This window comes from Chelonus insularis, unplaced genomic scaffold (assembly GCF_013357705.1).
Source record: "Chelonus insularis isolate UGA/USDA-ARS -01 unplaced genomic scaffold, ASM1335770v1 contig_395_pilon, whole genome shotgun sequence".
NCBI lineage: Eukaryota > Metazoa > Arthropoda > Insecta > Hymenoptera > Braconidae > Chelonus > Chelonus insularis.
The window spans coordinates 133248-236886 of NW_023276550.1; the positions used below are offsets into that span (position 1 = coordinate 133248).

General features: G+C 29.1%; 11 protein-coding genes and 1 long non-coding RNA gene across 25 annotated transcripts; 6 read left to right on the forward strand and 6 right to left on the reverse strand.

Annotated features, from left to right (window-relative positions):
- Positions 1-9374: 9374 nt before the first annotated feature.
- LOC118067650 (retinal homeobox protein Rx-like) lies at positions 9375-16622 on the reverse strand. The gene is made up of 4 exons (XM_035084500.1): positions 16131-16622; positions 13930-14186; positions 11115-11202; positions 9375-10343 (listed from the first exon to the last, which is right to left on the reverse strand). Exons 1-4 carry the CDS (start codon positions 16201-16203, stop codon positions 9859-9861), a joined length of 903 nt encoding a protein of 300 aa, XP_034940391.1. The 5' UTR covers positions 16204-16622; the 3' UTR covers positions 9375-9858.
- A 6193-nt stretch (positions 16623-22815) lies between these two features.
- LOC118067661 (uncharacterized) lies at positions 22816-28568 on the reverse strand. The gene is made up of 3 exons (XR_004690408.1): positions 27948-28568; positions 27818-27865; positions 22816-23175 (listed from the first exon to the last, which is right to left on the reverse strand). It is a non-coding gene; the product is annotated as an uncharacterized lncRNA (long non-coding RNA).
- A 277-nt stretch (positions 28569-28845) lies between these two features.
- Positions 28846-31962, forward strand: LOC118067652 (proline-rich protein PRCC). 2 transcript variants are annotated; one of them, XM_035084506.1, is made up of 4 exons: positions 28846-29423; positions 29506-29562; positions 29647-31228; positions 31314-31962. In XM_035084506.1, exons 1-3 carry the CDS (start codon positions 29010-29012, stop codon positions 30505-30507), a joined length of 1332 nt encoding a protein of 443 aa, XP_034940397.1. In that variant the 5' UTR covers positions 28846-29009; the 3' UTR covers positions 30508-31228; positions 31314-31962. The 2 variants fall into 2 exon arrangements, with proteins under 2 accessions (XP_034940397.1, XP_034940398.1); XM_035084507.1 differs by having other exon boundaries at positions 31378-31962.
- A 70-nt stretch (positions 31963-32032) lies between these two features.
- LOC118067653 (protein NETWORKED 1B-like) lies at positions 32033-33372 on the reverse strand. The gene is made up of 2 exons (XM_035084508.1): positions 33022-33372; positions 32033-32935 (listed from the first exon to the last, which is right to left on the reverse strand). The coding sequence occupies exons 1-2, from the start codon at positions 33037-33039 to the stop codon at positions 32156-32158; spliced, it is 798 nt and encodes a 265-aa protein (XP_034940399.1). The 5' UTR covers positions 33040-33372; the 3' UTR covers positions 32033-32155.
- Positions 33332-34971, forward strand: endos (alpha-endosulfine). The gene is made up of 3 exons (XM_035084509.1): positions 33332-33474; positions 33632-33751; positions 34011-34971. The coding sequence occupies exons 1-3, from the start codon at positions 33430-33432 to the stop codon at positions 34179-34181; spliced, it is 336 nt and encodes a 111-aa protein (XP_034940400.1). The 5' UTR covers positions 33332-33429; the 3' UTR covers positions 34182-34971.
- Positions 34972-35103: 132 nt separating this feature from the next.
- Positions 35104-44070, reverse strand: LOC118067667 (very long-chain-fatty-acid--CoA ligase bubblegum-like). 10 transcript variants are annotated; one of them, XM_035084524.1, is made up of 14 exons: positions 43928-44070; positions 43602-43863; positions 40117-40184; positions 39928-39985; positions 39118-39325; positions 38904-39038; positions 38568-38763; positions 38374-38475; positions 38113-38259; positions 37470-37945; positions 37158-37372; positions 36918-37069; positions 36701-36826; positions 35104-36618 (listed from the first exon to the last, which is right to left on the reverse strand). In XM_035084524.1, exons 2-14 carry the CDS (start codon positions 43651-43653, stop codon positions 36424-36426), a joined length of 2130 nt encoding a protein of 709 aa, XP_034940415.1. In that variant the 5' UTR covers positions 43654-43863; positions 43928-44070; the 3' UTR covers positions 35104-36423. The 10 variants fall into 10 exon arrangements, with proteins under 10 accessions (XP_034940415.1, XP_034940418.1, XP_034940424.1 ...); XM_035084527.1 differs by lacking the exon at positions 43602-43863 and having other exon boundaries at positions 43928-44064; XM_035084533.1 differs by lacking the exon at positions 43928-44070 and having other exon boundaries at positions 39928-40007; positions 43602-43612.
- A 1175-nt stretch (positions 44071-45245) lies between these two features.
- On the forward strand, positions 45246-47091 carry LOC118067669 (protein TIPIN homolog). Its single transcript, XM_035084534.1, has 2 exons — positions 45246-45406; positions 45484-47091. The coding sequence occupies exon 2, from the start codon at positions 45642-45644 to the stop codon at positions 46971-46973; it is 1332 nt and encodes a 443-aa protein (XP_034940425.1). The 5' UTR covers positions 45246-45406; positions 45484-45641; the 3' UTR covers positions 46974-47091.
- Positions 47092-47892, reverse strand: LOC118067670 (U6 snRNA-associated Sm-like protein LSm6). The gene is made up of 3 exons (XM_035084535.1): positions 47642-47892; positions 47404-47494; positions 47092-47340 (listed from the first exon to the last, which is right to left on the reverse strand). Exons 2-3 carry the CDS (start codon positions 47492-47494, stop codon positions 47192-47194), a joined length of 240 nt encoding a protein of 79 aa, XP_034940426.1. The 5' UTR covers positions 47642-47892; the 3' UTR covers positions 47092-47191.
- An 88-nt stretch (positions 47893-47980) lies between these two features.
- On the forward strand, positions 47981-51796 carry Cul5 (cullin 5). 3 transcript variants are annotated; one of them, XM_035084523.1, is made up of 10 exons: positions 47981-48121; positions 48227-48452; positions 48590-48799; positions 48873-49055; positions 49129-49585; positions 49661-50130; positions 50205-50624; positions 50699-50979; positions 51057-51180; positions 51255-51796. In XM_035084523.1, exons 2-10 carry the CDS (start codon positions 48450-48452, stop codon positions 51447-51449), a joined length of 2343 nt encoding a protein of 780 aa, XP_034940414.1. In that variant the 5' UTR covers positions 47981-48121; positions 48227-48449; the 3' UTR covers positions 51450-51796. The 3 variants fall into 3 exon arrangements, with proteins under 3 accessions (XP_034940414.1, XP_034940413.1, XP_034940412.1); XM_035084522.1 differs by having other exon boundaries at positions 48227-48360; XM_035084521.1 differs by lacking the exon at positions 48227-48452 and having other exon boundaries at positions 48047-48181.
- A 1527-nt stretch (positions 51797-53323) lies between these two features.
- Positions 53324-56529, reverse strand: sra (RRM_RCAN_like domain containing protein Sra). 2 transcript variants are annotated; one of them, XM_035084517.1, is made up of 6 exons: positions 55894-56529; positions 55548-55811; positions 55288-55477; positions 54934-55086; positions 54712-54859; positions 53324-54504 (listed from the first exon to the last, which is right to left on the reverse strand). In XM_035084517.1, exons 2-5 carry the CDS (start codon positions 55797-55799, stop codon positions 54726-54728), a joined length of 729 nt encoding a protein of 242 aa, XP_034940408.1. In that variant the 5' UTR covers positions 55800-55811; positions 55894-56529; the 3' UTR covers positions 53324-54504; positions 54712-54725. The 2 variants fall into 2 exon arrangements, with proteins under 2 accessions (XP_034940408.1, XP_034940407.1); XM_035084516.1 differs by having other exon boundaries at positions 53324-54859.
- Positions 56530-57808: 1279 nt separating this feature from the next.
- Positions 57809-59164, forward strand: LOC118067656 (E3 SUMO-protein ligase NSE2-like). Its single transcript, XM_035084511.1, has 5 exons — positions 57809-58007; positions 58086-58234; positions 58393-58486; positions 58592-58784; positions 58866-59164. Exons 1-5 carry the CDS (start codon positions 57929-57931, stop codon positions 58972-58974), a joined length of 624 nt encoding a protein of 207 aa, XP_034940402.1. The 5' UTR covers positions 57809-57928; the 3' UTR covers positions 58975-59164.
- Positions 59165-59517: 353 nt separating this feature from the next.
- On the forward strand, positions 59518-64491 carry Ctr9 (RNA polymerase-associated protein Ctr9). The gene is made up of 6 exons (XM_035084510.1): positions 59518-59734; positions 59985-60083; positions 60493-62457; positions 62544-62660; positions 62831-64218; positions 64297-64491. Exons 1-6 carry the CDS (start codon positions 59693-59695, stop codon positions 64355-64357), a joined length of 3672 nt encoding a protein of 1223 aa, XP_034940401.1. The 5' UTR covers positions 59518-59692; the 3' UTR covers positions 64358-64491.
- The last annotated feature ends 39148 nt before the right edge of the window (positions 64492-103639 follow it).

Below are 103639 nucleotides of genomic sequence, written 5' to 3' on the forward strand. Positions count from 1 at the left end.
GTGAAACGTATAAGAGACGAACAGATCTACTGAGTATCCAAGTTGCTATTGAACCGATTTTGAGCAAATATCACTTGAAGCAGCTCGGGGAGACGAGATTCACCGCGGCAAGGACAAGGAGAACTGGTGGTGGGGTGCAATGTGACGACAGTGAGGAGTTCCAAGAGAGAGTGAGAGAGAGAAAGAGGGTGGAGAGCGCTCGTCACAAGCCCTTCGGCAAATTTCATAACCGAACTTGTCGTATTTACCGAGATTATTTCAATATATTCGACTCAACCTGGCAATCTGTTTGCGAGCCCAGTGTATGCGTGAATGGAACTTTGCGCGGCAAGGATGCGGAAATAACTCAAGGATAAAATATCCTTGTATAAGTTACCATATCTAATAGTTATAGAACTGAATGACTAACAAAGATAACATTCAAACAACCTTTTACTTTTAATTTGTTTTTCATTTTTTATTTCACTTTTATGTAATTGGGTTAATTTTTCAGCTATTCCATCCTACTTCATAGACTTCATAAACCTTGACATATATTTTTTAAATAAAACTCCATCACAAAGCTAAACAATAAAATCTATTTTGAGCATGCACTCGTAATTTTATCAATAAATATTTTATTTAATTACCAATGAAAGAAAAAAATTATTTTAAAATGATATTAAATACTTGTGATAAAAATTGCTCTATAGTTTCTGATCTAATTAAAATCATTTCTAAATTATCTTCAACTCTTCAATACCCCTAGTACAATTTTTTTTTCTCTTCAATAATTACTCAAATACATCAACTCCAACGAGTTGCTGAAAACAATTAATCTTTAATTTTTTCAATTGCTTGCTTCAAATAAATTACAAGTTCATTAATTTCATCAAAATTACATATTATTATGATGATTATTAATGTATTAAATCAAACTCAATAAAAACAACAAACAATTACTCCAAATGAATTATTATCTGCTGTAATTGCTGCTACATAATTGACACATGATGAGTTAAAAAAATTAAGTATGTAATTAAATCATAATAAATCCTCTATTTCTATTCAAAATAATAAAATCATCAACTGCTGCATAAAAGATCAACCAAATAATAACAATAATCTCCATACGATTATTTTCAATTAATTTCTTATATTGTAAGTGACAACAAAAATCAAAGTGATAAGATTTATTTCTCTATTCATAGTGTGTGTGTCTAGTTTATTAAATGTATCGATGGGAATTGAAGTAAATTAAGGATAATATGTCTCAGAGTTGTGCTAATTAAATAAAGGGATGCAATTGGTGAAACGAGGCGTCATGGACGTACGTTCGACACGTGACTAGACGCGTGCCATTTCATTTCTATCTCTCTTATTTACTCTCTCTCTCACTTGATCTCGTGGGTTTTCATGTCTTCGATCCTTCACCATGACAGAGACCATCCTGTACGCTTGACCGTTTAACATAATGCTCATTATTAGTACTAGCAACACACGCTTTATGTCGTATGTATCGTTTCAGTGCATTTCAAAATCAATTTGGTCGACAATGATGCTCGTTATTTTATTAATTATTATTTATTTATCATCTATTTTCATTTCTAGATCATCTCTTTTATATTGTCTACATTAATTTTTAATTATTTAATGAAATTTAAATAAAAATTTTTATAATTATTTTTGGTCAAAAAAGTATCGATTAAAAGTTGATTTAAATTTATTAGTATTATTATCATCATTATCTCGTTAGAAACTACCCTTAACAACTATAGCTATAGTATCAATGATTATAAATAAACGACATGAAATCAACAGGCTCAAGAAGAAGGTTAAGTCACTAGATCTACCACTGAGTGTAACTAAATATTTCTCTCAGTGAAGTTGTGTTATTTATACTCAACTCTTAAAAAAATTACCTCTTGGATACATAAGATATTAAATTATGTATTGTTTAAAAATATAAAAATAAAAACAAACGGTAATTGATATAGAATTAACAAAAAAAAATATGATACACTTTTTTGATTAGCAATAAAAAAAAAATGATAATAATAACTTATTGTATATAAATGATTGAGCTTCATGCATCTGTGAACAACTTTTAATAATTATACCATCAGGCAAAGGAATATAATGAAAAGCCGTGAAAGAAGTTGAAGAAAAAAAAAAGATGAAGTAATGGTGGGTGTAATCGGCTAACAATTGGAGAATTGCTGGAGGCTAATCCTCCCCGCAATAATCTATCGAGCAAGAAGCAACGTCGACGACTGTTGTACAGAAGGAGAAAAGGTCGGAATATAGAAGATAGAAGAAACAAAAAAGGACAAACAATTGAAGACACGATAAAGTATAAGTGAGATGGAATTAAAAAGAGTGAGCAAATTCCATTGTTTCATTCGATTTACACCCGACTAACGGTTGTGCATGGACATTATGGACGGTCTTTAACTTTTTTACCCCTCTCTCTTGTTCTCAAGTTGCGATACAGAACCTGCAATTTACAGGAGAATGAAAAGTTAAGCCGCTACTGAGCTTAGGGGGTGGCTGGCAGACAATGGGCTTCGGCTTTGAAATCTCAACAGCAAACAAACGGTACGATCGTAGGCCCATAGCTCAAAACGTAATTGAGATATTGAGATCTGATTAAGATGAAATCAATAACACGCAGCCTAGAGGTTAATATTAGATTCAAGAGAATAATAAAGTGACTCAAGAGACTGTGAAGATGAGCATGATGAAGAATATATAAAGGATTGAAAAGAATATGAATCGCTTATCGTGTTCCTACTGATAAAAATCTTGGTTCAAACCTCCACTGCATACTACTCTAAACTTAATATCCGTTTTCTATCGGGAATTGGAAAACGAAGCGCGTCGTCGAATTTTATGTGCTTCTCTTTCACTTATTCTCGTATTCCTCTTACACTACACTCGATATTAATACTAATCGATCGCGGATCAGCAGAGGATTTTAAAAAATGGAATAAAGTACAGGAAAAATGATGAAAAAAAATTAAATAACATATCAAAGTAGAAAATAATAGCTACTCTCTATCTCTGTGTTATATATATATATATATATATATACATGTTTTATTTATAGCTTGAAAAATGTTTTATTTATTATTATTGATGTATGAAAGAAATATTTTATTTACTATTTAAAGAAGCAATAAATATTACTATGCATATATGTACTTTATTTACATATTTGATAATCGTTTAATAACTTTCATCATATACAGAAAAATCTCAAAACCAGTAATTCATGTTGATCAGAAACTTTGATGTAAAAAATATGGGGATTTATCAAAATACTATCTAATATACTGTTACACTTGCTATGCATTTATTCTGTACCGTAAAAAAAAATTTTTTTCTACAATTAAATCTATAAGAGGAATAAATAAATTCAAATTTTTTACTCATAAATCTATTCAATTAAATAGTTGTTCCAAGTATCTTTCTGTGTTAAAACCATCAAGGTTGTTACAGATAAATATGTATTTACAATTCGGGTGTAATTGTATTTGTATAATTTAATAGACCATTTAATTCCATTTGTACTCAATTAACAGTCATACTACTGCTTTTAATTCATTCATTTTTCTTCAATAAACAACGGAAATCTTTAAAAGGAAATAAAAAAATGGTCACTCCAATCAATGCAGTAATATGTGGAATGTTAAAATATCTATCAAGTAATAAATAAGAAAATTTATTATAATGGCAATGTGGTACTAATGGATTTAATGAAATTATTATAAATCATCTTACGTAAGTTTGAAATAAATTCCGTTTTCTAAAAGCCAATGGACCATTGATAAATGATGTTATGAATAAATATTCCAAACATTGAAAATAAGTAGATCGACAAAGTATATTGCAACTGAACCGCGTATCCCCTTTGACGTTTACAATAATATAAAAGATATACTTCTGTGGGTAAACATCTCGTTCTCTCTTTGGGCGGTGACAATATACATAATATCCCGGGTGCTCGCATCTGTCGGCACAACGGGAGGTCCGATTGAACCGACAAGTCTAGTAAAAGAAACGAAAGAACAAGCGGAAAGAGCACGCCCAGGGGCGCGCGCGAAAACCCACTTGAAAAATCTCCTCGTGGTCTTCTTACTTTCAAACGGATAGGTTCGTTATTATGTGGTTACAAATGTTAGATATACATGCTAATAATGTGTCCTTGAGTCAATGATCGTTGAGTACAGCAATCCAAGTTGGTCATGTAATGTAATAGGAGGCAGGAAAACAAGTCGAGAAATGGCTTAAAAAAATCATAATAAAAAGATAGACGAGGCGCGAATAATCGTGTAAGCAATAAGACTCTTTGTTACGGTTTAGCGCGAGACTTAGTGTGCTAAAGAAATAAGAAAGAGAGATAAAGAAAAAGATGAAGCAATAGGGACTACTGTCGCCACAACACTACACTTAGATTCTTTTCTTTTTTATTCTTCCTTAGCTCTTATTCTTTACTCAGTTGCTTTTTTCCCTACCGCCCCTAATTACCCACCAAAATCCCCTTAAACTGCCATTAAACCACGCCACGAATGAGCCGTTTTGCTATACATTCGGCTAAATGGATACCAAGAGAGTGCCTGCTTATAGAATTTTCGCATTTAACTGCAATATATAACAATAAAACTACTACAAGACTACACTGTGTATATATAAATGTTGAGAATGAGACTTTACAACTCTTTAAGCAACTTAAAAACTCCTTCACGTGCACTTTGACCGTTTTGCATATATTTCTAATGGATTTTCACAAGATTTTTTTATAGACTATGAACGAAGATTAAAGGTAGCTAAATTCTTTTGCATTACTTATGTATTGTTTCAATTAAAAAAAAATTCAATCAAAATTTTCAAGACTAAGAAAATTTTTTATATGTTAAAAATATTTTTTATAATATTGCCTTTTATACAGTCGTGCTAATGTACTATTTTATTTTGAATGTATTAAAGTAGAGCATTGTTTACAGTAATAAAAAAAAAAGTCATGATAAATTGTTATTTTTGCTCCAATTATTTTTTTTATGTAAAAAATATAGATGGAATTTTGTATGTTTGAAATAAAAGTCATATTAGCGTAGATAGATTATGTATATTCAAATCATAATTAAGTGTAAAAAAAACTACTTACCATAAATGGAGTAAGTATCAGTGAGCTTGCGAAATGATGCTCCATTCTGTCATGGACGCCGAAGCCGGCCGGCAGAAAACTCCAAATAATTCAAGTTCACATTTTCACGTATATTATGATATAACAATCGAAAATATTCTCTCAAAATATCTCACTACACTTTTATAATTCATTTATAACTAAATTAACATTCACCACTGAGTTTAATATAAACAACATTCAATAAAACTGGATAGCGTCGGTCCCCGCGCGAATTATCGACGCCATCTTGATTCTATCTTCTATTGTTTCAATGCGCGGGAGAACTAATCGATTGCATCATCGATCGCGGTATGCGATAAATCGATTGCAAAAGAGCGCGGAAAATTTTTTCAATTTTAAATAATTAAAAAGCCGATTTTATGATAATATTTATCCCCAAAAGTATTTTCTTATGATTTTTACCACCGATAATGAATAAAATCAATTACATTTGACGAATAAGTATTGATATTTTTAAAAATATGATAATTAAAATAATAATTATCGATTATAGCTAGAAACATGACAGTTGTTACTATATAGAACTAATGTTTCTTTTAATAGATTAATATCAACACTTAAGTCGAACGAATAAATTAAATTTTCCTATAGGACTAATTGTGATAATTATGATTGTTACTACTGTAGATAATTCGATAATATGTGATAGAGCAAAGTCATAGAATCGTGGGAAATATATAAGCTGCTTTCCATAGATAGATAGTACTCATAATTCCTATTAGATTACAAAGTCATCATAAAGCCTCTAGATATACGTTTGATTTACAAGGTATAGCTTATCAAAATGTTTTTCATTATTGAAAACGCTATAGAATTCAAGTTATAAATTCTAATTTTATTCCTCAAAATGAGAGAAATTGAATCGCACGTACATATGAATTCATATTATAATGTTCAATATGTGTACTTATATAGAGGAGAAGCAAAGCTCAAGACCCCCGACGGTGTTCTATGCACACGCATGCCTTAACGCACCTTTCATCAAGCGTAAAATGTTCTCTATTCGGTCGAATCGATCTCGTGGAAAAGGTCCCCTTTCGTCATGTACTTTTGAAATACCGGATGCTTTGATCTTTTCATTGGGGCATCATCTGACTGCTTGAAAATCCTATACTACGGCAATAAATCGCTCAATTTCATCGACTAAATGTGTATCTATCTTTTTTATTCACTTTCTTAGTCTTCCTAAACATATCTATCCCAATTCTATAACTTTTTTTTATATTATACAACCCATCATCAAGCTTATTTTTAAATAAATTAGATCCAGCTTTCCTGGCTCAGCTTAATTCTTTCTTTATCTTCTTTCATATTGAATTAAATTGCAATTATTATTTATAAACATTCATTTTGTTTGACAACAAATAATAAACAACATGTAAATGTAATAATGCAATTAAATGATAAAATATTAACTGTTTAAGTATAATGAAAATTATGAAAAGAATAATAAAAACATTCCCCTACAAGAGAGATTATTTTTAATGCATGGAACCAGTATTTATTATTCCATTAAAATATTCTCACGAATTTAAATTGAAGCTAATTAATTTGAAAAACTTAAAAAGAGTTTTGAAAAAAATACTGAAAAGGATTAAATGTAAATTACCTGGGTCGTCAAATCAATTGCCGGAGCTTTAGCTTGATGCTTTGACAAGGGAGGGAATAAATCGTCTAGGGGTGGATCGGTGAAAGTGGTCGGTCTAGAATCCCTTTAATCGCGCGACCAGTATATATCAGTTACTGAAAGCATCAAGCGAGAAAACAAGAGAGAGAGAGAGAGAGATTGTGACAAGGCTAAGCTTGTATCGTCGTCGTGAGGTGTATTGTCAACGTTACGAAGGGTGGAAAGACACCAATTCTTACCGTGTTATAAACTCACGGGTTCTACATCGAGACGCGAATGAACCTGGACCCCTTAATGCCTAAATGATTTTTAATGGTCTTAATCAAGTGTGTACACTCAAAAGCTGGATGCTGGACCATCATAATGACACTAATTTTTAAGCATAACGTCACACTTTGGTTAACAACGTGCGAACATACTATGTTCTCAAAGATTTATTCAACTTATTTTATTTCTTCAACTCTATTAAATTACCTAACTTTTATATTTACGCATTTATTATTTCATCATAGGTTCCATTTGCACCAGATTCATTTTCTTCCTCAAACCCAACACTAATGGGACAAAGTTCTCACGTAGATTGAAGCCAAGTCGAAAATGACGATGATGATGTAATAACTGAAATAGCGCAAATTCTCCTAATTACTCACCGTCGAAAGATAATAGACTAATTGATGTCATTCACTGACAGTACATAAAAATAAAGGAGGATGTCATTAAGTCGTGTTTCAACGATGCAGATCATTTTACAAGAATCTTTTCAAACCGACACTCGGTGCGACTTTTATCCCGCAACGCGAGAAAAAATGAGGTCCATCGGTGGGGAATAACAAAAAGATCCGAGAATAGAGACAGAAAAATAAAATCTAAAGAAAAAGAGGATGGAATAAGATGGTCAGGAAAGGGGTAGGAGAGTAAGTATGAAGTGAGCATATTACTATTGAGAATAAGGACCTGTGCTTCGAGATGGGGGCTGCTTGGAACTAAATGGGGGTGGTAACAGGCTACAAATGGGGTGGTACAATGGGCACTAATGGATCTCAAGCCGCCGCGAGAGGTGCTGCTTTTAATCTAATTGTCCTTCGAAGCCGGCGCGATTTCAAACAGTGACTGTCAACTTAGCATTTAAGATCATTTCATCTCGCTACAAATTAAAATACACTATAAATTCTAAATTGAACAATTAAATATAATTATTAAATAACTAATTTTATTATTACATCAGCGAAAAAAATAAAATTAAACAGAAATCACATGTGTGTTTATTGATTAATGACGTAATGATTCTCAAAGTGGTACATTAATTGATAGAAATCAAAATCAGATAAACTCATTTATTTTTTGAAATACTATTTTATAACGAAAAAACAATTTTAATTATGTAATCTAACAGACTTATTTTATGAGTCGATGATTCAATAAATCTAAGACTCCAAGAAATCAACAAAACAAATAACATTTTTAAATTGATAATCCAAGTAATAAAAGTCTTCCAATTTCACTCACCAGACTTGAACTAAACAAGTGGAATAACATACACAGATAATCTATTGAATAAATAATGAAAAATATCAATCAAACAATCGTCTAGGTGTTTTTATAAATGTAGATCAACGCTATCAGTAGATTAGATCACTTGTTTCCCCTTTATTTGAGTTTATCATCGGTTTAATGAATTGATGGAAGTAGACAGGTGGCAGTAGATAATTGCTTACGACTCATCGTCCCCACTAGAGGAATATAATAACAACTTGTGATCGCCAAAACCCAACTACGATTTTATAAAGATAGCATGAATAAATTTGTCGATTTGTAATTGCCATTGTGCGTGTCACGACAATGTTCAGCATGACAACGAATAAAACCACATGAGCTTGAGTCGTCCCAAACGACGATTAAGCTAAATTCCGCCTTTATATATTTGTAGAAAACATATACATTTTATTCACAAAAGGATAGGGAGTTGGCATGCACCGCGTGGGAATCATTTCCTACTTCTAGATCTATAGAATCTCAAAAATTTAGCTCATTCTCTCATTTGACAATAGATGAAAATAATTCCTTACTTTCCAATCCAGATGTTTGGCAAAGTTCTCAATGACACACTTATACACAATACTGTAGACAAATAGTTGCTAAATAAATTAGACACAATTGTGTTTCATTTTTCATATAGTTTTATATATATTTTTTCATTTGGTTCTTTTCTTTTCGAACGTTATATAATAATAATTTACCTACATATTTACATCAATATAATTACTTCTATCATAAATATAATACAATATATTGTACAAAATGTTGCAACATTTTTTTTTTCATTATGTTTTTATATTTCAATGCTTTTTTCGTTTTTTTTTTTAATTTTACAGTTTTTTTCTCATTGAATGCACTAAGAAAAAATAATATTGACCAAAAGGGCATTCTTTTAATCAGAGATATTTTAATTTTCTTTAACAACAAAGTCATAAACAAAAAACATTTTTCACTAAAGAGTAATTTTTCTAATTTTTTGTCATTTATTTAATTTTCTCAAATAAGCTCATGATAAATCTGAATAATAATTATTCGCACAACGATGTAATATTACTTAAAAATAAATAGTTAAAAAAATAGAGTTAAAATCAACCATAATGTAATCATACCGATGAAATGTAAAAATAATTTATATCTATAAATTATGAAAGATAGGTAAGTATCAATTATATAAACGAACGAATAATTAAAAAATAAATAAAATTAATTACTGAAACAGATCGTGGTTGTGGTATATTGACAGTATATACCACTACATTAATAACAATCAACATGGCCTCGAAAATAGATTGTATCACTAACCATTGCGGGATTGTCGATGAGTGATTCACACGTATTATTGACCCTATATGACAAATAACTCACAACTAAAATAATAATAATAATTCTGAATGAATTCACTTTTAAAATTTATTTTTAATTTCAGATGTCTTCATGTTCATTCTTGTCATCATCAATAATCAGCCACATCTTTGGTAAACTTGCCGTCACTCCACTCCTTCCTTTCCTAGTTTCCTGATTTTCGAATAAGTTCTTCAGCTTTCACCCTAAGGACTTGAGCACTCTGTCTTCGCATTTCATCTTCAGAAGATGTTGAATCATCATCACGATCATGTTTAGAACTTAAATTTTGTGGAAGATTTTGAACATCCAATAACAACGGATGAATTTGAGGAATTGGCGAATTCACTTGATCACGTTGCTGAGATTGTTGTAGTTGTGAGTGGGCAAGAATATTGGCGGAATTAAAACCGACCGATGGAAGAATGGAACTCAAGGATGCGAAACCCTGAGGAAGAGGTAGACCCATATATTGTGATAATATTGCAGCTTGTAGAGATGGCAGTTTAGGAGTATTTGATGACCAAGGTGTTGGAAAAACTGATGGAATATACCACGGGAATCCACTGGCTGTTGGTCCCGTTGGGGCACCACCCGTTAGGCCTCCAGCTGACTGCAGCAAGTGCGCATGGAGCGACAAATCATTCACGTCTGGAACAAAGAAAAAAAAGAGGGTAAATAAAATATTGAAAATTGAAGAGTCTTAGTCAAGTTTCCAAACATTTGAGAGAATCCGTTTTGTTCAACTTGATTTCACCCTCCAAAATTGACTAGACTTGGCTATTATATTCAGTGTATACCACAATCGATAGGCTTTGATTAAAAAATAAGGGAAAAAGAGTCTCTGAAGCTACTGAATAGAATATAAGTACTACAAGCATAAGTACTGAGTATTAAGAGGTAAACATGATTTTTTTTTATTTAATATTTAATCTTCTTTTTTGATAAAAAAAAATTTATTTACATCTGACAAACATGTTAATTCAACAAATATTAGCTCAAGTGATAATTAGCAATCACTCTGATTATAAATAAAACTTTTATCAATATTGTACATTAGAAAAAATAAAATTATCTGATGGTCAGACAATTAGGTTATCTATTGTAGTTGATTTATAGTGAACTAGTTTAGTGTGTTCATGTGTAAAATAAGCGACCAGGCATTAAATAAAAGTCAGAAATGAATAAATGGACATTTTGCTAAAGACATCAATATATTCCGAGAAATGAAGGTGATGGTTGAGATCAGCGAGGGTGATGGTCGCCGTGGAAATGGACGCAATTACTTGGAATATCAACCCTCCATACCACCACAACGTAATTTTGTTCGTGACAATGATCGTGTCATACACAACAAGCAGGTGTGGTGTCTTCTAATTATACTATTGTGACAAATATGATTAATGGTAATAACATCCTTACCTCCTTGTCTGACATGTAAATAATTTGGATCTCTAGGCATTGTCTTCTCCTTTTTGCGCCACTTTGCTCGTCGGTTTTGGAACCATACCTGCAATGAAAAATAGTTGAATTAATAGTAAATTAATACTCAAGTAACTCATTAAACATGATTAAATCTATTCTATCGTCATCGACAATAACACGAGCAATTTAGTAGAGGATTAGACTCATCCGAGAATAAAATGATGGTAAGAGAGAGGAAGAGAATATAAATGGTAGAGAGGGATCATCTCGTATGATGTCTGACAATGTAGGTAATCCAGAAGGGGTAAAAAAGAGCATGAGAACCTCCACAAGAAGTGAACGAGCACGTATATCGACTAGCTAACAAAAGCTCTCCAGGCTGATTAAGTTAATTGTTAACAATTATCTTGATTTCCTCTGGACCTCTGAGTACTGCAACCCCCTTTTCACCAACCAACTTATTCCCCAACAGACTTTTTGGACCCCTTTACCCCCTTCAAGCTTCCTCATACGTCTTTTCAACCCCCTCACCAATCTAAATGCTTTCACTTTCCACTTCAACTGTCATGAATTTTTTGGCGGGCACCCAACTGAGTTTTGCATAGACTTGATTCTTTTGTTATCAATTTTGTATTCTTTTTTGCTTAGCTATTAAACCAGTGCATCTAGGCAAATTGTTTTTGTACTTGTATCATCAGCATTTTTTCATAAAGATAATCCACGAAGGTTTTTTTTTGAAATTACTGAGAAAAACAGTTGTCGAAAATTAATAAAATCACTTGAACTAAAAAAAAATTAATATTGAGAAGCTCAATATATAGACTAGAATTGAATTATAATTCTATAATTAGTTAGCAAATAACAGAGTTTTGATAAAATTTGTCTAAATGTTTTTTTTGATAGCAACCAGTTGCTCTACTAAATGATCTGATGTCACATTTCTGCATTGTATTCAAGTGTGAAATAATTTGAAAATTCATTGAATGAGAAAAATGGTCACGCAGTTGATGGAAAAGCATCATCGGTCTATCAGCCATTATCGTATCGCGTCGTAGGCGCTGAGGTCAAATTGAACAGAGGTTGGGAAACGTGTCCATTAATGTGAAAAAAATGGTGAGAGCAGCGCACAAGCTATTACGTATTTGAAATCGGGTGTAGTCAGGATATTTGAGGGGTATAGAAGGGGAAGAGATTGAAATAAAGTGGCCGTGCCACCACTGCGCCTGGCGGATCATTTAGCGGTTTTGTCGAGCGACGGCCAATTGCTGGCATTGTCGCTTCGCTGTACCACAATGGGCCAATCGGAATACTCTGTCTCTTTTCAGCCCTCGCGAAATCATCCCTCCGCGCATCGCATTCCATCGTCGCGACCCGCAACAGCCTGCTTTATCCTCTCATCCATTCCCTGCTACTCTGTCTCTCTTGGCATCCTATGCTTTCTGTTCCCTCGAGCTTATTCACCCGCTCACTTCCTCTCTTCTGATCATTTCACTCGCGCTACCCGGGTGTCAGATAGTTACGTTAATCGAGTAACCAATTTTATACAGCAGAAAAGTTATTTTACAGTCGATACTTGCTAAAATATTATTATTTTCAACAAACATTGATGGCAAAAAATATATGAAATTGAATTTTAATGATAAAAATGCTCTTGCTTATAATTGCTCATGAAATCAACCAAATGGTCAATTTAACAGTAAATGAAGCTTTCAGAAACTTGATAGATTTAATTTAAAAAATAATTTTAAAGAGTTTTTGAGCTATAAAAATAGAATAATAATAAAATAAAAATTTTTCATTTTTCTCAACTCAATGGAAATATTTAATTGTTTTTGCAATAATAATATCCAACTTCAAAAAATTCTGATTTTCAATTTATACAATTTGCTTACTCCGTACATACAGAGTATTAAATGTCAATGTTAAAATTTTTATTTGAAATCTCACCATGTAAAAATGTTCACTATTATTAAAAATTGAGTTTTATTAATATTTTTTACATGAAACTTTGTTTCTCCAATAAATAATTCCATTCATATATATGATTTCCGAACAAATCTATACCAATAAAAAAGCTCAGCTTTAAAAATATTTTTTTATATCAAGCCGATAACGACTCTTGAATTTTTTTAATATCAGTTTTCGCAACAATAGATTTAATATTTTAATTTTCATCTACCATTTTTTACTGGTCATTTTTTAACTACTACATACTTAAATTTATTCAAGAATAAAAAAAAATTAAATGCAAAAGAAACTTGAAATAAAAGAGCAAATTATTTAATTAGAGCCAATAAGTTTGTTAATTTTTTTCTGTGAAATATTTTAGGCAGTCAGATGATTAAAAGCAATTTTGAAGTAGAAAATCAACCATGATAATTTATCATTGTTGTATGAAACATAAAAGAAAATTACTAGACAAGAAGCTGAACAATAGTCTGGTAATTAGTTGAGTGGACTACAACGAGGTTGAGGAGCGAAAGCATTTCCAGGGTGGGTTTTCGAGACTTTAGAGACTTTCTCTCTTACTCTCTATATCCTCTATACAGTCTACTATACTTCAGCACTGCTACTCTTGGTAACCAACAATCTTACTAATATAACTGAAAATTTCTTCGTCTTTTATTCGCAAAATAAACACTGAGGTAAAAGAGGAGTAAAATTCATTAACTTTCCAACTCCTAAAGAATATAATCCTACTAAAAAAGAAAATCGATAGTGAATTCTTCATTTATTAAATCATACTTTTATTAAAGTAATATGAAAGACTAATTTAACGACTAATTGAAAAATTCTTTTTAATTAAACCAACCTGGACTCGTGCCTCCGATAGTTCTAGACTTGAAGCTAAAGCTTCTCTATAGGTAACATCTGGATACTGAGTTTTCTCAAATGCCTTTTCCAATTGATGAAGTTGGTGGGTAGTGAAAGTTGTTCGAGACCTTCTGACCTTCCGCGGCCGGTCTCGCTCTTCAAGATCAAGGGAATCAGGCATTGGGTGATCTTTGATAGAAATCAATTCTCCATCTTTAGCCTCTCCATCCATAATATCCGATGGGATTGAACGATCTGTAAAGCCGAAAGTAACAAAAAATAAATTAATCTTCAAAAATATTTTAAAATACTCCAACACTTAATCTCTATTTCGATAGCCCTGCTGTTACTGCAGATGAGGGTAAAAAATAAAGTACCAATGCATCGGAAGTGGACTGGGGATGATTTGGAAATTGTAGTAGAGATGAGAAAGAAGAAAAAAAAATTCCATATTAGGCTGGAATGAGTAGTACTGAATCGAAAAAAATAAATTCAACGATACATTATTTTTTTATTTTATTTTTTAAGCTTCCTACTATTGCATCGTTGTAGTAAATATAGTCGGACGATTTACGAATGTGATCCATGTATCGATGACGTCTGACCGACGGATTTGCGAATATTAAATCCTCTGTTTTGTTTCCATCACGCCCCTTTTGCAACTGGGTAGTGACACAACCCCTTATTTTTTTTCTTTGACTCGATCTTTCTACCTCTCGCCTCTAGACCTCTTCAACTACCCAGCGCACATGTTCATTCACCAGCGTGTTTACATGACTCCAATCTCCAATGATGATGTTTAATCACAACAACTTTTTTGACTGAGTCTACTTTAACCAAGGAAATTAGTAAAACTATTCTAATTAATATTGCTGTGTAATAAAATTGTATTATAAATTAATTCATAAGCTGATATGATAATTGGGATAAGTAGAAAAAAAGAAGATTAAGGTGTAAAATTAAATGCAAATGGATTCATTGGTTTCTGAGTAATTGGGGGAATAATTTTATGAGATTATTATTTTAACTAATTGGACTGATGTATATGAGGATCATAGGTAATAGTATTAATCCTACTTTCGAAACCGTAGCATCAACGCAACGTTCTGTGAGTGAGTGAAGATTTATCTACTCTCTCATGCACAAACTAAAGGTACTCCTAGTGTTTATGTAGACATATTACACTCGGTTTCTGTGCTATAGACAGTACATTCACCAGGTAATCGCACTCACACGAGCATGCTAACAGACACATGAGTCTGGAGAAGCTAATCCAACATGAATAGAGAGATTTTAATGTTTTTATGACGTGGCACAATGGGGTACCCACTTCATGCCCAAGCTTGCTCCATTGATTTTTATTAAATGTTATATCAGAGCCACCCTGCTCTATAGAGATCATACGATTTAAAAGAATATAAAAAAATTAAATACGCTTTTTTCATTTGACTGGACAACAATTATTCGCATTACATCGACTCTATTTTTTCTAGTACTTTAATTATTTATTAAAAATCATCAAATTTTTTCTTTGAGTAAAAAAGATTAAGAGATTTACTGAATGAAGAAAGTTTTTACAATATTTAGGGTACGATTTTTAAAAGGTCGAGCGGATAAAGTGCCTTGAAAGATTGAGACTATTTCCTGAAGAGCACGAGATAAATATCTTTCTTGGGTAATGAAGGCATCAGTAAGGATTATTTTTTTTTTTTTTCGTTACTAGAGTGAATGGGTGCAAAATTATGTTATCAAAGAAGATATAGATATTTTAAGGATTAAATAGTTCTTGAGTTACGTAAAGAAAAACTTTTAAAAAAGTTAGCCATAGTTTGACAGAAATTTTTATAGCAAATATAACCATTTTAAAAACATATAACAGATCATCTTTTTGATTATAATTTTGATTTAAAATTACTGACAACTTATGTAAAAAAATTGACAGAGAAATCTTTGACTCTTGAATATTTTCTTAAAAAAAAATAACATTGAAAATTTTTTTAACATGGAACATTTTTTTAGAATGTTCAGTTCGATGAAGAAATTTTTCAGCAAATGATTCAAATATTTTTAAAATCCGTAGACTTTACAACCACTAACTTTTAGGGAGAATTTTCTTAACTGAGAGGACAACACTTCATATCTACAATAAATAAGAAACACTAATTAATAGATCAACAAAATAATTATAAACAAACATACCTTCAACTTTAGCGTGGCCTAAAATCTGGTCAATAGTGTACACATTTCTTTTTTGATTACAAGTTTGAGCCATATCTTCCAACGTATTTCCACAGTTATAGCAATAGAAAGCTGAATAATAAATAAAATAAACAAACGATGTTATACACTTTGACAGAACAAAATAAAACTTCCTAGTCCACGTGAAAAATGTCCTTGTGTAATCTTGCTTGATAGTTTCTTGATACTTGCACGTAGATAATATACACGTTTTATGGTATATTTTATTGAATAAATTCCACCTGATTATAACTTGAACTAAACTCAGTCCTTAGAGATTGTAGTAACGCGTGTTTGGGCCAGCAAACACACGACTTATCTGAACCGGTACCGTCCGGAGTATGCGTGAAATGACGGCGCAACACAAACTACCCCAAAGAGCGAGTGAGCAGCCCTTAATATCGTGCATTCTCGCCCCACCAAAGTCACCCTGACACCGCCATATTAGCCTCTAGCCCAATAGCTGGATGGCGCCTTTACGCAAGCTCTCCCACCAGCTGAGGGTTGAATGATACTTGGGGCGGGGAATATTTTACTCTTCCGCGTAAATCTGCCTTTTTCTCCCTCTCTCTTTCGCTCTCTTGTTATCTTCTTTCCGGGCATTAGTTGCTTATACTCATTCCTACAATTTTTATAATGTCGTTTATCTCTTCTTATCAGATTTGTTCATTTTTTGCCCGCGAAAACCGTGAAAATAAATTCCAACCATTTATAATATACTGGAAAGTTCTATATCTTTAGGCCACTCAGAGTACTTCATCAGTTATCCCCGGATATTTGACATTATTATTATAACCGCAGAGGAATTATTACCACAATTCCATTCATAATTTCCTCTCTTCCAGATTTTCTTCATGTGTTCTATTGTATTATATCAACATATATCTCGAGATATTAGAGATGATAGGGTAAACCCCTCAAAGTAATGTGGAAATGTGTATGTAAAATTTTATACCTTTTTATTTTCACATTTTAATTTTAATATATGATTCCTCAAAGTACATTTTATTCCCAACAGTTTATTATGTTCAAATAAATTCATATTTTTGATATCTTTATGGCCCATTATATCTTAACATCATTTATAATTTTAATTAGAGATCAATTAAGAAAAGAGAGTTCCAAATGATGCAATAAAATTTGATGAAAAAATCGATTATCTTGAAAAATAATCAACTATTTTTCGTACATGTGACCTTCAAACTACAGGTATGTTCGGTATTGGAAAATAAACCTGTAAAATTTCCGGCGTCATCACAAAGTAATAGATAACAATCGGCCTAAACCCCCAAAAACAAAACCATTTTACTATGGTTAAAGGTTGGGGAATTTAGGTACATTTAACTTGTAATCCATGCCAGCTCTAAGTACATTTCTGATCCGATCTAATATTAATAACTCTAATCACCTAATTAAATAGTCCTAATTTTGTTTTTGACCTGACCTAGAAAGGATCGATATCATAGGCACTTGTACAATGTCATGGACTCATCTATAACTTAGACTACGGAAATTCCCTTACAAATGCATTCACCATTATCCTGTGTTAGTATACTTATTCAAAAAGAGCCGCCTCTGCCTGGCAGTAGGATTATAGCTAGTAGTTTAATCTTAAGACAAGTCCGGCATGTTGATGTTGATCTAAAGTAACTCGGTGATGGTAAGCTTCACTTGATATATTAACGAGAAGATGGTAAAAGTTTACACATGAAAACAATAGAGATTATGGTTTGTAACATCATAATATTGTCGATAAATCCATAATGTTATTTTTCTTCACGTCAGTTGACAATTTAAATCCCAAATTGAATTTTTCCTTTGGCTCATCAATGAATATCAGATGATTTTTCAAAGTATGAATAAGTTAAAAAAGCTCATAAATTCATTTGGACGTGAATTTCGGCCACACCCACAAGGGGTAGGGTGGAGCGAGGTGATCTGACAATATAACGGGCTTTATGATGCAAATAGACCGCCCTACATGTTCGTTCAACTCGACCCTCATCACAGAGGTAATACCCTGAAAAACATAAACGTCATGGTTAAAATGAGTGCAAGGTTGTCCTCTGACGATAGAATGCGCTAGACGATTATACATTGGAACCTGTGGTGGTGATGATGATGATCCGCAGCTCATCCCAGTTTTGAATAAACTTACCATAGTGACTACAAAACAATACTCTATGGATAATTCTTAATAAATGCTGTCTTCAAATTTTCACTATTGTGTAGAGTTAAGTGAATCCTGGCCACTTGACAAACTAGATGTAATTGGAAATTCCGTGATCTGGTGATCTGTTTATCCAGGGATTCAGAGGATAACTGTAAACGATGAAAATAAAGAAATTAGTTTAGTAGTTATATTATATTGTTGAAAGAAATATTGGAGCCCTTAAGTAAATACAATTAAAGAACCTATTTTATCAATACTTATTTATTTATTTTTCCTACAGAATACTTTAGTTTGCGAATAGTGGATGAGAAAACGATAAATATTTATTTTTTCAATGAATAAGTCAAAGAAAAATTTTTAATGTCTATATTTATTATTTTATTTTCCAAATCACCAATGTATTAGTCTCCATACACTTCCGTAAGCTAAATCGGAAATCTTGAATGGCATCGTTACAACCGTACGACCTTCTAATACTACTATCACTGGGAAATACAAATCAGTAGTACTAGTCAATATGTTATCAACATAACACACTCAACTTCAAGTAGATAAAATAATTTTATAAAAATAAATAATTGAATTATTTAGTAACTATGATTAATTTGAATATTATCATATCAAAGATATTTCATTTTCTATTTGTTTAAATCAAATATTCTAGCATTTAATTAGTTTATTTTTTAATTATGTCTATCTCAAAGATAATCTGACAATGATCATTTTATCAATTTTTATATATATAATTACGCGATAATTTATTTCTGGTCAAAGCATTGATTGGAAATTTCCATTTCTTCATTTCATTAAGTTTTAGGCATTTTAAATTACTTACTAATTATAATGGTACTTACCAATAATGATTGGAAAGGCATTTGGTGAATGACACATCATAGTAAATAATAATCTATGGGACATGTTTACTACAATTCTAATCACGTAGGATTTTAATGACAAAGTTAATTTATGAATTATAAAGAAAAATTAATCAACTGCTTTCGATAATAAATCTGATGTCGATTTATGAGAGCCTGCAGCAAATCTTACTGCACCTACATTTTCTATATGTTGATGAGATTTAATATATATATTATATAACTGAATATTATTAATACCAACTTCGTATTGCAATTTAAATAAGGAACCTACCCTTTACGTGTTTATAATGTCTGTCAAGCAACTCGAAGAGATTGACGCCAGTCGGAGATATTCTTGGATTAATTACAAACATCCCGCACGTTGCAATTTACAGCAGGATATATATTATCCTACAAGACTTGATTGACATTCACTTTCCGGATTGTACACTAAATAAAAGCTGCAATTATTAATAAAAATATATCTTAATTGAATACAATGTTATTATGTTCATAATTATTAAAATAAAATATTTCAAGTTATTTACTTTAGCAATTATCCCAAAAGTTCAGTACTTCTTATTCCGAATAACAGCATGACGTATTGAAAATATTCTCAAAAAAATATAAAAATAATTTCTATTAAGTTTTATTTATTTTTTTTCATATTGTATAAATTAAATTGGGCAATAAAGATAGCAAAAAAATTAGTGATAAGCCAATTATATTTCATCGTCAAATGCAACTAAATTTACTCTTCACAATTTTAATGACATTCCTAGCATGAAATAAAAAAAAAATGCCAACTTTTATTTCATCCATTCATTCCAATACACATAAAAGAACAGAATCTCACCGAATCGTTGAAAAATGTGCAAATAAATATTGGAGACGTGCGATAAAAATTGTCTTTTTGAAAATAGAGTGTTAAATTTGCAAGAGACGAGCATACACGACTATTGAAGAGGAGATAGAAATGAATGGCAAACTGCTACAATACAATTGACAATAGGCTCGACGAGCCGATTAGAAGATCAAACGTTCGCTTTATAGAAACCCATAAACTACGTGTCTTCGAGTGTCAAAAGTTAGTAACAATAAAGATGCTCATCTTGAATGTATAAAATGAGAAGAGAAGAGTAAGATGATAATAATAACGAATGAATTTGAGGAGTTTCTTTTACAAATTATCTCGTCTGATCTTATAATTACTTTTATGCTTCCTGAGTCTCCATTTAATTCTTCATAATGATATATAAAGCGAGAGGAAGCGGATTTAGTAGTTGATACACTTTTTTTTCAAGTGGATAAAATCAGCAGAGAGTAAGTCAGCCACGCGGAGCATCAAGTCGTTTATTGGGCCCTGAGGCAATGCTATTGTTGTGTCTACTTCGTGTGCAGATAAAAGCAGGAAACTTTGAAGAACCGCTGACTTTTATGGGATAAACGAAGTAAAGATTGGCGAACGTATCGCAATGAGTGTGTAGTAGCTAGCTGATGATCAAGAGAGACCGTTAAATAAAAAGGGAAAATGAGAGAACGAGAAGAAATATATATCAACAGTGTAGGAGGCAACTATACGCCTCTGTTAAATAAACTGTCCCCCGGCGGCATAGCGGTGTGGCTGCTGGGATTTTATTAACTTCTGTACCACGACGAGCCGTTACCGAGCGAGAACCGCAGTGTATCCGGGCTGCACTGTGCTATAAAACCCCCGTCATGGACTAGACGAAGATGATGATAGAGGGATGAAGAAATTCAACAAACACGACAAATAAAGGGATAGTAATTATTGTGTTTGTGACTACTGGTTTGTTTTTTATTTTATTTCCTCCAAAAACTCCACTGCTTTACGATTCTTTTTGTACGCATTGACCTTTTTTTATCATCAAATTTTTCTTGTCAGAGATTTAAAAAACTAGCTTTCATTACAACTTTAATAAAATGAGCTTTCTGGATATAACGACAATTTACCGCATTATTTTTATTTGATATTTACTTGGGGAAGTGTTTAATTTGTTGATGTTAACAAATTTTTTTGTATAAATATCCTAGAAGAATTCAATAATCATGTGAATTCATGTTTGCCAGTTTTAAAAACTAATTTCAATTTCAGGAAAAGAAAGAGAGTAAAGTGATATTTACTTTCCTTATTAAGAAAAGTAGTCCAAAAAGTGTAGGTCAGTGTTGGATAAACCCATTTTCTAACAAAAGAGTCTGCTCATGTCATTTCACATTTTGACCTGAAGGTTTACTAATTGTTTTGTCTTGAGTCTTAAACTTGTAAAGCGAAAATTTTTCAACAATGCTAGGAAGACCTAATTCCTTGATACTTTGTGAAGACAAGTGAACCCACATCTCTCATAATATCTGGTATTTTACCTGGGTTGTCGTCGATTCAGTAGCTCCAAAATAGAAGGACCTCAATGATGATAATCACAAATATCATTACTTTAGTTAGCTTGAACAATTAGAAAGAAGATAAAGGTTCAAGCATAACTATAAGAAAATGTCTTAATCATCTTCAAGAATGTAAACAAGTTGGATCAATTATTGAAAACTACTGAAGATGAGAATAATAATATATGCCATGAAAATTTCCCATAAGAAGAAATTGTGTTGCTTTGATCCTATCACGTAGACGACAGATAAATGCGTGTCTGAATAAGTGTGAGCTCGATATATTGATGTAAAAAGAGCGTCTAGTGTGTGAGGAGTATTCACGGGTGAATTCCAAATGATCGCGAAATAACCGCTCACTTATATCAATTCACCTTCCGCGCTCTTTATAAAGGGGCATTCACGCATGCCATAGAGATTCCTCCCTCGGATCTACTCGTCCCTTCTAACTCGATTCCACTTGCTTTCTTCGCCCACGTTTAACTCCCTCGTTTCAAATCCCTAGCAGAGTGTATCTGATGACCCTACTATCGTCCTTTTTCTACACTTCTCTTCTCTCTTTTTACATCAGTCACGTACTTCCGTGCTCTTACTCACATTTACTTTATCGCTTTTCCGTAATTCGGCTCGTCACACATGCGATTAAGGCTCAATTACTCGCAAATTACTTTAATAAATTTTTTCATTCGCTCATTTATTTTTAATAAATAATTTCCAAATAATTGCACTACTTAAAAATTTTTTTTAAATAATGACGAAAGATTTTAACAAGTGTAATTGCATGTAAAAAAAAAATTAGCTGAAATTTTCTAAATTCATTATTATTTATAATAAATTAAAACCAGTAGATTATTTTTATATTTATTTAAAAATCTCTATTGAAGCTTTATTTGAAAATTTTCCAACAATAGAGTTTGTATGAATAGCGTAAAAGTTTGATAGTCTTCAACAAAACAGAACTATAATTAACTCAGACATCAAAGTTGTTTGTTTATTAATATAATTTTCTATCCAAATGAATAAACTAAAATTAAAAAGAATTGAAATGAAGATGAATATTGTAAATGAGAATATGCAAATAATAGATTGAATAAAAATTTTTAAAACATTTCAAATATTTTAAATAATTTCAACTAATCAGCTTAATGAGGATCATAAAGCAATAATAATAAATACGAAGTTCATAGAGAGAAAAGATGATAAGCGTGGAGTGGATTCGAAGAAAGTGGTGAAAGCAATGAAGAGACGGAAATGAGAAGGACAGAATGTATATGAGAAGGTTAAAAAGAACAAGGAGAGAAAGTGTACTTGGATAGATCAGCAAGACAATGATGACTGCAACAAGGGAAAAGTATAATTGAGCGATTTGAGAACCGTCAAGAGGGCCTGCGATAAAGTATAATTATTTTCCAATAGATTGGAAATTATTCACGAATGACGATGAGTTATTGGCGATATTCGTACTTTTATTAAATATCTCTTCCCAGCTTTTTATTATTTCTCATCTACTCTATATCCTGTCTCTTTTTATTATATCTCCTGGCTCTTATTTCCTCACTTTTTTCATGTCTGGAATCTGAAAATAAATTTCTATATTAATATACTGTGACACGTATAGTTTTAATTTTTATATTAGAATAAATTAAAGACTGAAAAGTTGAATAATTTTGCGGAAGGAAAAATTGACAGGGTTGAAAAGAGAAGCGGAAAATGAATTTCTTCTGGAGACGACGCATTTGATAATGATATTCTATACTATATAAAAGAGAATTGAGAAGCAAGTAACATTGTTAACTTTACGATGAAACATCGTTGTAGGGGACACGCGAATACCAAGTGGGAGAGGCTGAATCGTTGAATCTTTATTGTATAGGTACAGAGTTGGCACGGGTATGATAATAGGTTGACATCTGCATTCACAAAACTCCCCTTGACAGTTCTTATATACTAAAAACGAAATTAATATTCGTAATTAGAACCTCCCACTTCCTCAATTTGTTATTTGACTCCAAAATTTTATTTGATGTAGAATAGACTATTCAATAGATATTTTTTCTCTATCAAAGAAATATATATTCCCCTACATTTTTTTTTCTAATGAAACTGTTTCAAAGGTTTTTAATGTTATTTTTCAAACTTGGGCTAGTATTTTCAATACAGTATTAATTTTATAAATAACAACAATCATGATAAGTGTTAAAATTTTTATCATTTAATCACGGAGAAAAATTTTCAGTAGATTTTATTTAATTTTTTGTTATTTTTACATAAGTTTAATGTACGTATATGGACAGCATCACTGTTAAGTATTAACTACTAAAAAATTTATGTAATGTTCGAACGCTGTTCGAGTTTACTTAATTATAAATAAAAACGACAGAAATTAAGTTACAATTCTGACATATAGTTTTATATAAATTTAGCACATATAATGTGTAAAATTTACATAACAACTGAAGTAAAAATTAATTAAAGATATGTAAAAATAAAAACTCATCTCAGCATAAAAGTTTGGTAAAAGCTACATAATAAAGAAACGATCAAATATACATAAGTAATATGCAAAAGTAACATTAGGAACGTTATGTTAATGCTACTTATATATTTTTTTGATTTAATTTAATATGCAGTAAATTATTGGAATTTAATTATTGGGATAATTGCAACAAAATTACTGTAAAAAATGCATCATGTTTAACATTTAATATTTTTTATTAAAAACTCCAAATCACACGAGTCATTACAATTTTTTTTTCATGTTTTTCAATGAATAAACATTGTTCAACATTTGGAAGATTATTATACAGTATGACATACAAATCGTCACTTTTTTCCACTTCATATGCAAAAAAGTGATTATTAAAACAAATAAGATGTAACTTATGAACTAAGAAATATGAGTTATTATTAGCCATGTACACACTATCGATAATTCCAAATACAGGAAAATTATTCATTTCAATTATAATTGCTGTGTTTTCTGTATATTTAATTCCTGAAACAGTCAACCAAGACACCTTATTTATACAATTTTTGAGAACTATGTTTGAAAAATATTTATTGTAAACGTCATTTGAAAGTTTTCTTTGAATTCCAATTACTGTACTTTCGGATAAATTTTAATCATTAATATATGATCACTTAATAAACTATAATTCACTATAAATTATAATCACTAAATAAATTACAGCGCTTCAATAGTGTGTCCTGGCTCACTGCTTCAGGTCAACTAAAAATTCAAACTGTCCATCGATAAATGGAAGGAGTATTTTTCGTATTAGCACACCAATAACTTAGGTGATCAGTTGTTTTTATTTCATACTTGAGTAAAATCTACAGAACTCTGAAGTAAAAAAACCCGATGACTGAAGTCTAGGAAACCTGCGGTCATCATATGTTTATATTACTTTGCCTGTGAGTAAATCTGACTCTACAAGAAAGTAATTTCTACATAACAGATTCAATAAAGGAACTTGAAAACTCTTTAACATTTGTGACGAGGAAATGTAGCATTGGTTCAATGTCAAAATTACACAGAACCAATGTAATAACGCGATAAAGAAGTGACATAAATCTACATGTAATTTTTAATTAGGTCTACAATAGTTTGAACACAAACAACATGTAGTCTTTACTTAAAATTATGTAAAAATTACTTAAAAAAATCGACATAACTTTTTATGCAAAATCTACCACATGATTTTTCTCCGTGATCCATTCTTTTTAATTAGTAAAGACTTTTACATCTTCCAAAATATTTATCAGTGATCATTATATATTTTTAATCCAAAAATGATATTTTAATTGATAATACATCTTATTACTGAAAGCAATCAGAAGACGAAAGTTAACTGAATAAAAATTGAAATAGATTATTCAATCTGTCTAACACTATTCATGACTTCCCATTAATTCTAATTAAAACTCATATAGAGTAAAAAAAATATGTTTACGTTTTAATTATTGCAACTTTTATTATACTTTTAAAATTTAGATGGATTTAAATGTATGGTAGATATGTTGAGATGCCTGGGGGCACACCTGAATGATAATAATGAGTTGAAAATTGATTTGCGGGCTTGAGGGCAGCCTCTATTATGTTGTGTAGCCTTCTAAAAACTGTCAGACCCAGATCATCACCACCTACTGCGAGGCCTAATTACGATACAAGAATTAAAAGAAAATATATATATCAATACACACTTTATAACCACGATGTACGATAGATAATATAGAGATATTAATAATAATAATGAATATTTATGTATTATTTTATTTATCACAATAATCGTATAGTGATTTTAACGTCTGGCGAACGGGGGGATAACAATGATTGAACTAAATGATGTGAGAGTAAAGTAAAGGAGAGAGTGTGGAAGCTGTTGAACGGCTTTTCTCACTCCAAAAGCACTAGAACTATAAATAGAAAATGGATTATAAGCGCATCGTAGACCGAGAGTTGCAGATATTATCGGTAATAGCGCAATTATGATAATAGCGGGCAATTCCGTGCAAAATTCAAGGGAGAAACGAGCGAACTGAGACTGCTAATGAAGGAAACAGTTAGTTTCAAACGGCCTCCCAATAATTATCTCGGCAGACATCCATATGGGGCTCTATATCCTCACCCTCTTGTATAGTTTAACTCGCGTGTACAATGCGCGAAATTGTTCACACTTCCCTTGACATTACTGTATATGTCCGACACGCTGTACATCCTGCACTGCACAAATCATCAAGACTTCTTATTTTGAGGCTTCAACTTTGCCCAATTAAATCCTCTATACAAGAAATTTTAAAATGCCAATAAATCTTCATACATTTGTTGATTAGACATTTATATGTGTCTGATTTTTTTGCTGCTTTTTTTTTATATACTTTCTGTAGACCTTGCCAATTATTCTTAATTAATTTTTAGAGGCTTCCATATAATTAAGGAGATGTAAATTTAATTACCGAAACATATTTTGTTGATGAAAAAAATCTCTGATGATTAATTGCTGATTTTAGTGATCTTTCACAATCAGAACTCCTGAGATATCTGAACGACCGGGAATTTTTTTACATAAATTATTATTAATATTTATTATATTTATTAACAGCAAAAAATTGATTTATAAATTAACTTATGAATTATAATTAATGACGTAAAATACAATATAATTTATATGATTTTAAACCATCACGTCATGTGTACTCCAATTTTTCATTCAAAAATTCCAAATATAGCATTTTTGAAACCTACTCATTTTGTGAAAGAAAATATTCATTTAATTACTTCCGTATTTTTTCAATTCCATTTTGTATTTTAAGAAATAATTGATGAAAAAAATCGTGAAAAAATTGTGGAACTTGCCAGAAGGCAATAATTGTAAATAATTACGTCAGGTGTTTCTTTTTTGGCACCTTGCACTTTTTAGACCTCATTTATTACCTTTGATAAATGTTCTGAAATCAACCTAATTAATAGGAAAACCATAAAATAGGTCAAAATAAACAAATCTCGGTATATACGCCAATTAAGTGGATGATTAGTGGATTTGGCGTAATTAACTGTTGATTGTAGAGGTCATAGGACATTGACAGGCGATAAACAGAAAATTACATGCTCCTCGAACAAACTTGTTGCGGACTAGGAGCGTTTAGAGAATAATCAGAATGTTGAATGGCCGATAGAGCACGTAACTATAAAGTAGAAAGAGACAGGGGGAACTGTAGAGTAGGTAGGTATAGAAAGGATTGAGAGTCAGGCAGCTTGAACGTTGATGTGTTAATATTGGTAGAGCTAATTTGATGGTTTAATCAATTTTCCCAGGTTGACGGGAGTTTAATAGTGATGTCATCGTTTTCACCGGTATACTGCGTAGAGTTAAACATTACTTGTCAAGCTAATATTATTCTGTAAATTAACTAGAGTTTCAAATGCAGCCATCATTGTCTATGGATATTCTTGAAAATACCTAACAAAAGAGAGTAATCATATAGAAAATTGAATATTTTATAGACACGTTATTTCGCCAATTTTCACGAGAGAAGTCAATTCATAGTAAAAATCAATTCTAAACCCAACCAGAAATTACATCATTACACGAAATTAAATATATATTTAACGCTCATTAATTAGTGTTAAACTGAACGTTTTATGTTAATTTGAATATCAACCGCAATTTATCATAAATTAGGGATTAAAAATACAAAACAAAAAACTTATAACTCACCAATTGATTTTAGAATCATTACAGATGTACATTTTTGCTTTCTCGTTCCTAGAAATAATAACGGATTATATGATTGATATTGTGAATAAATATAGAAAATAATAAAACAGTAAAAATCAAGAATACTTACAGAAAAATAGAAAAGAGAGAAAAGAATGGAATAAATGTGAAGGGTAAAGATAAAACTGATAAAATGGTTGGAATAAAAGAACATTAAAGCATACATCAGACATTATGAAAGTACTGTGTTGAAGCCTGGGGCATGAAGCTCGTTGACTGCCGCGAATTAAAGATTGGAGCGAGCGTGTTCGCAGTTTTCGTTCGGGTGGCCCTGTATGCAGATCCCCCGAGCGCGCATATTAGGTTGAGGTACGCAGTTAGGCAATAACCGCTGTCAATAGAACCCTGCCTCCTCTCTTGGAGTGGTCCCCACTCGAAAATGCTACTCGCTAAATTAGGTAGGTTATATGGGCTTCGTTTCATTTGCGAGCAAACTTTAATAAACGCTTAAATTGCATAAAAGAGCAAGATTCTGCAGACGGACGTAATCAGGGATTTCAACTGATACCAAATCCACGCCCTTTGTTCATATCTGTGTTCTGACTAATAATTACACTTGCTAATTTAAAAAAAAACTCTCTCAGTGATTCACGATTCATTATTAAATTTTTGCGGAAATGTTTTACCGCCATTCATGCGTCACATAACCTAACTACTTATTTTTTTACTTATGATTTTGACTTTTTTTATAAAAGATTATTTTATATTTACATCTATAATTATAATATAACTAATTCTCAATTAGTTTAATTATAAATATTGAAAAAAATACTTATTTACTTGACATTAAAAGCAAATGCGAATTTGTTTAATGAACTACGTAGATACTTAACAATTAGAATTAATTAAATTAATTGTCAATTGTCCTTATGTTTATTTAAAAGTGAGGGCGCTACTTGTTTCTTCCTCATTGACACTTATTATTATTGTTGGCAGATGGCAGTAGTGATGATAGTGAATGTCATAAAGAATAAATACGTGTTTTGCACAAGATCGTAAACACCTTTTGATTGTTTAAATTGATTATTATTTTCTACAGAAATAAAGTGTTCAATATTTAACAACATCAGATTTATAAAGTTAAAGGTTTATAATAGTTAAATTTTTTATTTATAAAAGTTTTCCAGCAAACATGAGTCTGTTAGGGCTAGTCGATTATGGAAGTAGTGATGAGAGTGACAATGATGATTCTCAAGAAGGAAATAAAATAACTACAAATTCAATCGATGTTAGTTGTAATGATAATTCAACAAATATAATAAACACAAAACTCGAAAACGCAACCATAAATGTTGATAAGGTACTCGAAAATACTCCAGTGTTGACTGAAAAAAAATCTAGGTTAGAATCACAGCAGGATGAAGACGACGATATACGTCCTTCAGAAAGTATTTTCTCAAGTCTTCTCCCACCACCTAAGGACAATTTAGTCGGTAGTAGCATTCTTGAAGAAGATGTTCCTGTAATAGTAAATAAATTTCCCATTGAAAAACCACCGGGGAAAAAAAGAGGTCCTGTTCAGATTTCCATTCCTTCATTATCTGATGTAAGTTAAAATCTTATTATGTTGTAAATCAGACGATAAATTTACACAATAAATGATGTTATTTAAATAATGCTTTTTATAGTTTGATGATCTCGATGAAGAAAAGGATAAAAAAATGACAAAACCTCAACCTTCAAAAGTAAGTTTAACATTTATCTAGAATTTATAACAAAAGTTCTTGAAATAAAATAAAGAAATTTATTTGTTATGCTTTTATTTTCAGAAATTACCTGGAGTATTGAATTTACTTCCTCCTCCAAAAGATGAACTAATAAGCACAGCTAAATTAGTTCCACATACTTTGACAAAGAAAGTTATGAAAAATACATTAACACCAACGCAAATAAAACATCAAGCAAAAAATCGTGCTCTTGAAAAAACTAAAGTTAATTCTAATAAAACTAAATCAACACCTATGTTGGATTCAGATTCAGAAGATGAAGATGATAAGAAGGATAGTAAAGATGGAAAAAGTATCGACTTTTTCTCACTTTCTGAACCAATAAATATTCCTCTTTCTGATGAAATTGTTGCTTCAAACATGCTACCTCTGGAAGAGATGAAAAATTCAGTAGAAACCACTTCTAGCTCAAATATAAATGATGTTGAAGATACTGGAACCACAGAAGATGGAAAGAAATTAATAAGTACTGTAATGAATTTACCCAAAGATGAAATTATTCAAAAAAATAAAGCTGAAGTTGGTCCAAAACTGCCAGTACCAGAACAAGAATTTAATGTAGATACTGAAGGAAATTTAGCATTTGATGAAAAGGCAATTGAGTATCTCTGTGGTAAAAGAGGAGTTAAAAGAAAAAATGAATTGATAAATGAAGCTGAAATTATTCATATCAGTGGAGAAGATATAAAACCAGATGAAAGGGAATGGTTAGTTAAAGCGTTAACAGAAGAACCAATACAGAGACCAATTTCTTTAAAAGTTACTGCAGGTGGTCAATCGAAAAAGAAACATCAAATTACTTATCTCGCTGAGCAAGCTAAGGCTATGGAGCTTGAGTTGAAAAACCAATGGGCTTCTAATAGATTGAATAGACGCCAAGCTAAATCTAAATATGGATTTTAGACTCAATTATAGTGGATAATAACTTTATAAAAAAATAAAATAAAATATCATTTGTAATAAAAATATCAAAACTTTTATTTCAACATTAATTAATTTATAATCGAGAGTCTAGAGTATTATTAAAGTATTGAATTTCAGTATCTTGTCAACAAGGTTCACTTCTCTATTCTAATTACGCCAAATCTATGATAGTTGGAGAAGCCCGTGAAAAACGAGTTTAGGTATGGCCATCTCTGATCAGATTAGTATTATGTGACAATACAGATCTGATCAGATGGAACAGATATAATCAGATTAAAATTTTAGATCTGAAACGATCTAAATAGACATGACATCTATTTAGATGCTAACAGATGAAAGGTATTCAGATCTGTTTGAATCTGATCACAACTAAATAAAGTTGTTAATGTTCTATAGACAGAAAAATCAGATCTGATCATATTAAGAAAAAAGTTTATCAGTCTGAATCCTAAATCTGAAAAAGAATTAATCACTTTTGTAAAGGATTTAAGAAAAATAAATAGCTGCAGTTATACGAATAGATGATTTATATAGTGAAAATTATTACAGTTTACGAAGTATTATTTTGATTTTACCTGAATCACTATAAAAAAATTTATTTTGATCATGATTTAACGACTACATTTAAGAAATGTACATATTAATATTATTAATAAAATTTTAAATAATTCATCAAATTTAAGTTATTTATATATAATTGGTAAGTAAATATAAAGTTGTAATTATGAAGTAAAATTTAATCAATATAATAAATCTGTTATTACTAATTGATAAATTTTGTGCAGATTATTAGTTCCTTATGTGGAATAAAAGCTTGAATGACATTAAATATGCCTGTTCCTCCCTCAGAATACGTTCCTGAGTGGCTAAGACCGTTGGATTGCCTGGAACAAGCCTTAACATCATGCTCCAAAAGTTTAAGTTCATCTTGCCTTCTAAAGTTTTAGAAGAGGAGAAGTTGCAAAGAGAACATGAGAGGAAGAAAAGAAATTCATAAAATAATGTTTCGAGGACGACTAAACTATAAGAGAAATTTTTAACGCAAAAATCACAAATCCTGAGTCCTAACCAGACAAATAATTATTTTTTAAATAATATCAAATTATTCCGATCAATGGTTGTCTTTTAATATTTTTTTTTTGTAGTTGATTATTGAAAGAAAAAAAGAATAAACTTGCGTGATAGAAAAGTATAAAAATAAAAAAAAAAAAGTAAAATAACTACAAATTAAATCGATGTTAGTTATAATGATAATTTAACAAATATAATAAACACAAAACTCGAAAATGCAACCATAGGCGTTGATCAGGTTTAAGTTGAAAATAGTCCAGTGTTGAAAAACCAATGGGCTTCTATAATAAATTAGCTAGACGCCAAGCTCAATCTGAATATGGATTTCAGACTCAATTACAGTGAATAATAATTTTATAAAAAATAAACTAAGATAATATTTGTAATAAAAATATCAAACTTTTATTTCAACATTAATTAATTTATAATCGAAGGTCTAGAGTATTATATTGATAATTATTAAAAATGTATTCGTAAAAAAAGTATGTCTAAACTGAGAAGCATGGAAAAATATAAAATAATACTGAAGAATTGAAATTAATAGTAATAACAAAATTTAATTCATTTTTTCATCAAGTAAGCGCTTGACTTCTTGTCGACGTTTTTCGAGTTGTTCAACAACAGCTTTTGCTTGCAAAATATCAGCTGGTAAGTCCCCATATTGACTCAATGATTCATTAATATCAGCTAATTCTCCGGAAGTTTGCATGTACTGCTTATACTTACCAAGAATATTTTGAGCATAATCTTCGGTCACTTTTAAATTTGCTAATTCATCCTCCAAACTTTTATAGACGCATTTGTAATCATTTAATTTCGTTGTCTTGTGAATTATATTTGAGCTTTCACTTTCATTACCTTCTTTCGAAGAAACTATTATTTCTGTTAAATTATTTACTTTGCCTTGAAGAGTATTCAATTTCTCTTGAAGAAGAGAGTATTCATTATAAAGATCTTCATATTTTTTCTTCAATTGTCTTTCTTCTCGAATTTTTTTCAGCTCGTCTATTTTTTTTTGATGTAAATTTATTAACATTGAAGTTTCATCTATCTCTGATAGATTTTCCTTCTGAATAATAGCTTGAATTTTGTCTAAACCTTGAGTTATTTCTTTAGATAGTTGTTGAGGTTCCAAATCCAAAGAAGCCAAGAATTTTGAGAGGTTTTTGTTGAGAATTTCATTCTCAGCTGCAGTTTCATTAATAGCTTCTAATAATAAATTTAATCTACGAGACATTTCATCAGGAGCAAGATCTTGTGTTTGAAGTAGTTGATTTTCCTTTAAATGTAAATAACTGGTAGTGAATTCACCATCATTTGTGAAATTTAAAGTATTCTATAACATAATAAATAAATATTACTCATCTAACTATTTTAAATTAATTATAACTAACAAAAATAAACAATTAGATTATTTATAACCTTCCGTATTGAATCCATGTTGACATTCAGACTTAGAAGATAAACACCAAATAAATAACGACTTTTTCCAAATTCAATGTCGGCACAGTTTCAGTTGGTAACAATGCCGACAGCAATGACGCTTGAATACATGATCTGCTGGTAATAGTTACGTGTTGTATGTATATTTGACAATTTGTTTCTCATCTTTTATTATTCTCTGAGTGATAATTTGATTATTAATACCTATTTGTTGTATGTATGAATTATATAGGAGAAGATTTAAGGTGTTTAATTAGTTTAAAAGAGTAAATATCAATTGCTATCTCGATGTGTGACGATTTTGGAGGCTTCGAAAGGTGACTGTCGAGGGTAACTGGGCCTAAACGTACTCGTGCTGATAGCAACAGTACTCCAAAACGTGTTAAAATGACCGAAGAGCAGACAACAATTGAAACACCACAAACAATGGAGGTAAAACTGAATTAATCATCTTTCATTTAAGCTATAAATCTATAAGTAATGTTAAATATCATAATAGTATTTAATTTTATTCATGATATTTTGCTCGTCATGATTCTAACCGTCATTCTACACTGAAATCAATAATAGATTCATATTTTCTTTCCAGTTATCATCTAATGACATTGAAAAAATAGAAGAAGCTAAGTTGAAAGCAAAATTTCCAAATACCATGAGTCGTCCCATTAGTGGACATTCAGCTTTTTTACAAAAAAGGCTAGCGAAAGGAGTACGTATTTAATTAATCACTAAAATACTTTTTATCTTTTACTTTAAAAGGAATAACTACGCCAGGTTTTGTTTAATTAAAATATTCACTTAGTAACTTAATTTCGAAAAATTATTTTATGCTGTGTTACAAAATAAAAGTATCAAGAATTATTTTTAAAAAACGAAAAAAATCAATTGATTGTTTACTCAAAATTTATCATCAATCTACAAGTGTTTGTGTAAAAGTAAATATTAACAGAAGTATACTATTTTTTCAGCAAAAATACTTCGATTCTGGTGATTATCAAATGGCCAAACAAAAATCAACTGCAAAACCAAAACCAACAGGAGTTTTGCCCACTGGTGATGCTATTCCTACCCCAGAAAGCGTACCTCAACGCAAAACTTCTATCATTCAGCAAAAATTTAATACATCAACTAGCTCGTAAGAAAATCCTCTTCATCATCATTAGCTTACAGTCATTATTGTAAGTTATTTAATTAAAAAAACCAGAAAAATCGTCCGAAAATGCTTAAAAACTTACAAGTTATCTGAATAGTTTAACAAAATTAACATTAGGACATTTTTTGTGATTAATCTTCCCTTTATGGGTAAAAAAAAAATGAAAAAAAAAAATATAATTTATATTATTTTCCATAGATACAAATGAACTCCATGTTCTAAAGCACTTAATATTCATACTCTTATGCGTTGATAGTTTTTTTATATGTAAAGTGTCATTTTTGAAACTACATCAAGTTAAGTTTTTGCATGATAAGATTCTGATATAGAGATTATTAACCAAGTAATTAAGATTCAGAAAGATAGAAAGTATTTTTGAAACTGATCCATCGTATACTTATATCAATATGATAACAGAAAACAACTTTTATTACTGTTTGAATAAAGAATCATTGAATTCATTAGAAAGCATAGTAAATAGTGCTAATAAATAACAAAGTAATCATTGAATCAATAATTATACATACTAGAGACGCAAAGAATCGAAATGATTTTATGGATCTGCATTTTTTGAACCGCTGTGATGTGCTTAGTAAGACTATTTTCTTATAAAAATTAAATCGTTCATCAGATTGTTGAATAAATCTGTTTTATGCAGCCTTGTTAAATCAACTGAAGTGTTTGGGCATCTCAAAGATTCCAATATTATAAACTATGTAAACAATTAGTAATATAATGGTTCTATATAAATAAATAAATAGTCTGTCTTTTCTTAATTTACATACATATTATTTAAAAAAAACACACACCCGACAACATATTTAAATAATTAGCAACTAACTTATTATTTTCTTTATTTAATATTGATGGAAAAGATTGGGTAATGTAATATATTTATGACAATGAAGTAAATATTAATAATTTTATTATAAATATTACAGTATATACAACCTTTTTAACCCCTTGATGACTGCAAATACAAAATTCATAACGCCTGCCACTTCAAACAAAATTAAATTACATAGTGCTTATTGTCGTACTATTTTTGCCTACCTTTATCACGATTTCATTTTACACCTTGTACAGTAATTTGGCTATTGATAACAATTTTTAGCACATACGAATTTCAATCATTAAACATAATAAAGAAATTGTCATTCTCACGAAACATCATTTCCACAATATAAAATTCTGAAAACTGAGATTCGGCGATTGATACAATTAACTTTCTCAACGATACTCTAATTTTAACTTTTCTCAATTCAAGTCTTTCCCACCTCAATTTTTATTCACAGAGGGGCTTTTCATAATTATTAAGTTGTCTCGTTCATATATCTTTTTTATTTTTAATTGCTTACTTATTTAACCATTGCATTTAGTGATTAAAGCTACAATAAATAAAAGGAACTTGAATTAAAAAGTTTGAATAATTTTTTGGTGAAAAATCTATATATATCATTTAACTAATTGAAGTTAAATACGAAAAGTTTTTTTCTAGCACTGATAAAATATGAGTAAATTGTTATCCAATTATCAGAAGGCACTTTCTTACAAATATTATTTAAGTACTCGTTCACTAAAATCATTTAACATACTTGTAAATATTCTCACTGCAGAGCCACTGAACATACATACTTTTTAATTTTTTATATCTTATTTCAATAGATAGTGAGAGAGTACGAGAGCATTTCCGAATATGATTATGTACAGAATACAATTTTAATTCTAAATATATTACAGACGTATGAAAATTTCACGTTTTTTTGACTCATTTCATAAGGTCAATTATTAATTGATTTGAATTGAAATAAATAATATAATTATATAGAAATTTTTCTATATTATACACTTTTTGATAAAATTATTTCATAACAAATTTTGAGTCTCTGATTATTTTCAAATAAAATAAAAACTCATAATTGCTAAATATGTCGATCCCTCCTTATTTGACAGATAAAGATATAAAGACATTTCATTTTATGAAGTAAAGTCATAAAAAATAAATAGGTAGACATTTCCAAATTTTCTTTTTTGAGTAATTATGAACAATTATTTTATAACTGACATAAGATTAGCTTGGAAAATTGTCAATATCCATGAACACAGCTAATCTTTTAAGTGACATAAATATAGATTGACACTTAATGAATTCAAAAAAAAAATCCTACCTATTTATTATTTATAAGATTGTATTTAACATTGACGTTTCAGTTATTGAGGCTATTTCGTTACTTGTACATCTCTTCAATGAGATCGGCGTACTTTTTGACAACTACATTTCGTTTCAATTTAAGTGTAGGACCTAATTCTCCAGTAGGAATAGAGAAGTCATGTGGCAGGATCGTGAATTTTTGTACTTTTTGAGCATTACTTGTAGCATGCTCATTCATCCTTTTAATTGCATTTTCGATTTCTTGATAAATCTATAAAAAAATAAGCATTTAAAAAAATTATTAAAACAACAAACTTACATCAATACATATAAATTTATGAGAATCAACTCACAGCTGGATCTCGTGAGCTTAAAACTTCTGAAAGTGTTTTCGCTTTGCTTCCAATAGACTTTGCCCATGATATTGTAGTTGGAAGAAGTTTATCGGAAGGTTCTCCCGTGTCTGGATCCATTTCAGTCTAAATTTTCCAGACAAAAATGTTCATTTCATGTAAATGTATAAAGTGTTTTGTTAAAACAATATAAAGTTTATCGGGAAAAATTCCTTACCTTAAGAGTAACTAAAATGGTGAGATACTTTTTCATATCTCCAATAAGCATAGCATTGCTAAGAGCTGGCAATTCTTTTAATAACATTTGTTCTATATGAACCGGTGGAATATTTTCTCCACCAGCAGTTATAACGAGTTCTTTTATTCTTCCTACAAACATAGTTCCATGTGAATAAAAGAAGTTGAATAATGTATTGTGCTGTTAATAATTTATGAATATCAATTTTTCTATTATTACCTGTTACGTATAAGAGTCCTTTATTATCTATTCTTCCCAAATCACCACTATGTAACCAAGCATGCTCATCCTTAGCTTCTTTCGATTTTTCTGGTGCATTTAAGTAACCCATAAAAACATGTCTACCTCCCATGCATATTTCACCTTCTCCGGTATTGTCAGGATCACATAATTTCGTTTTTACTCCTGGGAGAGCTGCTCCTACACTACCTAATCTGTAAAAATACAATTTAAAATTTATTTTATTACAATTTAAAAAATAATTCAATTTATCAGATCATCTATGAATTTGAAAAATAATTGATTAAATACCTATATTTGTTTTCTGTACTGAGAGTATGAGCACCAGCACATTCAGACATTCCATAAGCCTCCATAATTGGTATATCAAGGCTCATAAAATATTTTTTAATATCATCACTGAGTGGTGCAGCAGCAGTAGCGAATATCCTACATCTATCTAATCCCAGGGTGGCTTTGATTTTATTAAAAACAAGCCATTTGGCAAAGAGATAACCCCACGTTTTATAATCTACTCCATTCATTTTATTCATATTGTAATATAATCCTTGTGCTTTTGCCCACGTGGCAATCCATGTTTTTATTGGTCCATTATTACGAGCAACTATCATCATCTTTTCATGAATTTTCTCCCATACTCGGGGAACGCCTAGAAAAGCTGTTGGTCTTGCATAAGTCAGGGTTTCAATTAAACTTCCTTTTAAGGCGTTCTTATCAGCAAAATATACGGTAGCTCCTACTGACATGCTCGTGAAAATATCTACTACCTATAAACAATAAATCATAAAAGTTTTTTTAATTAATTTTCATTTAATGCTCTTCACTTATCTGCCAATATTTATGATTGGTGCTATAATTATTTATGTCAAGGTTTTTTTTAGTTATGCAATAAAGGCAACACATAATACAGAGGTGCATGAATAGTTTTTTTTACCTGAGCTGCTACATGCGATAATGGTAAAAAGCTAACAATTATTTCGCTCTTCTCTTTGAATTGTATCGTCTCAGTGATTACTCGAGCATCGAATGTCAAGTTGTCGTGACTCAACATAACGGCTTTGGGATTGCCTACAGTACCTGACTATATAATTAAAGAGAAAAATACAATTAAAAGAGTTTAGTCATAATTTTATTCCTATTAATTTGTCTCACGGACTAATAATTTTTTTATTATTGTTTATAATGTAATAGTTACCGTGTAAACAAGAGTGCAACATTCATTTGCTGCAATAGTCCTAAGTACTTGGTCCAATTTATCATCTGACTCAGCTTTGCCAATTTCCAAAAGATCATACCACTAAAATAATTGATACGATTAATTAATTTCTATTATTAACAATAATTATTATCATTTTCGCATTTAAATGAGAAATTTCTGTAGATATTTACACTTAAGACATTTTTTTCAGTTGCAATTCCTTCATACTGAATTATAGCTTTTAAATGCGGCAGGTCTTTTCTGATTGCCAAGATCTTCTCTAACTGCTTATTATCTTCCACTACTATTATATTCGCTCTGCTATTTTCTGCACAGTATTGGCATGCCTCTGGAGAATTTGTCGTATAAATTCCTGCTGCAAAACCTCTGAAATAAATTAAAGATATTTATCTCTAACTCCTAGTGAAATTGTATAAAATACATTTAAATTTCAATTAGATTATTTCAATTTAACTGCTTATTTTTTCGAGTAGATTTTATTCAAATATATTTATCAGTTATATTACCCAGCGTAAATAGCTGCAAGATCTGCAATAAACCAATGAGGGCTATTGAATCCAAGTATACAAACACTGTGATATCGTTCGAGACCTAATTTTAAAAAAGCTTTGGCCACTGTCCGAACTTCACTCTCATATTCTCTAAAAATTTATTCAATCATAAATTATTTGGTAATATTGATAACTCATTTATCAAAATTATATATTATTCTTTGCTTACTTGTATGTATAAGTACGTCTATTTCCATCAACACCTGCTCTTGATACTAAAGCAGTATGATTAGGATATTCTTTAGCAGATCGCATGAGCAAACCAGGCACTGAAATAAATTGATGTGATTGTTTATCATCTTCATCATATTTGATTCGTACCCTGCCATTTGGCTCCCACGTTGTGTCAATGTCTGATGGCAATATTTGATTAGGACCTGTAAATTAAAGTTTATCAATACTCTAATGACAATTTTTTTGAAGATAATTTTTTTCAGTTAAAAAATTAATTAATATTAACATTTCAAATTTTTTCTAAAATGCAAAGAATTATCATTCGAATTTCAAATCAACTGATTACCTTTTTTATCAGCAAAATATTTTAAAATGATATTCAAATATTTAGAATATTATTAAAAAAATTTATTTTTATAAACATTGAACTCTAAAAAATTAATAACGAACTTTGTTTTATTTTGTTGGAAATTTCCATTAAAGATCAAAGTCTGAAAGTACACAAGACCGGATAAATCTTGACAACTCTTGGATACTTTACCTTTACTCATGACGTTCAATATTAAAAATGTTTAGTTATTCACTACAAGTATTTATTATTCGTGATTCGATTGAAAACTTGAATAGTATAAAGTAAGTTGTATAAGACTACAAAATATTTCCAACTGACCTGTTATAATTCATTCAATGCAACATTGCAACTTTGGTTGGAAATATTAAAGCAGAATTACAGCCAGCCAAATAGTGCGTATCATAAAATTCTTAACATTAAACATCATTCATACAATAATATATGGATGCTTACCATCTACACCCGTCAATGAAGGGAAAAAATAGTTTCCACTCGTTTTTGTGGGAGCCACCTGTAATTTTTTAATTTTAAAACTTTAGAAAAGATAGTAAATGAATATTTAAAACATTATTAACGATGATAGATATACAGTTTTAGAGTAAAAAAAAAAATGTTACAAGCAAACTGATTACAATTACTTACCTTTTCATCTTGAGAAAATTTATTGAGATATCCATTAGGGATATGAGGCTGCACAGCAGACATATTATCTGAAACAAGAATGAAATACAAAAAATAATTAATATTCAAACAGAAGTAATTCAAACGGTAATACGATTTACATTAAATCATTACATCTTGTTTTAAATAAATTAAAATAAAAAAAGCTTAAATATTTATGTACTGTTTATCTAGCACCGAAAAAAAAATATTTACAAAAAACCTTTTTGATTGTTGAATAAGAAACCAAAAATGAAACTTGACTTCTATCAAAATGAAAGAGAAATGAGTTCAATAAGCAGAGAAATAATAAATTGACTATCGTAGATGACTTATTTATGTAACAATGTTAGATGATATTAATATGGATTAAAACTGGTAATGTTCGTTGATCCTTCGACTTCGTACGATTAAATGATATAAAAAGACTTTTCGTATTCTAAATAAAATGACTGTCAGATAAATTATATCATGCATGATAGAGTTCAAAGTGTATCTATAAAAATAAATGACGATTAATAAAATTTTATATTCTGCCAATGAATTGTAGCAATTATTTATCTAATCTTTGAAGTTTAACAATCAGATATATCATTGTGATAAATAATTTCAGATTTTTATATTTTTATTTATTATTTCGATAACTTGTAAACAAATGATAACAAATTAAAGATTCTAATTTATACATATTCACTATTATCATCAACTCTAATCATACTATGTTAATAGTAACATTCTGATATTCCTAATTCTAATTACCTAAATAATAAATAGCACAGCAGTACTTATTTCATTACCTACATACACAATAAGTGACTTTCCCACTTTTATGAATTTTTTATACCAACTCTTAGTTCAACACAATGTTTATTTTAGGACTAAAAATGGAAAACTTGTAACTTCTAAAATCCAACAATGTCATAACTAGTTTATATTCTGAATAATTTTCAAACATTTACTCTAAATCTAAAATGATTTTTCATGAAAATTAAATTGTTTTAAAATTTTATGAACACATACACAATTTGTCGCTCCAATTCTATCAATAGAATAAGTTAAAAAATTAAAGTAGAATACATTTCCTGTTGAATTTATCGACTGATTGCAAATCAATAAGGTTTATAGAACGTAGTCTTATTTGAAACGTAATTGCTTTGAAATATAATAGAACATGATGATGTTTATCAAGATAAATTAGCTACTGTTCAACATAAATCTTTTCTTGTTGGTTTCAAATTAAAATACAAATTCAACTACGCCCACAATAGCAAACCAGAAAAAAATATCATATCTATTCTGTAAGTTGCTAATCAACAGCTTGATAACTACAATTATCAGCTAGAATAATATATATTAATTACTTCAAAGGTATATACCAACTATTGACGTAAGTGTCTTAATTATTGAGTCATTTATAATTACTAAAAGTAAGGTTTTTATTAGAAAAATAATTAATATCCTCGGCACTCTTACGGTTTCCTAGATACTACACAGAGTAGGGTTGAAAGTAGACGCACGATTAATCCTCAAACACTTGGATTTTTAATGAAAATTTATGTATTATCTGTTAAAAAATTCTTTAACACATCAGACTATTCATAAGAAATTAAATTACGATACCTTTATACACCAATATCACCATTGCGACGTTTGTAATACTTCTTTCGCGAATTACACTGGTTCAAGTAACGCAGCAAAGTAGTAGAAATCAATAGAGCTGAGCATATCACCCCACTTTCTGGCGGTAAATTTAAGCTCTATGACACGCCTTTCTTTTCAATTGTGTTTAGATTCTTTTCAAACTTTTCATTTACATTTGATCTAACCAATCGATTTTAAAGAACTGCGTTTAAATATGCAGGTGTTAATTGACGACTATAAGTTAGCATCGAGATTACTTTTCAATAATATTATAGATATTTCTTGTCAAATATTTAATTTAAAATTTCATTTTTACTTTAAACATTATTACTACTGATCATTTAGAAATGTATTTAAATATTCATTTGATTACTATTTAAATATTATTTCATAAATTATTCAAAATAAACTTGAATCAAGATATTGATTATTCAATTATTTTCTATAAAAAACCTCTTATTTTCAATTTACTTTAAACTAACATTAAATAAATAGATAATGATCTTGGTATATGTATATGAGAAATTAATATTAAAAAAAGTTTTTAATTCAGTGATTGATGTTTAAATAAAATATATGCCTTTTATGTTTTAACGTGAAAGAAAAATACCTGAATGATTGAAGTTTAATGTATAGTTAGTCGTGTCAAACACAGTCAAGTTGATTCTTCAACAACTGCTTGATTAAGAATAAATAAGAGCTGATATGTTCTACGTACAAAATAGAGTTTGTTATTTAACTGTCAATATAAAAAAACTTGTATTAACTTAATGACTATCTTGCATAAGTCTGCAAAGCATTATTAAAAAAAAATTAGTACTTTGGACATTTAATTGTAGCATGATTCGAGAGAAAAAAATCAAAGAATGCATCAATATTCGTGACAAATTCCTGAAACATACAATTTCATCTTCATGAAATCACATATATACAAATTACAAAAGTTAACATCAATTACGTGAGGCTAAAGATAATAATAATTGTTTATAGTTATTAAACAAGATTATTTGATTTAAAAAAAAAAACAACAAATATGTGAATAAAAATTTTAAGTTTAATAAATTAGTAAGGTAATTTTTAATCTGTAATTCTTTATATCCGAAAGATAATTTGAATAAGTGATTTATGATTAATAATGAAAATCATATATGAAAAAAAAACTTGACACCACTTAGAATTTTTTATAATTATTTTATAAACTTACTTTTTATCTAGATATTTAAATAGACTAATAATATAAAACTAATATCAGTATTTATTCATTTTTACTTTAGTATAATCTCTGATAAAATAATAATAAATTAATGTCTTTAATGTCTTTAATGTCTGTAATTCTGCTATTTAATGAATAATACAACTACTAATCAAATGAGCTTAATTTCTGAAGAAAAAAATAAACATCAATGATTGAATATGATTAGTAATATGATAATATAACATAGATTGATATTAATGTTGGGATATCATGTATGTTCAAAATAAAAGCATTGTGTTAATGAGGACATACCACGCGTTTCGATCGCATTAGCTAGAGAGAACTTATCAATGATCCTGCGTCATAAACACGTCGCCAATATACACGTGATCATTTATATCAACTACATGGCACAAGTCATCACAAGTTTCTTCCTCATAGAAATTTATTCTTTTTTTATAGTAACTTATTATTGAGTTAAAATAAACTTTTTGCAGTGTCATAATAAAAACATGAGAATTAAAAGTGTTGGATATTGTTCTCCAGAGAATGTTACATATTTCAAACAAGTTATACCATTCACAATTCTAATTATAGTGATAAATCAACTATGATCATTATTTATACATACTGCAATTTTTACACAATGTGATGAACACGTGTGATGAACAAAGTATTTGCATGTAATTTTTTGTTTCTTTACATAAATTTAAATGCAGTCTCACACTTTTTCTAACTTTATCTGTTAAAAATTTGTATTATTTTTACAGAAAATAGTGTTTGCATTTGAGTGCTGATAATGATCATTTTGGTATCATAAAAATAGACGGATATTATTATCAACTGTATTTTTTTTTGTAAACGTGATATATGTGTTAACGTCTATAAATATTCTGAAAAAGAAATAGATCAGCAAAATATTAACAACATATGTAATTTAATGGTGGCAATGCTTACCTATAAGTTTTGTATAGTTTTAAAAAATAGTTGATTACAATAAATGTAAAAGTAAGTACGAAAATCCAAGTTATTTAACGGTATTTTTGCTCTACCGCTATTCAGTCTCTTTAGCACCAAAAGTACTTAGAAATTTCACTAGCACCAACTGTTTCTTTAACGAATTCCTTTGAAACTTAACTCTACTGTTTCTTTCTCTTTTATTTTTGATAACTATTCTAACTAAATGCCGGCACGAATCACCCTACATTCGTCAGATTGTCGCATCACCATCGCACCACGTGCAAAGTACATAATGCACTTCGAAAAAAGAAGAAGGTCGTCATCGCCGCCTTCCCTTGATTATATGCGCTTGCTCACTGTTACTGATGCTACATTTCCATTTGATTCCCTTACGAGAACGCGTTGTGGGATTCGCTGATCCCCCACTTTTTGTATCGCGTGATATTTCTTCTATCCTTTATCGCGGGTAAACTTTTAACCAATTATTTTCCAATTATGAGAGACTTGGTAAATTATTTTCAACCTGTTCATGATACTAGTCATATAATGTTGTAGATAATTAATTAGAGGTGGAATTACTCTGCTCTCAAATATCTTTATTTTCATTGAAACATTCATAACCTATAAAGTAGTCCGAAATATGGTTCTTTCAAAATTGATTCAAATATAAAACTATTTAAAAGTATTTCTCAATAAATAATGAATGTTGATATACTTTAGAAATAATTATAAAATTAATTTTAAGGATATTTAATATTTAAATATTTTTAAAATAATTTTTAACCTTTTTTAAGATAAAAAAATAATTCCTGCTAACTTTATTTTTTATGAAAAGAATATTTTTTTAGAGTATAAGTCATGATTCATTTTTAAATAGTGAAAAATTTTATGTTAATAATATTTAATTATTTACAGTACTCATCGCATGACCAATGAGGTAAATGAGCCTTAAATTGCGCAAGCGCAAAACGTCAAAGACTGCGAAAGATTTTTACGAAATAAAAGCTTTAAACTTTCTACATTTGCATTTTCATTAAACATTTATACTTTTTTAATTATGCCGGGGACACCAATTAACCGAAATGACGGCGACAGTGATAAAGTTGAGGTCGATAAGTCGCAAAATGGACAAGATCGACCCGATGAGTATCAACAAGAAAACCAACCAGCTGTTCGTGAATTAACACAAACAGACCGATTAAATAAACGTTTATTGGAATCAGTTTTGGAGCGAATGAGTAACTCTGATGCATACGATAAGTTCTTAGACAAGCAGCCTGACGAAAATGATTTAGATGAAGGTGATTTCTAAACATTCCGATAAAGTTTTGATAAAACAAAATAAAAGTTTCAGTGAGGTTATGTTTAAATAAGAAAAAATACTTTAATGACAGAAATTGTTACAGTCAAGAATAAACAATTGAGTTTTTATAAAATTTAAGTGAATAAATAAATAAAAAGTTTTTTTCTCTAAAGGTTTGTGCAGTCAATTTATTTAAGTACTCTAATTTACCTATTTTTGAAGTAAACGTAATATCACCTTTTATTTCTAGATTTGGCGGGAACACAAAATCATCCACAATTCACCATATCCACAGTATATTTCCATTACTTGATACTTCCTAACCATTGTCATAAGTCTTATACTAAAATTTGTCGTGATTCAATCTAATAATTGAAAGATCAGTGAATACTCAAGAAATAAAAAAAAATGTTTGAAGATTTAGAGGAAAAAGACAACCATATGTCATTATCTGAGAATGAAGATCAAAATTCTGATGCAAGTGAGAGAAAATCAAACGATGAAAACGAAAAAGGTGATGATGATGAAGAAACTCGCCGAAAAGTTGTTCCAAAAGGTACTACAAAACGAATCATTCGTAACCCTCAGCCAAAATTGAATGCCCAACGACTAATTGGACCTAAAGGTATTCACACTATAGAAAATTATTTTGAAAGTTTCAAATTTTATGGAAAAGGGCATGAGAAGAAGGATTTAGATCGAATCATGAAGCGATTGGAACATTGGGCTCACAGGTTATTTCCAAAATATCAGTTTGATGATTTTTTAGAAAAGGCTGAAACAGTTGGATCCAAAAAAGAGCTTTCAACATTTCTTAAAAAATATAGAAGAGACATGGATCTTGGTGATGGTAGCACAGCAGCTAATGATGATGATGATGACAATGTCGAGAGAGGAAACTCTCCAGAGCCTATGGATGAATTTGATATGCTTATTGCCGAGCAGATTGAAAAATCCAAGCAAGCTACTAATTCTCGAGCTCAAGCTGTTCAACGACATAATGATGAAATTTTCAACAATCTTGTAAATTCTAGCAGTCAATCATTAAATCAAACCATTTCCGGTAGTCAAGCGGCAAGTGCAGAGAAGATTAATAATCAAGAAAATACATCATGTACAGCCAGCTCTTCGAATGAAATTAACAAAACGAATGTTGAGGAATCTGAAGAAGAGATTAAGAAAAGAATTGAAAGAAACAGACAAATGGCTATTGAAAGACGACTTGCAAGATTGAAGAGAGATGAAGAAAATAAAAGGAAAAAAGAAGCAGAATCTCAAGTAAATGTTGAGTCATCGCAGATTCCAACTGATGAATTATTACAAACACAATCACAGTCTGCGAATGTTAGAAATGAAATTCAAGTTACCGTAACTATTGAACACAATTCTAATTCTATGCTTGTTGATAATTTTAATACTCAATCAATAGAGGATAAACAAGAAACTGATAAGAATATTGACAATGAAAATTCTAATTCCATGGTTGTTGATGTTTCTAAAGAATTTATTGATAACATTCCAATAACTCAATCAAGAAATGTGCAAAACATGTCGAGTATTGATGAAAACAACGTTGATAATCAGGAAGATTTTCAAATTGATCGAAATCAAGCAGTCACAGTCGAAAAAGTGCATAAGAATGAAAATAATCCAAAACTTCTCACTGATGAAGAACTCGACAAGGAAATAGACGATGCAGTTAATCAGTTCATTATGCAAAAACGTAGACTAATGAAATAACTGTTTAATTATTCATTATTGTAATAACTGAAAATATTGTTTTTTTAGAAATTGTATGAACATTGAAACTTTTTTATCTAATCTTATTTTTTAATAAATCAAGTTTTTTATAACAACATTTAAATAATAATCATGAGATTTTTTATTATCAAAGAAAATTAAATTGTTATCGTTTTATATCGAATACTTAATTAAAGTATAAATATTAACAATCATATTTAAGTTCTCCGTTTTTGGGTGCTTATGTACAACACATTGTTTCCTCTGATAAATGCATCTCCATATTTATCCTTTAATTGACCATTAACATATTCTTCTGTTTGTTCTAAAGCAATATTCATGTATCCATCTAGACAAGCCAGTACACCTATAAACATTTCAATTCAAAGTTACAATTTGCAATGTTTCAATTAATATAAGAATTAATTACCTCTGTAATCTACTCCACTATTTAATTTTACAACCACTGGTCTTCCATGAATTTGTTGAATAAATTGCGACAAAGCTTCTTTTCGACTCATCTATAACATTAATAATAAAAATGTAAATAATACTTAACATACAATAACACCGGTTTTTAGGTTATATTCGTTTCATTTCCAACGTTGATTCAAAACAAAGCTAAAAATATAATATAAAAAATAAATCGTTAGAATAATTTATTGTACCTTAAATCTCTTGTTTTTTTATAAATTAAAATTGCAAATAAATCTTCTTAATTTGTAGTTGATTAAATTTTATATTTATTTATTATTATGTAAATAATGATAATGACATTTTCTTTCGTTTTTCAGGTTTGTATACAGAAAATTATGAGCAGCAACAGACAAAAAAATGAGAGTCACAACAAAGAGTATAGATTCTATACTTTTTAACAATAATACCACAAGGTTTTGATTGTTTATGGCGCCCACGTTTCCACTTTGTTATCACAAACTATGTAATTTTGAAATTGCTATAAGAAGTTTCTCACAATTTATCCAGATAACATACTCTAGTTAGAATGATGATAAAACCTCTCTGTCATACCGATATTACTACTTGGTAGTTCGAAAAAACCAAGTGGAATCGTCGGCGACACTTGCAATGAAATCAAAATCCTTATGGTATTATTGCAATCAGTCTTCTCTCTGCGAATAAAATAAAAGGTACGAAAATATTTGGTATGAATAGGGTATGCCAAACCTTGTGTGATGGCCGGAATAAAGGTTAGTTGTCATTTAACAAACATGTTTATCTTTCGTTGTTTTCAGAATATAAAGGTGTTGTAAAAGTATCAACTAGTTTGCATTTTTAAATCAATTACCTTCAAAATTATTTCGGAGCTAAGATTAATATATATTTGTCAATCTTTCATCATACAACGGATTATTCTAAGATGACAAACGTAATTTCTGAATTTATTTTATGAAATAAATTTGCGTTGAACGTAAAATTTGCTATAACAGTAAATTATTCTATTCAAAACTCAACAACATGGTAAAAATGTCATTGTTGACTTGCATCAATTGTTATTTATTGTATCTCTGTGTATTCTATCACTGTGCAATACAAATTTGTTTTTTCTACATGTGTTTACTACTAATAACTACACGCAAATAATTTTTTTTTTTTAGAATAAAACTCAATGTCCTTTCGAAGAAAATTGGCCATGTATGAGGCTTATTATTTTAAAACTATTGAAACAAGAACCTGTGACCCAAGCAGAATGGCAAGATCTCTTTTACTCTATTTATCTAGCTTGTATGTGGGACGAAAAAGGACCCATGAAATTACAGGAAGCTTTAAAAGAAGATATAATGGATTTTATAAAACAAGCTCAACAAGTAAATTTGTTGACATTTAATTATATAAACTATAAAAAAGACTTTCTCTTACTTGTATAATTTAATTTTACAGCGAGTTCTAGCACATCAAGAAGAGCAAGCATTACTAAAGGCTTATATAGCAGAATGGAGGAAATTTTTCACTCAATGTAATTATTTACCTACGCCTTTCAGACAACTAGAGAATTCTTTAGCAGGAAAAACTGGTTCAAATGGTCCAAAAAAAACTCAACCGGAAGAAAGCCTTGTTCGCAAAGTAATTATTATTGATTCATTTTTATTTATTTAAACAAAACATCGTTTTACAAAGTTGTTTATTTTAATTTTAGATGATGTTAGATAGTTGGAATCAAAGTATATTTAATGATATTAAACAAAGACTTCAAGACTCAGCAATGAGATTAGTGCGAGCAGAAAGAAATGGCGAAGCATTTGATTCACAATTAGTTATTGGTGTTAGAGAATCATACGTTAATTTATGTTCAAACCCACAAGACAAGCTTCAAATTTACCGAGAAAATTTTGAAGCCGCATACATCGAAACTACAGAATCATTTTACTGGGTAAAAGCACCAGAGCAATTACAAGCGCATGGTGTTGAAAACTATATGCGATATGCTGAAGCAAAATTAAGGGAAGAAGAACTGAGAGCACAAAAATATCTAGAACCTAATAGCACAAGTGTACAATTGCTAACAGAATGTTGTGTTAAAGTTCTTGTAGCCACATTTAAGCCAGCTATTCTAGCTGAATGTCCACGTATGATTCATGATCATCAAACTGATAGTAAGTTTCTCTATCTATCAATATTATTATATTCAAGAAATCTGTAAATTATTGAAAATAACTATTTCTCTTCAGAATTACGTTTAATGTTGAAACTAATGGATCGCATTCCGGATGGAGTTGGACCTATGTTAAAAGATCTCGAAGATTATATTTCCAGTGCAGGTCTTGCTGATATGATGGCAGCAGTGGATGTTATAACTCAAGACTCAGAAAAATATGTAGAGAGGCTGTTAGATCAGTTTCGAAGGTTTTCTACTTTAGTTAAAGAAGCTTTTGATGACGATCCACGATTTTTAACTGCTCGAGATAAAGCGTATAAACTTGTTGTTAATGATGCTACAGTCTTTAGATTAGAATTACCTTCGAAACAACCTCCTGGAGCAGCCGCAGTTATTAACAGTAAACCTAATAATAATAACAATGGCCAGCCAGAATCAAAGTGTCCTGAACTATTGGCAAACTACTGTGATATGTTACTTAGGAAAACTCCTCTTAGTAAAAAACTTACCTCTGATGAAATTGAAAGTAAATTACGTGATGTGGTAAGTTTTTATTAAAAATCATGAAAATGTAATTTAAAATATGATAAAAAATTAAAATTTATCATTTTTTCCAGCTCTTAGTTTTAAAATACGTTCAAAATAAAGATGTATTCATGCGGTATCATAAAGCACATCTCACGAGAAGGTTAATTCTGGACACATCCGCTGATTCTGAAAAAGAAGAGAATATGGTTGAATGGCTTCGTGAAGTTGGAATGCCAGCTGATTACGTAAATAAACTGGCAAGAATGTTCCAAGATATCAAAGTATCACAAGATCTGAATCAACAATTCAAAGAACAATGTCGCGCGGCGATTGCCGATAGTATCAATATTAAAATATTAAATGCTGGGGCATGGGCAAGAGGTAGTGAACGTGTTACAGTTAGCTTGCCATTACAATTAGAAGATTATATTCCTGAAGTAGAAGAATTTTATAAGAAGAAACATAATGGTAGGAAACTTCAATGGTATCATCATATGTCAAACGGCACAGTAAGTCATTTTAATTATATTTTTTGTTACACAACGTCAGAAATTCATTTTTTTTATTACAATTGTGTTTTTAGATAACTTTTTCCAATCAAGTGGGACGTTTTGATGTTGATGTTACTACATTTCAAATGGCAGTTCTTTTTGCGTGGAATCAACGTCCTATGGAAAGAATCTCTTACGAAAATCTAAGATTAGCTACAGAACTTCCAGATCCAGAGCTTCGACGTACACTTTGGTCACTTTGTGCATTCCCTAAATTAAAAAGACAATTACTAATGGTCGAACCTGCTGCTCTTAACCCTAAAGATTTTGCTCATGATTCAAGATTCTGGGTAAATCAAGAATTTGCCATCATGTAAATATCATCTTTATTCATATTTTCATTTAACATATCAGATATCAAATAAGTTACAATTATTTTGTTCATCGTAGAAAAAACGGTAAACTTCAGAAGAGAGGAAGGATAAATTTGATAGGCAGATTACAATTATCAACAGAACGAAGTAAAGAAGAGGATAATCAATGTATTGTTCAACTTAGGATATTACGAGTTCAGGTAAACTACTATTGATTTATTATGATATCACTATAAGTTTTGTTTTATTTAATTATGAAAATTATTAAATGCAGGAAGCCATAATAAAAATTCTAAAAATGAGGAAGAAAATAAATAATGCACAACTACAAACTGAATTGGTGGATATACTGAAAAATATGTTCTTACCGAGTAAAAAGATGATTAAGGAACAAATTGAATGGTTGATTGAGCATAAATACATTCGAAGACATGACGAAGATATTAACACATTCGTATATATGGCATAAAAATTTTTCACATGGATTAATTCAATTTTTCAATTCTATAACTAATTATATATTTTTATAATATTAACAAAATGAGTAATTAGCTGTTAAATTTATGGTGAAACAAATTAATAGACTTATTACTAAATTATCTGTGCTGATTTCTTGACACGAATACCATTAGGAAAAGAGGTTTTTCATTTTTCATGATCATGTATTAAGTCATATCACAATGTTTTCAAATAGTTATGATATACAAAAGTAAAAGATAAAAAAAAATACAGTCGAGTGTGCTATCTAATTAAAATATAAAAATTCTTGTATAAAAAATTCTTCCGAATGCTGCTTTTTCTATAAATATCGTAATTTTTTAACAAATTTAATTGCAGATATTTTTTTCGGGCTTCTAATATTCTATTATAATTGATCAAAGATTAAAAATTCGATTAAATTAACGGCCTATAATTTTTACAAAACAAAAATAACTGAATAAAAAATCATAGTTTCTTTGTGGACAAAAATCTATAAAGGTAATTTATGAATTTCAATGATGCATGAAATTACGATAGAAAAAGTCTTGTATAAAGCCTTCACATAATTCCGTGATTTATAAAACATACTATGTATAAATTGAATTGTAATAAATAAAAATGAAATTTTTAAAAATTTCGTAGTTTATAGTATTTATTTTAAAACACTTAAAAATTCTAATAATAGTATTTCATAAAATGATAAGGAATGAAGAATTATTTCATGCAAAATAATTTTTAAATGATACTTTATATTGATGTACGTTAATTATAATGAATGAACTACATGACTTTATTGTACACTTTATATTATTTGATTTTATTTAATTATCATGTAACAGTCAATAATTTACTCTGATAACAATAATCCACATAAATGGACTGACTTAACGACGATTTCAAAAAACAATTTTATAATTATTGAAAATTGAAGAACATTCTTTCATTGCAAGAGTATGTAGCTTACAATGATTTTTTTGTACGTAATTGTAATTTTATAAATTATATATACACACTCACACATGCACACATCAGATTACATTAATTGTTTACGTTCGTTAGATTTAATTTACTGCTTGAAGGATATTTTTTTAACTAAATATATTTTATTTTACTCTTCCTTCTACCTATTTAATGGATGTACCAGCCATCCAAATATACCGTTTACATTATTTTACTCGCTTGACTCTTGATAGTTACATATAGAATAAGTTTACATCGAGAGGTAATCTATTTAATTGAAAGATACAATTAACATTGATAATAATTAAAGGTGTAGAATAAGAATTAACAATATATTTCGATATCTTTTTTTTGTTAAGATTTACGTAAAGATTAACGTATAATTTTAGTATGGAAATATTTTTTTAATGAATAAATAGATTATACTTGTTGATATTTTTGTCCAATCTATTTACTCCACAATTTTATTAAGAAACGATTAGCCTTTCAAATTCGATGTTTTGAGCGTAAGCATACTAATATTTTTTCTATATTTTTGAATCTTTTTTCATTTTTTTTTATACGACGTTAGGCTAGAATTTAAAGCATATCTGGGGTTTCTGATTACAGCCAAGAATATTTTATAGACCATTAAAGAATTTATTATATCAATTTGTAATTTATTTGTAGAATACATTACCACCAAGCTGTTTTCTTTTATTTTCTTTTAATTTCTAAAATTTTAAACTTTACATTTTCATCAATAAATATCTAGCCTACGTTGATCTCCAATTGTATTGATCTTTTTTTTGTTTTTTTGTTACGTTTGATTCTATGGAGAAGAGATTGAGTTAAGAAATGACTAATTTTAGAGGAAGTGAAGTATATTTGGAATACCGTTTTGTGCAATAGGAATAAAAAATGATAGCAGTAAGATTGTTTTTATTTGATTGCACCTCTAGATTGATTAATAGTCATATTGGAATTTGTTGGATATTAATCTAAAGTTGTGTAGTTTGATTAAGAGAGTCCGTTGTTTGAGATATTGGGCTTCTCTTATATTGGTAATGTTGTTATTTAATGTAAAATAGTTGATTTCTGCAGTCCACTTTCTCTTAATTTTAATATAAAAATATATTTTCGGTGATACCATTTTTAATGCGGAGCTGCTCAGAAAATATTTTTTAATTCCATTCAATTTTAATGTTTATTTTAAATGAATCTAATGAATAAATTTGTAATTGAATGACTTTAATTCCTTTCTGAAAGATTACATAATTCTATTCAATTATTAATACTCTAGAATCGAGAAAATTTTTTTTTCATTTATTGGTTTTTTATTACAATCTCTCAAAATGATTAGATAACTTGTACACTAAATTTGTTGGTACAGTCATAAAAACATATTCAAGTACGAATTAGGTAAAACACTTCTATTCACATTTTAAATTATTACTATTTATGTAATTCAAAAAGTTTGTGCTCATGTTATTATTCTAATTATTTCTTCATTTTTATTCTTACATAACATCATATATTGAAGCATGAATCATTTTTTGAAAGTAATTTAATATTATTTAAAGCGCATTTGTTTACAATTCAGAAACCACACATTTCAGTAAATACTTTAATAAATAATAATTTTAAAAATATATCTATTTATATACATATATTTGTGCTCAATAAATCTTATTGATTACAGAAAATATCCAGCTGTTACACTAAACAAAAAAATTTCTGCAACTGCGGGCTATTTGTTTTGTTATTATTCCTTTACTCAAACAATGTAATCCAATAACTACAAGATGAACTTTATATTTCAACTAATACAATTATGATATTTTACTCCCTTACATTCTAAGCCTGGCAGCTAATTGACAATATACCATTCGCTATTGTTCAATAAATATTTGAACTAAATGGTATCAACGCTCGTTAATTACACTACGATATTCCAAGTTATCAATAACTAGCTTCTGAATATACTCCATTTCCTCACTTAGCATAGAATGAGCTTAATAGATATTTTTCAACATCACATTTGAAAATTGAGATAAAAAACGAAGAAAGAGTACATGAATTGACTCTCATATATTTATGGAATACTGAAATAATATAGATGGTAACACAAATTTAATTACATTTAAATTTGACACAAATCTTTCAATACACTTCATGGTGAATTTTTTCGTTTCACATTGAAATGATATTTTTTTTGAATCCATTAATTGCAGAAATATCACATCATTGATTATTTAATTTGGATGGATTATTTAAATAATTTATAGCCACTGATTGCAAACAACACTTACCCTAAAAAAATCTTTTAATGATCAGGACAACGGGTGTGTTGTATGGGTGGAGCTCTTTTTAAAGGATTGTTAGATGCTGAGTTTTCACATACATGTACTACTATTCCAGGTTGACCAGATCCGCCTGGATGTAGTTCGTGACTTCCACCTACATTTATATACAAACATCAGATAAAATTAATTTGATAGAGTAAGTAGGTTGTTAGAGATATATGTAAGTACCTGGTGATAAATTAGCAATGGCAGCCAATAAATCATGATTAACTAGGGGTTCGTCTTCTGGTCGTGGCTCCCAGCCAACCGGAGGAGACGCAGGGGGTGAAATTAGAAATTGTTTTGTAAGAGCAGGCGGTTGAAGATGTTGATCTTCGATATCTGAAACAGATAATCATTAATACTCAAAATAATCTTTGAAAGAATATTGAAAAAAAAAGACTTGTCAGGAATATGAATATACAAAAATAGAATAACAAGAAATTGAAGATACTGGAAAATAAATGTTTAGCTAAAAATAGCATTTTTAAATATTAATGTCTAAAAATATATCTCATAAAATGGTTTCTTTTTAATACAAACCTATCGGTGTTACTGGCTGAGCAAAATAGCAGTTAATATCGGTATCACCAAATTTTGTTTGATGCAATTGTATCCTAGCATGAGCTGCAGCACTTGGAGACTTATAATTTACCCTCATTCTTCTGAATGATTTAAAATACTGGAAGGTTGCATCTTTACCGAATTGTTTAAATAATTCTTCTATTTCAGCCTGTTAAATTGACCATTTATATAAATAATTTGAATTTAAAAGAAACTTTTAACCAAAAATATTAAATTACCTTAAGTTTATCACTTTTAAAAACTCGAGGATCTACATTCGTTACTATAACGGATGTTGGCAAATCTTCGTCATGTACTAGTTCATCAAGAGTTCTAATATCCGTACTTGTTCGATCTCTTTTTTCATCTAAATCGAGTGTCAACTCCTCATAATTAGGATGTAAGTCAGGTAAGCCATCTACCTCATTGATGATGATATTTTCTGATTCTTCTTCATCATCTGATAAAGGAAATCCACGTTTTTCATCCATTTTGTCGTTGATCTGGAAGATTTGAAGTTAAACGAATGTAACAACTCTTAATGTGTAAAATAAAAAGGCAATACACCAATAGAACAATATTTACATTTATCGCAAAATATATATTTATATATATTTTCGGAATTATAGCAGGAAGCTCAACTCATAAACATCAATAAACAAACTGACATAAACATTTCATTTCTGAATCAATTGAAACAGTACAGATAATACACGATATTTCTTAATAATGGTATTGTGAAAAAGACAAACATCTAAATTTACTAAGATAAATAAGCAATCTATACAACTTCACTGATATCTTTAGATATGTATTTAACTCTGCACTACATCGAATCACGTTTCAATATGGAGCCTTATACTCTTTGTTAACATCAATGGAATATTTTTACTTCGACATTGAAGTGTATTTTATCACTAAGATTATTGACAAAATTTCGTCATTGTAAATTTGTTCATCACTCGCAATTGACACTTTTAATTCATCCGAGAACTACACAGTAGTAGCAATCATTGAAAAGAGCGTAGGCGTGCGCAGGCATATCTAATGGCTCCGTTTGTTACCATACAATTTCATCCAAACTTGGATTACTAAATGTAAATAATTCAGTATTAAGCTGTCACTAAATCTCATAAAAATATTTTAATATTTATATATAATAATAAATGGCTATTTTAAAACTAATTACTAGTTTTGTTAACACAGAATTACAGCTTTAACTTTGACCTTTCAAATATCGTTGGATTTTTTTATACGAAGGCACAATAAAAAAACCAATGTAGCTTTCCCGTTCCGGAGGTTATGTATGATATATCTTCCCGTACTCCGTTCACGTGCGCAAATCCGAAAAGGAATGACGTCATATAATTAAAACTCGAGTTATGTACGTGTATTGAAACTCTGTATTAAAAATAAATAATATGTTCTTAACACAGCCTAAAAAAATAATATTAGAAATCCCATGTAATACTGTTTTCTAAATTTTATAAAATGCAAAGTATGTTTTAACAAGAATTATTTTTTTATTTTGTAACAAAGAGAGCTTTTAATATTCTCAAGTAATATTATGGGTTTAATTGTTTGAAGAATTTTAGTGAAATTATTCAAATCTTTTGCATACGTCCAGATATCAAAAAGATATCTTATTTCAAAGCACTAATAGATATCATGATTTGTCTTTCAAATAAAATTAAAGTTTCATTGTAAGTAATGATACATATTTGAAGATAAAAAATTTTATCTAAAATAAAAAACAAATCATAAAATTTCTTAATAAAAAGATAAGATTGATTAAAAAAAAGTAATTCTTTAGACAAAATTATTTTATGTTCAATGCCATATTGTTATAGTAATGAATATACTTTAATTAAATTGGTAATTATTCGGAAGTGGGGTCCACCCTATTTTTGGCTATAAAAAATCGAAAAATTATGATATAGGAATTTTTTTTTTTATTTTATTCATTTTTACGGCGCATTTATGATAAAAAATAGAGCTATATCGAAAAAACAAAGCCAAAAATAGGGTGGATCCCACTTCCAAATAATTACCATTAAATTCACTAAACACTAGAATATTCCGCTCTATTTTGGAAAAAAATATAATAACCATGACTTGTTGACTATCAACCATTAAAATTAATAGATATGTTTTTTTTTACTGTGACATGATTATAATACTTTTTCAAAACATTTAAAAAATAATTCTTCGAAAAAAAGTAAATTAGGTCAATTGTGTTTATTAAATTTACTTATTATTATTATCATTTTATGAAATCAAATTTATTACCAATTCAAGGAAATAAGTTTTCATTTCCTTAAATCCTCCCCCACATAAGGCCTAGCCTTTTTTTTAAATTAAATTAATGACATACTTATTGTAATGTTTAAATGAACGCGCCTATAAATCTTCGATTTTAACCAAATTTTTCCTACGGTTGGTAATTTCTCATCGGATAAAAGTCAGGCTCAGAAGATACAAAGCATTGATGGAACCGATTGTCATTTTTGTCATGATTATAACCTAGTTAAATCAGTCAAAACATAACAATTTTAAACGTTTAACAAATTAAATAATATTACATTTAAGTTACAAAAAAGAAAATTACATAGATATAAATATGACGGAGTTTGAAAAATCACTTCAATCAGTTTGTGACAACATGATTAAATCTGCATCTTATGCGATTAATTATCTTGGTAATAAGCAGTGTTTTTTTTAATTGTAACATTATCTAATAAGGAAAAATGGATTACAATATTATTTATTATTTTCAGAGGAGAATAAACGTCAAAAAGTACTTGATACTTTCAAAGAATGTCTTGAAGACTATGTTAAAAGCACTGAAACTTTGAAACATATAAATACATTAATGAATCAATCAATAGATCAAGACGGAGAAAGTGATCAACAACAATTATTAGAGGTAGCACACGATAAAAGAATTATAAATATTAGTTATTCAATTCATATTTATGTAACATAGCAGTAACATGTAGTCAAATCACAATAGAAGTAGATGATTTATCACATATACATTGAAAAGATGTATTATTTTACATTATTACAATTTTTCATTTTTAGGAATTCAATCAACAAACATCGTCATTTGTTCCTGATATATCAGACAATGAATATATACGAGATTATGATGAGTGTGTTGAAAAGTTGGTTAAAAGTAAGGTTATTTGTAATATACATTTGCACTCTAAACAATCAAACATACATCAAGGAAATTATTATTAATAATATTCTTGTTTATTATCATTGATTTTTATTATAGTTATGACTGGAGTCAACGTCAATAATACTGATACAGAAATGGAAATAACTGACGAAGGCTTGAATAGTTATGCCAATCTTATTTGTCCTATTAGCAAGGCTAAGATGACACATCCCATGAAAAACACTATTTGTGGTCATATTTATGATAAGGCTAGCATAGATGCTGTACTTAGAAATTCTAATGCTACGAGGTATGTTTAACTAACAAAATTAATCAATTACTAATTTAACAAAGAATAAATGTAATCATTAATATGTAATTTATTTTGCAGATGCCCAATCGTTGGCTGCCGCAACAAAGAATTCTTAAATAAATCGTACCTTAAACCTGATCTTGTTGCTCAAATATGTATAGAAGCATGTGCAAATCGTTCAGATTAATATGCAATTCATATATCATTTTATTGTGTAGAACAAACATCATAATTTTAAGTTTTTTAATGGAAACAAGATATTTTTTCATAAAAGTTCATACTTGAGATATATTAAGGAACAGACATTTGCTATATTTATTAAGATTAATTAATATTCAGATAGTTTTTAAAACAAATGATCAAAAAAAGTCGTTCAAAAAAATACTGTTAATTAAACAATATAAATGAATAATAAATAAGTTGTTTCAATACTTCATTTGAAAACTTATTTAAAATAATTTTAGTATTGGTTACATTATAATATAAAACATAAAATAATATGAATAAATTTGAATAAATAATAGACTTATTCACTTTAAAAATAATTTATAAACAAAAAACTCAAACTTTGTCTAAGCTCATAGGTAACACATTAGGATATCTTGTTGCTTATTCTTCCCTTTAATTTACATGCATTCAGATTCCATCAGCTAATTAGAATGTGACTCATTTTGCCGGACTTTGTCATAAAGGATCTCTAGTCGAATTGAAAACAGAATTTCTCACCGGCAGCACCCGGAAATTTCCCAGCAGTCTTGTACGCTTGCGCAATAGTGGAAAACGTGGTCAAAGGGGTAAATAATCGGTAGTGGGGAGTCGGAAAGCATTGGAGCAACTGTGGAATTCTTCTCAGTTTGACTATTTTTTTTTGTTAAGGAGTGTCAAGTTTTGATAAATTTGCCGGAATGGCAAATTCCATTGAAATTCCTCTTCGTGATACGGATGAGGTAAGTTCTTGATTATTATTGTAAACTTATTAGGTTTATTGATTATTTACAATATCAGAAAGTAATCTATTTACTAATCAACGGCATCAAACATTGCAATGAAACTAACCTCAAAATTGGTGTTTGTGATGCATCATATGTGCAAAAATTTTCAAGTTTGAAAGTAATGTTGTCTTTCATATTATACAAATACAATGTTTTTAATAAATTAATAGAATTGTTGTTATTAATTTTTTTTTGTTTTTTATAGGTTATTGAACTCTGTTTAGATCAATTACCTGAAGGCGATGAAGTTTTGGGTATTTTGCGACAAGAACATGCACAACTTAATATATGGGTCAATTTGGCTGTAAGTAAAAATTATTTATACATAATTTGTTTATTATAATGAAAAATAAGTTATATACTTGAAAAATATTTATTTATAATTTTATAGCACCATTTCTTTTTAATTCTTTAATATTTTTAAAATTCAAAATAAATTGTTTTGTAGTGTGTAAATAACTAAAATCTTTTACGTAACATATTCTGATAAATTAAATAAGTTGGATTAAATTTTTATCATTAATGGCAAAATTAAATTAAAAAAAAAATTTACAAATAATATTCCATCTGTTTTGATAAAAAAGAACTAGACATTTATGATTGGACTATATTTGATTCTTACATAAGATAAATATATTTCAATCAAAAGTTAATTATTAAAATATATTCATTTTTTTACAGTTCTCTAAATAATTGAATTTTTTAATTTTCAGCTTGAATATTATAAACAACATAAAATTGAGGATTTTATTAAAATCCTTGAATCGTCTCGAATTGATGCCAATATTGAATACAGAGAGTATGAAAAAGATCAAATGCGTGCATTGGACATGTTGGCAGCATACTATGTGCAAGAAGCCAATCGAGAAAAGAACAAGGATAAAAAGCGAGACTTATTCACAAAAGCAACTTTACTTTATACAACAGCAGATAAAATTATGATGTACGATCTAAACCACTTACTTGGTCGAGCATATTTTTGTTTGCTTGAAGGGGATAAACTAGATCAAGCAGATACGCAATTCAATTTTGTCTTGCAACATGCTTCAGCCAATATTCCATCACTCCTGGGTAAAGCATGTATAGCTTTTAACAAGAAAGACTATCGAGGAGCTTTAGCATTCTACAAAAAAGCTCTAAGAACAAATCCAAATTGCCCAGCAGCAGTAAGATTAGGAATGGGTCACTGTTTTATGAAGTTGAACAACCAAGAAAAAGCTCGATTAGCATTTGAAAGAGCTCTTCAACTTGATAGTCAATGCGTTGGAGCTCTAGTCGGTCTCTCAGTGTTAAAATTGAATCAACAACAACCTGAAAGCATTAGAAGTGGTGTCCAAATGTTATCAAAAGCTTACACAATAGATTCAACAAATCCTATGGTTTTGAATCATCTTGCCAATCATTTTTTCTTCAAAAAAGATTACAGTAAAGTCCAACATTTAGCTTTGCACGCTTTTCACAATACTGAAAATGAAGCCATGCGTGCTGAAAGCTGTTATCAGCTTGCTCGAGCATTCCACGTTCAAGCGGACTATGATCAGGCATTCCAATATTATTATCAAGCAACACAATTTGCACCTCCAGCTTTTGTTTTACCTCATTTTGGCCTCGGACAGATGTATGTTTATCGAGGAGACCCTGAGAATGCTGCACAGTGTTTTGAAAAAGTTCTAAAAGCTCAACCAGGCAATTATGAGACAATGAAGATCTTGGGATCATTGTATGCTAATTCAAGCTCGCAATCCAAAAGAGATATTGCAAAAAATCATTTAAGAAAAGTAACTGAACAATTCCCAGATGACGTTGAAGCTTGGATTGAATTAGCACAAATTCTAGAGCAAAGTGATTTAAATGCAGCTTTGAATGCTTATGGAACAGCGACAAGAATTCTGAAAGAAAAAGTTGAGGCTGAAATACCTCCGGAAATTTTAAATAATGTCGGAGCACTGCATTATCGTTTAGGCAACCTTGAAGAGGCTAGAAGAAATCTTGAAGAATCATTAGCAAGGTCTAAAGTTGATGCCCAAGATGATCCTAATTATTACAATTCTATTGCTGTTACTACGACTTATAATTTAGCTCGTTTGAATGAAGCTCTGTGTGTTTTCGACCGTGCTGAGAAATTATATAAGGACATTTTGAAAGAGCATCCAAATTATATGGATTGCTATTTAAGACTTGGATGTATGGCTAGAGATAAAGGTCAAATTTACGAAGCTTCTGATTGGTTCAAAGATGCTTTGAGAATTAATAATGAACATCCTGATGCATGGTCGCTGCTTGGTAATCTTCATCTAGCAAAGATGGAATGGGGGCCTGGTCAAAAAAAATTCGAAAGAATATTGAAAAATCCTTCATCAAGTAATGATGCCTATTCTTTAATTGCTTTGGGCAACATTTGGCTACAGACTCTGCATCAAAGTGGAAAAGATAAGGAGCGTGAGAAAAGGCATCAAGATCGTGCTTTAGCTATGTACAAACAAGTACTACGGAATGATCCGAAGAATATTTGGGCTGCAAATGGTATTGGTGCTGTTCTTGCTCATAAAGGATGTGTCAACGAGGCTCGTGATATATTTGCCCAAGTTCGTGAAGCTACAGCTGAATTTTGTGATGTTTGGCTGAATATCGCTCACATCTATGTCGAGCAAAAGCAGTTTGTCAGCGCTATTCAAATGGTAATTAGTCTTTTGAGTGTTTGAGAGTAAAGATAAGAGCATGAGATAGATAACATAAAGTAAATTAATGGTATATGACTTTTCAGTATGAAAATTGCCTGAGAAAATTCTATAAATATCATCACGTTGAAGTACTCCAATATCTTGCGAGGGCTTACTTCAAGGCAGGAAAATTGAAGGAAGCTAAAATGACTCTACTCAAGGTAATGTTAATTGAATATCTTTAACAGTCTATTCTACTTCATCACTATCAATTTTATCTTCCATTTAGAATTAAATTTTAAACTTATTTAATAATATGACATTATATTTATTCAAATATTATTTTATACAATTAATATAAATTTATGCATTACTTTTTTCAATATTTTAGGCACGAAGAGTCGCTCCCCAAGATACAGTTTTATTGTATAATATAGCTTTAGTGCTACAAAGACTTGCTACGCAAATTCTTAAGGATGAAAAGTCTACTCTTACGACAGTACTTCAAGCAGTGCATGAGCTGGGATTATCACATAAGTATTTCCAGTATTTAGCTACTCATGGAGACAGGATGGAACAACTTGCAGAAGCAGAAGCTCGGCGATGTCAAGACTTGCTATCTCAAGCACAATATCATGTTGCTAGAGCTAGAAGGTTAGATGAAGAAGAAAAGATGTTGAGGAAAAAACAAGAAGAAGAGCGACAAGCATTTAAATTAAGACAAACTGAAGAGCAAAGAAAACTTGAAGAAATGCGTAAACAAAAAGAAGAAGCTATGTTACAAAAGAGGCAAGAATATGTGGAAAAAACAAAGAATGCGCTTGTTTTTGAAGAGATGCCATCTGAAAAACAAACAAAGAAAGGAAAAAAATCAAGAAGCGATCAGTATGTCAGCGACAGTGGAGGTTCTGGGGGTGAAGAGCGGAGGGAAGAAGCTCCAAGAGAAAGAAAAAGAAAGAGGAAAGCTAGTGGAGAAGGTAAAGAACGAAAAGGAAAAGGCAGAGGTCGTAGGAAGAATGACGACAGTGGTGGTTCTGATAGTGACCGGCCTCGAGCCAAGAGAGGAAGAAAAGTCGGAAGTGGTAAAAAAGTTAAAAAACCCGCGCCGGAAGTTACTCGACATAATCCTCGTTTCCTATCAAAAGAAACTATTTCCACAAGTGAGTCTGAGAGTGATGAAGGACTTAAGATTGCCAGTGGTGATGAAGCTGGTCCAAGCAGGGGTAAAAGAAGAATCAGTTCTGATTCAGAACAATCAAGAGCTTCAAGATCAAGGTCTCGATCTCGTTCAAAAGCAAGAAGTGGTTCGAGAAGCAACTCTCGATCAAGGTCGAGAAGTGGATCGAATCGTTCAGGTTCAAGATCGAGATCGCGATCGCACAGTGGTTCGAGATCTCGATCGAGGTCAGGTTCACGAAATAGCAGGTCGAGGTCGCGATCTGGTTCGAGGTCTCGATCTGGATCAAGAGCACGTTCGCACTCAGGATCTCGAAGAAGTGGGTCAAGATCACGATCGAGATCAAACAGTGGATCTAGGAGAAGTGGTTCGAGATCTCGGTCAAGGTCGGGATCACGCTCGAAATCAAGATCTAGGTCCAAATCTAGGAGCCGTTCACGTTCAGCGTCAGGAGAACGGAAGTCTAGAAGCAAAAGTCGATCGAAATCACGTTCGCATTCAAAATCCAAGTCGAGATCAAGAAGTAAAAGCCCATCAAGATCACGGTCACGATCAAAAAGTGGATCTCGGAGTAGGTCTCGTAGTGCAAGCGGTTCAGCTAGGTAATTAACAATTTGATTATCCTCTAAATAATAGGTTGAAGAGGAAACAATTTAACATTGATTGAATAATTGTTACAGGTCTGCCTCGCCAGTTTCCAGAAAATCTGTTTCCGAAAGTGATGAGGGTTCGAACCATTAAAGCCTTATAATGCAATCTTACTTATAATATTATATTATATATAGATATAAGTTGCTACAAACGATTAGATATATCGGTGAGAAATTGTTTGTAATTATAGTTATTAATATTATAATACTGGAATAAATAAATACTCTGTGAGTCTATAAAATAAATTTAATTTATTATCATCATTATTCAATTTATCAAAATCCCTCCCAAGTTTGTATTGTTTTATGACAAATCAATCACTTAATATAAATTTAGCGTAATAACTAATAAATAATTAGTAGTTAAATCATGTTACGTAAAAGATAGAAACTTATTTTATTTTAATTCTAATCAAATAATCTATTACGTAACAACCAAGTTGATTTTTTATTTCGTTATTAGTGTTCAATTCTCTGATGTAGAGTATTAAGAATTTTATCATTCTGCAAATAAGTCTAATTTTATATTGGGAGTGAACTCAGTAATTTTAAATCATAAATCAAGTTTGATAAAAAGATAAATAATTTTTTTATTTTAAAATCAGGAGATGAAACCTTTTGGCATTTGCAGTTTATTTATTTACTGTAACTTCAAAAGTAAATAATGATTAGCGATGCGAAAATTATCGAATACCTAGCAAAACTTGGTTGATAGAAATTTCTATGAAATAAATATATAAAAGGTCACGAAGAATACATTTTATTATATTTAAAAAATGATTTTTAATCAAAATTTTATCAGATTGATTATCAATTCAAACATAATTAATTATTCAATATTGCAGCAAGATAATATTTCAATCGTAGTATTGAAGCATTTTTTTTGAAATGATTAAAATATTTCCAAATTAAAAAAGATAATTAATAAATACAAACCAACATAGAAATTCTGCAAACAAAAATAGTAAAACATAAGATTTAAGTAAAATGACTCCGAAATTCTGGATTTTTATTTTAATTTGTTCATGCACTAGTGTATTCAACCTTCTGTGAACTTCAAAAGTACATAAGGACGAATGAAGGAAAAGGAGAAAAAAAATAGACTCAAGTAATACGAAGGAGCATTTGTAAAATATACGATAATAAAAAGAAAAATATTGTAGAGATATTGCCAAATAAGCACACTTTAGACTATCGTTGCTGCAAGCAATTTGGCTTATCTTCGTGGCAGCTTTTTAGTATCATGCCTCAATGTGAGATCATTAATTCTACATGGCTCCAGAGAAATTGATCCAAATTTACAACAGACTCAAGTAACATTAATATATCCTCAATGACTCTGTCCAGACATCTAAATAAATAATAATGTTTATCTTGTTTCGATCGACTATTCCTCCAAGTCATATTTCATTACCCACAACTATGGTATTATAAGGTGTGAATCATAATCATTTCATCAGTAACTGTAGTTATTATTTATACAAATTCAATTAGCTTTTTAGAAATGTATGGATAATCAATTAATGTTATAGTATCAAATTATATGGTAAATGTAGCTCAAGTGACAGTTAGATTGTTAATTAATAATTACTTTTATGTTTACTAGTGAGACAGCAAATTTTATTGGAATACTCTAGTAACACAAAAATGAGTTGTTGTCAAGTTTTGATGCTACAAAAAACTAGCTATTTACATTCAAATTCATGTAATTCGACCTCCTTTAATCTGCTCTACCCTTAAATAGACCAAATTGCCTCTGGTTGTTGTAAGTGCTGTTCAGGTAGATCTATGGCTACCATAGAAGTTGATAAAAGAGGTACAACACTCATTGATTATGTTGAATCCTTTTTAAAAGTATCTCTTTTTGTTCCAAACAGTCCTGGTTCTATGTGCTTTCTTCTTATTACATATATCACTATCTTCAGTTGAAATTGTAGACATCACATAAAATAAACAATGTAGACCTTTTTTACGATGATGATAATATTTTGTAGTGCTTTAGGGTAAGATATATCATGAGCTAATAGAAGAAATTTTACAATCTGATTTCTGAAACTACCAGTATATTCTTGGATGAGTTACTGTAGTTTTATTATAAACATAAAAAAAGATGATAACTGGCATACAATTTTAGAATTGAAATAGCTCCATCGTAGAATTGAATCTCTTTATCGTATGCATTTATTTCTTTATAACTTGTTTAAAGATTCAAGAGAATACTTGATGTGATTCCCATCAAAATTTGAGATTCGAAACAATCTCTTCTCCTTTAAACTTACCTCAAGCATCAGTCACTTCGTTAACTCCAGTATCTCAGATGTTTCTATTTGCCAATTTCTGAATGAAACATAAATCGAAGTAAACACGGCTTTTCGTTAAATCTGGAAGCTTCAATGAATTTTGATTTCTTGCTACCTTCAACTCCTCTTTCAGATATATGGTTCTCCATCCAAGGCAAATTCAAACCTACAATTATATTAATGAAAATTACACTGGTACAAGCAATTATACTATCGTTAAATAATGTAGATACAACATTCATTGGATCGTTCCTACAGATACAGATTTATTCTGAATACATTGTATTGGAACCTAGAAGTTACTGAGTTTCAAAGCTAATGGTGATTTTCTCAAATCACTGAAAGTAAAGCTGATAAATTTTTTCTTTCGACTTAAAGCATTCAAAGTCTCATTTTTCTTCGTTAAATTCAGTAGACAGAAAAACAAAACAAAAATAAATGAGTCAACTTATCCAATGAAGAAATGAAGGTTGGATACATATCTAAAGGCCAAAGGTTTATATTGTCTTTTTTTCCAACACGTGAGTATAGACTTTATTTTGTATAGTATATTTAGTCGTTACTTCTACCTCTTACTTTTGTGACAATCATCTTCACTCTAGTTTTTCATGCCTTTGTCTTAACTGTCGTTTCTTCTTGTCTTGATTCGTCTCTACTTTTCTTTTATTGAACAAATACCACTCAACCAAAATACAGTCCAGGCAAAAAATGTCACACTTAGGGAGCTTATTTTAAGTTGGCTGTCAGTTACGAAAAACGTTTTTGCCAAAAAAATAAATTGATAGGGTAGGGCTAAGTTCATTATTTGGTTGTGGAAAATAAACTAAAGGTTAAAAGTATCCTGTCTAGTAACTAATATATTATCCTAACTACATACAGTAAAAAACATTATGTTCATATCAATGATAATCATGTTTGTATTGCTGATAGTGACACTCAATAAGATTCTTATTCCTTATGATACTGTAGATGGCATATGCAAATATTCCAAACTTAAAATATTCTAGAAAAAAATTCTAAAGGTTTTTTTTTTAGATCCCAGAGAGTCTGATGGTTTATTCACCTACAAATGTCATCACTGCATTCCATCTTCTGGATAGAGGTTATTTATCGAGAATTATTTGCACATACTATGATAAATGTTTCTCTTTGAATCTAAAGAAATGATTGAATATAAGTTTATTAGAAAATATCGAGAACATATGTGATTGAAAGTATTGTGTTTTATGATAAATAATCTTACAAGGGATGTAGAAATTCTTGGAAAAGTTTTGATAGCTTTTAATTTAAAATAAAATATTAGACATGCTATAACCATACTGCTAAAACTTTCAAAGAAATTTTCTAGATTTAATTAGATCAAGTGAGATCAGAATTTGAGTATTAGATTCGAGATTCAGTTAGATCTGAAAGCAGTTTAGTTGAATTTAAATAGATTTAATTATATTGAGGATCATATTGGTCCAGACATATTAGAACTATTTTATCCGAAGCAGGTCTAAGTGTAATTAAATTCTAGATCTAATTAAATTTCTATCTACTTATTGTAATATAAAAACTGACTGTATTTGTTCACTCTGAAATTAATCTAATTTTGCAGTATTTAAAAGCTCTACAATACTGATCTAATTAGATATTATGGTATTTAAAAAATTGTTTCCAAGTTTTATTTTTAATTTATCTGTTCGAATGAGAATAATTATGCATAAAAATGTGAAATAAAAGCAAGAAATAATGATAATAAAAAGCATGTAGAGAATACTTTTTACAAGTACTGTAGTAAAGATGACCAATCTCTGACATTACATTATTGTATTCTCTTTTGTTGCTCCAATGTTTCTTTCTTCACTCTATTGCTCTTGGCATTTTGAAAGAACATATCTTTTACTGTCTAACATTGATCCCTTGTGTCAGATGAAACACGACGACCACAGAGAAAAAAGCTTCTCTCGAAAGTGAAATAAAAAAATTATGAATACTGTAGCAGTTTGTGAGATACACAAAACTGTCTTTTTCCTTATTATTATTTTATTTTATCATCATGCGTTTTTTGTTCTTTTAAATTGAGGTTTTCTTGGTTTTTTAATTTATGGAAATATTTATTATGTCTTAAATTCATTCAATCTTAACTGTTTCACATTAAATCTCTGGAAATTTAAAATGCTGGTCTATTGAGAAAATGAAACAGAAAGAAATTATTCATCCTTGTATATTGATAAGTTCATGGCAATTCCATTGGGTCTTGGATCTAACACTCCCGCATCAACGATGCATTCAACTATGTAAATTTTATCATCAAAGTTAAGTATTTTTTTAATTACCAGCAAATAATAAGAGAAATATTAAAAGTTGGTCTACTGAAAATAATTAACCCTTGAATGTTTTACATTAATATAGAAAAGATCAGTTCTTTTTTTAAAAAATGATATTGAAACAAAAAAGAAAGTATTATGTTGAAAGAAAAAGTTTTTGCATAATTCTCAATAAATAATTGTTCTTATAATAAATTTCAATGCAAACTATTATTTTGATATGTAACATCAGAAAATATGTAAAAAAATTAATTTAAAAAAAAAATCGTGGAATTAAATCAGCAAAACATTTTTTCACTTGTAATTTTACGATGATTTTTTAAATTTATTTTTTTTTTTATAAAAAAAAATTACAGTTTATAACTATTATTTTTTCTTTAATACAGCCAATTTTATTTTTCTGTTATTTGAATTAAATTTAATGGAATAGTATAAGTTATAAGTAAATAGAAGAGTAATAACAGTAGTAAAAGTCAACGTAACTACGTCCATAGCGTGACCAATGGATTTCATATATTTCTCCTTAATAATCACCCGGAAACATCTTCATTGGTCAATATCGTCGATTTTTAGCAGCAATAATATTGTTTAGCACTATTTTTAATGATGTAAAATTTTCAGTCATGTATATTTAAAAATAATTTGTAATGTTTCAAAATCAAAGAAATATTTTTCAAATAAAAACCGCAATTTACGTCGACCTTTCAGTCGTATATTTTATTGATGTAATTTTTCCAGTATAATTATAAGTATTTAAGTAGAAATTATATTTCTATAATATAGTAAAAAAAGTTCAAGTAATTAACAAAAAAGTTTTAATAAATTATTCAAGATTTTTTTCGTAAAACAATTCTAATATAAAAAAGTAATAAATATTTGTGTGAAAAAGAGATAATTAATTACCAATTAGAAATAATAGTTGATAAGACATTGATTACAATAACATGGTAACGAGAGAGGATATTCACGTATTGGAATTAACGAGTAGTTTTCTCGTTACAAAATTCTGTTGACTGGTCTAATTTAGCACTAGTTTACTGGGTTTGGCATGTGAACTACATTAACGGACTGGAACTGCAACATTCGTAATTACCTGGCATTCACGTTTACTTCCACTGTCTACTATGATCTGTAGTGCTTCAATAGCATTTCAAGTTAAATCCTCTTAACTAGAAATTTTTTTTTTTTAAATCATTTATTCAATTTCTGTCATTTATTCATACTTTGTGCTGTGGAGTTCATGTTTTATACTGCAATCTAGTTTAGAGCAAGGAAAACTTTAACTTTTTTGGAATAACTAAAAAGGAGCTTGAATACAATGGAGTACTTCAAGTTTCTACTTGCAGATTTAGTTACCTTCAGACAATGAAGCATTTAGATAAATCATTTTGTAACAGTCATCTTAAGGTAAATTCATTTCATGCATTTTTTTGTTATAAAACAAGTAATTAAGTTATATTGAAAGAAAGTTTGGTTTTTAGAACTTTTTTTGTTTGAATGGCTTCGATTTAAAGACAAGGTTGATTTTTGTCCGTAAGATTAAATATTTTTGCAACTTGTAACGGTATATCAGTGACTATTTACTGAATTTCAGCTCTAATCCAATCACTGAATAAATTTCAATGGTTTTTGAAAAGCTTTTTGGAAAATTTCTTGAAGCTTTTTAATTAATTACGAAGAATATGTCGTATTCAAGCTCTGAATATTATTCAATTATATTTCAGATAAATATCAATTAAATGTGCATTGCAATTGATGATGTAGATTCATTATTTTTACATAATTAATCTGTTTCATCCCCAAATTCTCCTGAATTGACGATAAATAAGACTGTTACTGAAATATATTTCCAATCTGTCGCAGTAACAGTACTGTTTTCTGTGTTATCAATTTCCATCAATTCTGTCAATTACATTCAAGTAATTGAATTTTTTTAACTCTCAATTTTTGATGAATATGTCGTTATTAAAAAATTTCACAATCTATATCTATTTTTCACCAGTTTTCGAATAAATTTATTCTTTATTTGAAGTATATCTAAAAAATGGTGTTAGATTACTTTTTTGTGCTAAACACAATGGAACTTTATTTTTCAAATTATTTTGCAACCCAACTGTTAGATCATTGTCGATTAAGCTTCGTTGGATGCATTGACAGTGAGCAGATTGATCGGGATGGGAACTTAACTACAATTGCTTTTCGGAGATCCATCAAGTAGAACATTTCAGCCCTGTCGAAGTGAATGGCGAATTACTATATAGTGTTATATAGCTCAGGTCGATAGGTTTTGAAAGATAACTTGTTCAAGCAAGCCCACGTCAAAGGATTTTGCTGTCTTGTCCATCTAGATGAGAAACAATCTTGATAGACATTTCTTCTTGTACTTGATTAATAAAAAATTATTACATTTGTAAATAAAATTATTATCTACTTGAGTGATAATTCAAAAAAAAACAGAACACTTTATTCGAAATGATAAAAACCTTTCAGTTCAATTAAATTTCAATAATTCACTTGTTTCAATGTGTGACTTTACTTGTTTACAGTTGGTGTTTTCTAATCGAACATTCAATTTCCAAAGCTTGTGGTTTGGTAAAACGTACAGTAAAGGTTATCGAGTTATTCCTGGTCACTGGCAAAAAAAAGCACGGTCCAGGCAGAGCCCTGGTCAACACCAGCAGTGGTGAGATGTAAATTAATGGTGGATTAGCTTTTTCTATGCTCCCCTTGTAGACCTTGAAACATTATTTTCATAGACTCAGAAAAAATGGAATAAAAATCATCATTTAAAGAAAGATGAAATTGCATGACACAAATCATTCTTTTATTCAGTAAAATACAGAATTTACTCATATCCATCATATGAAGCATATTCTTGGTTTGAAAATTTTTTCCTTTTATTTGATAAAATATATAAAGATTCTTTGAATATTCCAATTGAACCTATTAAGATTTATCTATTTAAAAAGTTGGAATGTTTACAAAATAATATAAGTTATTATGCTCATTATTGCACATAATTAATCAATACAATTATAAACACAGTAATTAATTATACATATTTTATGGTATTTATTGTCCTACGATATTCCAGAACAGAATTAATTGAAAATTCATTCATCAAAAATTATCAATATCATGTATTTAATAATAATAAATGATGTATGGTTCAGCGATGATTCTAACTGGAATGAGTAACATTCTGCCAATTGAGATTTACATGGAATTGAACTATTGTCACACTCCCACAACAAGTAGTTGTTTCGTACTTTGAAAATGCATTCTATTTGATGGGATATTTTTGTGCTTTTATTTAAAGACATTTGAACGTTGAAATAGTTATTACACTGGTTTTATTGTTGTAGGAAATATAAATAAACTTCCTCCATTTTGTAGTTATTGTACTTTTGTCTTATTATTATAACTGCAATAAGAACTATTGTTTAGCTGAGTCGAAATATTCATTCTGATAAAGATCTCTTTATACTAAAATTCTTTGATCTTCAGTTTACAAGCTCAAATTTAGTGGTGGTGGTGGTTTAACTTTTTGATGTATTAACTGGAAATGAGAACATTAATATCAGTCTTAATACATTTAAAATTTGGTGGAAATCCTTCAACTCTGATTCATTGTTTAAAAATAAACATATCTTTTCTTCATTTCAGTTTTAATTGAAAAAGCTTTCTGGATAATAAGCAAAAAGTTTTCCTAAATAGGCAATTATTTATCTACATTTTTTTTTATAAATTAAATATTGTAAACTGTTCTAATAAGTAAACAAAATTGGACCATTTCTGGCACATCATTGGGCTAAGCTTACACGTGGTTGGATCTTTACATGTATTGTCTATAAAAATTCTTACTCTTTATGTTAACTTTTTTTTTAAATAAATTGGATAAAAATGATAAACAAAAAAACAGATGCATCAAATAATTTTTCATAAAAAAGACGACTGACAATTATGGTTTTGTTCAAGATTGCCTGTTTAGCCACATCATGACAACCTAACATCATGGATATGTCTCACACCATGTGTAATTTTAAGTGAAAAATTTATTATTCTAAATTTGATGCTTTAAACAATTCATATTTTCGATTAAAATAAATTCATCATATGTTATTTCACAGCCCAGTAATTTAATAAGAAAATTTTTTCATCATATAGATAATTGGTTTAAAAAACTTACTTTGCTCATCTTATATAATTATTATTTTAAATTAAATTTCTCCCTACACTTTTCCTGAACACAATTTTCTTGATAAAATTATTTAAAGTCAAATGGTTTTATTTCTGTCTCCAATACCAAATTTCCATAGCATACTCCATTTGTTGAAATAGTCTTGGATATTGATGAGTTTCTAAATCAAAAATAACATTAATCAGCATAATAATGTCTGACAAAATTTCTTACCACTTACCTTACTTGACTTTGTTGAATTTTCACATGACATCGTCCCACGTCTAATCTCCAAACTATTAAGTTTCAGAATGTTAAATCAAGTTCGAAAATTCATCGTGAAACTCTCAATCAGTCTCAATGAAAAAAGGGTAATAAAAGTAATAAAAACGAGAAAAGAGTATTACGAGAGTTGAATACGAATGGGACTCGGTTGCTTGAGTTTACCAATTCTTTCCAATAACTTCCTTGAAAGTAGTAGAAAAATGACTAAACTCAAACGCAGTGTATTTTTTGTCTATTGGTGTCTCTTTACCAGAAGATCTCTATAATACCTCAAATAATTATTTCTATTGTAGTTGAATCCCTTGGAATAATGTTCAAACACATGGAATATGGTTCAATAACTCTGAAAGGCCATGTCAATATAGAATAACAATGAGTAAACAGTAAAGAAATTATTATAAATTGATTCAGAGTCAATTAAAAGCAACTTTTTTTTATTTGTATCACAAATAAACTAGTAAATGTTCGACTTTTTCAACTTAAGGGTCGAAGGTTTTGTCTGTCAATGTGTTGTGTATTGCGCGGACGCGTTGCCCCTGGTGAGAAGTTTAGGTTCAGTCAGGTTCAAGCTGTACCGTGGTACGCTTCGTAATAACTTTTAGCTCTTTATATCGAAAATACCGAGCAGAAAGCTGTCAAATTCAGCTCACATCTGTCGGGGATTTTTTTGCGCCTTTTTTCTAGCTTGAAAATCCACTTTTTTAGAGACTGGTAAGTTTTATATTGTTATTCAACTCTGTTCACTATTCATAATGAAATTCATTCATATTTTTTAGAATGTAAAGTATCATTTAAAAAAATGATAAGCTTTGTTGTATTTTGTTTCACATGTTCTTGGTTTGTAATCATGAACTCCTTGAAATAAGTTGGATGGCACTAGTGTTTTTGATTACAAGCATTTTATATTTGAACAAGCTTCAATGAAAAATATTAAATACAAAATTAATGGGGAGGGGGGGATTGTAATGAGTATTATTTATTGGTGTTTGTTGATTTTATTTTTTAATTGAAGAATTATTCCAAGTAATTGATCTTCAAAAATTTGATTCAAGTTTTTTGTAATAATAATTTAATTTTGAATGGATATCAAATTATTGGCTAACGAGAAATTTCAATTATTTTAGAAATGCTTACCACAGATGTTGAAAAAGCCACAGAATTTTAAGAATACTATTGAAATTACCTCAATATCTTTTCAAATTGAGTTGATAAAGCAGAAATTCATGTGTTTTTCAGTCTTGACATCAATTGTCAGCTTCATTCTAATATAAAATAAAATTTTAATTATAATTCTTTAAAAACCTAGTAATAATGTTGTATTAAGTATTTACAAACCTTAGAAAGATTTTAGCAAAATCATCATTAAAATAAAAATTATGCTCTTGGAATAACTTTTAAGCTTCAAAAAATTAAATATTTATCATAATTGATTATTCATATATATCAGATATAACTATTCATAAAACAATTTTTTTATAAAAAAAATCTTGTTTAATTTAATGCTCAATAAATATTTCACATCTGCTGTATCATAATATTTAAATTTCAGAACGATTAACGACTGACAAAGAATTCTGAATAATTTATATAATTAATTGTTGACTTAAGTAGAAGAATCCTAATAAATAGAGAAATTAATAAATCTACTGATTACGAACTTTTCAAATAAAAAAAATTTCTTTCAACAAAATTCGTCTTACTTCTTATTTTTGACTTCTAGATCATAATACAACCTGTTCAGAGAGTCACGTGACAACTGAATTCAAGTTTATTCAACTAGAAACATTTTAACCTGATAAATAATTAACTAAATAATCATAAACAATAATCGTAATAATAATTAAGCAAATAATACTAACAATTTTAATACTTTGGAATTTAATTAGTTGAAAATGGATAAAGAAGAAAATATATGAGTTGAAAGGAACATAGACTCTACTGTATGTGATTTCTAAATTACTCCAAAATTGTAGCTGGGATGATATTAAATTTTCGTTCAGAATTACCCTTAAAGGGTTGTTATAAACCCAAGGAAATATGTAAGAGAATTTTTTACAAGAATGCTAAGCTTCATTTGTGTTATTAAATTAACCAAAATAATGATTGAGTACATTAAATTAATTTTTATATCACTTTTTATTATTAACTAAACCAAATATAAATATAATAATAATAAATAAATATAAACCAAATAAATGAAAAATAATTATGATTTATTTTACAGTATTTTATATGATAATTTTGAGGGTAATTTAAATAAATGCACGTGGTGGTTTGTGAAGGTACTTGATATACATGCACATAAATCAGTATTTATAGTTGTGTTGGTAAATATCGTAGGAGGTAGGAGGATATTAATGACATAATGACAAAGAACAAAAGAAAAGACGTAGGTGAAATGATTCCAGAGTAATTTCGATTATACGTCGACTCGTTAATTGAGTTGTTCTCATCGAGATTCAATTAAGATATCCGGTTGCTCGGCAGGTTGTCTGGAAGCATTCACAACCCTATGCCGATAGCTATTAGAAATCGAATACCTGTTCTGATATATGAGATAAAAATAATGAAATATTTCTTCTGTAGAAAACTATAATTTATGTGATTTTACAACTTAGCATTTTATAGACGATTAATGAGAATATTTCTAAATTCTGGTGGAATCCAATAAAAATATAATAACTTTTAATTGACATTTATTGATTATTAATTTAATTAGGGATCATAATTATCTAGGGGTTAAGTTAAGTTCCATTGATGACTGATTTATTTTGAAAGTATTTATTTTAATGAGAGGAATTATTGGTGTAGAGAAAAATGTATAAGAAAAATAAAGCTGTGATTTGGCTAGTCACATTTCTTCATTTTTTTTTTTTCATTACGCTGTTGAATACTTATTCAGAAATGTTTTCGATATTCGATGTATAAAATGAGTTAAAAATAATTCTAGTACACAGAGAGAATTTTTTCACTAAATGTCAGTGCAAAAAGTGACAGGATCACGTTTCAAAATTTATGAGTAAAAATCTTTCTATTCGATAGTAAATTTTGAGTTCTTTTAAGTAAACTTAAGACTTAAAAGGTGTCTTGGTAAAAAAAATTACTTACGACAACCCAAAATTCACTGTTGAACAAAAATATTTTGATTTCTAAATTTCGAAACATGCACTTGTCATTTTTGCACTTACATTTAGTAAAAAAAATTCTCTCTGCGTGCGTGAAAATTAAAAAAAATATGTTGCATTATACCATTACATGAACCCTAATCATCAATTATTTTGAGCAGATGAAATAGATTAAGTGAATATTATTAATATTGTGCTTGTATAAGTTGCAAATAAGTGATTATATTTTTTAATATAAAATTTTATTAGATAAATATGTTATGTCTGAATAAATTATTAATAAATAAATAATAATAATAATAAAATATAATTTCGTATGGTAGTGGCCAAAAAGCTTCGCAGACTCGGACAAACAGGGGGTTTTTGTAGATATTAGAACTAGTCCTAATATCAATGAATAAGATTGTAGGATCGTTTTCCTAATGAACATTTTTTTGTCAGCTGATTCTCTGTCCAGCTCGAGGTTCTTCGCCTGAGTTGAAGAAAGAAAAAAAATACGTGTCAAATATGCAAGTTATACTTACTGCTGATTGTTGGTTGTAATATGAATTTTGATGCCAAACGAGATAGAAAAAAACATCAATTTAGAGTTTCGAAATGTAGATAAAAGAGAAAGATAGGCGTAGAATTGAAGAAAACGAATGAATAACTTTAATTTCACTCTTTATTTAAATATACCACATTTTACATTTAAACAGTGTACACTGATTCATAACACAGCTTTATCATTATAATTTACCGAACTCAATCGGATTTATGAGATAATATTTATATTATTGGTTAAGGGTGGAAACCCTAGAAAGCGAATAGTTGGATAATAACTATTATTGGTTTCAAACCGAGACACACTGAGTCTCTACGTGAACTCAATGGCGATTTGGTTTCGAAGATATTTCAACAGGTCCTGAGAGACTTGAGTTAACAAACTCTTCTTCAGGAGAACTGAAGACATGCTCGAGGATTATTAACCTACAATAAAACCACAAAAAAATAACAAACAATAAAATTCGATAGGCTACTGTTTAAGAGTGGGAGAACAACGTTTTTTAGAATTTTATTTCCCTACAGGGAAATACAGCTCCATTCGTGGGGACATATGGAGATTTATAACACGAGTTAACTGTACTATAGTTTGGTCAAAATAAATTAAATGATACTGCAAAATAATTTCAAGAATCTTCCATTTTTAATAATTAGAATGTTTCGATTTTTAGAAGATATTTTTTAAAGAAATAAATCACTGATTGAAGAAGCTACCAAAGTTTATTTACTTTTATTTCACATGATGGAATATTTATCTAAAGAAGCTTTACCTCTGTATTACTTGGTTCGATCGTAATAAATGAAACCGAGTTAGATACTTTCAAAACTCTATCTCGAATTTATTGGAATATCTTATGCATTTTTTCGAACTTGCTTGGTAATTTTTTATTAATGTAATTAGCTTTTGATTAGAAAAAAAATCAATAATTCATTATTCATTTTAGATGAATTTTTTACATGCCTAGCTTACAATCATTGTCAAATGAAGAAGATATTTCAATGCAGATACCCCAGAAGAAGCATACAACAGACCCATTATTGGACTAGGATTGGAACTGGTACAAAGTTATCATCCAGCAATGGTTCTGTACTCAACCATGACTAACTTTATTTACTGGCAAGATTGGCATACCCTACTAGGGTATCAGAAGAGAGGAATCGAGGAGTTTTTCGTTTACAAGAAGACAAAAATAAATGATATTTTAATAAATCACTTATTCTTTAGATATCTTCTCCACTCTTCAAAACGATAATTCATTTTAAAACAATCAACAATTTATTTCATTCAAGAGACTTTATACCATTTAAAGATTTTTCTTTTGAAGAATAGCTTCTTCGATTTTTACTTAATTAATTGGAACACTATAGAATATTAAAATAAATTAATTGTATGTTTCGAAACCAGTTCAATCTTTATTTATAAATGAAGCTGTTTTATATCAATAACAATGAATAATCATTTCATTATTCATGTATCAACGTCTGGTATCCTTTGATAATTTTTTCAGAAAGTGAAATAAAAATATTTCGTCATAAAAACCTAGGTCTCAGTTATAAAGTCTCTAAGCTTATTGGAAAGTTAGACAAATCGTTTTTTTCCCTTGAAAAGTACCAAGAATCAATGAGAGGATTTGAAATTGTCAAGCAAAATAAATACTTGACTTAATGTATTCCTCAAGTTGACATAAAATCTATTCTCTACCACGATGTTAATATCATCCTAAGAGACATTATATAATATATATAAACTCTTGAATTTTGAAGTGATAACTACCTTGTTTCTATCAACGAATCCTCTCTCAGAGGACACAAACCTCTTGGGTCTTAACCTAACGAATAGCTAGGTGGTCAACATGAACTCTAGCTTGCACTGAAAAAAAACAATTCCGTCAGTTGCAAATATACATTTTTTTTTAAACAAAAAAATTTTTAATATTCGCAATAAACTATTTTATTTGATTTTAATTACCTTTTGTTTAGAAAACGTCATTAGACGCTTGATTCAATATTATGATAAATTTAAATACGAATGATGTTTGATTGGTTACTTAAAGTTATTCTTATTTTTTCAGACACTATTGGTTTTAATAAATAATGATTAACTTAATTTTTAAACTTAATCGATAAATTTTCCTTTCATGTAAAGTCATAGAAAAGACTTTACTTGAAAGTTAGAAATACATCGGATCCAATAAAAAAATCATAATAAACTAATACTCTAGGTAATTTTATTCAAAATAATTCAAATGCAATGGAAAAGTTTTAAGACGATAAAATTCTATTGTGATTATTCACAATTTCAATTCAAATAATTAAAGAAAATATTTCTTTAAAATAAATTCATGAGCGATTATTAGGACAGAAACCTTACTCTTATCTTAAAAACAACCCAATAGCTACAATTAAATATAAAGCAATCCTATTTTTATTAATACCTTAATAAATATTAAACAGAAAAAAGCCTAGCTATAATCAGAGACATCAAAAAATTCAGATGAATTTTATCTATAAAATACAGTCTTGACAAACTCACAATATTTAAAATTACCTAAGTTGGTTATACTTTTATTATCTAATATCTATCTTAAGCGTTCACCATTTCATGGGTATACTTCTTCTGAAAAAAAAGATAAGAAGCTTATTATTAAAGGACTGTCCGACATCAACGAAATGGAAATTATTACTCACCTTCAAGAACATTACTTCATTCACTTGAAAAATTAGTGGAGATGAAAACTAAAAACATCATCCAGAACTTATCTTTTCTATTATTTTAGAATAAAAATATCAATATCTTTGATGCTATAAAGGGTTTTTGGAGAGCTTATTTATCATAAAAAGTTAAATAAATGATGAAGATCATATTTGTTAACAACGAAAGTCTTTCCTAACTTATGGAAGTAGTTCAATTATAATAATAAAGTAATAACAAAAGTATTGAATAATTTTATTTTGATAAAAGTTCCAAATGGTCAATAGAACCATGGTAGGATGAGAATGCTATATTTAGAATTGAGTGATTGTCAGCAAGCAGTTTGAACTTTCACCTCATCTGTAGTTTGAATCGATTGTTGGATAGTTTATTGAAGTACGAGGAATTTAAACTGGCCACCATCACCACACTCATGCAGACTCTTCAATTCCAAACAACCTCGATCACCAAGTCCTTTAGCACGCCTTCAACCGAGAATTACTCACACGTTTTCTTTTGTTTTATTTTCGCTTTCAATTCTTTTGTTTTTTATTGACACAGTCCGGTTTTCAGTTTTGTTATTGCAGATCATTGGTGAAAGACAGTTGATTTTCAATTGAAGTAATGATCACTTGGAAATAATTACAATGAGCACTAATATATTTAATTAAATGTAAATAGATTTATTTTTTGGTAATGTATTTTTCTTTTTTTGCAAAAATAGTTTAATGTGCAAACATCTTTTCTTTCAGAAAACTTTATGAATGCTAAAAGGTGGAATTTTATGTGGAAGAGATGAAAGTTCAGAGAAATATCCATGAGCTTTAAGGGATATATTCTACTTTAGTAATTATAAGATCACATAGGTCAGCATACATTTTGATATCTAGAATGAAATAACTTATTTTCAAGTAAAATCAAATTTGCGATTTCAGCAAAAACTTTAGAACTCAGGTTTTAATCAACTTTAGTTCTTAATTTATTTTTGTAAATTTACAATTAAATTAGTTCTTTGTTCTTTCTTTAATCATTATTGTGTAGTGGAAATAATCCAAAATTAATCATAGAAGTTCCAACTAAAAAATAAAGCTATTTTGAAGTGTACTTCAATTTATTTTTTGAACAGAACTCTAAAAAGGTTTACAGCTTAAATGAAAATAATACAATTTCGTGAAGAGTCTAATACTTTTTCATCTATCTGACGAGCCAAAAAACATAATGGACTTTTGTTAGACAAGGAAATAATTTTTTTATCACTCGTTAGGAAAAAAATGACAAGTTCACGTTTTGAAATATAAAATTGGCTAAATTCCTCTTGCGTAAGTTTTATAAAATATTACAAATGCTAGTAGTCATAGAAGAAAATGTCTTCGATATGAATAAATTGCTATAAGAATATACCATCAGCTTACTAACAATTTTTTGGGATGAAAGCTGGTTTCATGTAGAAGGTTTTTAGCTATATCTGATGATAATTATTCCAGCTAATTTAAGATCATCAAGTCATGACACAATCAGCGTAGGAATCTTAATTACCAGTCTAAAGTACTCACCTAAGATCATTAAATTGAGGGTTGTTTGAATTTTTAATTCAAGTTTTTATTGGAATGAAATTAAGTATGTTGTTTACTTAGGTTTGAATATTTAAATTTATGATATCTTAATTAACTTTTTATTTCAATAAAAACTAAACCTTCAACTATTTTTTATGTCTATCTCAATTTTACAATCTTCAAAGCTTGCTTTTAACAATTTTTCAGGATCAACAGGATTAATTTTATGACGAGATTTGAAAAAAGGGGTTGTTTTAGAGCAATTGATATAACAGGATTTCTCTTTTTTTGTGAAGGAAAACATCTTTTTATAATCCTTCATACAATCATAAATCGTGATTCTTTTTCAAAACTAAATATACTGAATTTAAATTTAAACAATTAAATAAAGCTCTGCTTGCTGACATTCTGAAGTTAGCAGTGACCAAGAGTTGTTGTTAGAAAAATATTTTTTAATAATATGCATAGATATATGATAAATATAATGTGATAAATTTAAATATAATTCTAATATATCACTGATTGGTCAATTATAGATGTATTGTTTCCAATATTTTTTTTGTTGAGGTATTTATAATAACTCAATATTCACTCTATTCCAACGTAAACAAAATTCGTTCCAAATTGCTGGGCATAAAAACACAATACTGTGATTTGGAGTAGTATTTGAATCAAAGATGAAAAAAAATATTTTATTTCTGAAAAATGTATTTTTATCATTGAATGAAATATTTTCCAAAATGTTTCTCCAAAGTTCTATAATAGTTCTAAAAAAATATCTATATATTTCGTTTGATTTGTGGAACATTCTCATAAAGAACAGTTTTGGAATAAATTTTTATTTACATAGTTTATAATGGAATTTTATAATGAAATTTTGCTTACAATTTTTCTTTTACAAAGAGTGTAGTATAAAAGATTAAATTACAATGCCATTAAAAGCAATTATTGGAGATCATAATCAAAGCCCGAGTATAATCTCACCTCAAAATCCTAAGTGCCATCAGCTTTAGTAGTTTCCGCTAGTTCTTGTGGTTATTTTTGTTTAAACTCCCAGCCTTTAACATCAACTCTTCCGGAATTTCATCCATAATTTAACTTTGATCCACCAATGAAGGTAACGTAAATTGAACTGATAGACCAATTTGATGAACAGTATGGCTAATTAATACATTATATTAAACAAAGCAGAGGTCAATAATCAATGGATATCGATAGCTAATGTAGTCTGCTTGAAGTAACATGTTGAGGGAGTAACTACACTTACTTGAGAAGGATCTGATAGAGATTAAAGCCTGCCTACTCTTGCTATTCCGATTGATCGAAGAGTTAATTTCGATGCGTGTTTCGAACCTCTAGAGGTCAGAAAATCAGTGAGGATACTGCTACAGGAAAGTAATTAGTTCCATCTTCTGAAACGGAAATTCAAGTTTCGACAAAATTGGGGGTATGAATCAATTCTATCTACATTACACCACGGAATGTAATTAATTATTACATCATTTGAAATATTGAATCTAACTTGAGTTTGATCAAATCACTTTTATTATTGTTTGAATAATTTCAATTAGTAATTTATTTCAATACTTAAAAAAAAAATCACATAAAAGTATTCAATGTGAAAATATATAACTAGATTATTTTACAAAATTTTTTCACCGTTATTGTACTAGTAAAGTAAATGAAAATTTTTATCTGATGTCATTTTATTCATATGAAATATTTCAATAAATTTTTCTTTCATCTATGAATAATGCTTTGATCCAAGATTTTATCAAGGTTTATTGATAGAAATTTAAAAAAAAAATGACATGGTTGATAAAGGTATTTTGATCAGTACATTTTTATCAGTCTCTATCTGAGTTATTATTTGCTATTTCGTTGAAATAGTCAAAATTATTACTTGTTCATTTTCATGATTTATAGAAGCAATCAAGGACTGTCACATGTATCATTTTATGGTACCAAAACTATTTTTTTTGAATTGTGATCATCATTACTTTTCTATCAACTGAATATCAAAAATTTTAAATTCTAGTTTACTTAGATAAAAAGAGTTATTATACCTTATGACTTATTTCATTGATGTATAAGCAAAGATCCTTGATGGAGTAAATACTATAATATTTACCATATGATTTCATCTATTTCTATCAGTTTCAGTTTTATAGGAAATATTACTTTTTTCTATTTCTATATAAACTTATACATTTCTATCAATTGATTTTCCTTGAAGGAAAACTTTATTCTGAATTATATTATTTAGATTAAATTTGAAATACAGGAAAAATGAGACTAAAAATATTTTCTAATATCAATAATTGTTTTCTTATTTGAATATTAATTAAAATCTGTTTTGTAAAACAACTGAAAAAAATAGCTAACTCTTATAATAGATATTATCTGCTACAGAATATTTTTCATGCTTCACTGAAACCAATATGTCTATGTAAGTACATCATTACTCTCTTAAATTCTGTCAATATCTTCAATGATTATTAATTGATTTTTTAGTAGAAATTGAGTCCCTGAGGTCTAGTCGGAGGAATCAGAAGCTTAATTCGCACTGAAAATCAGCTAATAGTCATTGAAGTCATTGATAGAATTCAATAGAGTATGATAACTATTTCATAACTTCAACGATAATAGGTTTTAAATATTAAAAAAACATCATTTTTTAGTAAATAATGACGTGATATACAATTCTCGTTTTTAAAAATTATTTAAATGTGTATTTTTCTCACGTATGTTGATCTAACAGGTAGGAACATGAATTAAGATGTGATCACTAGGCAGGTATTTCTTTCAGTAAAGCTAAGTTACAAAATGTGAATGTAAATAAAAGCTTCAAAATATTTAATAAATAATCTTAGTTATTAAATAGAATTTATTCAATTTTTTGTATCTAATAAAAAGGACTAGTTCTATCAAGCTTTCTAAACATTGACTGGAAGATGGTCTGAGGTTCATCAACATCTAGGATTATAAGTGAATATTAATAGACTTTCCTTCAATTGATTTATTCTAGATATTTTTTTAAAACTCAATCAACGTTATTTATGACACATATTAATTTGAACTTTTTAAAGAAAATATCAAAAACATTTTATATTGATTAAGTTTTGTGAAAATGGAACAGATGTTGATTCTTTAAAAGTTTCTCACACACTCTTCATACTTGATGTTATGAAAAGTTGTTCTTTAATGATTTTGTATACCACACTCTTATTCCAGGCTATGAAGTTCGTCTTATATCTTTCATTCTTATTACCATCCTCAACATGCTTTAACTCTAGTGAGTAGCATATAGAGGTTGAATTTTAATACTACAAAGGCTTTTGCTAGCACAAATATTGTACAAGCTGTCTCACTATCACTAGTTCAATCTTTTGCTAAAGGCGAGATCTAAATAGCCATGATAAGTTCAACTCTAACAACGGAAGGATGCCAGCCATTCCAAGGTTAAAGTTTTAGTTATACAAACTTAACATGCCTCACGAAAATATTAGAGCTACTTGGTGAATTAGAGAACAAATGGAAATAAATTCTACCCTAAAATGCCTAATGCATTAATAATCGTTTTAATAATTCCTTCAAGGCTCATTTGCACATCGAGGAACGATTCATTAATTATTATGATTCAAAGGGATCTAAAGTGGTATAATTATTCGTGCCATTGATTCTAATTTAATATGCAATTACCATCCTTAGTATCCAGACCATGATATTAATCGTTATTGTTATTGAAGAGATTTTTTAATGATGTCTAGAGCTATTCTTCCAACTTTATCCATTTTTTTAGTATTTTTAATTGTTTTAATAATTTAAAAAATTATTCTTTTCATTGAATAATGATTTACTATAATTATTATTATACTCATTATAATATGACAGAATCAAACTTAATATTCAGATCTTAATGCAAAAACTCCTTTAATTTACTTACTGGCTATGGCTTTTTTTCTTCTCTGATTTTTTGTATTGCATCTACATGTATGAATCTGATTGTTGTAATACAAAATATTTCTATAAAAATATATTTACAACGAACATTCCTTAGTTAGCTTTTTTTTGCTCCTACATGGAAAGAAAGATTGAGTAACAATTACTCTGTGGTGAGGAGGAATCATGGTTCATTGCACAAAAATATTAAAATTCATTCTGCAAGATAGAAATTTTGATGAAGTGGTCGAGCAAATTGCACTATTTACCATTTCTATTAGTAAATATTGAGTGATTCAATTTCATTGATCTTTTCCTCCTAAGATAAGATCTCTAGTAGGTAGTAAGATTGGTATACTACTGGTTGAAGATTGTGAACCAATGTCTTCAATTTTGGTTTAGTCATTAATATACCAGTCTTATTTCCTCCGAGAGGAATATTGCTACTGAGAATTAGTGAGTTTTCACTGGTTTAATTTAAAAAAGTTAAAGAATTATCATTTTAAACAATCACAAACACTAACAAAATACCGGGCAAACTTTCAATAACAAAATATAATTAAATACTATTTTTTTAATTTTAATTTTACAAGTGGTAAATAATTAACTCAAAAAATATTTCATTCAGTTTCAATAAGTAGTACTAGTATTTTTATTTTTTTGATTGGTAAACAGTTTATTTGATGCTCAAATAAGTTCCAAAGTAAGAAAAAAAACTTTTTTATCTCGCTTACTCTTGTCACGAAAACTGCAGAAAGGCGAGTAAGTAAAAAAGTTAGCAAAGAACAGGAGTGTATTTGATTATCGTTACTTTTTTCAGTGGTTCTTCAAACTACAAATTGTAAGAGTAATTAACCTACTTTAAAAAAAATTTTCAACAAGCAATTAATATTGTAATATTTTAACTCTTGCTTATTTTAGGTAATAATACTTTCAGTCTCTGTATTATTAATATAAACAAAGTATATTATACTTAAATTTACAATTTCATCTGTGGTGGAAAAATTTATTGACAACTTCCTACATTAATCAGCTTATCGAACTTCAAAAAGTACTTGTAATTATGAAAAAACAATTTCACTAGAAGGCAAAGTAATTCAACTTCATTTCCAATTTTTTCATCAAAACAAAATCAATCAACTAATGAATTTATAGAAAAACTAATTACGTTAATAGGAATTTGTGAATAGAACATTAAAGTTCAAAAAAGCCATTTACAATTGCACACAGATTGATTGATTAGTGAATTTGAATATAATATAATAATGCTCTTCACATCAAAACTTTGATGCCTGAATGAATAGTTCACTCAATGTAGATAGTCATGATGAGCTGTAGATGCTACAGGTCTTGGATGAGGACATTGTGATGAAATATCAGCTTTTTTTTAGCATTTGATAATTACAAAGCTATAATTAGCAGTCCTAGAGTCACCTACCTTGGTTGGTGTCCAAACAAAAAGAGAGTAATGACTGGTATTTTGATCAGAATCGATCAAGAGTACTACCATTTCTTAATTAATTATGACCACTATGCCCTCCGGCACCAACATGGTCTATTTTAACCTAATTAGATATACATATGCAATGTACTTCATCCTCTTCATTCTGTCTGATGGGTTGATGTCTGTTGGACATGCACTAATTCCTGAATCAAAACTAAACATTTCGCTTTTGGATGATGTTTGATGTATCGATGTCTGCTAGATATGCTCTGATTTGTGGTCTGTTATATAAATCGTTTTCTTCCATGAATAAAAAATATTTTATTGTATTTTAATTTGTTGTTATTTAAACTATTCGTCCATCTTCTAAATTGTGTTGATCTATTAGTTCAATCATTCTATTTAGTAAAGAATATTCTTCTGTTATATTCATGTCTTAAAAAGTTATCAAAAAAAATGAAAATATCTTAATCTTTTGCTTAAGACCATCTGAATGCCAGAAAATACAAATTCATTCAAATTTGATTTCAAATATAGAATTAATGAAATCAGAAGACTTACTCAGTGAACTATCAGTTGAAGAACCGCAAATCTGCATTCATATACATATTCTCAGTAACATATTCATGTTGTAGTAAAGTCCAGAATTACTTCAATGTTTTAGTAAAAGAGAAAATGTATTTACTGAAACCTTGTTCAGTAACATGGAATTGTGGATATAATTCTACTGTTTGCAGCTTATGTACACATAATTTATTTCTTCTAGTCATTGTTACATACGTAAAATCATATCTATAGTAAATTTTGATTATTAAGTTACAGTAAATCTCACTTTTGATTGCATAGATATGTTGAAATGAGGCTTCTTGGTTAGCATTATACCTTGAAGGAATTATTAGAGTAGATTTATTCAAGGATAAATAATTTTTCTCTATTGAGTATGTAGAGCTTTTTTCAAATCTTATATCAGCTTTAGAGTTCACTGGATGATAGTGGTTGGTTCTGCTATTATTCATCGTGACTGTAAAATTCTTTTCTAAATTTTATTCATGACAACCAAAAGTCTAAATTACATTTGGAATAACAGTAAAAGTTCCTTTAAAAGACTCTGAGTTATTAAATTATGTTAATTATTATTACTAAAAATCTTCCATGTCTATCAATGGATAGTACTGAGAATAGGTGTTAAAATGTTAAATTAAATTTCTAATCATGTCAAGCAAACTGTCTTGATAAAACCTTGATGAAAAAATGAATACAGTTCATACAGTAGATCAGTTTAATCAAAGTTTCACCATTAAAAATACTTTAAAGTTGATGAGCAGTAGGAGTAGGACAGTTTGATAAATCTTTTCAAATCAATGAATAAATTCATTAACATTGGCAAAAGTTTTTATAATACAATAAATAACTAGGCCTAGAGTAGGTGGGTAGTTGGTGAATTGGTGGTGGGTTCATCTAGTGAGTGAAAAGTTCAGGCAGACATTGAATTCTGTACTGGAATTGAAAGAAGAGAATTTAACTGATCCACTTTGAATGTTCTCCACTCTAGAGATTTAAGGATTTGGGGAATTGGTATTTCTAATTATTATGTTAAATTCTAGATTTCGTGTTAAATTCTCTTCAATACTTTTTTCTTTTCTTTATGTTCATGTTTAGAAACAAGTATAGCTTTGATCAGAGCAAACCTTTCATTTGAAGGGATGATAATGTTAAACTTAGTTAGGATTTTATCAACTTCCCAGTGGGAAATTGTTTTAATGGATCCAAGATTTAGACATATCTTTACGTTTCAAAGTCCCTACATTCCAATGGAATTATTTTTAAGTGGACGTCTCTGTGTATGTATGTGCGTTTAAAATTATTTTTCGAATTTTGGAATTTATGAATTCTACTATTTATTAGTACAGACTTAGAATATTTTTTGAATAATATTATTATTGCATATTAGAAAGATTGGTATGAAAATTATGATAATAATATTTTATAAATAAAAAAAAAACATATTCGTAAAAAAATAAAAATAGAAATTAAAGAATTCTGAACTTCTGTCAGTATAAAAAAAATTCTTTAGGAAGGTGGTCGTGTGGACTTTTCGAGTTGCACCAGACGAGATCAGCAGACCAATGTTTTTTTTTTGATAGTAACCATTAGTATAAATGTTGATCAAGCTGAATTCTTTCACCAAAATTCTCATGTAGTAAAAAATTATATTTAAATTAAGGTCACTTATTTTCCAACGGCTAATAAACATCAACATTCAGAAGTTATAACTGATGAGTAGTATAGGATGAAAAGATGGAGAATAAATCTCATTATCTGTTGGTTAAAACAAAACTTTTGGAGTAATATAATTAGCTTGTGAGCCCGTTAACAGTATTACTGAATCATGCTCTGAAATTGAATCAATGTAATAATTGAGCCATTTATACATAAACACATTTTTCCCCCCAATAGTTAAATTCAATTTTTCTTCTTAAACATTAACAAAGTTGTGGTTTTATTATTTTTTCAACTATTTAAATTCATTTGTTACAAAAATATGATTCTATTTCTGAAAATTTATTTTATGTTTATTAAAAAATATTTACTGGAAAAGTGTAATTTTTTGTAAAGAAAATATAACATTTCGAGATTGCAGCAGTAATATCTACATTCAATTTGATCTAAGTTTTGTGAAAATATCTTCTTTGATACGTGAAGATGTGGACATATTGAACCTAGTTGGAAGATGACAAAAAAACTATTTTTGAATAAACAAATATAAAAAATATTTGATAAATCAAGCACATATTTTCTCTTTGACGATAACTCGCTATTGACGAAATGAAATACAAAGTAAACTTTTATATTCACTATTTTTTTTCTTCGATATTACAGTTTTTCTCTCTTGACTTGGATTTGTTGAATTCTCAAGCATATTTTTACATTTAGTCAACACTCAGAAGATTTGACATTTTGTTTACATTGCATATTTGAAGTAAATTTTTTTTCTTATGATTTTAAGGGCAATTTCTTTTTGTAAACCTGAGTGGTAATCAATTTTTTTTCCATTTTCTTAGTAGATGAGTTGATGAACTATGAAAGTTCTGAAACTATTTTTCTCACTTCAGTCAACCTGTTCGAAAAAATGAAGTTTTTTATTTACTAAAACAATAAAAGAGGAAATTTTTATCAGAGTAACAAAAATATTTACACATATTATATGGTCACCAAGTGAAAAATAATAAATAAATAATAAAAATGAGTAACTTTCAATTAGAAAGTAAAGATGATACATTTGAGCTTCAATGTCTTCAGTGCTCTTTTTAAAAAAATTAAATTAAACTAACATGAAAAGTTAAATATACATTTTATCCTTTATCTCATAAGAAAATAGAAAAGTTGATGAAGTACCTTCACGTAGTACCAGTTTATTGCTGTGGCATATTTATTTTTATTCAGCTTTTAACAAATTGAATTAATCTGTTGCATATATAAATATTTTTTGTAGTTGCAACGGAATTTAAGAGTGTGCTGTAGCAATATTTTTCTTCTTTAGATAAAAAGTAATATAGAAAAAGATATAATCCACATATTTTCATCTCTGCATTTTGCGGAGCAACTGACAGTTAGGAAATTGAGATGACAGTTGGAAAGCATCATGAAGAGCTTGACCTGAAGACTAATGATAAAAGGATGTGTTCTCAAAAAATGTCTAATCCTTGAACTGAGCAGAGGAAATTTCATGAGAGGATCAAATTGACCTAGTTTGTAGTTTAAAAAAAAAAAAGAAAAATACTTATAGAGGAAACTCAAATTAATGTTCAATTCCAACACTTTATAAATTCATTATAAATTTATGTAACCAAGTTGTAGCTAAAACACATCTGTTGATATAAGTAAAAGTTAGCAGGATAAATTATTTTATTTTCAATATGGTAATTATTGAAGAAATAAGTTTAATTTCTAAAAATGTGTGGAAAAATCTTTTTGATAATTTTTTAAAAATATCTTACTCACATGAGAGAATATATAATGAATTTATTTCTCTATTACCATAAAGATAACTTAAAAATTAAAATTATCCCAATTTCCATAAAACAATTAATTCACTCATGACGAGTCTTTGTTCTGTATATTTTGAGATAAAAGATATTATTAAGCTCAATTATTTTTGCATTTAAAATACTTAGCAAATTTAAACTACACCTCTCTACTGTTAAAAATTTTTTTTTTAAATTATCTATTATGTTAAACAGTAATATAAGTTTAATTACAAGAAATTAATTATTTTGTTTCAATCAGATAAACTTTATTGAATTATATTAAAAAAATAACAGTTAATTTGGAAAATACATATTGATGACATTGTTGTTAATGCTTGATAAGAGTACAAGTCCAAATCTAGATGTTTGATTTACAAATATTTACTCACAATTTATCATTTACTTATAAATTTTTCTAGCTATTTATAAATAATTCAATAATAATGTACAATTGTATTTTATTAAATAACATTTTATTCTATTAATTAATAGAATGATAATATTTTCCTGGTTGTTATAAATAAAATAGTACCATTTTTGAACAACTCTATAACTTAATCATCTATTTATATTCAAAATAGAGAAACTTGGTTATTTTATTATCTAACTATCTCCAGATAGGCTTTATCACGAAGTTGATCTCGCTTGGACGACCTGGACCAAGGTCATTTGAGGTGAAATTCGACCGCATGAAAGAAATAAAAGCTTGAAAAATTCGAGAGTTTTTTTCCTCTGCAAAAAAATGAGAAGGGTGTCGTGGAATTTGGATATGTGGATTGGGAAAATGAACAGCTTGCACGGACTTTTGGTTAACCACCGTGAGATCGAGGATACGTTGGAATGTTTCGCATTCATTTATTCACTTCGTTGTTTCTCTCTGAATTTTTTTCTTCCGTTTTCTTTCAAAGCCAGTCTTATTACTTTAGCTTATTTGTCGATTTTTTATTGTATTATTCATTAATTATTGTCCCGATAATTAACTTTCGTATTACCTTAAGGTAATTTTCAGAAAGTAATCGAATCTTTTGTGCAAAGAATGAACATTGATTTCTTTTAGGAAATAGCTGATCTGATTGTGTGAAATGATTTCAATCGACGTAGAGTGATATTGAATGGAAGTAGAAAGAATAGTAAGAAGTGAAGAGGAGGAACAAATCAGTCGATAAGAGATATATCATAGATAAACGTTTGATGAGTAACGATGGCTAATCAGGATGTTATTGACCAATGAAGAAACATAATGATAGAAAAAGAAGTCATGTGAAATAAATGGAGTAAAAAATGTGAATGAATGTGGATTTCTTCTTTTAGAAGTTAATCAACAAAAAAATAAGTGTGTATTATAATTGGAGATAAGTTGATTTTAGGAAAAAATATAGAAGAAAATGAAATCCACTCCAGAATACCAGGAAGGGAAATTGATTTCTATTATTCTTCCAATCTTATCATCATTCTGAAGCTTAAGTATACGAGTTGAAGAATAAAGTCTAAGAATTTTTTCGTGCAGCATCAACAGACTTTTTATTTATATTCAAAGGTTTTTTTTTGTTTCTCGCATAATTTAGGAGATATTTGCAAAAAGCTGGGTTTCGAATAGTAGGGTATTCCAGAGTTGCCATGGCAGTAAATGAAGTTATCATCAAGTCATGGCTAAGTACAGAACCATTACTAGATGATAACTTCATGCTAGTCCCAATAATGGATCTGTTGTATATTCTTACTAGAGTAATCTTATTCCTTCCCAAACAAGGTTATGTAATAGGCCCATCATTGATTCATCATTGACTACTATAATTAGCATTGGTCCAGTAATAATAAATGACTGGGCTAAAACTGGATGTTAACACCAATCTATTAGACCCTGTGTGGAAATTTGGAATAATATTATTACCGTACCTAAATGTTTTTAGCAACTCTAAAAGAATCATTGGAAATTTGCAGAAATGCTGAAAAAATTTTTAATTTACTACTTTGGAGGACCGGACTAGTGTATGTGGTCTAGAGTCAGTCTTGAGCTGATGTTCCAGTAGGACTTGTTTAATCATTCTTGTTGTTATTGTATAGATCTTTGAATCATTAAAACTTGATGTCGTTTGTTTATATTTTGAGAGAAGAAGGAATGAGGAAATTAGAATGAGATTGAAAGATAGATTTTAGTAGAGAGGAAGAAGAAAATAAGGATCTTGGTAATAATTTGGGAAAAGATGTTTTCCCAAGTGAAAATGTTAGATCGAATTTTACCGTATATTAAATTACGACTAAATATGCTTCGCAGTTATATAACTAGTTCATACGAAAATAACACTAAAGTAGATCCATTTAGTGACCGAAACCGTCAATTTATCTCTTTATGTACATCAAAGGAACACCGAATTTTAGATCAGGTGACTATTGAACTATAATTATAATACCAGAATTTAAAAAGATTTTTCATTTAGAACAATTATGAATGAATAATGTGTAAATTAGAATCTATTTTTTGAAGACAAGTCCAATTTCAAATATTAATGCAGTTCTTGAACTATCCGACGAGAAATTTCAGTTGGACTCTAGATTATTAACATGAAAAAAAAGGTAGGATTATGGACCACTTTTTGTTTTTATTCAATTAAATTATCATCAATAATTACATCTGGAATTTTCTGCTTATTGCCAAGAAGTCATTTTTCAATATCCTAGAAGGTTAGCTAATGGACCATGATCCTACCTCTTTTTTTAATAAATTTAAACTTAGCTTCATTACTAGCAAAGGTACAAAATATTTGAGACAATCATTATTAATAAAGTTGTTTTTATTTAAATAATAATTTAACAACAAATATATACATAAATAAACCTTATTCTTCCTGTTGAGTTTTATTCGACAAATGTTCACGTACAGCATTATTAACGATTTCTTCCATTTTAGTTTGTAACAAGAATTTTTTTTTGAATGGTAGCATCTTCATTCTCTCCGTAATCAAGGTTGCAAATGCATAGTCTGCATTAGTCATCATAATAGTGTTCTGTCTCATAGTTTCCACCAATAATTGAATTACTTCATTCCAATTATCAGACCTTGCTGATGTTGAAGGCTGTACCAAGTCGGATGATGAAGAATTGGATGAATCTACAAGTGATCTAACCCAGTTTGAAAATCCTGACAAACTTGGTGTTGGTGACCGGGAGAAGTTTGATGATTCGGAGGAAGGTGGTGTTGGTGGTCTAAATAGAGTTGGAAGTGATCTTGTGTAGCTATCGGGTTCTAATGTTGGCGCTGAATGCGATTGGTACTCCTGATTGGGTTTCTTTAAGTTGAGTGGTTCCTCATCTATATCAATTGCGCTGCTATCAACTTCTGCTTCTTGCAGCTCTTCAAGATTTTCATTATTTTGCTCTTTGTTATCTATGCAGAAAATCAAAATAGTTGAATTATTTAAAATTTATCAGAAAAAATATTGGCTTTAAAATAATGTTTTATCACTTACCATCAATCATCATAACCATTTGACTACCATCGATGAACAATGCATGTAGATTTTCATCATACGTCCCAAAACAACCATGGCTCTTGAATTCATCAATATCAAAGATATTTCCGCAATAACTGCATTTAGTGATTTTCTAGAAAATAAAAAAAAATACTAATTTATAATCACAATTATTTTAAATGTATACAAAATCTGTTATAATATATAAAAATATAATAATAATCCGGCTATAGGACTTAAGATGACCGGTTATGCTTCTTTTAGGGATATAACGAATGCCGAAAAAATAAAGCTATAATATTTACCTCTGCCATGTTAATAAGTTTATATTACTTGTATTTATGCACTTTTCTGAATTGAAAATCAAAAAACACTGAATTTGGTTGATGAAAATACGTAAACGTATTATCAACGTTACAAAATTGCAAAGTGACGCTATCAAGTATGCAAAATGAGGGAGAAGAGCGTAAGCTAGTCTGATATAATGGACTGGTACACCGGTACTGGTACCGTTCGACCGCCGGGCTTTGGGTCATAGGCTTCTTCAAAATTTTCAAAATGGCGGATGGACGCTGATTGGTCTCCCTACTATGCAGATTTTCCCTTTTGGATTCAGTTTTCCGTTAAATTTTCGATGAAAATCCGATGAATTTTCTTCAGATAAGTCTTTGCGAACGGAGAAATGAATGATAGGAGAAGAGTACCAGGCAAAGGGTGAAATTTTTTGAGGGGACTTCAGGCCCCATTGATATTTTGATGATAAAAATTTTTTTGAATGAACAAAATCTTAAATTGACGGATCACCTGATTTTCTCCAAGGGTGGGAGTGTCAAAGAAAATTTTGGTGGTGGGGGGACGCTTCTTTCGAAAGTTCTCGTACTTTACTAATCACCCTGGAGAACCAGAAATTTTGTATGAATCCGCCATTTCATGAAATAAATTGAATCATTTTTTTATAAATGAAAAGATCTATTACTTATTTATAATATGTTGTTCATTAGAATCTACGACTTGTAGACCGAGAAGAAAGACTGATCTCTTTTCTCTGCTTGTTGCCAATGTTTAACGGAAACATGGATGCTACGTTCACACGGCAAATCCCAGGATTTTACAAACGTAAAAAATAACACGCATAAAGTGTGTTCAATATAAAATGCCTATTAACAAACTATGCATGATTTTTAGACAATTTTTACACGTTTCGTAGTGTGTGTAAAATCTATAGCTCGTTTATGATATTTAACATTGAAGACGCTTAGCGTTTTAAAAGTATCTACTACTTGAATTTGCAGTGCAGTTGAACTCCGGGATTTTTGTTGAAGATGGTGGGCAGTTAAATCAGAAAATCATAATTGGGCCACATAATATCATGTGTAATTTAAGAAATTCAATTTTTAATAATTTTAATAATTTTATTTGGATATGTTTCTGCCAGTTTTTCTGAAGTAAATGGACGCAAGTTTATTGCCAGAAAGTTTAACGTTAAATGTACGTATACCTGACAAAAATTCTGACCTCAGGGCTGGTTAATAGGATAATTCTAGAAGTTTCTACGCTTCAGCTATTTTTCCCGGCGTCCATCTTGGTTCAGAAGACCATCTTGCTTTAGTTGTCCTTACACGGTTATTTCGCTTGCATTATTTGTAATATGATTCACATGTAGCTTTTTCATATTACGATTTTGATCAAAAAGACTTTATTGAGGTGTTTTAGTCTTATTTCATAGTCTAAAGATGAAATGCTTACTAATAAATTGCTGATTTGATTTAAAGAAGAATTAGCTTTTCCTTCAATTCAATGGTAGCAATAATCTGATAGGCTGAGAATTTCACATAAAGTGAATCAATTATATCATTATATCACAAATAACTTAGAATTATTTATAAAGCATCAAAATAGCAAAAATTTTTAGACTCAGGAGCAAATACTGATACCATTTATGCGTCTTGGTTTGTCCTATACAAATCTTGATGATAAATTAAGAAACTTGAATTCCTTTTTCAATCTATGAACATCATCTACCCAAGCGTTCGATGTAAATTAGTAGAATAATCAACAAGATTTCGTCTCAAATAATCATCAAAATAATATCTCATTTTCCTCTAAATTATCTCCACCATGTTCTGTATTAACCTTCAATTTGAAAATATAAAAGCCAGAAAGTGGACATTAATAAATGTTGGCTAGTAAAAGTTAAAAAAGATGGTAAGGCTTAAGTTGTAAAGAGGTGGTAAATTAATTTAATTAATTAAAATAATAATAAAAAATTCTCACTTGTCGTTTAATTCAATTTAGGTAAAGAAAATACCACCAAATTTTAAATCTTTTTAAATGAGTCGGCTCTCCATTCCCTCAACCTTTTCTAGAACCATTTAATCTAAATTTACCCTTATTCATTTGAACAGTTTAATTTAGGTTATATACTTTATCAGTCACGTAAAACGTTCTGGAAACATTGTTGAAGATAAATAATGACAATAATTATTCTAAAAATTACAATTATTCAATTATTTATTGATCAATACTAATTTTATAAAAATATTGATAGTATTATTAATATTATTTCATTTAATTTCGTTAAAGATTATTAGAGCTTTTTCGATAAGACATTTCATGATATCTGAGCTTTATAATACAATAGCATTACCAATTGGAAATTAGATTTTTATACTTGGCCAAAAGCTTTCTGACGTTGAAGAAAAGTTGCGAGATGGATGCTCCGAAAAGCGTAGCAAAAAAAGTAAATTGAAAAGAATGAAAAAGTGGTAGATTGATGAGCTGGAGATAAAATACGGTTGCAGAATAGTAGAAAATATAGGGAGCTATCTATTTTACTGTTAAGAATATTCTAGTTAAAAAATATTTAATGTGATTTTTCATCCATTTTCTATTTGTATGATTATTATAACCACAAAATAGTCTTTTATTATTTTTCGTACTCATAACCGACGTGATATTAGCAAAATGAGTGTACTAAATTCATGCCAACAAGAACTCTAGAAAGTTCTTTGATATGTTGTGAATTGTAAAAATGATTATTCAATAAAATTGATAGAAGATGAAATAAACAGTCTCATTTGATGATGATTCTTTAAATTGAAAAAAAAATTATATAAATACGATGTTTGATTATTAATTGTTTTTTTTTCTTTATTTTTATACAAAAAATTAATTGTTGATGAAGAGACTGTTGAAAAAGTATAGGTGTCACTACTATCTGTGTTTTAATTGTATGCATTTCAATAATTATAATTTTAGCCATTATTATATAGAGACGTTTACACTATAAATTAAAGATTCTTAGAGTGTGTGAGAATCATTTACATAAAGTGTGTTCAATATTAATTTCCATAAACAAATTATAGAAGAGAAGATAGGAGTATGGGTCACTTTTTGACCCATTATTATTATTATTAATGGACAATGGTAATTGTTTGTGGACATTTTACACTGAATACACTTTATCAGAGAAGAAAAATGATATAAATGAACCACTTCATGAGGATCCATTGGACAAATTCTTTGGGATACCTATGGCATTTTAGCATTAGTTTTATATCCCAGCCAGATAACAGCAGGTAAAAATTATCGTCCAACAGCTCTCATTTTGATGGTCCTCCTAAATGTTATCTCTTTTCTCTGACTTTATGTTTGTTATTTTAACAGATTGGTGAAATCTTGGATTTGCAGTGTAGAGACCTCTGGGCATCTATATCATTAGCTCAGATAAGGAGTGTTAACATCTACATTATCAGTCTTTATTGAATTTTTATGTTGGATTGAAGAGAAAACCAATAATGCATCGAGAAAATTTCTATTGAAAATAATTTATCATGAAACTTTTTTAAAATTTTATAAATTTCCTGCTCATTCTTTTCTTTGTAGGTTTAACGAATTTATAAATCTTTTTATTCTCGAAATACTTGGTAGAATAAAAATATTTAATTAATATAATCTTCATATTCATTCTGTCGTTTCGTTAAATTTTTACGGAAAATACACTGCGATGAAGATGCTAATAATGTTAAAAAATAATCTGCTTTTATGCATTTGAGATAATTGAGTCAGTTGCCTCTAAACTTTTGTAAGCACTGCTTAATTTTATTTATTAGCTTTGCAACTTTCTATCGTCAGAAGTAGACCAAATGATACTAAATATGACAATAAAAATTATAATGATGCTGTGCAAAGTTTTTTGACAATATACAGTTATAAATTTTCTTTGTCCAGAGTTTTGTGATCATTTTCAGTATTTATGTTGACTTAAACATTTGTCAATGATCACATGGGAAAATTAAAGTGGAAAGTATTGACCTCTTGATCAATAATAATTATTCTTAAAGAAATGTCTAAATGTAAAGGAACATTAATAAAAAAATTTTATATTCAAAGTCAGCGTACTATAACGACTCATTAATCAATTTTTAAACAAACTATTTATCAAAAATTTAATTGAAACTATAATTTCAATGCTATAATTTTATTACTATATCAATAAAAAAATGATTAAATTGGAAAATATATACAGCAGTGGATAAATGTATTTACAATGTCCACTTTGAAAAAGCTCAATTTTTTTAATTGTCGATTGACATCTAAAATGTCTATTAAATTGTTATAAAAAATAAACCAGTCACTAGAATAGAAGTTGGTGCAACTGGTCACCTCATACAGCCGACTTCTCATTTAGTACCCTTAAAGACTAACGACTACTCTACTTACTCCGTATTTGAACTATCTAGCTTTCTAGGATTTTTCATAATTAAAAAAAACCGTTAAATTCAACGTAATGAAAACTTCATCAGCTCTTCATTACGCAAATATGTTTTGAATGGATTTGGTCCAAAGCAGAGAAAAGAAATAATATAGAAGAACCACCGCATAGGGATCCGTTGGATGAATTCTTGGGGATACATACGGCATTTTAGCATTTGCTTTGTATCCCCAGCCATATAACAGCAGGTAAAAATTACCGTCCAACAGCTCTCATTTTGATGGTCCTCCTAAATGTTGTCTCTGTTGTTGTTCTCTGTCCAAAGTCGATATCATCGTTAGTTCTTGAGATATGCGGGACAGAAAAAAGTTCATGAACATCCACTGCCATTTCTCTAAAATAATAGATTCAGACTTTATGCATCTCAAAACGTGTAGTTATTGTAAAATATTTGTATGTCGCCATCTGATGACTATTAGACTAACGACAGTTTTATAAGTTGTTGTTGTTGCTTGACGATTAAAATGTTTATAGCAACGAGGGGAGAGTTTGTTCATCTCCAGTTTTTGACTGAGACTGGAGTTGACCGCACATATTCTTTCATTTTAATTAATTGCTGTCAATTTTTTAATAAACTTTTTCACTACTTATTAATTTCTGTAATTATTATTTGGATTTATTTTACAACATGTTAAAAGTTTAAATTTAACAATCCAATCCATTACGATGACTTTTATATGGAAAGTTGATTGGTTTTTTAACAGATAAAGTAATGCATAACATAATTTTACGTTATTAAATAAATTTGATATGAATCAGTTATGAAAAAATTTTTTTTTCGTCCTTGTTAAATGTAGTTAAATTCATGTTAAATGATATGCGAATATTTAAATACTCAGTTGTTTGTATTTGTATGTTTACATAATGGTCACTAAATGTCTGTGTAGCTAAGACTTTAGCTAGATTAATTTTTGTGTGATTCACGAGAGTCAGTTAGCCATTGGAGCTTTGAAAAAACACCTAAACGATTTCTATATTTTTTTTTTCTATTGAGCTACTTCAAATAAAACTTTTTTAATTTTTTTGAAGCTTTTTTTTTATTCAGGAATTTTAAGATTTTTCTTACCCTTATTTTTTTTTATCACTTAATAATAATGTTAATATATTGCGACTCTTAAAAAAATTTTAACACTAAAAATGAAATGAAGTTTTACTTCTAAGTAACTGCTCATATAAATTTTACATTTCGTGACTTTTCATTTTAGTATTCCACACTTGATTTCTTTTTTTTTTCTAGAGTGGAAAATTGTAGTGATTTTCAAACGATCACTTTTTAGTACCACACATGAAGATTTAATCAGACAGAGTCTTATTGTTTGACCTTGCCCAAACTTGAGCAGAATATCCATCACGAACACCTTTACTGACATTGGTTCACAGATTTATTTTGTATTTTTTTTCTGGGTCGTCTAGATATTCTCATTTTCTATAGTGTCTACAACGGTTCTATAACCTTTAAGAAACTTTTTTAGAACTTGGTCATTTCACGCTACAAAAATACGGGAACTACGGCTTTTACCCTAGCATCTGATATCGTGTTTCACCAGTCCATTTTCTCATCCCTCATATGTACTTTTTCTTTTCCTCTTGTATACACCTCATACTCATTGCTATAAGTGTTAAAGACCTTTTTATGCACTTCTCTCAAATATTTTTTCACATTTATATGATTGGATACAGTAGATTCGAAGATGAAAAAGCGAAAAGTAATGAAATTTTTGTGATCTAATCATTTTTTAGTGCGATTATAACCTTGGAAGAGGAATAAAAAAAGAATAAAATTGAGAGCTTAAATTTGGAAGTGAAAAAAGACGATGAGTAACTGAACATAGTAAATTTTCTCCCGAAAGGTAGATAGAAATATGTCAGAAGAATCTTTTTCATTTTCTTCTCGAGGTTAAACTTTAGTTTAAACTATTTATTTTTATTATTGTTGTAAATAATAAATGAACTTGTCAAGGACACACAAAAATTAAACAAGACAAATGGTAATAGGTATGATGTGATGTGAAGGTTCTAAGGTGGTTTGTAATAAAGAAAATATTTTGACATTGAGTCGTTTATTTTTATCATGAAAAAAAGTTCAAGATCAATGTTTTTTTGTTTAAATAAAATTTTAAATATTTATTTTAAAGTAATTTTTTGGAACAACTATTAAAAAACAATTCCATCAATTGAAATACCAAAAAAGAATAGTTTAGGTGATTAATGAGATAATTAACAAAGAAATGATTAATTTTTTTGTGATAATTAACTAAAATTCATTTTAATATTGTATAAATTATTTCATAAAATACATTGCAAAAAGTATCTAACTGATTTCAGTATTAAAAATTTTATTCACGAAAACAATATTTTCATAATAAATTTCAACACCTCACATTATTTCTATTCATAATAAAAGTTTGATGCTATGTTTTGAATGTAAAAACTCTGAATTTTAATATTTACATTCTATTATTCGCGTTCCGATGTTTCGATGTGGATTACATTCTAATAAAATAATAATAAGCTATTTCGGATTCTCATAAAAATAATGAGATTTTTTCCTTATAAATAGATAATATTTTTCTTTATGTTCGAAATATTGTAGGAATGAAAATCTAATATCTCAGCTCAATGAACAAAGAGCACACAGATTCAATCAAGTAAAAAAATTAATCAATAGTTGGCCATACGCTGTTTTCGGTCGCTAGTAATTAAAATGCATTTTTTATTTGCTAAATGAAAATAAACAAGTGTACCATCATGAAGTTCAGAATGTGAGAAACAATCTTTTATGTAAGAAGTAAAAATAAAGAGAAGGATTGAAACTAAATTTGATCTTCTAAAAGTGAAGTTTTTTTTGATGAATTCAAGTATAAAAATTGTTTTTATATAAAACTAGGATAAATAAATTTCCAGTGTTGTGTAATATTTATGATATTTTTAAAGAGGTGAATCGACTAAAAATTACATCAGGATCTTTGCCACGGGTCTGTAATTATAATTTTAAAACTACATATACCAAGTGTGTTACCTCAACACATGGTAGAGTGCAGAGAAATTTTTAACCGATCAGAATTTATCAGTAATATTGAAAACAAGCTGGTGAAGAACAGGCTGAAATCCATAATTGAAATTCAGGACAGGATGAAATCAGAATTAATAGAATAAAATAAGTATTGATCAAGTATAAAATTATGCCCATCAGGATGAAATCTAAATTTATTTTTTGTTATTGTGCTACAGCTTCAGAAGCCATTTGTAAAATGGTCTTCATTAGTATTCAACACAATTTTTATACTTTTCCTTGTGAACAGGATGCAGCAGTTAGCCGTCTATAGGTGATTAATAAAACTATTCAATATAAATAAAAACTCAATCATTTCTTTTTTTTTACTGTAGGTAAATTTTAGGTAATTTAGAATAATTCAATTAATACTGAATTCATGCATCTGAGAAATTCTGTTAATTATTTAATGAGTATGGATTACTCAAATATTTGATAATCGTATAATAATGAATATTTATTATCACTATTACCACTTTGGAATCCATATAAATTCATAAAGAGTCGGAAATGAATAATAGATCAGTTGAATCAATGTTAATATATTCTCATACCTTATCCTGACGTTGATGTTGATATAAGTCTATATACAAAGGTAAAAGTAACAGAGTATGTTGTGGAGAAGATATATCACAGCTATTTACGTTGCCAGTATGCTCGTAACAGACAGCTGTATCTTACCTATTTCTACGCTACATACATTAGTCATGCTACGCAAATCAAATCATGTTATTAACACCTACAGATACTTTCAAAGCTTACGAAAATTGAAGCCAACAGTAAACTTCAACTTTTATTTCGGTGATTTTATCAATAATTTATTCCTTTACTTATCAATAATAATTAGAGATAATTGTAAATTTTAATTAATTTCAGAATATTCGATATTATTATGTTAATGAAAAATTAATTATAGACGTAAATTTATTTCGGGAAATTGGATCAAAATAACTCTTATATTCATCTGAAAATAATTAATATTCAATGTACCTCACATGGTTGATAGTTGCTCATTTCTTCTATGTTAAATAGAATGATGAAATTATAAATTAAGTTTCACTTAAAATTTTTCATTATTTTTAAGTTATTTATTATTCATTACTTACCATCTATAAACGGAGAAATATTCATTGTAAAAATTACCCTGAATTTTACGGTAATTTGGTGACACTGAAGTGTGATGGTAAAAATTACTACACACATCGTAAAAATTATTATACTGCATAGTAAATTTTATAACTACAGGTAAATAAATTACTATGCATTATAAATAATGAATAAATAAATTTCTCTGTATATAAATGGATTTTTGTGACATTACTAATATACAGGTATAACAAAATTTGATAAATGTCTCGAAAATATCCCCCAGCCCCATTTGCTAATTTAGCGATTTATTAAATTTACTTAAATTTAAGGCCGTATGAGGGACGGCAGAGTTCTCGTCGAACGACGATGAGTATGGATACGTCTAGGAGAATAGTAATTAAAGTATTGCGATAGCTTAAGTAGTAAATCACCGAACGCGCAAACTTGGTGGGGATCCAAGTTCGAGTCCTGGTTGCAAGAAAAAATTACTTTTTTCCGAAAAAACGTGCCTATACGAAACTGTGTAGACGGAGTAGGGTGGGGGAGGGGGGGATTCGACACAATTACCAACAATTTCGTTTCCC

Coding starts and splice junctions, on each gene's coding strand:
- LOC118067650 (XM_035084500.1), bottom strand. CDS start 16,203: ATGGCTCAAACTTGTAATCAAAAAAGAAATGTGTACACTATTGACCAG. Junction 14,187..16,130: donor AGGCCACGCTAAAGTTGAAG/GTATGTTTGTTT, acceptor TCGGCTTTACAG/ATCGTTCAATCCCATCGGAT. Junction 10,344..11,114: donor TTTACATGTCAGACAAGGAG/GTAAGGATGTTA, acceptor TCTTTGTTCCAG/ACGTGAATGATTTGTCGCTC.
- LOC118067652 (XM_035084506.1), top strand. CDS start 29,010: ATGAGTCTGTTAGGGCTAGTCGATTATGGAAGTAGTGATGAGAGTGAC. Junction 29,424..29,505: donor CCATTCCTTCATTATCTGAT/GTAAGTTAAAAT, acceptor TGCTTTTTATAG/TTTGATGATCTCGATGAAGA. Junction 29,563..29,646: donor CAAAACCTCAACCTTCAAAA/GTAAGTTTAACA, acceptor TTTTATTTTCAG/AAATTACCTGGAGTATTGAA.
- endos (XM_035084509.1), top strand. CDS start 33,430: ATGACCGAAGAGCAGACAACAATTGAAACACCACAAACAATGGAG. Junction 33,475..33,631: donor AAACACCACAAACAATGGAG/GTAAAACTGAAT, acceptor TTTTCTTTCCAG/TTATCATCTAATGACATTGA. Junction 33,752..34,010: donor AAAAAAGGCTAGCGAAAGGA/GTACGTATTTAA, acceptor CTATTTTTTCAG/CAAAAATACTTCGATTCTGG.
- LOC118067667 (XM_035084524.1), bottom strand. CDS start 43,653: ATGCAAATACTTTGTTCATCACACGTGTTCATCACATTGTGTAAAAAT. Junction 39,326..39,927: donor TTCATTGACGGGTGTAGATG/GTAAGCATCCAT, acceptor TTTAATTTACAG/GTCCTAATCAAATATTGCCA. Junction 36,827..36,917: donor CCATTTTAGTTACTCTTAAG/GTAAGGAATTTT, acceptor TGGAAAATTTAG/ACTGAAATGGATCCAGACAC.
- LOC118067669 (XM_035084534.1), top strand. CDS start 45,642: ATGTTTGAAGATTTAGAGGAAAAAGACAACCATATGTCATTATCTGAG.
- LOC118067670 (XM_035084535.1), bottom strand. CDS start 47,494: ATGAGTCGAAAAGAAGCTTTGTCGCAATTTATTCAACAAATTCATGGA. Junction 47,341..47,403: donor TAGTGGAGTAGATTACAGAG/GTAATTAATTCT, acceptor AAATGTTTATAG/GTGTACTGGCTTGTCTAGAT.
- Cul5 (XM_035084521.1), top strand. Junction 48,800..48,872: donor TTATAAAACAAGCTCAACAA/GTAAATTTGTTG, acceptor TTAATTTTACAG/CGAGTTCTAGCACATCAAGA. Junction 49,586..49,660: donor TCATGATCATCAAACTGATA/GTAAGTTTCTCT, acceptor ATTTCTCTTCAG/AATTACGTTTAATGTTGAAA.
- sra (XM_035084517.1), bottom strand. CDS start 55,799: ATGGATGAAAAACGTGGATTTCCTTTATCAGATGATGAAGAAGAATCA. Junction 55,087..55,287: donor TCAGCCAGTAACACCGATAG/GTTTGTATTAAA, acceptor TATCTGTTTCAG/ATATCGAAGATCAACATCTT. Junction 54,860..54,933: donor CATTGCTAATTTATCACCAG/GTACTTACATAT, acceptor ATATAAATGTAG/GTGGAAGTCACGAACTACAT.
- LOC118067656 (XM_035084511.1), top strand. CDS start 57,929: ATGACGGAGTTTGAAAAATCACTTCAATCAGTTTGTGACAACATGATT. Junction 58,008..58,085: donor TTATGCGATTAATTATCTTG/GTAATAAGCAGT, acceptor TATTATTTTCAG/AGGAGAATAAACGTCAAAAA. Junction 58,487..58,591: donor TGTTGAAAAGTTGGTTAAAA/GTAAGGTTATTT, acceptor TTTTTATTATAG/TTATGACTGGAGTCAACGTC.
- Ctr9 (XM_035084510.1), top strand. CDS start 59,693: ATGGCAAATTCCATTGAAATTCCTCTTCGTGATACGGATGAG. Junction 59,735..59,984: donor CTCTTCGTGATACGGATGAG/GTAAGTTCTTGA, acceptor TGTTTTTTATAG/GTTATTGAACTCTGTTTAGA. Junction 64,219..64,296: donor AGTGCAAGCGGTTCAGCTAG/GTAATTAACAAT, acceptor TAATTGTTACAG/GTCTGCCTCGCCAGTTTCCA.